Raw genomic sequence first — 144,179 nt, 5'->3', positions numbered from 1 at the left:
GCCCAGAGCTGAGAAGGGCCCACGTTCCCTGTCACAGTTATATGTGTTATATACAGGGGTATAGCTACCATAGGTGCTGGCAGTGCAGCTGCTATGGGGCCAGAGCTGAGAGGGGCCCCCTTCCCTGTCACAGTTACATGTGTTATATACAGGGTGTAGCTACCATAGGTGCAGGGAGTGCAGCTGCTATGGGGTCCAGAGCTGAGAGGGGCCACCTTCCCTGTCACAGTTACATGTGTTATATACAAGGGTGTAGCTACCATAGGTGCAGGCAGTGCAGCTGCTATGGGGCCCAGATCTGAGAGGGGCCACCTTCCCTGTCACAGTTACATGTGTTATATACAGGGCATAGCTACCATAGGTGCAGGCAGTGCAGCTGCTATGGGGCCAAGAGCTGAGAAGGGCCACCTTCCCTGTCACAGATACATGTGTTATATACAGGGTGTAGCTACCATAGGTGCAGGCAGTGCAGCTGCTATGGGGCCCAGAGCTGAGAGGGGCCACCTTCCCTGTCACAGTTACACGTATATACAGGGTGTAGCTACCATAGGTGCAGGGAGTGCAACTGTTATGGGGCCAGAGCTGAGAGGGGCCACCTTCCCTGTCACAGTTACATGTGGTATGTACAGGGTGTAGCCATACTTACCTACATTTTATTTCTCCTCTCCGGGAGAAGCCCGGAGAGGAGACGCTGCAGTGTCTTCGGAGGGCGGAGCCGGACGGTGACATCACTAAGCCCCTCCCCCTCCCGGGAAAGGCCGCAATTTGCGGATCCGCGGGAAGGGGGCGGGGCTATAATGACGCGATTTGCATCATTTTAACCCCTTCTCCACCCGACGGACCCGCGGGAGGTTATCTCTCCATCCTGCTCGCATCACTAGGGTACGAGCAGGATGCGGGAAACCTGCCCACTCTTCCAGGGATGCGGGGGGCTACCCCAAAAAATCAGGAGCCTCCCGCAGCTTCCGGGAGAGTAGGTAAGTATGGGTGTAGCTACCATAGGTGCAGGCAGTGCAGCTGCTATGGGGCCCAGAGCTGAGAAGGGCCCACGTTCCCTGTCACAGTTACATGTGTTATATACAGGGTGTAGCTACTATAGGTGCAGGGAGTGCAGCTGCTATGGGGCCAGAGCTGAGAGGGGCCACCTTCCCTGTCACAGTTACATGTGTTATATACAGGGCGTAGCTACCATAGGTGCAGGCAGTGCAGCTGCTATGGGGCCAAGAGCTGAGAGGGGCCACCTTCACTGTCACAGTTACATGTGTTATATACAGGGGTGTAGCTACCATAGGTGCAGGCAGTGCAGCTGCTATGGGGCCCAGAGATAAGAGGGGCCACCTTCCCTGTCACAGTTACATGTATTATATACAGGGTGTAGCTACCATAGGTGCAGGGAGTGCAGCTGCTATGGGGCCAGAGCTGAAGAGGGGCCACCTTCCCTGTCACAGTTACATGTGTTATATACAGGGCGTAGCTACCATAGGTGCAGGCAGTGCAGCTGCTATGGGGCCTAGAGCTGAGAGGGGCCCACCTTCCCTGTCACAGTTACATGTGTTATATACAAGGGTGTAGCTACCATAGGTGCAGGGACTGCAGCTTCTATGGGGCGCAGAGGCGAGAGGGGCCACCTTCCCTGTCACAGTTACATGTGTTATATACAGGGTGTAGCTACTATAGGTGCAGGCAGTACAGCTGCTATGGTGCCCAGAGCTGAGAGGGGCCACCTTCCCTGCCACAGTTACATGTGTTACAGGGGTGTAGCTACCATAGGTGTAGGGAGTGCAGCTGCTATGGGGACCAGACCTGAGAGGGGCCACCTTCCCTGTCACAGTTACATGTGTTATATACAGGGTGTAGCTACCATAGGTGCAGGGAGTGCAGCTGCTATGGGGCCCAGAGCTGAGAGGGGCCACCTTCCCTGTCACATTTACATGTGTTATATACAGGGTGTAGCTACCATAGGTGCAGAGAGTGCAGCTGCTATGGGGACCAGAGCTGAGAGGGGCCACCTTCCCTGTCACAGTTACATGTGTTATATACAGGGTGTAGCTACCATAGGTGCAGGGAGTGCAGCTGCTATGGGGCCCAGAGCTGAGAGGAGCCACCTTCCCTGTCACAGTTACATGTGTTATATACAGGGTATAGCTACCATAGGTGCAGGGAGTGCAGCTGCTATGGGGACCAGAGCTGAGAGGGGCCACCTTCCCTGTCACAGTTACATGTGTTATATACAGGGTGTAGCTACCATAGGTGTAGGGAGTGCAGCTGCTATGGGACCAGACCTGAGAGGGGCCACCTTCCCTGTCACAGTTACATGTGTTATATACAGGGTGTAGCTACCATAGGTGCAGGGAGTGCAGCTGCTGTGGGGCCCAGACCTGAGAGGGGTCACCTTCCCTGTCACAGTTACATGTGTTATATACAGGGTGTAGCTACCATAGGTGCAGGGAGTGCAGCTGCTGTGGGGCCCAGACCTGAGAGGGGCCACCTTTCCTGTCACAGTTACATGTGTTATATACAGGGTGTAGCTACCATAGGTGCAGGGAGTGCAGCTGCTGTGGGGCCCAGACCTGAGAGGGGTCACCTTCCCTGTCACAGTGATAAAGCTAAATATTTATCTTATATAAAACCCTTTATGAGGTCTAAGAACACTGTACGCTATTTACGTATGGAGTACCGTAAGGATACGCTCGTTGCGTAACGATCGCTTAGCCGTGGTCGAGACGCTCAAGCGTCACGTTCGCTCACGGCCGAGAGATCACAGGCAGGCACGCTATTGGCTGCCAACTAACGTAATGATTCGCTATAGCGTAGCGGACGCTCGGGACCACGAGGAGATCACCAGCGGCGCTGACGCTCACAATGTTAAACCTTTAAATCTGAACCATAAACAATGTTGTATGCTGTAAAACCTTAGTGTGGAGATAGGGTGTAGATGCAACACAGTGTAACCTTATTAACTTAAAAGCTGTTTGAGCGTCACCGACGCTCTGAGAATACTTAACACTATAAGAAATACACAGATACCGTGCTTAGGGTCCAACGCCTAATATATATATTATGAATGTTATACTTGCAAAAGAATTAATACAATACAAGTCATACACTACAATATAACATAGACTACCTAACCAGATAACTACACAGGAAATACAATACAATACTATTACGTTTAGGAGAGTACGAGAGAAAGAAGAGAAGAGAGAGAGAGAGAGATATGGCCCATAACATCAAGAAAGACAATATGATTGCGGAGAAAACTTACGCACAAAGGAAACGATCGCATGCGCCTCTGGACATCCAGCTCCCGATTTTCAGCAATGATAACCGTTGAAGAGTGAGCGCTGGATGTGATCGGCTTGTCTATTTATGCCCCACACACAATACAATTCAATGGTCCCTATAATCTCATTGTTCATTGGACACAGGAATTCCTCCTCGCATTATAACAAAAGGTCATAGGTTGATTCATACAGGTGGGCCGTGACTATTTCCAACAGCTCAGGTGGGAGGGAAACTGGGTTTCCCGCCGCATGGATAAGTAAGTGCAAATACAGTAAATGTTCATAAACTTCTTATGTCCATAACTATTCGCACGAGCGATTAATCTGCTTCAAACCAACACCGGAATATTGCTAATTAAATACTCTTCCGATGGGTACTAAACACCACTGTATTACTCCTGTCTGACCCTTCGTATCAAACAAAGGGGGATTTCTCTGTTCATGAACATTCTATATTAACCAAACTTTCAGAATCTATCAAAGGGACCATGATCTACAAAATACATTATATAGTGGAAATATGTAACGATTGAGTCGCACGCTACGAACACATGAACTCTACCGTAAATGCACATACTGCGCGCCCGCGGGTGCCCGCAACAGCGAGTATGCGCACGCACGGGAGAGCGCACGCATGCGCAGACCTGTGTGAGGTGCAAATATGGCAGTGTGCATAGAGGTATTTTTCTGACTTTGACAGTCCACCCTTTGGCAGTCAACAATAACTGCCACTTCCTAAAACATTTCAAAACGAGAAAAATATATGTCAGGGGTTAATACATTTACATGGTTGGGTAGGGGAGGAGAGGAGAAGGTGGGAAAAGGGTATGACCTAGTGTGATAGCAGAAGCATGTGTGTATGAATCCGTGCTTGGGGGTCATGTATCATCGTGCCGTACGTGTTTTAAATCAAGCTTCGAGGTATTGCGAAGTATACATTTGAATTCCTTCTTATCCCGTGGTACGGGTCCGTGGATGGGCTGTCAAACTTTACCGAGCTCTTTTCGGATTTTGAACAAAATGGGGAGCACATTTTAGTTGATGATACATGAATGGGGGAATATGTGATTGCTGATATCTGTGCCTGTATTCCCTATACTATGTGTGTAATTACCTGAAGGTTGTAGAGATGAAGAAAAGACATAATTACGGTAAATGCAGTGGTATTCTATGTCAGGTAAATGAACATTTGTCGGTTGAAGTCTTGTTCGGTGTCTGTTGAATGCAGTCTTCTTTGTGCTTTTGCCCATAAGGTGCGAGCAAAAGCTTTGTCAATGTCCATAGATTTACAAAAGTGTTGGGCTAGCGTAATTTTAAAATTTCTAGGGAAACTGGGGATCTATGGCAAAGTTCATCAAAAATCTGCGTATCAGGTTGTCAAAACTTCTTCTTTAATCCATCTGTTGTCTGTATATCGGCTCATCAAATTCCTCGTCCAAGTGGGTCTTTTTACCTTGGAGAAAAACGGAAAAACAGGTGAAAGAAACGGACCGTAGAAATCGCATTTTCATCACATCATTGTTTCTACATTTGGGTCATAAATCAAATCCATTGGAATTACAATTTCCTCACTCCTTAAACTCATCACCCTGGTACTTCGTTTGCACTTCATTAAAGCCTGACCGCATCTAAATATCAAGCCAATCGTTATGATAACACCTAAGATACATAGGAGAAACTTCCCTACATCCATTATGACTCCTTGAGCCCATTCTCCTAAACCAGAGAACCAATTTCGTGGGTTCAACCATGACACCCAACCAGTCAGCTCATTACTCACAGCAGCAAGGGTGAGATTGTGTCTCCTGCGAAATTCCCACTTCAGTTGGAGAATATCGTCCATCTTTTGGTCTATGACCTTGACCGGGTCCTCGGTACTATTTGTAATATATGTGCAACATTTCACGCCGTACTGCGTTGCCAGTGTGACACAATATCCACCTGTTACTGCCGTGAGATAATTGAGAATCATTCTATGCTGAACTAGTTCTGTTTTATAAGCTTGAAGTTCTCTTCCAGTATACCTAAACGTGTCATCATACATTTCTGTGATATTGTCTAACAAATTTGCGAGCGCAGATATGTATTTATAATTCAACACTCCTCTGGCGGTGCGAGTGAAATCTAACGCGATTAGAACCTGAATCCCGGTGGATTCATGGATCATGTCAGAGGCCGGATGCTCTGTTCTTTCTATCAGGTGCCGTTTAACTACGTGCTCGTAATGGGTGTGAGTATAAGGAGCTTGGGCAACACGGTGTATATCTTTCATTTTGGCATGTGATACAGTCATTACTTCAGGCAGTACTTTTCCAATATAACACAATCCTTCAGAGTTTGGGGCAAGCCACTTGTACGCCTTCCTCCCGCATATGAAATATGCATCATCGGGGAGAACATATGGGACGGAGTAGGACATAACCATATTACACATCTTCCATGTGAAATCTCCTAACCCTAATTCTCCCATCTGTCTAGTACACGTATCAGCTTGTACGATATGTGCACAGTATCCTGGTGATACCTCTCCAACTCTCGTAATCCTATTTCCTAGGGTATACCTATATCGGAAAGATTTTCCTCTACTGGCTATGTGGCGTACAAGCTCTGTATCTGTCGGCATTCTATCTGCTCTATATGAAAAGGTCATGGTTTGGTTACTCCATGACACTTCCCAATTTCCCGGCTTTCGGGGATTGGAAATGTTAAAACATATGAGGGATCTATCCACATGATATTGGTGGAGCTTCAAACAAGGAGGACTGGAGATATTAAACCTCCTGTCCACCGGCCTCCCACCACTTAGCTCAAGTACCTCCCCTATCGTTAAAGGAAATGGTACTAGTCCTGATTTGCTATGACCTTGAGGTACTTGAGAGCATACCCAACAATCTGTTTGATTTAACACACTACCCACTAAGGAGTGATAGTCACTCAATGGATGCCGGTCCATGTGGATATTAAAACTGGATTGGCATTTCTTGATGCACCCATCCTCAACTACGTTGTCACAGAGCCTACAGATACAGTTTTCTTCAGCTAACAATCCTTCACAATTCCTTCTATGGTCAATGCTATCGGATCGTTTTCTGATACTCGCCTTTGCTTGTTGGTTATGTTGTTCTTGGGAAACTACGCCTCCATCTCTGTCATCAGAACCCATTCCAGAACCTCTCTCGACCTCCATGGTATTCTCGCCGGAACAGACTGCTCTGGTCAACATCATGGTCAACAGGAAAATCCGGATCACAGTCTCTTGGGGCAAGTCCATCTTATAGGAGGAAACGTAGAAGAATGAGAATGGGGAAAAATAATTTGAGGGAGGGGGGATGGGAAGTGGAGAAAAACAATAAAAGGGAACAGGGAATCGACAACTGCTTTTGATCTTGTGATTCTCAATGCTCAGGTGCCGCCTCAGTCCTCCTGGAACAGACACTCCAGTGATACAACTTCCTCTACCGTCTGTTCCTTATCACGGGACCTCTCTGGATCAGCAACCTTCTTACAATGGGACGAATGAACCCAAGTCTCTCTCTCGGCAACTTTCAATGCTGTAGTGCTAGTCAATAAGACTTGGTATGGTCCTTCCCATCTGTCAAAAAGGCAACCTGAGCGTAGAAAATTCCGGAACATTACATAATCCCCAGGTTCAATGTCATGACAATTACTATCTGGTAAATCAGGAATCACTAACTTCAAATTATCATTTTGATTCCTTAGCTGTTTACTCATATTAACCAGGTACTTTACAGTCACTTCATTGTTACACTTCAAATCATCCTGAGGGTTAATCATAACATGCGGTTGTCGACCAAACAAGATTTCAAAAGGGGACAGATTAAGAGGGGACCTGGGAGTGGTTCTGATGCTGTACAGTGCAATGGGTAGAGCTTCTGGCCATGTCAATCCTGTCTCTGCCATAACTTTGCTCAGTTTATTTTTAATAGTGCTGTTCACTCTTTCTACCTTCGCACTCGCCTGTGGACGGTATGGAGTGTGCAGCTTGCTATCAATTCCCATCAACTTACACATTCCTTGAAAGACATCACCTGTGAAATGGGTACCCCTATCACTTTCAATTATTCTAGGGATACCATATCTACATACAAATTCCTGCACAATTTTCTTAGCAGTAAACATAGCGGTATTTGTGGCCGCAGGAAATGCTTCGACCCAATTTGAGAAAACATCTATACAAACAAGTACATATTTCAAATTTCGACAAGGGGGTAATTGAATGAAGTCAATCTGTATTACCTGGAAAGGGCCGCCTGCAGGTGGGATATGAGATGGTTCTGTTGGTATTGCTTTTCCGATGTTCTTTCTCAAACAGGTAAGGCATGACATTGCTCTCTTACCTGCATGAGATGAAAATCCTGGGGCGCACCAATATGCTCTTACCAACTTGCACATTCCCTCCTTGCCCAGATGAGTCAGCCCGTGAGCTGCCTCAGCTAAACATGGGAGATATGCTCTGGGGGCCACCGGTTTACCTTGTCCATCCGTCCAGAGTCCTGAGGACTCCTGGCCATATCCTTTTGCCTTCCAGACTGCCTTTTCCTGTGTGGAACACAAATTTTGCATTTCACACAACTTCTGTGTGTTGATGGTATTAAATACCATCAGTTGCGTGGTGTCTGTCTGTCTGGGGGTACCAGCTGCTAACTTAGCTGCTTCATCTGCTCGGCTGTTACCAAGTGATACTGGGTCCTGGCTATATGTGTGTGCTTTACACTTGATAACAGCCACTCTGTCGGGTTCCTGTATCGCTGTTAGAAGCCTTTTGATGTGAGCTGCATGCGCTACCGGTGTACCAGCTGCCGTCATGAAATTTCTGAGGCGCCATAGGGCTCCGAAATCATGGACTACCCCGAATGCGTATCTAGAGTCGGTGTAGATATTGGCTGATTTGCCCTTAGCCAATTCACATGCTCTGGTTAGGGCGACCAGTTCAGCAACCTGGGCTGAGTGAGGTGGGCCTAGCGGTTCCGCTTCTATGGTGCCTTGGTCATCTACGACTGCGTATCCAGTACACAAGTCTCCCGAGTCTGACTGTCTGTGACAACTACCATCCGTGTAGAAAGTTAGATCTACATCTTCCAGTGGATTGTCACTGATGTCAGGCCTTGCGGTAAAATTTTGGGTCAAATATTCCATACAATCATGTGTGTCACTGCATGTGGTGTATGAATTGTGAGGTTGTGACCTAGCACTACATCTTCGCTTTTCGTTACTAGCAATGCTATCGCAGCAACGCTTCGCAAGCATGTGGGGAGGGATCGCGCTACCGTGTCTAGCTGAGCGCTGTAGTATGCTACCGGCCTGCTGGCATCACCGTGCTTTTGGGTTAAGACGCCTGCCGCGCAACCAGCACTTTCTGTTCCGTACAGCTCAAAGGGTTTCCCATAGTCTGGCATACCTAATGCTGGTGCCTGCGTTAGGCACTGTTTAAGTCTCTCAAATGCCATCTCGGACTCGTCTGTATGCGAAATCCGCTCAGGTTTGTTTGAGGAGACCATCTCCTGCAAAGGTAACGCCAGAATGGAAAACCCTGGGATCCAGTTACGGCAATACCCACACATTCCTAAAAATGTTCTGATCTGTTGCTGGGTTTGTGGCAGAGTCATGTCTCTAATTGCTTGAATTCTATCAGCGGTCAGGTGTCTCAGTCCTTGTGTTAGACAGTGTCCCAAATATTTTACCTTAGTTTGGCATAATTGCAACTTGTCTTTGGAAACCTTGTGTCCTGTGTCTGAAAGATGAAACAGGAGCTGTTTCGTATCCTTCAGGGATGCTTCCAATGAATCAGAACACAGTAGTAAATCATCCACGTACTGTATTAATACTGATCCACTCTCTGGTTGGAAAGACTGTAAACAATCATGCAAAGCCTGGGAAAAGATACTTGGACTGTCTATGAAACCTTGTGGTAATCGTGTCCATGTGTATTGGACTCCTCTGTATGTGAATGCAAACAAGTATTGGCTGTCAGGGTGCAGAGGTACCGAAAAGAAAGCGGAGCAGAGGTCAATAACAGTGAAAAATTTCGCAGTGGGAGGGATTTGCATAAGGATGACAGCTGGATTTGGCACTACGGGGAACTGACTCTCAACTATTTTGTTAATCCCCCTTAGATCCTGCACTAGCCGGTAACCCCTCCCCCCACTCTTTTTCACAGGGAAGATGGGACTATTGGCAGTGCTGGACGTTCTTACCAGAATGCCCTGTTGTAACAAGCGCTCTATTACGGGATAAACTCCTAACTCCACCTCTGGCTTCAGAGGGTACTGTGGGATTTTTGGAGCTATCCTACCATCTTTTACTTGTACAACTACCGGAGCTACGTTTGCCATTAATCCAGTGTCCTGTCCATCTTTAGTCCAAAGTGACTCTGGTATCTGGGATGTCATTTCTTCTACTTGGGATGGAGTCCTATTTGTCATAATGGTATGTGACATTAATTTTGACGGGGAGTCTAACATGTCTCGCACTTCCTGAGCGTGATTCTCAGGTATGTCCAAGAATACACCTTCAGGAGTACAATAAATGACGCACCCCATTTTGCACAATAAGTCTCTTCCCAGGAGATTAGTCGGTGCCGATGCAGCTAGCAAAAAGGAATGCTTGGTATGTAACGGCCCTACTGTAATCTCGGCTGGTTTGCTAACAGGGTAGTGCTGGACTACTCCCGTTACCCCTATGGCTGGAATTGTCTTACCAGTGGTTCTCATGCCCACTGTCGAATTTATCACTGATTTGGCCGCCCCTGTGTCTACAAGAAAGTTTAACGATTTACCAGCTACATTGATTGCAATTTCTGGTTCACTCCCAAGACTTGCAATCAATTTTACTGGCTGCAGATTACAGGTATGGCCACACCCCTATTGGGTATGGTGACCTCCCTGAATCCCGCTGGCAGCAACTGCTTGTGAAGGGGTTAAATGGGAACTACCAGTGGCTTGCCAGTCTCTGTTCGGGGGGTATCTTTTTGTTTCCCCTGTATGTGGCTCATAACTCCGTCTCTGCGGACCCTGCTCCCAATGTCGTGTGTCGTGTCGTTGTCTAGGGGGTTGATATGAGTTTTGTGAATTTTTCACTCTACAGTCTCGTGCCATGTGTCCCTGTCTATGACATGAAAAACAAGTTACCACATTTGACTTACCCACAGGGTTTGGTGATTTATACAAAGGCTGCCTTGTGGTCAGGGCCTGTATACTTACGGCCATTAACTTATCAAGAAAACAAGAAAGAGAGAGCGCAGACAGACTAATTGTGTAATAACACCAATTTAATATTAAAATGTAATATATATTAAACTTTACAATCAGTATAAAAAAGATTGTTTAGGGCTGATAATAATTTACTCCAATAAAGAATCCACACTCCGCATATCTGATAGTCCCGTAATACTAGTGCACTAGTAGATGACACAATAGCCGGCAGTACATTAGAATCTGAAAATGGTGATCCTCAGGTCTAATGATATATATGGAATTGATCGTATATCATTTAGAAAAACAGTTCAAAACTGGATACTAAAGTCCCGATCTAAATACCACTGATCTACTTAAATGTTATTAGTACCGTTTCAATGGAGATATTAGTGGGTTGCAGTATATCTTCTCCGTCCGTCACTCTCTCACTGTGACCGCTGACCGGAGCGAATTTGCTTACCGCTTCCACAGGTGTCTCAGCGGCACTGATATGAACCGGACGCTGTGTACTCCTTTCCACGGCCCGTCCTCCTGTGTTCCTGCCAGATTTAGCAAGGTAGGATATTGCAGCCACAGGTGTCTAGCAATGTAGATCAGTATTGCTCTCCAAAGTTTGGGATGTATTCGCCACGGTTCCCGTATGGCAAGCGGGACCAATGTAGGTGGCTCCGGGAGCTGATCATTCAATTCCAGCAAGATTTCAAAATGAACAGTGGTACGTGGGATTAGCGGATGCCTGGATCTCTGATGTCCTGACGCGTTTCTCGACCGACAACACTGGTCGTTTCCTCAGAGGGTTGGAAATAATTGAGCTCTATCTGGGCTCCCATTTTAAAGGGAAACTGCTTACATCTTTATTCTGAACACCTGTGAAGTGCCCATCACATTCATTCACAGGAGTATATGTGTGTAAAATCACCAGAAATAAAATAAAATTTAAACATATAAAAATCATAAAAATCATAAAAAAAATATATACATATACAAATAAACATATATATTTATCTACACATATTCCTTATATATTATTATTATACATTATGATTTATTTAGCTGTCTTTTTTGCTTTATGTTTCATTATTATGTTTACATATTTTTTATTTAGATTTTGATATATTTTTTAGTTTCATCATTTTCTTTAGTTTATCTTTAATATAAAGATAATTAATTTTATCTAAGTGTTGCTTAATGAATTATACATATTTAAATTATTATGCAATTAGAGATAATCGTTTAGGTGGATTGGCAGAGAACAACAATAATATATAAGGAATATGTGTAGATAAATATATATGTTTATTTGTATATGTATATATTTTTTTTATGATTTTTATGATTTTTATATGTTTAAATTTTATTTTATTTTATAATTAACGGTCTTTTAATGTTAATTCTGGTGATTTTACACACATATACTCCTGTGAATGAATGTGATGGGCACTTCACAGGTGTTCAGAATAAAGATGTAAGCAGTTTCCCTTTAAAATGGGAGCCCAGATAGAGCTCAATTATTTCCAACCCTCTGAGGAAACGACCAGTGTTGTCGGTCGAGAAACGCGTCAGGACATCAGAGATCCAGGCATCCGCTAATCCCACGTACCACTGTTCATTTTTAAATCTTGCTGGAATTGAATGATCAGCTCCCGGAGCCACCTACATTGGTCCCGCTTGCCATACGGGAACCGTGGCGAATACATCCCAAACTTTGGAGAGCAATACTGATCTACATTGCTAGACACCTGTGGCTGCAATATCCTACCTTGCTAAATCTGGCAGGAACACAGGAGGACGGGCCGTGGAAAGGAGTACACAGCGTCCGGTTCATATCAGTGCCGCTGAGACACCTGTGGAAGCGGTAAGCAAATTCGCTCCGGTCAGCAGTCACAGTGAGAGAGTGACGGACGGAGCAGATATACTGCAACCCACTAATATCTCCATTGAAACGGTACTAATAACATTTAAGTAGATCAGTGGTATTTAGATCGGGACTTTAGTATCCAGTTTTGAACTGTTTTTCTAAATGATATACGATCAATTCCATATATATCATTAGACCTGAGGATCACCATTTTCAGATTCTAATGTACTGCCGGCTATTGTGTCATCTACTAGTGCACTAGTATTACGGGACTATCAGATATGCGGAGTGTGGATTCTTTATTGGAGTAAATTATTATCAGCTCTAAACAATCTTTTTTATACTGATTGTAAAGTTTAATATATATTACATTTTAATATTAAATTGGTGTTATTACACAATTAGTCTGTCTGCGCTCTCTCTTTCTTGTTTTCTTGTTTTCATTTGTTTAGGGTTTGCTAATACCCTTTTCCTTGGAGAGCAGCAGACAGCATTTCAACTTGGGAACATCAGGGCGCCTTTATCTTTGTTTTTTAGGTTCATTTTGCTTATTAGCACTAAGGCAGCCCATTTGAGCCCTTGTTGAAGAGTATCTGTGTGTATGAATTTTAATTGGATTTCAATTCAGTTTGTTCTCTGCCAATCGTTTATTTATTGTGTTTAATACATTTTAATTGGATTCCTGCAGTGATTAATTAAATCATGCCTGTTTTGAGATGTATGGCAGAACGCCTTGAAAGGAGACAGCAATATATATCTGAGGAGACTGGCCACAAGGAACATTTCTCCACAGACAACTGTGTAGATATGTTTGGTCTATTCAATGAATTAGAGGATTTATTCATTGCAGAGACCAGACATTGGTGGGATCAAGTTACACTACAGAAATATCTAGATAAAAATATGATCCCGAGAGGCCTTAGATTATTCAAATCCTGTTCATTTCAGGACGATCCTGAATTTCTATTAGAATGGAATAATACTCTGGACAGTTGTTCGAGGAATTTGATGAAACTTCTTATTAAACATAGGGAACACAAAATGCAAATTATTCAAACGAATATAGAAAAAATACAAGAAGCTTTACTGATCCACTCAAATCATCCAGATTTTGAGGGAAAGGACCAAAGAGTTAATAGGAAGGTCCAGGATTTTGAGAAAACTCTCACCTCTTTGAAGCATAAAAAATTGAATCGAGATAGAGAGGATTATAATAGGGATCAAGTGCGAACTTATAACAAGAGAGATCGTACTCCATCAGACAAGAGACAGCTAAGTATACCTTCCCCTAGATTTCAGGGGAGATTCAATGATAGGAACAGAAAAAATTATTATTCCTTTAGAGACTCTAGAGAGATACAGAGACAATCCTATTCGGATAGTAGGAATTATTCCAGTAAGCCTCAGAGACAGCGATTTCAAAGACAGAGACTTGATAGCAGGGACACATGGAGGGATGAGAAACATAGAAATAGATATGAGGTTCTAAGAACCAAGGATCTGACTCCGCCCATTAATACAGATGTAAGAGAAGAACGCCCCCTTAAGTCATCCAAGGTGAATTTTTTGGAGAGACGTCATCACTCACCAGGGGACCCACAGAACAGCCAGTGGGAAAACCAAAGAGTGATGCTCACTCCAAAAAGAAGAAGAGAAGAAGAACTAGAGGGTGTAGGGGAGGAGTCAAGAATACCTACAAAAAGCGTAAGAAGGTTCTAAATACTAATAATATATTCAATCTTTCCAAAAAAATATTGACATCAGCAGAAATATCGTTATTAAATAAGGGCTTGAAATTTGCCCCAGTTGAAAAGCCGAACCTTTTTACGCTATTTGTTGATTTAAATAGATTTGTACGTACATTGAGTAGAAAGAAATATTTTATCAAAAAATCATTAAATAAACAGAATATAAATGGGTTACCAATTTGTTTAGACCAACAAGATGATGCCTGTCTTGGGATTTTAGAATCACTTCTAGGCGAAAATGAGGAGATAGACAACATCAAAGAGACCAATAGATCAAGAAAAATCTATGATACAAATGGAATAGATCTAAAGAAATTTAAAGTACCATCTGAATTTTACCCTCTTCAGTATAGAGGTCCTTATATTGAGGGCTTCTACACTACAACTATGAGGGAATTCAGAGAATTATGTACCAGACAGGATAGTTTGGCCCTGAGAGATAATCTATCAAGATCTGAAAGAACTGCCCTCAAAAGACTTATCAATGATAAAGATATCATCATCAAACAAGCCGATAAAGGCGGAGGTCTTGTTATTCAGAATCTTGAGGATTACCTCTCAGAGGCCCATAGACAACTTGATGACAATACATTTTATAAGAAAATCTCTAGAGATCCTACAAGTGTCTATCAAGATGAACTCAGGCCTTTATTAGAGATGGCATTAAGTGAGGGTAACATCAATAAAGAAACTTTTCTTTTCCTGATGATTAAATATCCTATCGTTTCCATCTATTACCATATGCCCAAGGTACATAAATCAATTACTTCTCCTCCGGGGCGTCCAATTATATCAGGGGTGGGATCTCTGACATCAAACTTATCTGCTTTTATTGATACACATTTACAGAAATATGTTCAGGCTCTTCCTTCTTATATTAGAGACACTACACATTTCCTTCAAAAATTAGATGGTATAGTTTGGACAGATTCATATATATTACTAACATATGATGTGGAATCTCTCTATACCAATATAACACATGATCTTGGTCTCTTGGCGATTAATCACTATCTATATCATGACACAGAGGTGGATATTTCTTTTCGCACTTTTATTTTGTCAGCTATTAGGTTCATTTTAGAGCACAATTATTTTTCTTTTGATTCACAGTTCTATTTACAGGTCAAAGGTACTGCCATGGGGACCAGGTTCGCGCCGAGTTTTGCCAACCTCTTTTTGGGTTGGTTTGAGGAGTCCAGCATTTGGGGTGGTGATCTCGGTGCGGGCCTGGTCCTTTATGGCAGATATATAGATGATTTATTTTTCATTTGGGATGAGGATGTTTTACCTTTTTCATATCTCACCAGTCGTTTAAATTCTAACACAATAGGTCTGACATTTACTAATACTTCAAATAAAGTATCTATAAACTATCTTGATATTTTAGTCACCATTCACGATAATATTATTACCACTTCCACATACACTAAAGTTGTGGATTGTCATAATTATTTACATTTTGCAAGTAGTCATTATAAGCTATGGAAATTAAACATACCTAAAGGACAATTTCAACGGTTGCGCAGAAATTGCTCTACGGAAGAGTCCTTTAATAAACAAGTAGAAGTTATGTATACTGCATTTATTAAGCAGGGATATCCCACACATATTTTGGACAAAGCCTTGACAGAGACCAAACTTAAACCAAGAGTCACTTTGATTCATCCGGTAGTCAATAAGTATAAACAAGAAGGGAGTGATAAGTCCTTGTCCTTTATTACACAGTATAATACAGCTGCAAAGGATATAAAAAGGATAATTACAAGGAATTCTGCCATTCTTAAATCTGATAAATTATTAGAAACAACTTTGACTGGAAGGAATTTGGTTGTATTTAGAAAAGCCAATTCCTTAAAGCAGAAATTAGCGCCCAGCCTATTTAAAAGAAAACCAAATGAAGCTAAAGGGAATAGTTTGAGACTTCCCCCGAAACCAAATGGATTTTTTAAGTGTGGCAAGGATAGATGTGTAACCTGTCTATATGTAGAAAATAAATGTAATAAGATTAAGTCTTTTAGTAGATCAGAGGAATTTGAGATCAGAGGTTTTATGAACTGTAGGACTAATTATGTGATTTATGTTATCCAATGCAAATGCGGCATACAATATGTAGGCCGCACAATTCGTCCTTTGCATGAAAGGTTCATGGAACATAAGAGGAATATCACAAAGAACATTAAGACTCATAGTTTATCAAGTCATGTTTCCAGATGTCAGAAAGGTAATTTAAATGGCTTGACCATTAGAGCGGTTGAATTTATTGGAGCCACTGTGAGAGGAGGAGATAGGTACAGAAGACTATGTATGCGGGAGGCCTTCTGGATATTTCAGTTACACACTTTGAGCCCACATGGCCTAAACGACACTGTGGAACTTAATGCTGTCTAAATGTTAATACTGGGGAATTGTTATTAACCAGATCTTGTCAAATATAGTTTATATTTGTTTATTGATGTCGGTCGATCAGGGTGGGCTGCTGGGCGTCTACCTCTCATGGCAGATCGAGTTTAAATATATCTCTCTGCCATTGTGGGGTACATGCTCATCAGCTCACCAAATCATTGATCATCTTTGACCTTTCAAACACATTTTGTTGGAAGTCAATGGATACTATATATTTTTCATATATTTGGAAGAATATCCGTAATAGATCCCTATATATGTCCCTGCTATGGAATATCATTATTTATAAGAACTTCTTTGAGTGAAGACATATACATATATATACTGTCTTTTGTTTTGTTTTGATATTTAATTTTGATTTGAATTCTGTAGGAATATGTATGGTGCGCCAATAGAATACGTTTTATGTATTTGGATCTATACAATTATACATTATGATTTATTTAGCTGTCTTTTTTGCTTTATGTTTCATTATTATGTTTACATATTTTTTATTTAGATTTTGATATATTTTTTAGTTTCATCATTTTCTTTAGTTTATCTTTAATATAAAGATAATTAATTTTATCTAAGTGTTGCTTAATGAATTATACATATTTAAATTATTATGCAATTAGAGATAATCGTTTAGGTGGATTGGCAGAGAACAACAATAATATATAAGGAATATGTGTAGATAAATATATATGTTTATTTGTATATGTATATATTTTTTTTTATGATTTTTATGATTTTTATATCTTTAAATTTTATTTTATTTTATAATTAACGGTCTTTTAATGTTAATTCTGGTGATTTTACACACATATACTCCTGTGAATGAATGTGATGGGCACTTCACAGGTGTTCAGAATAAAGATGTAAGCAGTTTCCCTTTAAAATGGGAGCCCAGATAGAGCTCAATTATTTCCAACCCTCTGAGGAAACGACTAGTGTTGTCGGTCGAGAAACGCGTCAGGACATCAGAGATCCAGGCATCCGCTAATCCCACGTACCACTGTTCATTTTGAAATTTTGCTGGAATTGAATGATCAGCTCCCGGAGCCACCTACATTGGTCCCGCTTGCCATACGGGAACCGTGGCGAATACATCCCAAACTTTGGAGAGCAATACTGATCTACATTGCTAGACACCTGTGGCTGCAATATCCTACCTTGCTAAATCTGGCAGGAACACAGGAGGACGGGCCGTGGAAAGGAGTACACAGCGTCCGGTTCATATCAGTGCCGCTGAGACACCTGTGGAAGCGGTAAGCAAATTCGCTCCGGTCAGCGGTCACAGTGAGAGAGTGACGGACGGAGCAGATATACTGCAACCCACTAATATCTCCATTGAAACGGTACTAATAACATTTAAGTAGATCAGTGGTATTTAGATCGGGACTTTAGTATCCAGTTTTGAACTGTTTTTCTAAATGATATACGATCAATTCCATATATATCATTAGACCTGAGGATCACCATTTTCAGATTCTAATGTACTGCCGGCTATTGTGTCATCTACTAGTGCACTAGTATTACGGGACTATCAGATATGCGGAGTGTGGATTCTTTATTGGAGTAAATTATTATCAGCTCTAAACAATCTTTTTTATACTGATTGTAAAGTTTAATATATATTACATTTTAATATTAAATTGGTGTTATTACACAATTAGTCTGTCTGCGCTCTCTCTTTCTTGTTTTCTTGTTTTCATTTGTTTAGGGTTTGCTAATACCCTTTTCCTTGGAGAGCAGCAGACAGCATTTCAACTTGGGAACATTAGGGCGCCTTTATCTTTGTTTTTTAGGTTCATTAACTTATCACCTTGGGACTCCCTGTGTCGGGTGATATTCCGGTCGTGATCAATAGCAGCCTCTCTCAAAGTAGCCACCGACAGACCTCGCCAACATGGTTGCGTGGTCTGTACTCTTGTCTTTAATGTCTCTTTTAACCCATCCATTAGTACAGATACTGCTACTTCTCGATGGTTTATGTTTGTTTTAATGTCCTCTATACCTGTGTACTTTGCCATTTCTAGTAATGCCCTGTGAAAATATTCTGCAGCAGTTTCTGACTCTTTCTGTCTAATGGAGAAAATCTTGTTCCACTTAACTACTGCTGGGAAATACTCCTTTAACTGTAAACTTATTCTTTTTACGTTATCTTTGTTGTACACATCTGTAAGAGGTACATCCTGATCTAATCCACAGTCAGCCAAAAATTGAGTTGCGTCGACATTGGAGGGTAAACATGCCCTCAGCAATACCTGCCAGTCTTTGTTATTGGGCTCTAAAGTGTTCCCTAGGTCTCTGATGTATTTCTGGCTGGCAACTAAGTCTTTCCTAGGGTCAGGGAACTCAGACACTATGGTTCTTAGTTCCATTCGGGAAAATGGGCTGTACATGGCAATGTTCCTAACAGGTGTGATTCCTGTCGTGTCAGTTTTCCCATTTGGCACTGCTATTACCCTAACTGGATTAAGTTTACTAACATCACTCTGTGTAGGTTCTACAGCCTGTGGTGAAATGGTTTCAGCATAGTGTATGGTGCCGTACTTACCTGTAGATACGACCTCACCTATCCCTCCGCTAGGGGCTTTTGTTACTAATCTCGTGGGTGGAGCCGTGCCTACTGTTGTCTCTGCTATGGTGGCTGCTAGAGAGAGCGCCGATATTGTTGCCGATTCGTCCTCTTGATCACACTCCTGGGGAAAGTTCAAAACAGGGTACAACTTGCACGGGTTAATACTTGCATTGGTTAACTTATTAACATTTACACAGTTGCTAAGTGTTTGTTTGTTACACCCTAATGCGTCATTCTCCGCAACCAATTTCTCTCCCGATATGTATGGTGGCGGCGGGGCTGTCGCTATCAATTTCTTGATAGGATTAGATCCTGTCGCCAGAGCCAATCCTCTCTGTATTTCACCCTCCTGTTGCCATAACTGCAAATAATCATAATGTTGGATTCGTCTCTTTGTTGATTTAATGAGACATATCCTCCTCCTTAAATTTTGCAACACTTCTGATCTAAAGCTACCTACTCTTGGGAATTTCTCCCCGTCATGCACTGTCATTCTCTCCCATTCATCACATAAAACCTCTGTATGTGAGCCATATTTTTCACACATTACGTACCTTGCCGACCCGACTGGTCGGTTTACTGAATCAACCCGAACCGAGGTTGATCGCCCCCTTCCTGAACAATTGGCCCCCATAACTTGCAGGCGTTGCTTTCACCACCTCTGACCTTATTTCAGGGTCTTCAGCGAACCCTTACAAAAACCAAAATGTTCACGATAGGCTGACGGTGGCGGTTTACCGAGTACCCCACTCACTCGCCCACGCCGACCAATACGACCCACACACTGCCTTAGTGCTGGCGTACTCGACCCAGGGCCCCTATGAACCTCTATTTACTGGAACATGCGAGGGATATCCGCAGAACACTTACTCTTTCCAGTAACTATTGGTTGTTGGACAATTCCTGAGTGACCAGCGAACTTCCCTTCAGAAAATAAAAAATTACACAAATCACATCAGAGTGTACAAATAGTTTTACGACCGGGTTTGTACACAAATGGTACTGGTCAGATTAACTAATGTACACAATTACGTGCGGTACAATCGTTCAGCACATAAGCAACTAATCTTATGTGCTGAGCGACCAGTGGAATCGAAAATTTCGGCTGCGAATTCCTTCAGCCAGAGCTTTATTGGCCTATATGGGTTTTTGCACCAACCCCCTGGGTTGTGCCCTTTTCTCTTTTATGGCAGACTTCTTAGTCTGCTGTACCTGGACCTCCCGGTCTGTAGTATGACCTCCTGGTCTACTATTCTCTACTGCTCAAATTTTATGTTTAACCAGAGATGCCTCCCTAGCCACCATGCACGTCACTTACATGTATGTACCTCTGCGAGAACTCGACTTCTTGTGGTTCAACCTGTAAAATTGTATAAACTTATATATACAAAAACACTCACTCACCACACGTACACTTTTGCTTCTATTTCTATTTCTGCGCAGAAATTTTCTTTAGACCAGATGTGTTGTGAATTTGGAGAAGGATCTGTTAATCTAAATTTCGGATTTAAAATAGATTTGCGCTATTTATCGCCTGATGCGCTACTTATCGCCTGTTGCGCTATTTATCGCCTGTTGCGCTACTTAAAAATCAACTGTCGTGTGACTTGAGTTACGTGGGCGTACCCAGATGCTCCGTTGCGTAATTTACGCTGCGTGCGTCGGCCTTGGCGTACGCGAGTCTCAGCCCTTTGTTAGAGACACGTGTACACAAAACCAATGTCCACCGCAACACAACTAACACTTTTATCAATGTAGATGATCCTCGATCGTCTACCGCGCAACACACCAATCTCTCCTTTTACCTTTAGGTAGAGCTGCGTGTGTGCTTTTACACTTTAACTATGAAATAGCGACAAATCTCTCTTAGCACGTTTTATCAATTATAAAATGGCAAACAGGAGAGTGATATATGAAAATACACGAATGAAAAGAAATGCAGATATGTGCGTGTGTACGCAAGACAGAAATAAACAGTTTTAAAAGACACTAGCGTGTTGTTCTTACCTCCGGTTCCGGATTCCTTCAGCACCCTTTACTAAGCGAAGCAGACGCTTATCCAAACAGCACTACGAGGAATATGACCTCCCGCCCTTTGCTGCTGGATAATGTCTGCTGAATTTATCTAGCAGAGATATGTGAAGGACAGGACGAGCCGCCAATTGATAAAGCTAAATATTTATCTTATATAAAACCCTTTATGAGGTCTAAGAACACTGTACGCTATTTACGTATGGAGTACCGTAAGGGTACGCTCGTTGCGTAACGATCGCTTAGCCGTGGTCGAGACGCTCAAGCGTCACGTTCGCTCACGGCCGAGAGATCACAGGCAGGCACGCTATTGGCTGCCAACTAACGTAATGATTCGCTATAGCGTAGCGGACGCTCGGGACCACGAGGAGATCACCAGCGGCGCTGACGCTCACAATGTTAAACCTTTAAATCTAAACCATAAACAATGTTGTATGCTGTAAAACCTTAGTGTGGAGATAGGGTGTAGATGCAACACAGTGTAACCTTATTAACTTAAAAGCTGTTTGAGCGTCACCGACGCTCTGAGAATACTTAACACTATAAGAAATACACAGATACCGTGCTTAGGGTCCAACGCCTAATATATATATTATGAATGTTATACTTGCAAAAGAATTAATACAATACAAGTCATACACTACAATATAACATAGACTACCTAACCAGATAACTACACAGGAAATACAATACAATACTATTACGTTTAGGAGAGTACGAGAGAAAGAAGAGAAGAGAGAGAGAGAGAGATATGGCCCATAACATCAAGAAAGACAATATGATTGCGGAGAAAACTTACGCACAAAGGAAACGATCGCATGCGCCTCTGGACATCCAGCTCCCGATTTTCAGCAATGATAACCGTTGAAGAGTGAGCGCTGGATGTGATCGGCTTGTCTATTTATGCCCCACACACAATACAATTCAATGGTCCCTACAATCTCATTGTTCATTGGACACAGGAATTCCTCCTCGCATTATAACAAAAGGTCATAGGTTGATTCATACAGGTGGGCCGTGACTATTTCCAACAGCTCAGGTGGGAGGGAAACTGGGTTTCCCGCCGCATGGATAAGTAAGTGCAAATACAGTAAATGTTCATAAACTTCTTATGTCCATAACTATTCGCACGAGCGATTAATCTGCTTCAAACCAACACCGGAATATTGCTAATTAAATACTCTTCCGATGGGTACTAAACACCACTGTATTACTCCTGTCTGACCCTTCGTATCAAACAAAGGGGGATTTCTCTGTTCATGAACATTCTATATTAACCAAACCTTCAGAATCTATCAAAGGGACCATGATCTACAAAATACATTATATAGTGGAAATATGTAACGATTGAGTCGCACGCTACGAACACATGAACTCTACCGTAAATGCACATACCGCGCGCCCGCGGGTGCCCGCAACAGCGAGTATGCGCACGCACGGGAGAGCGCACGCATGCGCAGCGCAGACCTGTGTGAGGTGCAAATATGGCAGTGTGCATAGAGGTATTTTTCTGACTTTGACAACAGTTACATGTGTTATATACAGGGTGTAGCTACCATAGGTGTAGGGAGTGCAGCTGCTATGGGGCCCAGAGCTGAGAGGGGCCACCTTCCCTGTCACAGTTACATGTGTTATATACAAGGTGTAGCTACCATAGGTGCAGGGAGTGCAGTTGCTATGGGTCCCAGAACTGAGAGGGGCCACCTTCCCTGTCACAGTTACATGTGTTATATACAGGGTGCAGCTACCATAGGTGCAGGGAGTGCAGCTGCTACGGGGCCCAGAGCTGAGAGGGGCCACCTTCCCTGTCACAGTTACATGTGTTATATACAGGGTGTAGCTACCATAGGTGCAGGGAGTGCAGCTGCTACGGGGCCCAGAGCTGAGAGGGGCCACCTTCCCTGTCACAGTTACATGTGTTATATACAGGGTATAGCTACCATAGGTGCTGGCAGTGCAGCTGCTATGGGGCCAGAGCTGAGAGAGGCCCCCTTCCCTGTCACAGTTACATGTGTTATATACAGGGTGTAGCTACCATAGGTGCAGGGAGTGCAGCTGCTATGGGGTCCAGAGCTGAGAGGGGCAACCTTCCCTGTCACAGTTACATGTGTTATATACAAGGGTGTAGCTACCATAGGTGCAGGCAGTGCAGCTGCTATGGGGCCCAGATCTGAGAGGGGCCACCTTCCCTGTCACAGTTACATGTGTTATATACAAGGTGTAGCTACCATAGGTGCAGGGAGTGCAGTTGCTATGGGTCCCAGAACTGAGAGGGGCCACCTTCCCTGTCACAGTTACATGTGTTATATACAGGGTGCAGCTACCATAGGTGCAGGGAGTGCAGCTGCTACGGGGCCCAGAGCTGAGAGGGGCCACCTTCCCTGTCACAGTTACATGTGTTATATACAGGGTGTAGCTACCATAGGTGCAGGGAGTGCAGCTGCTACGGGGCCCAGAGCTGAGAGGGGCCACCTTCCCTGTCACAGTTACATGTGTTATATACAGGGTATAGCTACCATAGGTGCTGGCAGTGCAGCTGCTATGGGGCCAGAGCTGAGAGAGGCCCCCTTCCCTGTCACAGTTACATGTGTTATATACAGGGTGTAGCTACCATAGGTGCAGGGAGTGCAGCTGCTATGGGGTCCAGAGCTGAGAGGGGCCACCTTCCCTGTCACAGTTACATGTGTTATATACAAGGGTGTAGCTACCATAGGTGCAGGCAGTGCAGCTGCTATGGGGCCCAGATCTGAGAGGGGCCACCTTCCCTGTCACAGTTACATGTGTTATATACAGGGCATAGCTACCATAGGTGCAGGCAGTGCAGCTGCTATGGGGCCAAGAGCTGAGAGGGGCCACCTTCCCTGTCACAGTTACATGTGTTATATACAGGGTGTAGTTACCATAGGTGCAGGGAGTGCAGCTGCTATGGGACCCAGAGCTGAGAGGGGCCACCTTCCCTGTCACAGTTACATGTGTTATATACAGGGTGTAGCTACCATAGGTGCAGGGAGTGCAGCTGTTATGGGGCCAGAGCTGAGAGGGGCCACCTTCCCTGTCACAGTTACATGTGGTATGTACAGGGTGTAGCCATACTTACCTACATTTTATTTCTCCTCTCCGGGAGAAGCCCGGAGAGGAGACGCTGCAGTGTCTTCGGGGGGCGGAGCCGGACGGTGACATCACTAAGCCGCTCCCCCTCCCGGGAAAGGCCGCAATTCGCGGATCCGCGGGAAGGGGGCGGGGCTATAATGACGCGATTTGCATCATCTTAACCCCTTCTCCACCCGACGGACCCGCGAATGCGGGAGGTTATCTCTCCATCCTGCTCGCATCACTAGGGTACGAGCAGGATGCGGGAAACCTGCCCACTCTTCCAGGGGTGCGGGGGGCTACCCCAAAAAATCAGGAGCCTCCCGCAGCTTCCGGGAGAGTAGGTAAGTATGGGTGTAGCTACCATAGGTGCAGGCAGTGCAGCTGCTATGGGGCCCAGAGCTGAGAAGGGCCCACGTTCCCTGTCACAGTTACATGTGTTATATACAGGGTGTAGCTACCATAGGTGCAGGGAGTGCAGCTGCTATGGGGCCAGAGCTGAGAGGGGCCACCTTCCCTGTCACAGTTACATGTGTTATATACAGGGCGTAGCTACCATAGGTGCAGGCAGTGCAGCTGCTATGGGGCCAAGAGCTGAGAGGGGCCACCTTCACTGTCACAGTTACATGTGTTATATACAGGGGTGTAGCTACCATAGGTGCAGGCAGTGCAGCTGCTATGGGGCCCAGAGATAAGAGGGGCCACCTTCCCTGTCACAGTTACATGTGTTATATACAGGGCGTAGCTACCATAGGTGCAGGCAGTGCAGCTGCTATGGGGCCAAGAGCTGAGAGGGGCCCACCTTCCCTGTCACAGTTACATGTGTTATATACAAGGGTGTAGCTACCATAGGTGCAGGGACTGCAGCTTCTATGGGGCCCAGAGGCGAGAGGGGCAACCTTCCCTGTCACAGTTACATGTGTTATATACATGGTGTAGCTACCATAGGTGCAGGCAGTGCAGCTGCTATGGGTCCCAGAGCTGAGAGGGGCCACCTTCCCTGTCACAGTTACATGTGTTATATACAAGGGTGTAGCTACCATAGGTGCAGGGACTGCAGCTTCTATGGGGCCCAGAGGCGAGAGGGGCCACCTTCCCTGTCACAGTTACATGTGTTATATACAGGGTGTAGCTACCATAGGTGCAGGCAGTACAGCTGCTATGGTGCCCAGAGCTGAGAGGGGCCACCTTCCCTGTCACAGTTACATGTGTTACAGGGGTGTAGCTACCATAGGTGTAGGGAGTGCAGCTGCTATGGGGACCAGAGCTGAGAGGGGCCACCTTCCCTGTCACAGTTACATGTGTTATATACAGGGTGTAGCTACCATAGGTGCAGGGAGTGCAGCTGCTATGGGGCCCAGAGCTGAGAGGGGCCACCTTCCCTGTCACATTTACATGTGTTATATACAGGGTGTAGCTACCATAGGTGCAGGGAGTGCAGCTGCTATGGTGCCTAGAGCTGAGAGGGGCCACCTTCCCTGTCACAGTTACATGTGTTATATACAGGGTGTAGCTACCATAGGTGTAGGGAGTGCAGCTGCTATGGGACCAGACCTGAGAGGGGACTACCTTCCCTGTCACAGTTACATGTGTTATATACAGGGTGTAGCTACCATAGGTGCAGGGAGTGCAGCTGCTGTGGGGCCCAGACCTGAGAGGGTTCACCTTCCCTGTCACAGTTACATGTGTTATATACAGGGTGTAGCTACCATAGGTGCAGGGAGTGCAGCTGCTGTGGGGCCCAGACCTGAGAGGGGCCACCTTCCCTGTCACAGTTACATGTGTTATATACAGGGTGTAGCTACCATAGGTGTAGGGAGTGCAGCTGCTGTGGGGCCCAGACCTGAGGGGGTCACCTTCCCTGTCACAGTTACATGTGTTATATACAGGGTGTAGCTACCATAGGTGTAGGGAGTGCAGCTGCTATGGGTCCCAGAGCTGAGAGGGGCCCACCTTCCCTGTCACAGTTACATGTGTTATATATATACAAGGTGTAGCTACCATAGGTGCAGGGAGTGCAGTTGCTATGGGTCCCAGAGCTGAGAGGGGCCCACCTTCCCTGTCACAGTTACATGTGTTATATACAAGGTGTAGCTACCATAGGTGCAGGGAGTGCAGTTGCTATGGGTCCCAGAGCTGAGAGGGGCCACCTTCCCTGTCACAGTTACATGTGTTATATACAGGGTGCAGCTACCATAGGTGCAGGGAGTGCAGCTGCTACGGGGCCCAGAGCTGAGAGGGGCCACCTTCCCTGTCACAGTTACATGTGTTATATACAGGGTGTAGCTACCATAGGTGCAGGGAGTGCAGCTGCTATGGGGCCCAGAGCTGAGAGGAGCCACCTTCCCTGTCACAGTTACATGTGTTATATACAGGGTGTAGCTACCATAAGTGCAGGGAGTGCAGTTGCTATGGGTCCCAGAGCTGAGAGGGGCCACCTTCCTTGTCACAGTTACATGTGTTATATACAGGGTGTAGCTACCATAGGTGCAGGGAGTGCAGTTGCTATGGGTCCCAGAGCTGAGAGGGGCCACCTTCCCTGTCACAGTTACATGTGTTATATACAGGGTGTAGCTACCATAGGTGCAGGGAGTGCAGCTGCTACGGGGCCTGAGCTGAGAGGGGCCACCTTCCCTGTCACAGTTACATGTGTTATATACATTTTTCACCATTTCAAACGTTTTCCTTGGGGTCTGCAATATATCTAGGTATGCCCCTGGACCTGCTCATTGTAGTGTGGTATAAAATGAACTGGAGGGCATTTTAATGTTATATAATATGATTCGGGGTACTGTAATGAGGCACAATATGTACGGGGAGCACTATATATCATAATGTGAATTTGGGGTACTGTGCGGCATAATGTGAATTGGGGGTACTGTGCGGCATAATGTGAATTGGGGGTACTGTGCGGCATAATGTGAATTGGGGGTACTGTGCGGCATAATGTGAATTGGGGGTACTGTGCGGCATAATGTGAATTGGGGATACTGTGCGGCATAATGTGTACTGGCAGCTCTGAAATGTGACACAGGGTGAACTAGCACTAATACGTTTCATGAAAGAAACTAGGGCACTACTATGGGGCATAACATTAATTAAGGCTCTACTATGGGTCAGAAAATGAACTAGGGCACTATTATAGGGCATAACATTACCAACTGCTGCAGAGAAGAGTCTCTCTAGAAGAATTAGGACGGGGGCCCCTCCAAAATGTTGCTATGGGGCCCACAAAGTCCTGGCTACGCCCCTGACCCCAGGTCTACAAACATGTTTAAATCTCTGTGTAGAATATTTACTTACCAGTTCTAGGCCCTCAATCCAGCCACTCCAGCTGTCGATAAGGACTCTAATTAACCATTCAATACTGAATCCATACCGCAATGAATAAAGATCAGCCTGAGCCGTGATTGGCATTTTTAATTAAACTTTTAAGTACTAGGAATCAAGGCATCAGACCAGGCTCTGCACGTCCAGCAGCGGGTAAGATAATTGCTGCGGACGATGAGCTACGTACTAATTATGAGACGACGCGTGACAAAAAACAGCTAGAATATAATAATAATGCTGCAGTGAACAAAATAACGTCGAAGAATGATAATAATGTTATATTAATGCTAAATGATGCAATGTAATTATATAATAAGTTAAAGCGTTTTTATATAACAAAAAGCAACATAATATCATTGCACAAAGGATATGAACTAATCCTGTAGATCAGTGTTTCATATCTCCAGAGCACACGTTCCCCCAGCAGATTATGTTTTCAGGATAACCTCCATCGCGATGCTTACAGGCACTGGCCAGCCTGCGTAAGTTGGAGCTCACTCCGGCTGGCCGTAGGATCCGGACACCGTGGTCCCGGAAGTCTGCCTCCGACGATGCAAACCCTGAACCCGTCAACCCCCCCGTTTTGAAGAACAGTGCTGAGTGCTACCCCTGTTCCGCCCCCTAAATTGCAAAAGCCATTCTGCACGTGTACAGAGCCCCAAACATTGTATTTGTACAGAAAAACATCAGGTTTACGTACAAATATGAATCAGGCCCAAAGTCTCAGGAATGTGTTGAAAATACAGTGGGCGTTCCTGGGTGGTGACAGGGAGGTGGATTAGCGCATGACATGACGGTGGGCCATCTTATGAGTGTTATGGGAGCCTACGGGCACTGACAGTGGGCGTCTCAGGGGTCTATTCATGAAGGAGTGAAAAGTGTGGAGAATTGAGCCAGTGGAGAAGTTGCCCATGGCAACCAATCAGCATTGAAGTAACATTTATAATTTGCATACTATACAATTGTACGGAGCAGCTGATTGGTTGCCATGGGCAACTTTTCCACAGGCTCACTTCTCCACAGAAGACTACACAGACAGCCGACCATCGATAGACGCATGCACGGTACCGGCTGCGACCGTCTCTGAATCCGCCCCCCCGTGTGGTGCAGATTTTTTAATTCTTGAACTGTGTTCTGTAGGGAATGCTACGAAAGAACTTAAAGCAAATCTTAAAACCCAGTCTCCTTTCCAATACTAACGGCTTTTAATTAGAGATGAGCGGGTTCGGTTTCTCTGAATCCGAACCCGCCAGAACTTCATGTTTTTTTTCACGGGTCCGAGCGACTCGGATCTTCCCGCCTTGCTCGGTTAACCCGAGCGCGCCCGAACGTCATCATGACGCTGTCGGATTCTCGCGAGGCTCGGATTCTATCGCGAGACTCGGATTCTATATAAGGAGCCGCGCGTCGCCGCCATTTTCACACGTGCATTGAGATTGATAGGGAGAGGACGTGGCTGGCGTCCTCTCCGTTTAGAATAGATTAGAGAGACACTTGATTTACTAATTTTGGGGAGCATTAGGAGTACTCAGTACAGTGCAGAGTTTTGCTGATAGTGACCAGTGACCACCAGTTTTATTTATAATCCGTTCTCTGCCTGAAAAAAGCGATACACAGCACACAGTGACTCAGTCACATACCATATCTGTGTGCACTGCTCAGGCTCAGGCCAGTGTGCTGCATCATCTATTATCTATATATAATATTATATATATCTGTCTGACTGCTCAGCTCACACAGCTTATAATTGTGGGGGAGACTGGGGAGCACTACTGCAGTGCCAGTTATAGGTTATAGCAGGAGCCAGGAGTACATAATATATTATATAGTGAGTGACCACCAGACACACAGTGCAGTTTATTTAATATATCCGTTCTCTGCCTGAAAAAAGCGATACACACAGTGACTCAGTCAGTCACATACCATATCTGTGTGCACTGCTCAGGCTCAGGCCAGTGTGCTGCATCATCTATATATATATTATATATCTGTCTGACTGCTCAGCTCACACAGCTTATAATTGTGGGGGAGACTGGGGAGCACTACTGCAGTGCCAGTTATAGGTTATAGCAGGAGCCAGGAGTACATAATATTATATTAAAATTAAACAGTGCACACTTTTGCTGCAGGAGTGCCACTGCCAGTGTGACTAGTGACCAGTGACCTGACCACCAGTATATATAATATTAGTAGTATACTATCTCTTTATCAACCAGTCTATATTAGCAGCAGACACAGTACAGTGCGGTAGTTCACGGCTGTGGCTACCTCTGTGTCGGCACTCGGCAGCCCGTCCATAATTGTATATACCACCTAACCGTGGTTTTTTTTTCTTTCTTTATACATACATACTAGTTACGAGTATACTATCTCTTTATCAACCAGTCTATATATTAGCAGCAGACACAGTACAGTGCGGTAGTTCACGGCTGTGGCTACCTCTGTGTCGGCACTCGGCAGCCCGTCCATAATTGTATATACCACCTAACCGTGGTTTTTTTTTCTTTCTTTATACATACATACTAGTTACGAGTATACTATCTCTTTATCAACCAGTCTATATATTAGCAGCAGACACAGTACAGTGCGGTAGTTCACGGCTGTGGCTACCTCTGTGTCGGCACTCGGCAGCCCGTCCATAATTGTATATACCACCTAACCGTGGTTTTTTTTTCTTTCTTTATACATACATACTAGTTACGAGTATACTATCTCTTTATCAACCAGTCTATATATTAGCAGCAGACACAGTACAGTGCGGTAGTTCACGGCTGTGGCTACCTCTGTGTCGGCACTCGGCAGCCCGTCCATAATTGTATATACCACCTAACCGTGGTTTTTTTTTCTTTCTTTATACATACATACTAGTTACGAGTATACTATCTCTTTATCAACCAGTCTATATATTAGCAGCAGACACAGTACAGTGCGGTAGTTCACGGCTGTGGCTACCTCTGTGTCGGCACTCGGCAGCCCGTCCATAATTGTATATACCACCTAACCGTGGTTTTTTTTTCTTTCTTTATACATACATACTAGTTACGAGTATACTATCTCTTTATCAACCAGTCTATATTAGCAGCAGACACAGTACAGTGCGGTAGTTCACGGCTGTGGCTACCTCTGTGTCGGCACTCGGCAGCCCGTCCATAATTGTATATACCACCTAACCGTGGTTTTTTTTTCTTTCTTTATACATACATACTAGTTACGAGTATACTATCTCTTTATCAACCAGTCTATATATTAGCAGCAGACACAGTACAGTGCGGTAGTTCACGGCTGTGGCTACCTCTGTGTCGGCACTCGGCAGCCCGTCCATAATTGTATATACCACCTAACCGTGTTTTTTTTTTCTTTCTTTATACATACATACTAGTTACGAGTATACTATCTCTTTATCAACCAGTCTATATATTAGCAGCAGACACAGTACAGTGCGGTAGTTCACGGCTGTGGCTACCTCTGTGTCGGCACTCGGCAGCCCGTCCATAATTGTATATACCACCTAACCGTGGTTTTTTTTTCTTTCTTTATACATACATACTAGTTACGAGTATACTATCTCTTTATCAACCAGTCTATATATTAGCAGCAGACACAGTACAGTGCGGTAGTTCACGGCTGTGGCTACCTCTGTGTCGGCACTCGGCAGCCCGTCCATAATTGTATATACCACCTAACCGTGGTTTTTTTTTCTTTCTTTATACATACATACTAGTTACGAGTATACTATCTCTTTATCAACCAGTCTATATATTAGCAGCAGACACAGTACAGTGCGGTAGTTCACGGCTGTGGCTACCTCTGTGTCGGCACTCGGCAGCCCGTCCATAATTGTATATACCACCTAACCGTGGTTTTTTTTTCTTTCTTTATACATACATACTAGTTACGAGTATACTATCTCTTTATCAACCAGTCTATATATTAGCAGCAGACACAGTACAGTGCGGTAGTTCACGGCTGTGGCTACCTCTGTGTCGGCACTCGGCAGCCCGTCCATAATTGTATATACCACCTAACCGTGGTTTTTTTTTCTTTCTTTATACATACATACTAGTTACGAGTATACTATCTCTTTATCAACCAGTCTATATATTAGCAGCAGACACAGTACAGTGCGGTAGTTCACGGCTGTGGCTACCTCTGTGTCGGCACTCGGCAGCCCGTCCATAATTGTATATACCACCTAACCGTGGTTTTTTTTTCTTTCTTTATACATACATACTAGTTACGAGTATACTATCTCTTTATCAACCAGTCTATATATTAGCAGCAGACACAGTACAGTGCGGTAGTTCACGGCTGTGGCTACCTCTGTGTCGGCACTCAGCAGCCCGTCCATAATTGTATATACCACCTAACCGTGGTTTTTTTTTCTTTCTTTATACATACATACTAGTTACGAGTATACTATCTCTTTATCAACCAGTCTATATATTAGCAGCAGACACAGTACAGTGCGGTAGTTCACGGCTGTGGCTACCTCTGTGTCGGCACTCGGCAGCCCGTCCATAATTGTATATACCACCTAACCGTGTTTTTTTTTTCTTTCTTTATACATACATACTAGTTACGAGTATACTATCTCTTTATCAACCAGTCTATATATTAGCAGCAGACACAGTACAGTGCGGTAGTTCACGGCTGTGGCTACCTCTGTGTCGGCACTCAGCAGCCCGTCCATAATTGTATATACCACCTAACCGTGGTTTTTTTTTCTTTCTTTATACATACATACTAGTTACGAGTATACTATCTCTTTATCAACCAGTCTATATATTAGCAGCAGACACAGTACAGTGCGGTAGTTCACGGCTGTGGCTACCTCTGTGTCGGCACTCGGCAGCCCGTCCATAATTGTATATACCACCTAACCGTGGTTTTTTTTTCTTTCTTTATACATACATACTAGTTACGAGTATACTATCTCTTTATCAACCAGTCTATATATTAGCAGCAGACACAGTACAGTGCGGTAGTTCACGGCTGTGGCTACCTCTGTGTCGGCACTCGGCAGCCCGTCCATAATTGTATATACCACCTAACCGTGGTTTTTTTTTCTTTCTTTATACATACATACTAGTTACGAGTATACTATCTCTTTATCAACCAGTCTATATATTAGCAGCAGACACAGTACAGTGCGGTAGTTCACGGCTGTGGCTACCTCTGTGTCGGCACTCGGCAGCCCGTCCATAATTGTATACTAGTATCCAATCCATCCATCTCCATTGTTTACCTGAGGTGCCTTTTAGTTGTGCCTATTAAAATATGGAGAACAAAAATGTTGAGGTTCCAAAATTAGGGAAAGATCAAGATCCACTTCCACCTCGTGCTGAAGCTGCTGCCACTAGTCATGGCCGAGACGATGAAATGCCAGCAACGTCGTCTGCCAAGGCCGATGCCCAATGTCATAGTACAGAGCATGTCAAATCCAAAACACCAAATATCAGTAAAAAAAGGACTCCAAAACCTAAAATAAAATTGTCGGAGGAGAAGCGTAAACTTGCCAATATGCCATTTACCACACGGAGTGGCAAGGAACGGCTGAGGCCCTGGCCTATGTTCATGGCTAGTGGTTCAGCTTCACATGAGGATGGAAGCACTCAGCCTCTCGCTAGAAAAATGAAAAGACTCAAGCTGGCAAAAGCAGCACAGCAAAGAACTGTGCATTCTTCGAAATCCCAAATCCACAAGGAGAGTCCAATTGTGTCGGTTGCGATGCCTGACCTTCCCAACACTGGACGTGAAGAGCATGCGCCTTCCACCATTTGCACGCCCCCTGCAAGTGCTGGAAGGAGCACCCGCAGTCCAGTTCCTGATAGTCAGATTGAAGATGTCAGTGTTGAAGTACACCAGGATGAGGAGGATATGGGTGTTGCTGGCGCTGGGGAGGAAATTGACCAGGAGGATTCTGATGGTGAGGTGGTTTGTTTAAGTCAGGCACCCGGGGAGACACCTGTTGTCCGTGGGAGGAATATGGCCGTTGACATGCCAGGTGAAAATACCAAAAAAATCAGCTCTTCGGTGTGGAGGTATTTCACCAGAAATGCGGACAACAGGTGTCAAGCCGTGTGTTCCCTTTGTCAAGCTGTAATAAGTAGGGGTAAGGACGTTAACCACCTCGGAACATCCTCCCTTATACGTCACCTGCAGCGCATTCATAATAAGTCAGTGACAAGTTCAAAAACTTTGGGTGACAGCGGAAGCAGTCCACTGACCAGTAAATCCCTTCCTCTTGTAACCAAGCTCACGCAAACCACCCCACCAACTCCCTCAGTGTCAATTTCCTCCTTCCCCAGGAATGCCAATAGTCCTGCAGGCCATGTCACTGGCAATTCTGACGAGTCCTCTCCTGCCTGGGATTCCTCCGATGCATCCTTGCGTGTAACGCCTACTGCTGCTGGCGCTGCTGTTGTTGCCGCTGGGAGTCGATGGTCATCCCAGAGGGGAAGTCGTAAGCCCACTTGTACTACTTCCAGTAAGCAATTGACTGTTCAACAGTCCTTTGCGAGGAAGATGAAATATCACAGCAGTCATCCTACTGCAAAGCGGATAACTGAGTCCTTGACAACTATGTTGGTGTTAGACGTGCGTCCGGTATCCGCCGTTAGTTCACAGGGAACTAGACAATTTATTGAGGCAGTGTGCCCCCGTTACCAAATACCATCTAGGTTCCACTTCTCTAGGCAGGCGATACCGAGAATGTACACGGACGTCAGAAAAAGACTCACCAGTGTCCTAAAAAATGCAGTTGTACCCAATGTCCACTTAACCACGGACATGTGGACAAGTGGAGCAGGGCAGGGTCAGGACTATATGACTGTGACAGCCCACTGGGTAGATGTATGGACTCCCGCCGCAAGAACAGCAGCGGCGGCACCAGTAGCAGCATCTCGCAAACGCCAACTCTTTCCTAGGCAGGCTACGCTTTGTATCACCGCTTTCCAGAATACGCACACAGCTGAAAACCTCTTACGGCAACTGAGGAAGATCATCGCGGAATGGCTTACCCCAATTGGACTCTCCTGTGGATTTGTGGCATCGGACAACGCCAGCAATATTGTGTGTGCATTAAATATGGGCAAATTCCAGCACGTCCCATGTTTTGCACATACCTTGAATTTGGTGGTGCAGAATTTTTTAAAAAACGACAGGGGCGTGCAAGAGATGCTGTCGGTGGCCAGAAAAATTGCGGGACACTTTCGGCGTACAGGCACCACGTACAGAAGAGAAAACGAAACAGCAACAAAACAAAAAAGAACGCGAAGAAACGTCTACAGAAGGCATCTTCAACCTGAGTGACTACAATCTGAACCCTACGGAAATAAAAGTATTACAGAAAGGACTCAAGTTTGCACCAACTAATAAATTGAATAAATTCACAACTTTCATAGACTTACATAGACTTACATAAATTTATCAGGAAATTAACACTCAAGAAATTCCATAAGAAAAAACAGCCAAATGCAGGTGAACAGGATGAAAACGAGGAAGAATTCATACACTCAGGTCTAAAAGAACCATCTACATTCTATCCACATTACCTGAAAGGACCATCCATAAAAACTTTTCAGAAATTAATAGAAGGAGATATAGAGAATATGACAGAGGACATCCCCAAGAGAAAATGGAATATGTCCAAGGAGGAAAGAAAAGCACTGGTGACATTAAGTAAAAATAACACCATAACGATCAAACCAGCTGATAAAGGAGGAGGAGTTGTGATCATGAACAGATCAGCATATGAAGCAGAAGCGCTATCACAATTAGAAGACAGCACCACTTACCAGAAACTGAAAACAAATCCTGCTACAAGATATATGGAGAAACTGACGATACTTATGAAAAAAGGGATGGACCAAGGAATTTTAAATAAAAAAGAATTTGAATATCTCAATCAAAAAAATCCAATTACCCCAAATTTTTACCACCTGCCAAAGATCCATAAGGATCAGAAGAAACCACCAGGAAGACCTATAATTGCAGGCATTGGATCCCTGACTGCCAATCTATCAGGATATGTGGATAAATTCCTCCAACCGGTAGTGGTAAAGCAACGGAGTTACATCAAAGATACCACACATGTGATAAACCTGATCAACAACATAGAATACGAGGAGGCCCTCTTATTAGCAACCTGTGATATTAAATCACTGTACACCTGCATACACCACGAGATAGGATGTGAATATGTGGAGAAAAGACTATCTGAAGATGCAAGCCTCAAGAAAGAACAAATACAGTTCCTAGTGGAATCCATGATGTTCATTCTACAACATAATTATTTTCAATTCAAAGAAGAGTTTTTTGTCCAGACGAAAGGGACCGCCATGGGCAGTAAATTTGCGCCAGCTTACGCTAATCTCTTCCTGGCAGAATGGGAAAATAAGAAAATATGGAATAACCAACCCCAGCTGCACAATTTGAAACTTTGGGCAAGATTTATAGACGACATCATTATTATATGGAAAGGTAAGAGAGAAGACCTAGAGATGTTCCTTAAACAACTGAATAACAATACAGAAAACTTAGAATTCACTTTTACCATCAGTGAGGAATCCATCAATTTCCTGGATCTAACCATCTTCAAAAATAATAACAGATTGGAAACAAGGACATTTGTCAAACCAACAGACTGTAATAGTTATCTCAATGCAACCAGCAACCATCATCAAAAATGGATTAGGAACATTCCCGGAGGACAATTCAGGAGAATTAGAAGAAACTGTTCCAGAAAATCAGATTTTGAACTACAAGCAAATAATATGATGGACAATTTTATAGAGAAGAAATATAATCCAGAGTATTTGAAGGATGAAAGAAAAAGAATCGGAGAAGTAGACAGGAAAGATCTGCTGAAATATAAGAGTAAGAAAACAGAAGATCAGAAAGAAATTCTTTTCATATCAGACTATTCCGCCCAGAGTAAATTACTCGAAAAAAGTATAAAACAGCATTGGCACGTACTTAAAACAGATGAAGACCTTAAGGAAATACTGCCAAAATACCCACGGATAATTTACAGAAGGGCCCCCACCATCAAGACAGCCTTGGTCAGAAGTCATCAGAGCTTGATCGTAGGTGGACAGAAAAAGAATATGAATGGCTTTTCACGATGCGGAGTCTGCACAGCCTGCAGAAAGACAAGATGCAACTCTACAAAAATAATCAAAGAGGTAGAGTCCTTCACAAATAAAAAAACGATCACAATAAAAGGGAGAATAAGCTGTCACACTACAGGAGTAATCTACATGCTGTGGTGCCCGTGTGGCCTGCAGTATGTAGGTAGAACAAAAAGAAAACTCCATGTACGGGTACAGGAACATCTATGCAATATAAAGAATGGAAAAGATAACCATAGCGTACCCGTGCATTTTAAAGAAAAACATAATTCAAACCCAAGTCTTCTACAATTCGTTGGATTGAAGCAAATCATAAAACCATGGAGAGGAGGAAATACTGAAGACCTCCTGTCCAGAGAAGAAACAAAAATGATCTATGAACTAGGTACCCTGGTTCCAAGGGGCCTCAATATAGATATAGAATTAGCATCATTTTTGAAATAAAATGTACCTCTTTATATGTAAGCACTATACTAGTACTTCTTCACTCACTTAATATAAGGAAAAATAGAGGATAGAACATCATTCCCATATCTTTATATATATTTTTATATTTTTATATTTTTATATTTTTATATCCTAAACATAAAAATAAATAATAATATAATTTATATAAATTTGTAAAAATCCCTTCAATAATATAAAATACTCTTCAACAGACTTTTAAATCTCCTAATATAAACCTCTAAAGAATTTTTTGTGTTCTGTGTTTGTTGCATGTTGTTTTCCCTCCCTATGTCCATCAATGTCTCTATAAGGGATTTTCACATTTATGTAATATAATTCAAACGGCTGTAACCAATAGCAACCAATGTGGAGACTACAAAAAAGTACAAAAAAGTATTAAAAATCATCTTGGATTTACTCTGCTTTACTGAACTGCCATAGATTATGAGCATTTTAAGCCAAAGAAACAGTATATATGGCTATTTCTAATGTATGGGCAAAATACACACTCTAACCAAGGCAAGAATACAGTGTGGCCATCTAAAGTAAGGGCGGAAGAGAACGGAGCACAGCAGCGGCTATAAAGACGGAGGGGATCCGTGAAATCGATTATCCAGCCATCCTGACGAAGCCTGTACCAAGGCGAAACGCGTCGATTGCGGAACAATCGATCCCTGCACGGAGTCCGGAATTTGAGGGACACGGAGCAGCGGGTGTCTGCCGGCAGACCACGAGAACCTCACCACTCCACCAACGGATTAAGGTACCAACAAAGACTAATTCCAAGCAAGGAATTTAGTACCTTGTTCCTGGAACATCTCCACTTTTAAAGATCTAAGTGATTTCCATCAACGCTATTACTACAGACTGCCCATAGGTTACTGTACCTTATAGAGACTTTACCTGCACCGAATGGGGTAAAACGCTAATTAGTGTACCCACAGGTGAAAGTACTGCAGCATCCACTTGTGTCCACATTTGTGTTGCATGTCTGTTTCTGTTTTTGTATACCGGTATTAGGTGTGTAATATATTTATTCAGGTCACTTTAACAAAGTCATTATTTTAATTGGTTCAATTTTTAGTTATATCTGACATCAACTGGATATTAGTATAGGTTTATATATATTTTTACCATAAAAGTCCTCTTCATCTATTTTTTACATCTTAATTAATTAATTGATCAATTATTTGAGAGGAATCTATATTCATTGTTTTTACATATACTTCAAATAAAAATATATATTTTTTATACACCATTCTCGATTGTGAAAATTATTTAATACATTGTATATATAATATCTCAGGAAGGGGAAAGGGAGAGCGCTGAACACTTTTTTCTCTGCACCTATATACCTCTAGGGGGTGTGTATAGTACACTCTCCATCTGTTCTATAGCTGCTACCCAGACCCTATAGCCGCATCTAGGAGTGGCGCAGTTCCTCACACAACCCTTCTTTACCACGTACAGAAGACTGGAGCACCACCAAAAACTACTGAACCTGCCCTGCCATCATCTGAAGCAAGAAGTGGTAACGAGGTGGAATTCAACCCTCTATATGCTTCAGAGGTTGGAGGAGCAGCAAAAGGCCATTCAAGCCTATACAATTGAGCACGATATAGTAGGTGGAATGCACCTGTCTCAAGTGCAGTGGAGAATGATTTCAACGTTGTGCAAGGTTCTGATGCCCTTTGAACTTGCCACACGTGAAGTCAGTTCAGACACTGCCAGCCTGAGTCAGGCCATTCCCCTCATCAGGCTTTTGCAGAAGAAGCTGGAGGCATTGAAGAAGGAGCTAAAAGGGAGCGATTCCGCTAGGCATGTGGGACTTGTGGATGCAGCCCTTAATTCGCTTAACAAGGATTCACGGGTGGTCAATCTGTTGAAATCAGAGCACTACATTTTGGCCACCGTGCTCGATCCTAGATTTAAAGCCTACCTTGGATCTCTCTTTCCGGCAGACACAGGTCTGCTGGGGTTGAAAGACCTGCTGGTGACAAAATTGTCAAGTCAAGCGGAACGCGACCTGTCAACATCTCCTCCTTCACATTCTCCCGCAACTGGGGGTGCGAGGAAAAGGCTCAGAATTCCGAGCCCACCCGCTGGCGGTGATGCAGGGCAGTCTGGAGCGACTGCTGATGCTGACATCTGGTCCGGACTGAAGGACCTGACAACGATTACGGACATGTCGTCTACTGTCACTGCATATGATTCTCTCAACATTGATAGAATGGTGGAGGATTATATGAGTGACCGCATCCAAGTAGGCACGTCACACAGTCCGTACTTATACTGGCAGGAAAAAGAGGCAATTTGGAGGCCCTTGCACAAACTGGCTTTATTCTACCTAAGTTGCCCTCCCACAAGTGTGTACTCCGAAAGAGTGTTTAGTGCCGCCGCTCACCTTGTCAGCAATCGGCGTACGAGGTTGCATCCAGAAAATGTGGAGAAGATGATGTTCATTAAAATGAATTATAATCAATTCCTCCGCGGAGACATTGACCAGCAGCAATTGCCTCCACAAAGTACACAGGGAGCTGAGATGGTGGATTCCAGTGGGGACGAATTGATAATCTGTGAGGAGGGGGATGTACACGGTGATATATCGGAGGGTGAAGATGAGGTGGACATCTTGCCTCTGTAGAGCCAGTTTGTGCAAGGAGAGATTAATTGCTTCTTTTTTGGGGGGGGTCCAAACCAACCCGTCATATCAGTCACAGTCGTGTGGCAGACCCTGTCACTGAAATGATGGGTTGGTTAAAGTGTGCATGTCCTGTTTTGTTTATACAACATAAGGGTGGGTGGGAGGGCCCAAGGACAATTCCATCTTGCACCTCTTTTTTCTTTTCTTTTTCTTTGCATCATGTGCTGATTGGGGAGGGTTTTTTGGAAGGGACATCCTGCGTGACACTGCAGTGCCACTCCTAGATGGGCCCGGTGTTTGTGTCGGCCACTAGGGTCGCTAATCTTACTCACACAGTCAGCTACCTCATTGCGCCTCTTTTTTTCTTTGCGTCATGTGCTGTTTGGGGAGGGTTTTTTGGAAGGGACATCCTGCGTGACACTGCAGTGCCACTCCTAGATGGGCCCGGTGTTTGTGTCGGCCACTAGGGTCGCTAATCTTACTCACACAGCTACCTCATTGCGCCTCTTTTTTTCTTTGCGTCATGTGCTGTTTGGGGAGGGTTTTTTGGAAGGGACATCCTGCGTGACACTGCAGTGCCACTCCTAGATGGGCCCGGTGTTTGTGTCGGCCACTAGGGTCGCTAATCTTACTCACACAGCTACCTCATTGCGCCTCTTTTTTTCTTTGCGTCATGTGCTGTTTGGGGAGGGTTTTTTGGAAGGGACATCCTGCGTGACACTGCAGTGCCACTCCTAGATGGGCCCGGTGTTTGTGTCGGCCACTAGGGTCGCTAATCTTACTCACACAGCTACCTCATTGCGCCTCTTTTTTTCTTTGCGTCATGTGCTGTTTGGGGAGGGTTTTTTGGAAGGGACATCCTGCGTGACACTGCAGTGCCACTCCTAGATGGGCCCGGTGTTTGTGTCGGCCACTAGGGTCGCTTATCTTACTCACACAGCGACCTCGGTGCAAATTTTAGGACTAAAAATAATATTGTGAGGTGTGAGGTATTCAGAATAGACTGAAAATGAGTGTAAATTATGGTTTTTGAGGTTAATAATACTTTGGGATCAAAATGACCCCCAAATTCTATGATTTAAGCTGTTTTTTAGTGTTTTTTGAAAAAAACACCCGAATCCAAAACACACCCGAATCCGACAAAAAAAATTCGGTGAGGTTTTGCCAAAACGCGTTCGAACCCAAAACACGGCCGCGGAACCGAACCCAAAACCAAAACACAAAACCCGAAAAATTTCAGGCGCTCATCTCTACTTTTAATTCACTTAAACAAAAGTATAATCAAAGGTGAAAAAAAAGAGAATAACTAACATTTTAGCGATCTAAGGGGGTAATTCAGATCTGATCGCAGCAGCAAATTTGTTAGCTAATGGGCAAAACCATGGGGGTCATTCCGGCCCGATCGCACGCTGTGCTTCTTCGCAGCCGTGCAATCGGGTCGGTTCTGCGGATGCGCGGAGGCCGCAATGCACAGGCGCGTCATTGCCCAGCAACGGCCGTCACTGGGCAACGTCAAGTAGAACGAAGAAAGCGATCGCTACCGCGATTGCAAGAAGATTGACAGCAGGAAGGTGCTCCGGGGCGACAACTCATCGTTTTCTGGGAGTGGTGAGTCCAACGCAGGAGTGTCCAGGCGTTTGTAGGGCGGGTGTCTGACGTCAATTCCAGGACTGGACAGGCTGAAGACATCGCAGAGGGTGAGTAAGTTGAAAGCTACTCAGAAGCTGCACAAAATGTTTTTGCATAGCACCCCTGTACAAGCGTTCGCAGCCCTGCTATGCCAAAAAGCCCTCCCCCATAGACGGCATCTAGTTGATCGCACAGGCAGCAAAAAGTTGCTACGTGCGATCAACTCGGAATGACTCGCCTTGTGCACTGCAGGGGGGGGGGGGGGGGGGCATGTGTAACGTGCAGAGAGAGAGAGATTTGGGTGGGGTGTGTTCGATCTGAAATCTAAATTGCAGTGTAAAAATAAAGCAGCCAGTATTTACCCTGCATAGAAACAAAATAACCCACCCAAATCTAACTCTTTCTGCAAATGTTATATCTGCCCCCCCTGCACTGCACATGGGGGGTCATTCCGAGTTTATCGCTAGCTGCTGTTGTTCGCAGTGCAGCGATCAGGCTAAAAGTCGGCATTTCTGCGCATGCGTATGCCCCGCAATGCGCACGCGTGTCGTACAGGTACAAAGCCCGTTGTGGTTGTGCACAGGTTGTAGCGAAGTTATCAGTCGCACTGACGGCCGCAAGAGGATTGACAGGAAGGGGGCGTTTCTGGGTGTCAACTGACCGTTTTCAGGGAGTGTGCAAAAACGCAGGCGTGTCTGAAAAAACGCAGGCGTGGCTGGGCGTTCGCTGGGCGGGTGTATGACGTCAAATCCGGACATGAATAGGCTGAAGCGATCGCAAGCGCTGAGTAGGTTCAGAGCTACTCAGAAACTGCACAAACTGTTTTTGTAGAGCTCGGCTGCACAGGAGTTCACACTTCTGCTAAGCTAAAATACACTCCCCAGTGGGCGGCGGCATAGCGTTTGCACGGCTGCTAAAACTAGCCAGCGAACGATCAACTCGGAATGACCCCCATGGTTTTGCCCATTAGCTAACAAATTTGCTGCTGCGATCAGGCCTGAATTAGGCACTAAGACATTTTCATATTCCAAGAATAATACATTAGCACAGGGGATGTATAATCTATTTCGCCATATTACAAATAATTCTTGAGCGCAGAGTTTTCAGGAGAGTTAGGGGCAGATGTACTAAACCTCTAAGAAAGATAAAGTGGAGAGAGATAAAGTACCAGCTAATCATCTTCCAACTGCCATGTTACAGGTTGTTGGGTCTATGGGGTCATTCCGAGTTGATCGCTCGCTAGCAGTTTTTAGCAGCCGTGCAAACGCTATGCCGCCTCCCACTGGGAGTGTATTTTAGCTTAGCAGAAGTGCGAACGAAAGGATCGCAGAGCGGCTAAAGTTTTTTTGTGCAGTTTTAGAGTAGCTCAAAACCTACTCAGCGCTTGCGATCACTTCAGACTGTTCAGTTCCACACCTGCGTTTTTTCTGGCATGCCTGCGTTTTTCCAAATACTCCCTGAAAACGGTCAGTTGACACCCAGAAACGCTCACTTCATGTCAATCACTCTGCGGCCAGCAGTGCGACTGAAAAACATCGCTAGACCCTGCGTGAAACTACATCGTTCGTTATAATAGTACGTCGCGCGTGCGCATTGCGCCACATACGCATGCGCAGAAGTGTCTTTTTTGCCTCATCGCTGCACAGCGAACGAATGCAGCTAGCGATCAACTCGGAATGACCCCCTATGTACTAAGCATTGGAGAGAGATTAAGAACCAGCCAACCAGCTCCTGCATTTAAAAAACACAGCCTGTAACATGGCAGCTAGGAGCTGACTGGCTGGTCCTTTATTTACGTCCACGGCTTAGTACATAGACCCCTGTGTTTAAAAATGGCAGGAGCTGATTGGTTGGTATCTATTTACTAAGCCTTGAAGAGGGATAAAGTGGACGGAGCTAAAATACCAGCCAACCAGCTCCTAACTGCCATGTTACAGACTTTGTTTGAATAATGACAGTTGGGAGCTGGTTCTTTGGGGTCTATTTACTAAGCACTGGAGAGAGATAAAGTACCAACCAAGCTCCTAGCTGTAATTTTTCAAACACATCCTGTAACATGGCAGTTAGGAACTGATTGGCTGGGACTTTATCCCTCTCCACTTCATTTCCCCCCAAGGCTTAGTAAATAGACCCCTTTAACTTTGTCCACTTCTCTCTCCACGACTTAGGGGGAGCTGTACGAAGCCTTGGAGAATGATAAAGTAGAGGGAGATTAGGTACCAACCAATCAGCTCCTAACTGCCATGTTACAGTTTGTGTTTGAAAAATGACAGTTAGAAGCTGATTGGTTGTCAGTTTATCTCTCTCCACTGTATCACTCCTGCAGGGCACATGCCCCCCCTGCATGTGCCCTGCAGGGGGGGCAGGTTTAGTACAACTGCCCCTTAGTACATAGACCCCTTCATTTGATTAGCAAATACACTTTTTTAAATATTGTTGTTTTTAATAGGATTTTGCATCTTTAAATGTAAACACAACGCCTGAGGTCTGCGCTGTAGAAGAGTCAGAGGTGGAATGTGTTGCGGCAGTGACGGAGAAGCTGTCCCTAGTAACGCAGAGACGTCCAGCACACTCTGTAATACATGTAAGAAATAATCAGTAGTGGGCAGGGGGTCACCAGGCACCACAGATGCAATAGAAGGGTCTCTGTCCAACACCGCAGGTGACAAAGCGGCTACAATAGTGCCAGACAGGGAACCTAACAGGATGATGAAGGAGATTCCTGGCCACAGCCATCTAGGAGAACGTGGAGCATTTTAGGAAAGATTACGCTCAAAGATTAGCACTACAATATCAACACATTAATCAAGCTTTCCAAAATCTATATTACTCATTTCAGTACATTCCTCATACACACACAGAACATTTGTCTCCCCTAAAGTAGATGAATTAATCAGTAATCAGTTCAATGATTGTGTCAGTGATAGTTCCCTGGGCGAAGGAGACGGGCGCGGGTTTCCACTTACACCGAAGGTAAAGATACTTTGCGTACGAAGAGTGATGACGTTAATATAAAACATATTGATTTTTATTGAAATTTATTTATACAGTAAATGTGATTTAGTCTTTGTAAATGTAGGGGCGGATCCAGAAATGGTGACAAGGGGTACTATAATCGGGGGGGGGGGGGGGGGGGTATAGCCAGAAAAGGTATGTGTGTGGGGGGTTGGGGGTAAGGCAAGTGAAGAAGGGGGATATTACCATGACCCCATTGTGAATATAGGGGGTAATTCAGAGTTGATCGCAGCAGCAAATTTGTTAGCAGTTGGGCAAAACCATGTGCACTGCAGGGGGGGCAGATGTAACATGTGCAGAGAGAGTTAGATTTGGGTGGGTTATTTTGTTTCTGTGCAGGGTAAATACTGGCTGCTTTATTATTACACTGCAATTTAGATTTCAGTTTGAACACACCCCACCCAAATCTAACTCTCTCTGCACATGTTATATCTGCCCCACCTGCAGGGCACATGGGCCCTCATTCCGAGTTGTTCGCTCGCTAGCTTCTTTTAGCAGCCGTGCAAACGCTAAGCCGCCGCCCTCTGGGAGTGTACCTTAGCTTAGCAGAAGTGCAAACGAAAGGATCGCAGCGCTGCTTCAAAAAAAGATTGTGCAGTTTCTGAGCAGCTCCAGACCTACTCCTACCTAGCGATCACTTCAGACTGTTTAGTTCCTGTTTTGACGTCACGAACACGCCCTGCGCTCGGCCAGCCATGCCTGTGACTCCCCAGGCACGCCTGCGTTTGTATCTGACACGCCTGCGTTTTTACACACGCTCCCCGAAAACGGTCAGTTACCTCCCAGAAACACCCACTTCCTGTCAATCACTCTGCGGCCAGCAGTGCGACTGAAAAGCGTCGCTAGACCTTGTGTGAAACTGCATCGGCTTTTGTGAAAGTACGTTGCGCGTGCGCACTGCGCCGCATACGCAGAAGTGCCGTTTTTTTACCTAATCGCTGCGCTGCGAACGAAAACAGCTAGCGATCAACTCAGAATGACCCCCATGGTTTTGCCCAACTGCTAACAAATTTGCTGCTGTGATCAACTCTGAATTACCCCCATAGTGTCTGCCAGCGGTTGCTGTGTCTTTGGCAGTCTGTCGTATAGATGGGTGAACGTTTGATAATCAGATACATCTAGGGACTGAGTGGAGCTAACAACTGGGCCCCTGGTATTCACAGAAAAGGGGGGGGGGGTGGCCCTGAGTCACTAGGGCATGCTGAAAATCACAAGTGCCTGGCCTCGACTCCCTCAGTATGAGGTTGTGTGATGTCATGATGTCACAATGCCCCGCGAATTAGAATAAGCGTGCCAGCCATGCGCAGTGCCAAAAGGCAGAACTGCTGAGCCAGGCATCCAATGGCAGGAGCTGCCCACCAGCCCTTCTGGCATTTGCCAGAATTTCCAGATGACAAGTCACCATAACAGCCATACATACAAAAGGCAAAAGTACATACAATACACAAGGCCAAGATAAGTTATGTCCTACCTGAACTGCCGCCTAGAAATCTTTCTGAAACCACCAGCTGGTGTTCTCAGTTCTGTGGAGACTTATATAAAGTACGGGAAGTTTCAGGAATACACAGGTCTCTCTAATTATCCCTGCCTTCCATATTTACCTCAGTGCATACTCCATACCTACTTCCCTATAGATTGCAAGCTTGCGAGCCGGGCCTTCCTACCTTGGATACGGTCCTTAGGTCGACAGTCATTAGGTCGACCAATATTGGTCAACATGCATTAGGTCGACATGGGCATTAGGTCGACGTGGCCAAGGTCGACACATGTAAAAATGTTGACATGAGTTTTTCACAATTTTTTCATTTTTTTTTTTACTTTTTCATACTTTACAATCCACGTGGACTACGATTGGGAATAGTAACCTTGCCCAAAGTGAAGCGAGACATGTGAGGGGACACAGTGCACTACTTGGAGTTCCCGGTCACTTTACGAAGAAAACTACACCAAAAAACAAAACAAAAAGACTCATGTCGACCTTTTTCCATGTCAACCTGATGACCATGTCGACATTTCCCAGGTGTCAACTTAGTGCCTGTCGACCAATAGTGGTCGACCTAATGAGTGTCGACCTAAATAGGGTGGACTTGTGGTTTGAAGGCCGTACCAGACTGGAGTATGAAGTGCCTATCAAGTATGGGATCTATAGGGCACATTTTTATTTTACACAATATTTACAGAACCACTTTTACTATAGAGACAGTTGGAAGGTGTATTGGAGGTTGTATGGTAGGATAAGACCTAAAACAAGTTTAGGATAATTCTGGACTTTCAGTCACCTCTGGGCCCTAGTCAGGTGTCATGGATGATTAATGGATGCTTCGGCTATACTTTAGTGCAAGGCTGTAGCAGGGCGAAAATGCCATTGGAACTAAGGAGAATCTGAGCACCTGGAACCTGTGTCACATTCCCAGTGACTGGGCATGCGCAAATCTGCTTTTTGCAGTGATAGCGCCGGATAAGAATACTCTACCCATTATAGTTACGCCACTTCTCAACGGCTCTGCAATGACTTGCTGCCTGGACCAGGGGCAAATGTAATATTCTGGTTGGCACAGTGGCGACTTGCCACCAGGATCAGGGAAAAGCTGTGCTCTCCGAAGATACCTTGGATGCTCCAGGTGGCTTTTTAGGCTGCAGGGTGCCAATCAAGGGGGCTGATAGGTTCCCTGGCACCTTTTAAAGCTAGTCCAACGGAGAATGTTTGCAGACATAAAATACAGACATTAAAGAGCATTTTAATCTTATTCCAGGAGCCTGTAAACCTAGACGTGAGTCTTGCCTGAACAGGCGTTTCCGAAGACGGGCGCCAAATAAGCCCAGAAATGTTATAGTAAAGCAACGGCGGCGCACATCCCGCATGTGCTGTAAATTAAATAAAATAAGATGCTAAAAACATTACAGGATTACGGATGTACTTGATGGAATACTCATCCCCTGTCAAGTCATTTCAAGTTCATTAATAAATAACAGCAAAGAATTAAATCAAAGTGCTCAGCCTAGAGACAGCCAATAAAATAATTAGCAACACAAAATACACAAAACAAACGCCAAACACACGCGACACCTGCCATCTCCAAAACGGCGGACACCAAGCAGTTAAATCGAGAAGCTATCCATCCAGTAAGCAGAAAATTAATGTTCCTACTTGATGGACACCAGCTCAAAGATCCCTGATGTCTCAAAATATTAAGTTTCTCTTCTAATAATGTCGGAAATATTGCTTTGTGTCATGTTTAATCAGAAGACAAGTTTGGTTTGATTGCAGGTGACTCAGTCATAACGTGCTGCCCGTGTCAGCCTCCACACACCGTCAGGTTTACTCCGTATTTAGGCTTGAAGGGAATGGGGCTTGAACGCTGTGCTTCCCGTCTGCTAATGAATTGTGACATGAGAGAAGGAAACCTTTACTTTAATTCAAAAAACAAAAGCCAAATAGAAAAACTTTGGTACGTGACAAACTTTTTTTTCCTTATCTCTCTCACCGAACATTCCCCCCCTCCCCATCCACCCGCTGTTGGTTGGTCCCCGGGGACAGTTGGGAGATATATTTGGAATGGAAATCCCCCAAAAAATGTAAATCAAAAAGTAGGCTTGAAGGGAATGTGGCTTGAAGGCTGGGCTTCCCGTCTGCTAATGAATTGTGACATGAGAGAAGGAAACCTTTACTTTAATTCAAAAAACAAAAGCCAAATAGAAAAACTTTGGTACGTGACAAACTTTTTTTTTCTTCTCTCTCTCACCGAACGTTCCCCTCTTCCCCATCCACCCGCTGTTGGTTGGTCTCTGGGGACAGTTGGGAGATATATTTGGAAATCCCCCAAAAATGTTAAATCAAAAAGTAGGCTTGAAAGGAATGGGGCTTGAACGCTGGGTTTCCCGTCTGCTAATGAATTGTGACACGAGAGAAGGAAACCTTTATTTTAATTCAAAAAACAAAAGCCAAATAGAAAAACTTTGGTACGTGACAAACTTTTTTTTCCTTCTCTCTCACACCGAACGTTCCACCCTTCCCCATCCACCCGCTGTTGGTTGGTCCCCGGGGACAGTTGGGAGATATATTTGGAAATCCCCCAAAAAATGTAAATAAAAAAGTAGGCTTGAAGGGAATGTGGCTTGAAGGCTGGGCTTCCCGTCTGCTAATGAATTGTGACATGAGAGAAGGAAACCTTTACTTTAATTCAAAAAACAAAAGCCAAATAGAAAAACTTTGGTACGTGACAAACTTTTTTTTTCTTCTCTCTCTCACCGAGCGTTCCCCTCTTCCCCATCCACCCGCTGTTGGTTGGTCTCTGGGGACAGTTGGGAGATATATTTGGAAATCCCCCAAAAATGTTAAATCAAAAAGTAGGCTTGAAAGGAATGGGGCTTGAACGCTGGGTTTCCCGTCTGCTAATGAATTGTGACAAGAGAGAAGGAAACCTTTACTTTAATTCAAAAAACAAAAGCCAAATAGAAAAACTTTGGTACGTGACAAACTTTTTTTTCTTCTCTCTCTCACCGAACGTTCCCCTCTTCCCCATCCACCCGATGTTGGTTGGTCTCTGGGGACAGTTGGGAGATATATTTGGAAATCCCCCAAAAATTTTAAATAAAAAAGTAGGCTTGAAGGGAATGGGGCTTGAACGCTGGGTTTCCCGTCTGCTAATGAAATGTGACACGAGAGAAGGAAACCTTTACTTTAATTCAAAAAAACAAAAGCCAAATAGAAAAACTTTGGTACGTGACAAACTTTTTTTTTCTTCTCTCTCTCACTGAACGTTCCCCTCTTCCCCATCCACCCGCTGTTGGTTGGTCTCTGGGGACAGTTAGAAGATATATTTGGAAATGCGAAACATTTTTTAAATCAAAGAGTTGAATTATCGCTCCGAGATCATATAGGCCCCTCTTGTTCTTCCGTTGGAACAAAATCCTCTTTATCCGCGCAGGAAAAACAATAATCGCTGTGTATATCAACGGGCTATCTATATTTTAAAATTCTTCACTTTGTCCCCTGCCAATGGTGTTCTTTATTGGGCAACAATGGAAACATTGATTTTAGAATATTCGAATTTTGCCAGACAGAACAAACTGGCGATGAAAGGCCACCGTCTTTCAGACGCAACACAACAGTGCGCTTACACAAACTTGCCATGTTCTCCCCACAATCATAAATAGCTTCAAATCAATACGATTCATTCAGGCAACTTTTTTTTTTTTTTACTTTGCGGCCTGCTATCTATCGGCAACGACTCTTCCATAAAAGTTTTTTTGTGCTGACAAAAGTTTATGTCATCTTCCGCTCGCCGGGCAGCAAGTGCTCGTTGTCTGTTCTCTTGTGGCCCGACAATGGAGCATTGTTTATGGAAACACATTTATTAAGTGAAAGTATTTGGAAACTGATGGTACATTGAGGTCCGGTTGCCATGGGCATTAATCGTTCTGAGAAGTCATGACCTCTTTGTTATGCGGCTAGTGACTAATTGGAATGATACAAATTACTTTGATTCTGAGTTGGACGGTTTAGATGCTGGTTGTGGTCAGGGGTCAAATAGTCTCTATTCAATGAGCGGTGTTTGAAGTGGCTCCTTCAGCAGTAAACATCTCAGTGTGGACATTGTGACTCCTTCGGCTATAGCTATATACTGGGGAGAGAGGAGGGTTATGGGATAATAACCACATCATACAACAGCGATACCCCTTCATACCATCTTTTATGGTAAGGATTGCAGCCCAAAAATTAATCATGCGATTAATTAAGATGAACCAAGTCAATAGAGATTACATGTGATTTTGTGGCTGAATACCTTCTAACTGTCCTCACTTAGAGGGGGATGTATCAAACCTTCCAAAGAGTATGAGTGGAGGAGTTGACCGTACCAGCCAATCAGCTTGTAGATACTATTTATTGAGTACATTCTATAAAATGGCAGCTCGAATCTGATTGGATGCGATGGGCAACTTCATTTCCTGTCCTCTTTGGAAGGTTTGATTCAGCTCCACCTCTAGTCTGGATTTAAGGGCTCTCTCCCCCCTCTCTAATGTGGACAGCTTTGTCCCGTGGGTGTACCTCAACAGCGCTTGGCACTGCCTCCATACAGTGAATGGCTGTCAGCACTCTAATTGGTCGACAGCTCCAGCCGTCCACCAGTCAGCATGCTGACAGCCTTTCACTGTCTGGCTGCAGGCTGAGAGTCAGGTAGAGAATGCTGCACTCTGATTGGTGGATAGCTCCAGCCATCCACCAATCAGCATACTGACAGCCACACACTGTCTGACTGCAGGCTGGGAGGCAAGTTGAGATTGCTGCCTCTGATTGTATATTGGTGGTCATTCCGAGTTGATCGCAGCCAGCAACTTTTTGCTGCTGCTGCGATCAACTAGTCCACGCCTATGGGGGAGTGTATTTTAGCTTAGCAGGGCTGCGATCGCTTGTGCAGCCCTGCTAAGCTAAAAAAAATTCAAGTAAAACAAGACCAGCCCTGGACATACTTACCCTGTGCGACGATCTCAGCGATGCAGGGGCCGGCTTTGACGTCAGACATCCGCCCTCCATTCTCCTGGACACGCCTGCGTTTTCTTCTCCACTCCCCTAAAACGGCTATCAACGGTCCGGTGACGCCCAGGAACGCCTTCTTCCTGTCAATCTTCTTGCGGTCGGCTCCGCGTCCGCTTTCTCTGTTGTCCTGGACGTAACCCGCAACGTCGCGCATGCGCAGAGCAGCCGTCGCGCATGCGCATTCTGGACCCGTTCGCACCGTAGCGACAAACCGCTGCGTGCAAACGGGTCGGAATGACCCCCCCAAATTCACAATATGAGCATATACGGGCGGCATTTCCCCCTGTCTCCCTAGAAGCTCATACAGCCCCTGCTCAAAGGTGCCCTGGACAGTTGCCCAGTATGCCTATACATTAAGATGGACCTGGATGGGGTAGCATGAAACCTATGCCCTGTCCTGCCCTATACTGTCACCTCTGTCCCACCTCACAACAAAGCCTATTTATAAAGTTAAAATAGCACTCACTTTTCAATCCTCAATTTAGATCAGGGATGGGGAACCTTCGGCCCTCCAGCTGTTGTTGAACTACACATCCCAGCATGCCCTGCAACAGTTTTAGCATGGACAAATAGCAAAACTGTAGCAAGGCATGCTGTTATATGTAGTTCAACAATAGCTGGAGGGCCGAAAGTTCCCCATCCCTGATTTAGAGCATGAGAACTACTTAGCAAGCCCTCTCTTCTGCGGCCCCCCTCTAAAAAATCAATGCAGCAGTCAGGGCTGGTTCTCAGCCTTTATGCGCCCCGGGCAGGTAGTATGGGCGTGGCTTCATATTGTACAGGGGGCGTAACTGACCACGCCCCCTGTACAGTAGTAGCGCCGCTGAAATGCTGTGCGGTGCGCGATGGCGTCATCACGCACCGCACAGTAAAGGTCCTCTCCACAAAGGGAAACTAGACACTACGCGTCTAGTTCCCTGACACAACGGGACACAGCGGCAGCGGGACACAGCGGGGGGCACCGCACTGCAGTAGCGGATCTTGCCATGGTGCGGCGCCCTTCGGATGGCGCCGGCGCCCTCCGGAAGGCGGCGCCCCGGGCAAAAGTCCTGCTTGCCCGTGGTAAGATCCGCTACTGGCAGCAGTCCCATAGCTATCTGTTGGGACTGCGATGAAGAGTGATTTACCAGGTTTCAAAAAGCTTGAAGGAAGTGTAAAAAAAAAAAAAGTAAGGTGTGGCTAGCTCATGGAGAAGGCGTGGCCAGACTACAGAGGGCATGGCTAGCACTTAACATTTACTTCGGTTTTGTTTCTTTGCAACAGAGAGAACCCAGTGACATAAAATGTGGGTCTGGCCTGGCCAGCGGCCTATTGTGCTTTATACATTATACAGGGGGAGATGTATCAAACCCTAGAGAGAGAAAAAGTGAAGTTTCCTATAGCAACCAATCAGCTTGTAACTGCCGTCTGCTAGATTGTGCTAGATAAATTATCGTTAGAAGCTGATTGGTTGCCATGGGTAACCTCCACTTTCTCTCTCTCTAAGGTTTGAAACATCTCCCCCAGTTAACTGTATAAAGCACAATAGGTGGCGCTCACATTTTATGTCACTGGGTTCTGTCCGCTGCAAAGACGCAAAACCGGAGTAAATGTTATTCAAAATATCTTTCAGGGGTTTTTTGTTTTATTTCTTCAATGATATGTGCTGTGTGGTTTTTGCATTATTTTCTGGTTGCTGGTTTTATATCTTTTTTTTATTGTATATCATTGTAAAGTTTTTCTCCTCCAATGTCAACATATGTTACTAAAGGGGATTGTAAATGTAATTTCGTTTAGTGTTCTAGGGCTACGCATTGCTAAACAAAGTCATCCGGATGGGTACGGAGCGCATGTCCGAGACTGAGAAGCGGGCGTGTTGGTGACACTGTCTAGGCTCTGTCATTTCAAGAATCACAAGGACAATCTGCTCTAAGAACAAGATGAGACGTTCTAGTGGGAAATGAATTCTCCTCTCACCGTACCTGACTGTGTGACAAGAATAAATGATCACCGTGTAACTCCTTCCCTTCCGGGCCAGGCGAATGTACACTCGGTGCATCCAAAGTCACTTAGATGTTGCCAGGGCCGCTTACAAAGGAAAGGGCAGTATGCCTCTCTATGTGCAAACAAGATGGCTGCTGCCGTGAATGCGGCCACAAGAAGCAGAAATGTACAAATGGGCAGATGCGGGGACAGAAACACACAGGTAGGTGGTCATTGTAGCCTCATGCTGTTATAGAAAAGTCTGTGGGTGAGTTACTAAACATCTCATGATGGGATGTAATGGGGTAATATCACGCAGGCGGTGCTCAGAGAGGGGGTGATGACAGAATGGCGGGTTATGCAGAGGTGGCCGGACACCAAAACGTAGGGCCTAATTCAGACCTGATCGCAACAGCAAAATTCTTCTCTAATGGGCAAAACCATGGCCCTCATTCCGAGTTGTTCGCTCGTTATTTTCCTTTGCATCGGTGCGATTTTCCGCTAACTGCGCATGCGCAATGTTCGCACTGCGGCTGCGTCAAGTAAATTTGCTAAGAAGTTTGGTATTTTACTCACGGCATTAAGAGGTTTTTTCTTTGTTCTGGTGATCGTAATGTGATTGACAGGAAGTGGGTGTTTCTGGGCGGAAACTGGCCGTTTTATGGGAGTGTGTGAAAAAATGCTGCCGTTTCTGGGAAAAACGCGGGAGTGTCTGAAGAAACGGGGGAGTGTCTGGGCGAACGCTGGGTGTGTTTGTGACGTCAAACCAGGAACGAAACTGACTGAACTGATCGCAGTGGCAGAGTAAGTGTCAAGCTACTCAGAAACTGCTAAGAAATTTCAATTCGCAATTTTGAGAATCTTTCGTTCGCAATTCTGCTAAGCTAAGATTCACTCCCAGTAGGCGGCGGCTTAGCGTGTGCAATGCTGCTAAAAGCAGCTTGCGAGCGAACAACTCGGAATGAGGGCCACTGTACACTGCAGGTGGGGCAGATGTAACATGTGCAGAGAGAGTTAGATTTGGGTGGGGTGTGTTCAAACTGAAATCTAAATTGCAGTGTAGAAATAAAGCAGCCATTATTTACCCTGCACAGAAACAATATAACCCACCCAAATCTAACTCTCTCTGCACATGTTACATCTGCCCCACCTGCAGTGAGGCCCTCATTCAGACCTGATCGCTCACTAGGGTTTTTTTGCAGTCCTGCGATCGCATAGTCGCCGCCCACCGGGGAGTGTATTTTAGCTGTGCAAGTGTGCGATCACATGTGCAGCTGAGCGGTGCAAAAAGATTTTGTGCAGTCTCTGAGTAGCCCAGGACTTACTCAGCCGATGCAATCACTTCAGCCTGTCCGGAACCGGAACTGACGTCAGGAACCCTCCCTGCAAACGCTTGGACACGCCTGCTTTTTTCCAACCACTCCCAGAAAACGGTCAGTTGACACCCACAAACGCCCTCTTCCTGTCAATCTCCTTGCGAACGCCTGTGCGAACGGATTCGTTGCACAATCCATCACTGAGCGGCGATCTGCTTTGTAACATGCCTGTGCATTGCGGTGCATGCGCATGCGCAGTTTAGACCTGATCGCAGCGGTGCAAAAAATGCTAGCGAGAGATCAGGTCTGAATTACCCCCTGAATTAGGTCCTAAATTTGCTGATTTTTTAATCGCTAATTTTTCCATTTTCACTTTCGCTGGCTGATAATTCGACCATGTACTAATGTGGATTCAAAAAGTATCTCTACTATTGAAATTTTTTTGTTGTTGTTACGAATTGATCTGGAAAAAAAATGTATAATTAATATTGCTTAGAAAGCGAAAAATTATACATCTGCCTGTTAGTGTCATGTCATTCAGACTTGGACGTAAGTCCGTTATGACTGTGATAACTATCTCTGCGCTGCACTTGTGCACCAACAATGTGTATTATACGCAGCAGCGGCTCCTACCTGTTTGTAGGAGAGGAGGAGAGGAGACAGCCCCGGCCAGCCGGGTCTCAGCACCTGTGCAATGAATCTGACAGGTGCTGGGACCGGCATATGTGCATAAGCGGCGGTGGGACCGCGCATGCACAAAACCCCGGCTTCTATGGACTGCATCGGTTGCAGCCCTTAGAAGCCAGGTAGTGCTGCCCAAAAGACAGGGAGTGGCTTTCCACAGGAAGTCTGGTCTCTGCTAATCGCAGCCCGGTCTGGCAGTCCCAGAGAGAGGAAACACCTTCCAATGGTACTGCCTGTCCTGCGGGTGACTGGCAGGTAGCACCTCCAATGGGAAGTCACTGCCAATCACTGAGGTGGCGGATCTTACTGGTCATATTCTCTTTTGCACATATGACACTCCATTACATTATTACAGTGTGTACAAATAGGGTAATGTAACTGTAACATTCTCTACTAACAGCACCCAACTCTGAATTAGGCCCTTATTCTTTACGGGAAACCACAGCAATGATCCCCCAGCAGTATTTCAGGACACATGTCAGTGTCACAAGAGGAAAACTCAGCCGTGTTAGCTGGATTTACTACTTTATGCTAATGTCAGATTCCACTCAGCTAATGTGGGTGATCGTGCGTCTGCAAGCGGTAACCCATAACGCCATTTATTTTACGCCAGTTGCTCAGACTCCGCGCGCCCGGAAGAGAGGGGGCCCGGAGGGATGAGGCTGTACACAGGATTCCTCCTCTCTTAAAATGTCCCTGAATGAGCCCTAAAGCGCATATACCATGAGGCTGATATAGAAATTTCTCCTTCATTGTTGTAAGTGAAACTATTTGTAATTGACTTTGCTTTTAATAGTGATCAATTTGTTCATGTTCTTAGGGGCAAATGAAGGAGTTGCCCAGAGCAACCAGATTCTAGCTAGTGATTGTATATATTGTACTAGATAAATGAAAGCTAGAATCTGATTGGCTGCACTGGGCAACACCTCCACTTGTCCTCTTAGGAACGTTCCATTATTTTCATGTGAAACGTTTTTCTCTGTGGTACCCAGCAGGGGAATATCTTGGATATGCTACAGTAAGGGGGGTACAATTGCCCGCAGGATTTTGTCCAGGCTGATATTGTGGGAGCTGCCTCACCAGCAAGATAGTCTGATCTAGTCTCGCACAGATAAGGGTTGGTCGCGGCGCATGAACAGGTGGACTTTAATTATTTGATTTGATTTACAGCTAATTGTCTTCTCCCCCCACCAAATTTTTGTTGCTACTGACTCAAGGTCGGGGTTCTGCCTTATATCCCATCGGTGAAGACCAATGAGCCGGGGGATTGAGAAAATTCAACCTATATGGGTTTAACCGTGGTAAGAAAATGTTAAAATAGCCATATGGTGCGCGGGGGTTGTGTACCCTGCAATCTGCTGACCTCTGAACCCTCAGCACCTCCTTTAAAAATCAACTTTCACCCTGATTCAGTGTATGGAGGAGAGGCAGCGGTAAAACTGGTTACATTAGCACGACCCGGCGGGGGCAAAGCCTAGCGCTTCTCCTCATGTGTTTCTATGAGAATTGCGTCACAACACCCGATTTCCCACGCATTTCACTAAGAAGTGGGCAAGATGCGTGAGGGTGACCTACTCTCCTAGGAGTCCCTGGGATATGGAGATTGTAGAGTGGTAACACGGAGAGACGAATCACCCATTGGGCAACCTAGGTTCCTGCCCAGTGGGCACTGAGGGGCCCGGATTACCCAAATCCATTTTAAGAGTTTTTATGAGAAATGGAGGGTAGAGAGGGGGGACCAAATGAGTGTCTAGCATAGGGCCCCATGGGGTCCTAATCAGGCTTTGGTGACACTGGTTTCCTCAGGCTAGTACATCCCGCTATCTCCCAAGACACAAATGGAGTGTTGTTCTCTGACCATCTCCTCTAATCCTTCCACATTACAGTAATTATTAACTAAGAGTCCTAAAATACAAAGTAACCATTATTGTTATTATTATCAAACTCACCCCCATGTCCGTGTCATAAAGACAAACCAAATCTCATTTCAATTAGTGGCAGCAGGAGGGAATGAACTTTAAACAGACATTTAATTTCTAGAAAAAAAAATTAGGAAGATCCTCATGGAAATGTTATGGCATTTTGAAACAGATTAATAGCTGAGCCAGAACGCAGCCTCCCCGCAGCTAAATGACAGCCGGGCCGTGATCAGCCGACAGCTCCAGTGACTAAACCCATTCATGCCCCTGCTTTAAATTTAATAAAAATCCATTAATGTTTATGGTTGATCGTCTGTGCTGTGTATACTGCCCTTGTTTGGAGTGGAGATTGTGTAGTACGGCTAATGAATTCCACTTAATTATTCATGGGGTAATCCAGTTATTTCCTGCTGATTGGTCGGCGCTGAAAGTATTTACAGAATCCTGCGGCATTTATTTATTAGAAGGAAGCAACACATTGTCACATTGTCAGTAGTCGGAGCTGAATAAACAGGAGGGCTGATGATCTGAGCATCCAGGCCCACTTCACAGCATAGGCCCACAGGTGCTTTTTCTCTCGTGAGAGAAATTTTAAGTTTATCCTTCCATATAAGAAATATGTCCTCAAATCAGGGCGGTCCCACATAACTTGGAGGTATGTGTACTGTATGGACTTCACGTACAGTATGTGTGTATGTATGGTGTCGGATCCACCAACATAACCCCTTCCATCCGGTTCACAATGTGCTGCTCATGAACGTCCCTCTTAATTTATTCATTCTGTGTTGAAACACCTTTTTTTATAAATTCACTAGTTTACTGTTGCGATTCTCAGAAAATTGCGCCATAATTTCCCTGCCCACTCAGCTTGTGGCCTTGCCCCATTGGGGCAGGCCGTCATGACGCATTTTGACCTATATAATTTCAATATACAAATATTGAGCATATTAATGATGATGAACAGATTCTTGAGAGAAATTGTGGATGTTATACCCAATTATACCAATAATTTCTGGCCCTATATCATGGCACAGAGGTGACTATCTAATAACTTCTAAACGGCTCCGCGGCACCGGTGTAATAGCCTGCAATTCTAGGAGACAGGCTCCATTTTGGACATATAGCCGTTAGGTTTAAATTGGCAAATAGTTCTGGGGTAAAAACAAGCCGGCTTTGCCTTAAAACTAATTGCAACTCTAAATCTACCGGCTGTCATGTAGACGGGTTCGGTATGTAATACCAGCGGTTGGGATGCCAGTGGTCACATGACTGAGAGTGGCATCTCGACACTGAAGATCCCGACACCGGAGGGCAGTGCCGTTTCTAATGGCAGGCCAGCCGTGCAATCGCACGGGACGCACGCCGCGGCAATTTTCTATGTCCGGTAACTGCTTCCCCTCCTCCCAGTTATTAATACTTGAGGGCGGAGTTTCACGGAATGATGCATTTGCGTCATGACGTCACGACGCAAACACGTCATTTCGCGAAACTATGCCCCCGAGCAGAGAGCTATGACAGGGATGCGGGGAGAAGAGGAGCAGCTGGCGGGCTGTGGGGCACTGAACACAGCCCTGACAACAAGCATTACACACCCCTGGAACTACACACCCCTGGCACTACACACCCCTGGCATTACACACCCCTGGCCTGGCATTACACACCCCTGGCATTACACACCCCTGGCCTGGCACTACACCCCCCCGGCATTACACCCCCCCGGCATTACACACCCCTGGCACTACACACCCCTGGCATTACACACCCCTGGCCTGGCACTACACACCCCTGGCATTACACACCCCTGGCACTACACACCCCTGGCATTACACACCCCTGGCATTACACACCCCTGGCACTACACACCCCTGGCATTACACACCCCTGGCACTACACACCCATGGCATTACACACCCCTGGCATTACACACCCCTGGCATTACACATCCCTGGCACTACACACCCCTGGCATTACACACCCCTGGCCTGGCATTACACACCCCTGGTATCCCTGGCATTACACACCCCTGGCCTGACATTACACACCACTGCCACCCCTGGCATTATACACCCCTGGTCTGGCATTACACACCCTGGCACTACACACCCCCGGCCTGGCATTACACACCCCTAGCCTGGCATTACACACCCCTGGCATTACACACCCCTGGCCTGGCATTACACACCCTGGCATTACACACCCCTGGCCTGGCATTACACACCCTGGCATTACATACCCCTGGCATTACAAACCCCTGGCACCCCTGGCATTACACTCCCCGTGATCCCTTGGCATTACACACCCCTGGCACCAAGCATTATCCCTGGTAACGAGCATGACACCCGTCCCAGAACATGAAACCCGTGGCAACGAGCAGGTAATTTAAAAGTAATTAGAAGCTTTACTGTAGGGCATAATGTTGTTTTGTTCATATGTTTGTAAATCCAGTCATCAGGACACAGAGACATGTGAGTTCACTGCTGTGCTGTTTATTCCATCACCAACTCCAGACACCCTGCACACTGGACCACCCACTTTCCAGCATCCCCCTGGTCCCAGGGACCATCACTGAAGACCCAGGACCACACACATCAGTAAGGGAGCGTCTACAAATATTAAGCATTCTAATACACTAACATCACATCCTCTTTTCTTTAAAGATAAGCCCTGTACGCTTCAATGCAACAATTAACAACGTCATATTAACCACATCATCTAACACGTTTCAATGAGTCTCTCAGGTCTGCGTATTTCCCTTTTGGGTCTTTCATACACAGTCTGTGTTTCATCGACCAGGTTGGACCTTTCTAGAATCGTGGTTTGTACACCATTGTGAGGATCATCATACATGTCAGATGAAGGGTATTCTTCAGTCATGTTGTCTTCATTATGGTTAGGTTGAGATCTTAAATCCACCCGATTTCTTCTTACTTCCGTTCCATGCTCTGTACGTATAGTATAAAATCTTGGTGCTACTTGTGCTTGCACAATACCTTTCTGCACCCAAATACCTTTCTCGTGATCTCTGAGACGGACTTGGTCACCCGATTTTAAATCAGGTAAGCTTTTTGTTCGCCTGTCATGGAACAGTTTCTGTTTCACCTGTTGACGTTCCTTACTCAGTCTGACCAACGCTGAGTTATGTGTTTTAAGCAGTTCATCATGTATCGGGAGATTTGCTCTAATCCTCCTTCCCATCAGCATTTGTGCAGGAGAAATTCCATTCTGTAAAGGTGTACTGCGGTAGATTAAAAGACTTTTGTAGAAATCTTCTTTACCTTCTTGAGCCTTTTTCATGAGACTCTTTACAGTTTTTACTGAACTTCCCACCAACCCATTTGAGCGTGGATAGTGGGGACTTGACGTAGTATGGACAAATTCCCACTCATCAGCAAATTGTCTAAATTCAGCACTGGAAAACTGAGGACCATTGTCAGTGAACACTTCCATAGGAACACCATGCCTTGCAAAGATTGACTTCATGCAATTGATTACTGCTTTACTAGTAGTTGTATGTAGTGTCTTCACCTCAGGGAAGTTAGAGTAATAATCAGTCACAACAATGTACGTTTTCCCATTACAATCAAACAAATCTGCGCCAACTTTCTGGCATGGTCTCTCTGGCACTGCGTGAGGACTCAGTGGCACAACTTGTTGTTTCGGTCTATACGTAAGACATAATTCACATGTAGCTGTAGTCTGTGCTATGGGGGTAATTCCGAGTTGATTGCAGCATCAAATTTGTCAGCAGTTGGGCAAAACCATATGCACTGCAGGGGGCCAGATATAACATGTACAGAGAGAGTTAGATTTGGGTGGGGTGTGTTTAAACTGAAATCTAAATTGCAGTGTAAAAATAAAGCAGCCAGTAATTACCCTGCACAGAAACAAAATAACCCACCCAAAGCTAACTCTCTTTGCAAATGTTAAATCTGCCCCCCCCTGCAGTGCACATGGTTTTAATGGACAAAAAAAGGGGAGTTTTTTCAGGTAAGCACAGTACTGAAAATAATGCTGCCTGGGTCCAATATAAAGAAGATAAACACTAATCTTCAAAGGTACAGGTAAAGAATGGTGATATAGGACCCCTGGCGCACAATATTCATAGATGTTAATTGGTACTAAATAGTACTGGATGATAAAACCACCATGTGCATATTTGATATACACAAAAACTTGATGTTTTATTTAAAACAAACACAATAGTACATATCCCAAATTGAGCATAATACACAATATAAACAAGATAAAAACAAATGTGCAACTTTGAGTGAGGTAGATGGGAACCAGGTGGCTTGTTGAAAGTGCTTTAGTGCTTATATCCTCCTTAAATGGAGACAATCTCTCACCATAGTCCGTGGCTGCGGTGGGCTAGCTTTAGAAGATAGCTGGGGTTCTAGGCTGAATGGGCGATTACCATATCAGCTTAAAGTCTCCTGTTCCAAAGTGCACCCCTCTCTCCTCCTCTTCCAAATAACGTGTTTCGGTCCTTTAATGGCCTTTCTCAAAGCACATGGTTTTACCCAACTGCTAACAAATTTGATGCTGCGATCAACTCGGAATTACCCCCTATGTCTTGGTTCATTCTTGGCCAATACATAACTTCACGCGCCCTCCGCTTACATTTTTCTTCTCCTAAATTGCCTTCATGTATCTTGCATAGCATAGTTTTTCTTAGTCGTACAGGTATAACAAACCTATTGCCTTTGTAAATAATACCATCGACAACTGTAAGGTCACTGCGGTACATCCAATAATCATGGATAGACAGCGGGCACGCATGTTTTTCTGCTGGCCAACCTTTCAGAATGATATCTTTCAACACTTTCATTGTGTCATCTGTCTCAGTTTCTTTCCTAATCTGTTCTTGTCTTGCCAGAGACACTGGTAGAGAAGCTACGATCAAATTAACATAGGCTTCTATCTCTTCATCCATCAGACTTTTGGAACCTTCACTTTTGTCCACAGCACGAGAAAGTGTATCAGCAATGTACATGTATTTGCCGGGACAGTACAGCAAGTGTACATCATATTTCTGTAGTCTGATAAGCATTCGTTGAATTTTCATGGGACAGTCATGTAATGATTTAGTCATGATAGCTACCAATGGCTTGTGGTCAGTTTCCACTGTAAATGTTTGACCATACACAAACTGATGAAATCGCTCACATGCATATGTGATCGCTAGAAGTTCTTTTTCTATCTGAGCATACCTTGTTTCAGCACTTGTCAGTGCTCTAGATGCATAGATTACTGGTTGCCATATATCCTCATGTTCTTGTAACCGCACTGAGCCTAGGCCAAATTGCGAAGCATCTGCTGAAATTCTTATTCTTTTCGCAGGATCAAAGAATTTTAGCACTGGTTGCTCTGTAATGATCTGTTTCAAGTTTTGCCAACTTTCTTCTTGTTCATGTGACCACATCCACTCGTTATCTTTGTCCAACAACCATCTAAGAGAGGCTGTTCGTTCAGAGAGTTGAGAAATAAACTTTCCTAAGTAAGTAATCATTCCTAGGAATCTTCTGACATCGTCTTTGTTGTTAGGACGTTCCATGTTCACTATGGCTGATATTTTCCTTGGGTCTGGTTTTACACCTTTATCCGAGACCACGTCGCCCATAAAGGTAAGTGTATTCACGCCAAATTCACATTTATCCTTGTTTAGCTTTAGATTCACTTTCTTGACAAGTTCCATTACTTGTCTCAATCTAGAATCATGTTCTTCCTTTGTAGATCCCCAGACAATAATGTCATCCATCATTGTTTCAACACCTGGAATATGTTCAAAAATCATGTGTATCTTTTTGTGATATACTTCTGGAGCAGACAATATTCCATATGGTAGTCGAAGAAATCTGTATCTACCTTATGGTGTATTAAATGTACAAAGCTTTGAGCTGGCCTCATCTAGCTTCATTTGCCAGAATCCTGAAGATGCGTCCAATTTACTGAACCATTTTGCTCCCGCAAATTGCGACATGATTTCATCTCTGGTTGGTAGTTTGAAATGTTCTCGTTTAATAGCTTTGTTTAAATCTCTGGGGTCTAGACATATTCTGAGTTGTCAGTTTTTCTTTTCAACAATTACTAAGGAGCTTACCCATTCAGTAGGCTCATCAACTTTCTGTATCACACCCAAGGCTTCCATGCGATTTAACTCTTGTTTCAGTTTTTCTCTCAGCGCAAATGGCACTTTTCTACAGGGGTGTATCACTGAAGAAACTTGCGTGTCTATATTTATTTTATGCTCTCCAGGCAAACAACCTAGACCTTCAAACAAGGCTCTGTATTCTGTAAACATCGATTTGCAGTCGTCTTCTACTTGTGATGTCACTATAAAAAGTTTCTTTAGCAAGCTTAGTTTCTCACAGGAACTTAATCCTAGAATCGGTAGCACATTTTTATCCACAATCAGTACAGATGTTTTAAACTGTTGTCCCTTATATTACAGTGTCACTAAGCATGTACCTTTCACAGGAATTTCCTCCCCAGTGTAGCCTGTAACTTTCACTTTGGCTGGATGAATTTTAGGTTTTACTCTAAAAGTCTTATAGTCTTGAAATGATATTAAATTCACCTGCGCGCCAGGATCAAGCTTAAAGGAAATGACAATCTCGTTCACAGTTAAAGGGACAATCCATTCTTTCTTATCTGCACTGCAAAGTTCAATGCAATCCACAAAGAATTCCTCTGTTTGTTTAACAGCATGCACGTTGGTTGTTTCACTTTTCATTTTACAGCATTTGGCAAAGTGATTTAGTCTACCACATTTCATGCTGGTTTTACAATAAGCAGGGCACATTTTAGGATTGTGAGCATTTCCACATCTACTACACATTTCCTTATTAGACTGTGGCTTAGACTGCTTCATTCTTGAGAATGGAGGTTTGCTTGGCTCTGTTTTCTGCACTACATATACAGCAGCATCAGCGTCCTTGTGTAACTTTTTGGCTTGAAATCTAGTTATTTCTGCAGATCTACACATAGTCACTGCCTTTTCTAGTGTTAGGTCTTGCTCTCTCAGCAGTCTCTCTCTGAGTCCATTATCAGGTATTCCACAGACAATACGATCTCTAATCAGTGAATCCTTTAAATCACCAAACTCACAGGTTTTACTGAGTGATTGTAGCTCTGTAACATACTGATCAAATCCATCTCCAGACTTCTGATCACATGTGAAAAACTTATATCTTTCATATGTCACATTTTTTCTTGGCACAAAGTAATCTTCAAACTTTTGCATTATAGAAGATAGCACCATATTCTGCCCCACAGCAAACTGAAAACTATTATAAATGTCCAGCACATCCTCTCCTATCACATGGTGGAAAATGGATGCCTTAGTTTTGTCAGCCTCTGTATCAGCTCCACATGCAGCAAGATATATATTAAACCTTTGCTTAAATCTTTTCCAGTTTTCAGACAAGTTACCAGACATCAGCATGCCGGTTGGAGGAGCTAGTTTATCCATGGTTACTCACTGTTTGAAGAGAGGAGCACACAGCAGGCTTTGCAGACACTGAGTATCACAGCCTTATAGACTGCTGCAGGATTCTTTCACACTCTGAGAGCACTAACAGTCCAAGTTAAACTTCTTCTGACACCATGTTTTGTTCATATGTTTGTAAATCCAGTCATCAGGACAGAGACATGTGAGTTCACTGCTGTGCTGTTTTTATTCCATCACCAACTCCAGACACACTGCACACTGGACCACCCACTTCCCAGCATCCCCCTGGTCCCAGGGACCATCACTGAAGACCCAGGCCCACACACATCAGTAAGAGAGCGTCTACAAATATTAAGCATTCTAATACACTAACATCACAAATGTATCACAGGCATTGCGCTGTATGGCATAATATGGTGCAGGGGGCATTACTGTGTAGGGCTTAATATGGTGGAATTTTGTTTTTTCCCCTGTGGTGGCCAAGGTCTGTTGTTGCAGGGTCAAAAACTGGGGTGTAAGGTAGTCTTTTCCTGTGAGTCCATGCCTGTTTTAGCTAGACCACGCCCATTTTAGCTAGACCACGCCCCCTCACCGGGAGACAGTGGACCTTTGGGGTGCTCAAATTTGTGTTTTTATATATATATATATATATATATCCCCCAGTGCATAACCTTAACCCCGGACCCTAAATCGTAATCTGATACCTTCAGGATGACGGCTGTCGGTGTTCCAGTGCCAGTCACCTGAGTGGTGTCGGATTCCCAGCCACCATGATGCTGAACGCATCCCATGTACACGTATATCCTGTCATGTTACCTATATTATACAAAAGAATGAAGTAAGTTTTACCCTTGCTCATCCATCCATCTGCATGTCCGTCCTGATCTGGCCAAAAAACAGGCTCCTCCTACTGCGACATAACTCGGGTTGTAGTGTATAACGGAAAGCACAACACTTACAGACTAAGGAACATAAGACGCTCCGGCGCTGCACCATGTTATGAATCTTTTATATAACATTTTGCAGAAGCCGTAGCTGGCGAGTCCTGAGAATTCCTATCCCAGCAGTGAGTACAGAGATTGATACTTACTACAATACACAATACACATTGGCCATGTACCCATTAAATTCCATCATTGTCACAGACACGGGGAACTGTGCTGGTTCCTCTGGATAAGACCAGAGAGGCAACGGAAGGTTTTCTTGGAGCAGCAGGAAATGCTATTACACCATGTTTCGGTTCAGGCTTAGATCGCCCCTGGAGAGACGTGGGTCAGGCTGACATTTTTTTTTACGTATTGGAGAACTGGTGCGCCAGTCACTGCACAAAAAACTGGACATTTAGAAAAATCATATTTACATTTGTTGCTATTGGTGACTGGTATCTGGTTGACATTGATTGTCGACTTTCTGACAGTCGACATTCAGAATCTGTCGACATTCAGAAGATCGCAACCAGAATGATAATATGTTCTGAATGTCAGACAGTCAGAATGTTGATGTGGACACAAGGTCGACCACCAATATGTAGACATGCATTTAGGTCAATATAGTTAAAATGTCGACACGTCTAGAATGTCGATGTTTAACATGTTGACACCAAAATGTCGACATGTGGTTTTTTGTTTGTTTTTTTACTGGTAAGGTTAATGTTAGGTTTAGGGTGCAGCTAAGAGCTAGTGTAAGCCTAAAATAACAAAAAATTCATATGTCAACATTTTGGTGTCGACGTGTTAAATAATGACATTCTGAGCATATCAACAGTTTAATCTAAAAGCATGTCATCCTTCTGATTGTTGACCATAAAAACCTGTCGACATTCTGGTGCCGACCTCTTGAATGTCAACCTTCGGTACGTCGACAAGTCATACCACACTCTGGCGGCTACAGATTTTCGGTACATCTTCTTGTATAGAAGTTTTCAGAAATGACCCCCATTAACCCTACAGATGCTGGTTGCATCTCCACCTTGACTATTGCTCCTTTGCAGATATACTTTTATGCGCTGTTTAACGGTCATTTGCCGGCTTGTTATTTTACAACCTCCGTACAAGTCGGCATAACATTGCCTTGATTATTGACAGATACATACTACCAAAATAATATTGACATGATTCCTAGATAAGCACCAATGCACCTAAATAGGATGCAGTGTGCCCGTCTATTCTCCGCACTCCTGAGAAGGGCGTCTAGCTTTAGGGAGAGGTGGAAACACCTTGAGCGACAATTGTGTAGTAGTTGCATCCAATCCAGTACAACCTCCAAATGTCACTTGTTTTTTCAAATAGGTTTTCAGTTTTCTCCTGCAATACAGCTTGGTACAGACAACACTGGGAAAGTCTCAATTACAAGGAGCAGTACTGTGCGTTTGAAACTTTGCTTTAATTGGGCAAAGTTCTCCCCCAAATGCGTTTCTCTGTGCTGTGCAGCTGGACGGCGTAAAATGCGTTCCATGAAAAGTAAAGAGACTGGATCTCTGCCATGTCTTAGCTGGTGCAAAGCTCAAGTCATTTAGCTGTGTGTTAAACTTATACATTGGACCCGATTAAGCTTGCGTTGTAGTTTTGTGAAAAATCGCAGACCTGCAACTCCTTTCTCTAGCATGCGGGCCCCTACCCCCCCTGCTAAAATGCGAGCGCTTTGCTAAACAGCAAAGCACTCGTATGTGTAGGATAACCCTTTGCCTTCACAGCCTAGCTACGAAGGCAGTCGCCGGGCCTCCATGCTTTGGGTCACGCAGCCACGCAGCCACCGCGGCCTGCCCCACAAATGGTCCTGACGCACCTCCGTTGTACGGACCGCGCCCCCCCCCCCCCCCCTCTAATGCCCAGAAAATGCATGCGATCACAATCTAAGTCCTCGCGCAGCGTTGTGTGCGCTCTGCGTCTCATCGTGAATCGGCCCCATAGTGTGGAACGCTGCTAAAATTTGCACCTTCACCTCTTATCTCATATTATTCATCTCATAAACTTTTCTATTGGCCGACACACTCCACACTTCATTCATACAAAACTTATCTAAGAAAATAATGACTTGGACAACTGAAGTGGCAATGAAAGGGGTCAGCTTTTTATTTTGAGGGGTCTTAATATTAATTTTAAATTTGAACTAAATTAAGGTATGATGGCGGGGGAAAGAATGGGCTAGCATAAGGAACAAATTAAAAGAACAACACAACACGGGTCAAATGCCCACAAAAGCAAGGATGAGGCCATCTGCCGCCATCCCTTCCCTTGACTTATAAAGGGAAGGACCATCTGCCCAACACCTTACGGGGACTTTCCAGTAAAAATTATGAGGCCGACTTTGACCATCGCTATCAACTTGAGGCACCCAACCGTGCCCAAAAAAGGCAAAAGGGCCCACCTAGACTGATGGTGCCCTTGCTCCAAGCTGACATCTACTCCTAGCCTTCTCCAATGGCTTGGCTAGCGCCCCAGGGAAACCACATAAACCAAACTTCATATCCCAAAGGCCTTAAGCCGACACCAATCAATGACTTACCCAAACAAGGTGGGTGGGTGGGTGGGCAGGCGGGCAACGTCCAAAAAGAAAGAGACAGCCTCTCTTTCAAAACCAACTCAGTCCAGCATGGAACCAGTGCGTCGTGAGTAGAGCACAGGTGTGCCACGCTGTAGCTGGGTCATCAGAGATGACACTGGAGGATTCTTTCTCCCCAGCCCGCTTCCTCTACTCTGTAGAGACACAGGGGGGATTTCCCTTCTGCGTCTGTGCCAGCTCCATGGGTGGCTTGCCATCTCTTGCTGGACTAAGGCATAGGTGCGGCTGGTTCTGGGGACATGAGGAAAGAGGGGGGGGGGGGGGAAGGGTAGGGGAGGGCATCAGGGTCTAGGAAGAGGGTTTCGGGTCCAGATCTCGAACTCTCCTTACAGTCTTCTTTCACTAAAAAGGAGCAACTGTAAGAGAACACTGGAGGATGATTTGAGGGTAGACATTGTTGACCCTTCGACCTTGCACAAGACCTCATGAGACGTCATGAAGTCCAGGTTTCATCCTGATATTTTAATGTAAGTAAATACATTTTAATTCTACACACAGCTTTTTTTACATGATATTTTTCAATGGTATTTGTTTTAATTTTTAATTGCCAAAATAATACCAGGGGCCGGATGTAATGAAGTCCGAGTTGGCCGGAGGTGCGGGTTCCTGGCCAAACTCGGACGTTGTTTTAAAGCAGCAATTATGTACAAGGGATGGTTTTGCCTTGCACATGACGGCTGCTTTAAAAAAGAGTTCGACCAGGAACCCGCAATCCAGCCAACTCGGACTTCATTACATGCGGTCCGTAATGTCAACATTCAGTGATCCACATTGTATTTAAAAATAACACGAGGAATATGATTCTATCTATAGCACTTTTAAATGCAGAGTGGGCAGCAGGGAAATCCTCCTAGGATCACTTTTATCGTTGGTTACTACTGGACTCCATCCCAGGGTTGTCATTTTGGTTTTATGGTTTATGTTAATTAAATGTTCAAAACATATCACACCGAGATATTTTTATTTGGGTCAATATATGGATCACAATTGAGAAGCGGATTGAAGGGGTTTGGTATAGAAGATCTACACTGTCTAGACAGACAATCATTATGTCGACTCCATATGGTCATCATGCATTAGCTTGACAGGGTCAAAAAGTCAACAGGTAAAAGTTCGACAGCTACAAAAGGTCGACATCTACAAAAGGTTGACATAACAATGCTTGACACAAAAAAGGTTGACACAATTTTTTTAAGTTTTTTGGGTGCCTTTTTGTATGTTTAACCATATCCAAGTACAATCAGTGGAAGCGTGTTCCCTCGTGGGCTCGCTTCGCTTACCACGCTTCAGACAAGGCGACGAGCGTATTCTCAACCGTAGTCCACGTGGGTAGTAAATCAAGCAAATGTTGGAAAAACGTGAAAATACCCCCCAAAAAATGTGTTGACCATTTGTGTCGACCAGTGTCACGTCGACCTTTTGATCACGTCGACCTTAAGCGCTGCCTACCTTTTACCTGTCAACATTTAGACCTTGTCAACCTTCTGACCCTGTCGACCTAATGCATGACGACAATATGGGTCGACCTAGTGACTATCGACATAGACGCTGTCAACCTATACATTGGAACCCGATTGATGGTGGAGCATTCTTTGACCGGGTTATAGAGAAACCTTTATGTGCCCGTCCTGCCACAAGAGTATGCAGAGTAAGACATTTTCCTGTTTGGATGATGGTCCCATTTTTCCCCTGGATCAGAGGTGGACGCATGGGCTTCCTCCTGAGACATTCACTGGCTGTGGCGCTATTCCGCCGATGTGCATTTAAAGACACACCATCGGGTGCACCATCGAACATTGCACCAGTCCTATGGAGGCGCAGAATCTCCGCCTGAACATGGCCACATGCGCCCGACATTGTCTCTGCTTCTATTTGAGAACGTCTATTACTTAATGAAGCGCCATTTCTTGTATATATCCATATAAGCCACATTAAGGGCTCTATTCACGAATCAGTGAAAAGAGTGGAGAAGTGAGCCTGTGGAGAAGTTGCACATGGCAACCAATCAGCTGACCCGTACAATTGTCTAGTATGCAAATTATAAATGTTACTACAATGCTGATTGGCTCACTCCTCACACTTTTCACTGCTTCATGAATAGACCCCTAAGATCTCTCATGGTAGCGATCTTCCTGTGCTCAGTATGGGGGGGGGGGGGGGGGGATTTGTTTTCCATGTGCACAGCAGACTTCCTGTCTTCAACTCTATTGGATGACAGAGCTATACATTAAGAAATGTCAATGCAATGTCAAAAATATTGGGCGCTGTCAATGAATGGGAAACTGGATATTTGTGAAATCTATTAGTAGTTCTTTGGTTTTAGGCTAATGGAAGCCACTTCCTGCCGGTAACACCGACGGAGACCACTGCAGCCATGGGCCCAATAGTAATTACTGCCATAGTGCACCATGCGGAACGTGATGCAAGAACAGCACCGGATAATGGCCCTGATCCTCAGTCGCAGACAATGCTGAGGTTTTGCTAATGTGCGTGCGTAATAGCCCTTAAAAAGTCGCACTGCACACAAATACCTTATACCAATGGTGTCGTTACAAATGTCAGGACAGGTTCAGGTGCGCAGGAATGTATAGCCAATGTATGGGACGTTACTGCGCGGCATCTGGGAGGCAACAGGGATGGCAAACAAGGCGTATACGGAGATAGCGATAACGGGTACATCACAGACATGTCACTGAGGCCACACTCAGATGCAGAAATTGCACCTGCCATAGGGTGGAACTGATGTTAGCGTCTTTACGCACCAGGTGGTTATGCAGCATCTATAGACTGTCCGACATATGCGCAAAGTACCGGCCATTTGGTAGTTTGCATAATTTTTGTGTTGGGACCTGAAGCAGGCCCTGTTTGCAGAGCTCACGTTCATCTCAATGCAGAGCCATGCGTAAGGGATGATATGTATTTTTGGAAGTGTATCTTTTGCAACCCGTACCGGGCAGGTGCAAGTGCGCATTAAAGATGATGGTGAGCAATAAACCAGGCGTATATGAAAGAGACTGAGATGGCGGCACACATTTTAAGTACGTATGGTTGAACTTACTCGTTTTTCCCATACACGCTTCTCTCAAGCAAAGCACGCCTGATTTATTTCCAACTCTTAGGGAGTAACTCAGAGTTGATCTCTAGGCTGCGTTTTCTCATCAGCCTGCGATCAGGTCTGAACTGCGCATGCGTATGCACCGCAATGCGCAGGTGCATCAGACGACTACATCGGGCATCAGTGCATAGCGGCGGGATGGTGCAAAAAAAGCAATCGCACGGGCGCTCGCAAGGAGATTGACAGGAAGAAGGCTTTTGTGGGTGGCAACTGACTGTTTTCAGGGAGTGTCTGGAAAAACGCAGGCGTGTCCATGCGTTTGCAGGGCGGGTGTCTGACGTCAGTTCTGGTCCCGGACAGGCTGAAGCGATTGCAGCGGCTGAGTAAGTCCTGGGCTGCGCAGAGACTCAAAATCAGTTTGTGCAGCTCTGCTACACATGCGATCGCACACTTGCATGGCAAAAATACACTCCCCCTGTAGGCGGCGACTATCTGATCGCAGCAGTGCAAAAAACGCTGCCTAGCGATCAACTATGAATTACCCCTTTAATCGGGCCCGCAATGCGCAATTTACACAATATCACTGATAACATTTCTCATAAGACCCGCAAAGATTTATTCATAAATATTCTCATGAATGGCACACGCTGAAATGGGGCTTATTCTCTATCTTATGACCCTTCGGGCAAGTCCAGTCTGCGCCCAAAGCCTGCATTTCACAAACCGTTTCATCCCTTTCCACTAAGAATACGACCTCCTCAACCGAAACACCCTGTAAGCCGGCAATCAATGCGTTTCGTCCGTGTGTTTGTTTCCGTCTTCTCTACTTCACTTTTTCTTTTTACAGTTCAGTAAATATTTGCCTAAGCGGCACTTGCCAAACAAAAGGGTTTCCGCAGCCGCTAAGTCCTCTGGCAGAGATCCGTATGGTGTCTCACGTATGCGCCATTGATAAACAAATTAAAATTCAGTCCCTCTGTAGATCTCATCTGGTCCATCTCATTGTGCGGGGAGTGTTTGTAAAGGGCTGAGAGTCTGTCATTCTCCCCTAACCTTGTCTTTGTTAAAGGGATACAATAGCCTGCACGCTCGAGGCCTTACGATCCTGATTAGTGAGTGACAAAGTGTGGAAGCTAGTCTACTCAGTCCTTCATAATAAATCTATCACGCTGTAATAGAATGCCATCAATCCTGCCTCATCCCCCAGGGTCGCTGTGCTGGGATGGGAAGTGTGTTCCTTTGGGATTGTGCAACTGTTATTATTCAATTAGAGTCTTTTCTTCCTAGTTAAAGACCATGATATCATTATCACTTAATGAATACATATAATTGGATCTGGATTCTATGTTTGGCTGATGAATTCCACTCACTATTCATTCAGCCTCAACTCATCCCCTGACCATTTATTACAGGCTTTTGGCTGAAAACCATCAGGACGGTGGGAATGGGAAATTAGCTGAGATGGGGTTTTTTTTTTTGATGTGGCGAGACTGCAGGACAACACGCTACGTCCCATTTCTAAATCAAAGCGGACAGCGGAAAATTCTTGTCTGTCATTAACATCCCCGAACTAGACAGTGGTGATGGCCAAATATGTGATAGATAGATAGATAGATAGATAGATAGATAGATAGATAGATAGATAGATAGATAGATAGATAGATAGATAGATAGATAGATAGATAGATAGATAGATTTGAGGTAGAGATAGATAGATAGACAGATAGATAGATAGATAGATAGATAGATAGATAGATAGATAGATAGATAGATAGATATGAGGTATATATATATATATATATATATATATGAATGAGTGAGATAGATAGATATGAGGTAGATATATATGAGATAGATAGATATGAGGTAGATATATATGAGATAGATATATAGATATGAGGTAGATATATATATATATATATATATATATATGAGTGAGATAGATAGATAGATATGAGGTAGATATATATGAGATAAAATAGATAGATAAATAGATAGATAGATAGATAGATAGATAGATAGATAGATAGATAGATAGATATGAGGTATATATATATATATATATATATGGGTGAGATAGATAGATATGAGGTAGATATATATGAGATAGATAGATAGATAGATAGATAGATAGATAGATAGATAGATAGATAGATAGATAGATAGATAGATATGAGGTAGATAGATATGAGATAGATAGATAGATAGATAGATAGATAGATAGATAGATATTAGGTAGGTAGATATATATGAGGCAGGTAGATAGATATGAGATAGTTAGATATGGATAGATAGATAGATAGATAGATAGATAGATAGATAGATAGATAGATAGATAGATAGATAGATCTGTATTACTGCCGCGACTCCCTTCTCCATTGTTTCCCATCTAAGTCTCCCAACACGGTGGAAAGAGAGAAGGGAGTGGCGGCCGGGGTAAGTGCGGGAGCAGGGGGAGGAGAGGAGGGACTCGGTCCAATATGCTAGTCTCAAGTATTCTACAATGTTAGAACCAGATGTAATGTCTATATCTGTGTTTGTATAGGTATAGTGTCATGTCATCATATCAGTAACATCACATTGCTCCTCCCACAGTATACTGGTGTCTGACAGGCACCTTGATGGATCCTTTTAAGATCTCAGCAATCTTTGAAGATTATTTGGCCACTTGGGCACCGATCAATTGTAATATAATGATGATACATCATTATAACCAGCTGAGTGATCAATATACTGTATAGGTTTGCAGAATTTGTAAGTGAAAAACCGGGACACACTCATGACCTAAAGTTTTTTCAGTCCATAGGTCCCATATAAGGTAGAACAGTTCTTGGTGTCAGGAGACTGGGTCAGGAGGTTCAGTTATGGCAAAATAAATATGACCAGTTTATGGTTTTGGTTGGGGGCACTCTCTCTGTGATTACTGAGGTGTATGGATAACCATTAATATGGCAGATTCTGTGCAAATTAATACATTTAAATCTGCAAATAAATAAGGTTCACTCCACAGATTCACCGTATGTTATTTATTGGGAAAATGAACGTATATATTTCCCCTTTAATTCCCCATGAGTAAATATACCAGTACCTACATACAGTAATTACGTAGCTATTTACAGAAATAATACTGATACCAAAAGTACACAAATGTAGAATGGAAAATTGTAAATTAAAAAGTGTAAAATGATAAAAAAAGCAAATTAAAATCTGTAGAATGATAACGATGAAGTGAAGCCTGTTCCACAGAGCTTGCAATTCAACTTCTGTAGCCATTCTAAGTTGAGGGAAAGAACGTCTGATCCTTTTAGTTCCACGGTTACCAGCTGCCAGTAAAACTATTGACAGCCGGTGAAGAATATGGAAATTGCTCACTGTCAGTACAAGTAAACTTGTCAATAAAAATCCGGATAGTCCATTGATCTGTTAACCCCTAATTTACCACCACTGAACCCCTTTTCCAGATTATCAATAATACTTTTCTCTGTATTCTAAGTAAAAAAAATATTTTCAAGGTTTGGCAACCCTGCTTCCTGGGAAGCTGAAATTCCCGACACTGGCCACGTTCTCCTGAAACGTGATGTCCGCACTTTTGTACCGTTCAGCTAATTTCATTAACGGAGCATTTACAATATTCTGACAATTACATTTTGCTAAATGAAAAGCCCCGGTCAATAGGGTCTATTTATCGTGGCTAATAAAATCAGCCCATCTCCAGCCAACGACGTCCCCGACAAAAAGAGACTGTCCCACCCACTCGCATTGTTCGAAGTAAATGTACCTTACCTTCTTTGGATCCGAAGCTGAACAGGCCACCTCATTAATCCTAGTTAGTAGATGCTTCTGGCCATGTTCAGCCGATTGATCCAGATGCTACCAAAAGAGCCCGTCCGCTCAGTTAGGGAATCGGAGAGAATCACCTCCAGCCTTTCATACATCACTTCAAATTAAATTTACATTAAGTCCTACTCCATCACAGCTGAGGGAAACTGACAACGCTGGAAAATGCAGATGATGATCTATTAAATCCTATTATATACATGTCTTCTAATTTTACTTAGGCTCATGCATACCCAAGTGAGAGTGAGTGTAAAAAATTAAAGAGTCTTTTACTGGAACAAAAGACTTTTCTGAACTGTTGACTTTGCAAGACACACTCTGTCAAGATAAGCAGCCCTTTCCCCTAATATTTAAAGTTGGAATAATTGTAGCCAGCAATCTGGAGAGAGTGCTCCTTATACATCTTATAAAATACATTCTCTCTGTTCTTTGCGGCAGTGTGCGGAAATTCTGTGTGTGCGAGCGTCACTAATAGTACTGCAAATTTAGCTTGTGTGGCTAGCTTCCAGTCACTTAGGGGGATATGTACTAAGCAGTGAAAAGAGCGGAGAAGTGAGCCAGTGGAGAAGTTGCCCATGGCAACCAATCAGCATTGAAGTAACATTTATAATTTGCATACTATAACATTATACAGAGCGACTGATTGGTTGCCATGGGCAATTTCTCCACTGGCTCACTTCTCTACTCTGTTCACTGCTTAGTACATCTCCCCCTTAGTATTATGTTTTCCGGGAGTACGGAAATTGAAGTCATGGGTAATATAATGGGGGCTTGGGCCTGTCGGGAGCCCCAACATGCCAAAGAGGCACTGCCAGGATGGGGTACTAATGGCTCAGGTCCAGGCCTATCTGGTTGGCTTGGCGGAGGCCCGGGAAAGACATGTTGGCAGAGGAATAAGCCTCGACAGTCTTTAAAGTATATATTTTGCAGAGAAGATGTGTGGCCACGCCACTGTGCATGGTCACACCCCCAGTCCAGCATTAGGACCCTCAAAATGTATCTGTGGCCACGGGAACAGCCATGCAATAAAGATAACATAGACACACATCCTTTAGCATCTACACTAGGCCCGATATTCCTAAAGTGGCTTGGCCACACGCTCACATGCATGGTCATGGTCGTCCACTGAACTTGAAACCAAACTTTGTCAGGGCAACCGCAAGTGTACTATACTGTACAGGAATGTTCAAGAGACTCCGGAATATGGGCAGTTCTTCAGGATACCATGGAAAATAGATCACCCTCTTAGATGCCATTTACTTTACAGGAAAGTGGTCCGAGCCTTGATTATACCATTAGCAGCGGAGAATGAGCCACGAATACACAAATCACGTCAAATCGTGTCATCAGCCGCACTTTCTCTTTGGTACAGAAAGTAGACTAATATGAAGTGTACCTGTGTCCTATTCACATTTGAGACAGCCATTTAGATCACTTAGGCATGAGGCATCCAGGCCTCAGCTCACAAAATGGCTGCTGCTACTGTATTTAGGTGACTAGTGCACTTTGAGGAGTTAATGGGAAGCCACGTATCATGAATGGCATTTATAGACATACCTTGATACCATTTTACATTTTGTGATATTGGGAACGATAATGCTTTGACTAGCTTGTTGTACTGCTGACCTTATGAAGCTCATGCTTTTGCCCTCAACAAATTTATAATGGCGTGCTTTACATATTGTACGTTATATAATTTAATTTCAAAGAAACATTTGGGGAAAGATTTGCTAAAACTTGTAAAAAATGTAAAACTTCTATCATTTATCCAGCACATATACTGTATGGGTAATATGTCTGGTTGCTATGGGCAAAATCGACACTTTTTTTTTAATAAAAGTTTAAGTACATCTCCACCATGGTGTTTTACTATCCCATACTTTACTGTGGACAAAGAGGCGTGGCCTATCGCATTGGCGTTCGCGTTAAGTGGATCAGGAGAGAAACGTTAATGTTAGTAAGTATAATATCTAGAACTATCTAAGGGGGAAATTCAATTGTCCGTTATAAGGCGGTAATTTATCATGGATTAATTTTTCGCACATATCTTGTTAAAATGCTTTTTCATTTGCGAGCTCCTGTTTATCGAGCAATCCAATTCTAAGTTTCCAAAAAATGCCACTTGCGCGATAATTAATGCAGACGCTACAGGCGTTTGGTGTGGGTGAAAATGGGGAATTCAGCAATGTAACCCCCCCCCCCCCCTCCACCCCCCAAAAAAAATACTGGATAACAATATATAAGTATAATAGTTACTAGCCCGTCAAAATGACAGAACAACATAATGTCAGCGTCGGCGGCTGTGCGTGCCCGAACGGAGCAACATTTGTGTGACATTTAGTGGCCACCGCCACGCAAAACACTTCCCCCATAGAGGTGAGAAGTGTTAGCCTTTTATTATATAGGATTAGTGGCCATAATAAAACATAAAAATATTTGGGGATCTTCAATCGTGTCAAATGGCTGTTAGCATTTCTCTAAAATAGTGAAAAATTATAGAAAGCAAGTGTTTTTGTGCAAAATAAATGCGTTACTAAAATCTGGGGTACATAAAAATGGGTATTAGTATATATTTGGGTAATTTTATGTCACTTTAAAAAAGAATTAGAAAAAAGAAACACCAATAATTCCCATCTGCAAGCCTAAAAACAATTGTCCCAATCATAAAACACCTTCATATACCTGTACCATACCTTGTACAACAATTTCCTGCATTTTGCATTGTTTCACCCACAAAATGACATAATTATTGACCCAATTAAACGAATTAAAAACTTCTAGGTTCATATTTAGTCATTAATGGGGTGTCCCAGAGTTTCTGAATCAAGTCCCGACATTTTTACCGTAAAATAGGGATTTTTTCCAAACTTTTCACCTGCTCAGGGGGTGGTGAAAAGAAATGCGCATTAAACCTATGGAGAATTATCACCGGTAAATTTTCGTGATTAATTGGATAGGCCTGTTTTCACGAATCATGATAAAAGCTTGTTTCACATGCAAAAATGGGTTATCGCTAGTGATGAGCGGGTTCGGTTTCTCGGAAACCGAACCCCCCCGAACTTCACCCTTTTTACACGGATCCGAGGCATACTCGGATTCTCCCGTATGGCTCGGTTAACCCGAGCGCGCCCGAACGTCATCATCCTGCTGTCGGATTCTCGCGACATTCGGATTCTATATAAGCAGCTGCGCGTCGCCGCCATTTTCACTCGTGCATTGGAAATGTTAGGGAGAGGACGTGGCTGGCGTCCTCTCCGTGTATTGTTGATGCAAATATTTGTGCTTGCTTTACTTATTGCTTAATTGTGGGGACTGGGGAGCAGCTGTATATTAATATAGGAGGAGTACAGTGCAGAGTTTTGCTGATCAGTGACCACCAGTTTTATCCGTTCTCTGCATGAAAAAAACGCTCCATATCTGTGCTCAGTGTGCTGCATATATTTGTGCTCACACTGCTTAATTGTGGGGACTGGGGAGCAGCTGCATTATATAGCAGGAGTACAGTGCAGAGTTTTGCTGACAGTGACCACCAGTATACGTTGTCTGCCTGAAAAACACTCCATATCTGTGCTCAGTGTGCTGCTTTATTGTGGGGACTGGGGACCACCAGTATAATATAATATAGGAGGAGTACAGTGCAGAGTTTTGCTGACCAGTGACCACCAGTATACGTTGTCTGCCTGAAAAACACGCCATGTCTGTGCTGCATTGTAGACAGTATATAGTAGGAGTACAGTGCATAATTTTGCTGACCACCAGTATATAATATATAGGAGTACGGTACAGAAGGCCACTGCTGTACCTACCTCTGTGTTGTCAAGTATACTATCCATCCATACCTGTGGTGCATTTCAGTTTTGCACAGTTTGCTGACACCCAGTATATAATATATAGCATTACGGTACAGTAGGCCACTGCTGTACCTACCTCTGTGTCGTCAAGTATACTTACTATCCATCCATACCTGTGGTGCATTTCAGTTTTGCACAGTTTGCTGACCACCAGTATATAATATATAGCATTACGGTACAGTAGGCCACTGCTGTACCTACCTCTGTGTCGTCAAGTATACTATCCATCTACATTCTATACCTGTGGTGCATTTTAGTTTTGCAGTTTGCTGACACAGTGACCACCAGTATATATAACAGTACGGTACGGAAGGCCACTGCTGTACCTACCTCTGTGTCGTCAAGTATACTATCCATCTAGATTCTATACCTGTGGTGCATTTCAGTTGTGCAGTTTGCTGACACAGTGACCACCAGTATATATAGCAGTACGGTACGGAAGGCCACTGCTGTACCTACCTCTGTGTCGTCAAGTATACTATCCATCTACATTCTATACCTGTGGTGCATTTTAGTTTTGCAGTTTGCTGACACAGTGACCACCAGCATATATAGCAGTACGGTACGGAAGGCCACTGCTGTACCTACCTCTGTGTCGTCAAGTATACTATCCATCTACATTCTATACCTGTGGTGCATTTTAGTTTTGCAGTTTGCTGACACAGTGACCACCAGTATATATAGCAGTACGGTACGGAAGGCCACTGCTGTACCTACCTCTGTGTCGTCAAGTATACTATCCATCTACATTCTATACCTGTGGTGCATTTTAGTTTTTAATTATGCAGTTTGCTGACAGTGACCACCAGTATATATAGCAGTACGGTACGGAAGGCCACTGCTGTACCTACCTCTGTGTCGTCAAGTATACTATCCATCTAGATTCTATACCTGTGGTGCATTTCAGTTGTGCAGTTTGCTGACACAGTGACCACCAGTATATATAGCTGTACGGTATGGAAGGCCACTGCTGTACCTACCTCTGTGTTGTCAAGTATACTATCCATCTAGATTCTATACCTGTGGTGCATTTCAGTTGTGCAGCTTGCTGACACAGTGACCACCAGTATATATAGCAGTACGGTACGGAAGGCCACTGCTGTACCTACCTCTATGTCGTCAAGTATACTATCCATCTACATTCTATACCTGTGGTGCATTTTAGTTTTTAGTTATGCAGTTTGCTGACAGTGACCACCAGTATATATAGCAGTACGGTACGGAAGGCCACTGCTGTACCTACCTCTGTGTCGTCAAGTATACTATCCATCTAGATTCTATACCTGTGGTGCATTTCAGTTGTTCAGTTTGCTGACACAGTGACCACCAGTATATATAGCAGTACGGTATGGAAGGCCACTGCTGTACCTACCTCTGTGTTGTCAAGTATACTATCCATCTAGATTCTATACCTGTGGTGCATTTCAGTTGTGCAGTTTGCTGACACAGTGACCACCAGTATATATAGCAGTACGGTACGGAAGGCCACTGCTGTACCTACCTCTGTGTCGTCAAGTATACTATACATCTACATTCTATACCTGTGGTGCATTTTAGTTTTGCAGTTTGCTGACACAGTGACCACCAGTATATATAGCAGTACGGTACGGAAGGCCACTGCTGTACCTACCTCTGTGTCGTCAAGTATACTATCCATCTACATTCTATACCTGTGGTGCATTTTAGTTTTGCAGTTTGCTGACACAGTGACCACCAGTATATATAGCAGTACGGTACGGAAGGCCACTGCTGTACCTACCTCTGTGTCGTCAAGTATACTATCCATCTACATTCTATACCTGTGGTGCATTTTAGTTTTGCAGTTTGCTGATAGTGACCACCAGTATATATAGCAGTACGGTACGGAAGGCCACTGCTGTACCTACTTCTGTGTCGTCAAGTATACTATCCATCTAGATTATATACCTGTGGTGCAGTTCAGTTGTGCAGTTTGCTGACACAGTGACCACCAGTATATATAGCAGTACGGTACGGAAGGCCACTGCTGTATCTACCTCTGTGTCGTCAAGTATACTATCCATCTAGATTCTATACCTGTCGTTAAAGTGTGCATGTCCTGTTTATACAACATAAGGGTGGGTGGGAGGGCCCAAGGACAATTCCATCTTGCACCTCTTTTTTCTTTCATTTTTCTTTGCATCATGTGCTGTTTGGGGACAATTTTTTTGAAGTGCCATCCTGCCTGACACTGCAGTGCCACTCCTAGATGGGCCAGGTGTTTGTGTCGGCCACTTGTGTCGCTTAGCTTAGTCACACAGAGACCTTGGTGCGCCTCTTTTTTTCTTTGCATCATGTGCTGTTTGGGGACTATTTTTTTGAAGTGCCATCCTGTCTGACACTGCAATGCCACTCCTAGATGGGCCAGGTGTTTGTGTCGGCCACTTGGGTCGCTTAGCTTAGTCACACAGCTACCTCATTGCGCCTCTTTTTTTCTTTGCATCATGTGCTGTATGGGGACAATTTTTTTAATCTGCCATCATGTCTGACACTGCAGTGCCACTCCTAGATGGGCCAGGTGTTTGTGTCGGCCACTTGGGTCGCTTAGCTTAGTCACACAGCTACCTCATTGCGCCTCTTTTTTTCTTTGCATCATGTGCTGTTTGGGGACAATTTTTTTAATCTGCCATCCTGTCTGACACTGCAGTGCCACTCCTAGATGGGCCAGGTGTTTGTGTCGGCCACTTGGGTCGCTTAGCTTAGTCACACAGCGACCTTGGTGCGCCTCTTTTTTTCTTTGCATCATGTGCTGTTTGGGGACAATTTTTTGAAGTGCCATCCTGCCTGACACTGCAGTGCCAATCCTAGATGGGCCAGGTGTTTGTGTCGGCCACTTGGGTCACTTAGCTTAGTCATCCAGCGACCTTGGTGCAAATTTTAGGACTAAAAATAATATTGTGAGGTGTGAGGTGTTCAGAATAGACTGGAAATGAGTGTAAATTATGGTTATTGAGGTTAATAATACTATGGGATCAAAATGACCCCCAAATTCTATGATTTAAGCTGTTTTTTAGGGTTTTTTGTAAAAAAAAAAAACCGAATCCAAAACACACACGAATCCGACAAAAAATTTTCAGGGAGGTTTTGCCAAAACGCGTCCGAATCCAAAACACGGCCGCGGAACCGAATCCAAAACCAAAACACAAAACCCGAAAAATGTCCGGTGCACATCACTAGTTATCGCGGACAACTGAATTCCCCCTCTACCCCCTAAGACTAATGGAACTGAATTCAAAGAGCTGAATTCACAGACGCCGTGTAAGAAAAGGAAAATCCTCATACCTCATAAGGCAATTTGCCGTTAATCAGAAACTTTATTTAATTTCAGAGTGTGTCCAGCTTGTAAAATGTCTGCGTTAGGCAGACTCTCCCTGACCCCATCTCACACATGTATGAAATATACAGATTTAGGGGTAGATTCACTAGAGCTTCTAATACACGTTGTGGTGTTGCCCACAGCAACCAGATTCCGACTATCATTTTCTAGGGTGCAATAGGCAATGAAAGCTAGAATCTGATTGGTTGCTATGGCAACTTTAGTAAATCTACCCCAAAAAGTTTAGTTACATGTTTTTTTATAAACCTACTTGTAAAGCGCAACAGAATATGCAGGCGCTATATGAGGAAATAATAATGATAATAATAATATGTATATATGGGTGGAGTACAGTATATAAAGTTGGGTTCATGTGTGTATCTGGTTAGTGCCCAAATCCTATACATTTTTAAAAAACACACGCTTTTGGCACATAATAAAATGTACATTTGGGGGGGAATTCAATTGGGCAATTTAGCAAGCAAAAAAACCTTGGATTTTGGATTACCGCAGGTATGCGTGCTAACAATAACCGCAATATATATTTTTTTTTTAAACGGTCGCAGTCAGCTCTGGAAACCCCACACCGCGAGAAAAACAAAAGATTCTTACCCCTCCGGTGCACTCTCCTCCATCTTTTCACTGGGAAGGGGGCTGCTGGGAGGCTCTGGGGCTGCTGGGAGATGTAGTACTCCCAGCTGCTGCCTCGGGGGGAAATACACACATGGGGTGGGGCACACACACACTCATGCACACACACACAGACACACACTCACAAAACACTCACACACACTCAGACACATTACTACACTCACCGCTGCTGCAGGAGTCCACATCCTGACTCTTATATTGTTCTTATCACTGCACCGGAAATATTTCGGGTTTTGTGTTTTGGTTTTGGATTCGGTTCCGCGGCCGTGTTTTGGATTCGGACGCGTTTTGGCAAAACCTCCCTGAAATTTTTTTGTTGGATTCGGGTGTTTTTTTACAAAAACCCCTCAAAAACAGCTTAAATCATAGAATTTGGGGGTCATTTTGATCCCATAGTATTATTAACCTCAATAACCATAATTTCCACTCATTTCCAGTCTATTCTGAACACCTCACACCTCACAATAAATTTTAGTCCTAAAATTTGCACCGAGGTCGCTGGATGGCAAAGCTAAGCGACCCAAGTGGCCGACACAAACACCTGGCCCATCTAGGAGTGGCACTGCAGTGTCAGACAGGATGGCAGATTTAAAAAATAGTCCCCAAACAGCACATGATGCAAAGAAAAAAAGAGGTGCAATGAGGTAGCTGTGTGACTAAGCTAAGCGACCCAAGTGGCCGACACAAACACCTGGCCCATCTAGGAGTGGCACTGCAGTGTCAGACAGGATGGCAGATTTAAAAAAATAGTCCCCAAACAGCACATGATGCAAAGAAAAAAATAAGGTGCACCAAGGTCACTGGATGGCTAAGCTAAGCTACCCACGTGGCCGACACAAACACCTGGCCCATCTAGGAGTGGCACTGCAGTTTTCTAGTGAGAGGATGAGTGCTTCCATCCTCATGTGAATCTGAACCACTAGCCATGAACATAGGCCAGGGCCTCAGCCGTTCCTTGCCACTCCGTGTCGTAAATGGCATATTGGCAAGTTTACGCTTCTCATCAGATGTTTTTAATTTTGATTTTTGGGTCATTTTACTGAACTTTTGTAGTATACTTGACGACAAGTCAATTCTGCACTGTCCTCCTACTATATATACTGCGCACAATTAAAATGCACCACAGGTATGGATGGATAGTATACTTGACGACACAGAGGTAGGTAGAGCAGTGGACTACTGTACCGTACTGCTATATTTTATATACTGGTGGTCAGCAAAATTATGCACTGTCCTCCTACTATATATACTGCGCACAACTAAAATGCACCACAGGTATGGATGGATAGTATACTTGATGACACAGAGGTATGTAGAGCAGTGGACTACTGTACCGTACTGCTATATATTATATACTGGTGGTCAGCAAAATTCTGCACTGTCCTCCTACTATATATACTGCGCACAACTCAAATGCACCACAGGTATGGATGGATAGTATACTTGACGACACAGAGGTAGGTAGAGCAGTGGACTACTGTACCGTACTGCTATATAATACTGGTGGTCACTGGTCAGCAAAATTCTGCACTGTCCTCCTACTATATACTACAATGCAGCACAGATATGGAGCGTTTTTCAGGCGGAGAATGGAGATATTTTCAGCATACTGAGCACAGATATTTGCAAGCACACTGAGCACAGATATTTGCAGCACACTGAGCACAGATATTTGCAGCACACTGAACACAGAAACTGAGAGAACGCTGCACGTCCTCTCCCTATCATCTCCAATGCACGAGTGAAAATGGCGGCGACACACGGCTCCTTATATAGAATACGAATCTCGCGAGAATCCGACAGCGGGATGATGACGTTCGGGCGCGCTCGGGTTAACCGAGCATGGCGGGAGGATCCGAATCTGCCTCAGAACCGTGTAAAATGGGAGAAGTTGGGGGAGTTCGGATTCCTAGGAACCGAACCCGCTCATCACTACTCGTTATGAATGTTAAATGGTGCTCCAGCCAATCAGCGCCTGTCATTTTTCAAACACGTGACAGTTGGAACAGAGGCAAAACTCTGAGAGGCAACGGAGTCATCTGCCGCCGGGCTCCTGCTCTGAAGGGGGGCACCTCTCCTCCCGTTCTGTGACACCATTGAAGTAAGTTATTTGATAGCTGCCGCTGTCTTTTCAGTGGCCGACTTCCTCACTAGTCCCTGCACCTTACAAATCACACACTCTTTATTATACTGAATATACACATTTTACAAGTGTCACACCCAGGATTAGAAACCACAACCTATTACACTGGAAGCAGACACCTTACTGATGAAGCTGTTTGCTCCTGTATAGGAAATATGAGAATTTTAACTATATGAGCTTACTTCTCTGACACTTACACGTAACTTCATATAGTTAGAATTCTCATGCTTCCTGTACAGGCGCAAACAGCTCTATCAGTAAAGTGTCTGCTGTTAGTGTAACAGGTCATGGGTTCTAATCCTGTGTATGACTGCTAAGAATGTGTGATTTAAAATAAAAGACAATTAAATGTATAAATACAGTATATAACATTTTTTCAGAACACTCCACACACACATGTGAGGGTGGCGGTGCGGTGTAGTGCCTGCTGCCGTGCAGGTGTAGATTCACTACTAACCAGGCACCGCACTCTCTCACCTTCAGGTCACGGAATCTTCAACGGACCTGGAATCTTCAGTTGGACCCGGACACGACGATCCCCTTCCAAATGCAGATGACGGCTGAACTGGGGAGGAAAGGAGATAAATGAAAGAGTATAAATTATTTTCCCATAGGGAAACAGGATACTCCCAGGGTGGAGGCGACCTTCACCGGTTAGGTGAAAATCATCATCGGCACAAAGCCTCAGACACCCAATTTTCACCAAACAGCGCTCTCACGCTGAGGTGTTTTCTGGACCTCGCACGGCCGTGCAAGTTCCACCGAACCGGTGCTCAGGGGACAGACAGACAAAGGGACAGACGGACACAGATGATGCTCACCGTTGCCAATCTTGTACTGTGATCTTCCTCTTTACTTACAGGTCCCTGTAAGGAGGCAAACAAACAACAGCCGTGCAGGGCCTAACTCCACCCTAGTGGGCGTCCGCTACACTAACTACGTGAACAGAGCCCTCAAACTAGCTCAGGTGTATGTGGTGCAACACAACTATGCACTAGAGATGAGCGCCTGAAATTTTTCGGGTTTTGTGTTTTGGTTTTGGGTTCGGTTCCGCGGCCGTGTTTTGGGTTCGACCGCGTTTTGGCAAAACCTCACCGAATTTTTTTTGTCGGATTCGGGTGTGTTTTGGATTCGGGTGTTTTTTTCAAAAAACCCTAAAAAACAGCTTAAATCATAGAATTTGGGGGTCATTTTGATCTCATATTATTATTAACCTCAAAAACCATAATTTCCACTCATTTTCAGTCTATTCTGAATACCTCACACCTCACAATATTATTTTTAGTCATAAAATTTGCACCGAGGTCGCTGGATGACTAAGCTAAGCGACCCTAGTGGCCGACACAAACACCTGGCCCATCTAGGAGTGGCACTGCAGTGTCACGCAGGATGTCCCTTCCAAAAAACCCTCCCCAAACAGCACATGACGCAAAGAAAAAAAGAGGCGCAATGAGGTAGCTGACTGTGTGAGTAAGATAAGCGACCCTAGTGGCCGACACAAACACCGGGCCCATCTAGGAGTGGCACTGCAGTGTCACGCAGGATGGCCCTTCCAAAAAACCCTCCCCAAACAGCACATGACGCAAAGAAAAAAAGAGGCGCAATGAGGTAGCTGACTGTGTGAGTAAGATAAGCGACCCTAGTGGCCGACACAAACACCGGGCCCATTTAGGAGTGTCACTGCAGTGTCACGCAGGATGTCCCTTCCAAAAAACCCTCCCCAAACAGCACATGACGCAAAGAAAATAAGAGGCGCAATGAGGTAGCTGTGTGAGTAAGATTAGCGACCCTAGTGGCCGACACAAACACCGCGCCCATTTAGGAGTGGCACTGCAGTGTCACGCAGGATGTCCCTTCCAAAAAACCCTCCCCAAACAGCACATGACGCAAAGAAAATAAGAGGCGCAATGAGGTAGCTGTGTGAGTAAGATTAGCGACCCTAGTGGCCGACACAAACACCGGGCCCATTTAGGAGTGGCACTGCAGTGTCACGCAGGATGTCCCTTCCAAAAAACCCTCCCCAAACAGCACATGACGCAAAGAAAATAAGAGGCGCAATGAGGTAGCTGTGTGAGTAAGATTAGCGACCCTAGTGGCCGACACAAACACCGGGCCCATTTAGGAGTGGCACTGCAGTGTCACGCAGGATGTCCCTTCCAAAAAACCCTCCCCAAACAGCACATGACGCAAAGAAAATAAGAGGCGCAATGAGGTAGCTGTGTGAGTAAGATTAGCGACCCTAGTGGCCGACACAAACACTGGGCCCATTTAGGAGTGGCACTGCAGTGTCACGCAGGATGTCCCTTCCAAAAAACCCTCCCCAAACAGCACATGACGCAAAGAAAAAAAGAGGCGCAATGAGGTAGCTGTGTGAGTAAGATTAGCGACCCTAGTGGCCGACACAAACACCGGGCCCATCTAGGAGTGGCACTGCAGTGTCACGCAGGATGGCCCTTCCAAAAAACACTCCCCAAACAGCACATGACGCAAAGAAAAAAAGAGGCGCAATGAGGTAGCTGTGTGAGTAAGATTAGCGACCCTAGTGGCCGACACAAACACCGGGCCCATTTAGGAGTGGCACTGCAGTGTCACGCAGGATGTCCCTTCCAAAAAACCCTCCCCAAACAGCACATGACGCAAAGAAAATAAGAGGCGCAATGAGGTAGCTGTGTGAGTAAGATTAGCGACCCTAGTGGCCGACACAAACACCGGGCCCATTTAGGAGTGGCACTGCAGTGTCACGCAGGATGTCCCTTCCAAAAAACCCTCCCCAAACAGCACATGATGCAAAGAAAAAAAGAGGCGCAATGAGGTAGCTGTGTGAGTAAGATTAGCGACCCTAGTGGCCGACACAAACACCGGGCCCATCTAGGAGTGGCACTGCAGTGTCACGCAGGATGGCCCTTCCAAAAAATACTCCACAAACAGCACATGACGCAAAGAAAAAAAGAGGCGCAATGAGGTAGCTGTGTGAGTAAGATTAGCGACCCTAGTGGCCGACACAAACACCGGGCCCATCTAGGAGTGGCACTGCAGTGTCACGCAGGATGGCCCTTCCAAAAAACACTCCCCAAACAGCACATGACGCAAAGAAAAAAAGAGGCGCAATGAGTTAGCTGACTGTGTGAGTAAGATAAGCGACCCTAGTGGCCGACACAAACACCGGGCCCATTTAGGAGAGGCACTGCAGTGTCACGCAGGATGTCCCTTCCAAAAAACCCTCCCCAAACAGCACATGACGCAAAGAAAAAGAAAAGAAAAAAGAGGTGCAAGATGGAATTGTCCTTGGGCCCTCCCACCCACCCTTATGTTGTATAAACAAAACAGGACATGCACACTTTAACCAACCCATCATTTCAGTGACAGGGTCTGCCACACGACTGTGACTGATATGACGGGTTGGTTTGGACCCCCCCCAAAAAAGAAGCAATTAATCTCTCCTTGCACAAACTGGCTCTACAGAGGCAAGATGTCCACCTCATCATCATCCTCCGATATATCACCGTGTACATCCCCCTCCTCACAGATTATCAATTCGTCCCCACTGGAATCCACCATCTCAGCTCCCTGTGTACTTTGTGGAGGCAATTGCTGCTGGTCAATGTCTCCACGGAGGAATTGATTATAATTCATTTTAATGAACATCATCTTCTCCACATTTTCTGGATGTAACCTCGTACGCCGATTGCTGACAAGGTGAGCGGCGGCACTAAACACTCTTTCGGAGTACACACTTGTGGGAGGGCAACTTAGGTAGAATAAAGCCAGTTTGTGCAATGGCCTCCAAATTGCCTCTTTTTCCTGCCAGTATAAGTATGGACTGTGTGACGTGCCTACTTGGATGCGGTCACTCATATAATCCTCCACCATTCTTTCAATGGTGAGAGAATCATATGCAGTGACAGTAGACGACATGTCCGTAATCGTTGTCAGGTCCTTCAGTCCGGACCAGATGTCAGCATCAGCAGTCGCTCCAGACTGCCCTGCATCACCGCCAGCGGGTGGGCTCGGAATTCTGAGCCTTTTCCTCGCACCCCCAGTTGCGGGAGAATGTGAAGGAGGAGATGTTGACAGGTCGCGTTCCGCTTGACTTGACAATTTTCTCACCAGCAGGTCTTTCAACCCCAGCAGACTTGTGTCTGCCGGAAAGAGAGATCCAAGGTAGGCTTTAAATCTAGGATCGAGCACGGTGGCCAAAATGTAGTGCTCTGATTTCAACAGATTGACCACCCGTGAATCCTTGTTAAGCGAATTAAGGGCTCCATCCACAAGTCCCACATGCCTAGCGGAATCGCTCCGTGTTAGCTCCTCCTTCAATGTCTCCAGCTTCTTCTGCAAAAGCCTGATGAGGGGAATGACCTGACTCAGGCTGGCAGTGTCTGAACTGACTTCACGTGTGGCAAGTTCAAAGGGCAGCAGAACCTTGCACAACGTTGAAATCATTCTCCACTGCGCTTGAGACAGGTGCATTCCACCTCCTATATCGTGCTCAATTGTATAGGCTTGAATGGCCTTTTGCTGCTCCTCCAACCTCTGAAGCATATAGAGGGTTGAATTCCACCTCGTTACCACTTCTTGCTTCAGATGATGGCAGGGCAGGTTCAGTAGTTTTTGGTGGTGCTCCAGTCTTCTGTACGTGGTGCCTGTACGCCGAAAGTGTCCCGCAATTCTTCTGGCCACCGACAGCATCTCTTGCACGCCCCTGTCGTTTTTTAAATAATTCTGCACCACCAAATTCAAGGTATGTGCAAAACATGGGACGTGCTGGAATTTGCCCATATTTAATGCACACACAATATTGCTGGCGTTGTCCGATGCCACAAATCCACAGGAGAGTCCAATTGGGGTAAGCCATTCCGCGATGATCTTCCTCAGTTGCTGTAAGAGGTTTTCAGCTGTGTGCGTATTCTGGAAAGCGGTGATACAAAGCGTAGCCTGCCTAGGAAAGAGTTGGCGTTTGCGAGATGCTGCTACTGGTGCCGCCGCTGCTGTTCTTGCGGCGGGAGTCCATACATCTACCCAGTGGGCTGTCACAGTCATATAGTCCTGACCCTGCCCTGCTCCACTTGTCCACATGTCCGTGGTTAAGTGGACATTGGGTACAGCTGCATTTTTTAGGACACTGGTGACTCTTTTTCTGAGGTCTGTGTAAATTTTCGGTATCGCCTGCCTAGAGAAATGGAACCTAGATGGTATTTGGTACCGGGGACACAGTACCTCCAACAAGTCTCTAGTTGGCTCTGCAGTAATGATGGATATCGGAACCACGGTTCTCACCACCCAGGATGCCAAGGCCTCAGTTATCCGCTTTGCAGTAGGATGACTGCTGTGATATTTCATCTTCCTCGCAAAGGACTGTTGGACAGTCAATTGCTTGGTGGAAGTAGTAAAAGTGGTCTTACGACTTCCCCTCTGGGATGACCATCGACTCCCAGCAGCAACAACAGCAGCGCCAGCAGCAGTAGGCGTTACACGCAAGGATGCATCGGAGGAATCCCAGGCAGGAGAGGAATCGTCAGAATTGCCAGTGACATGGCCTGCAGGACTATTGGCATTCCTGGGGAAGGAGGAAATTGACACTGAGGGAGTTGGTGGGGTGGTTTGCGTGAGCTTGGTTACAAGAGGAAGGGATTTACTGGTCAGTGGACTGCTTCCGCTGTCACCCAAAGTTTTTGAACTTGTCACTGACTTATTATGAATGCGCTGCAGGTGACGTATAAGGGAGGATGTTCCGAGGTGGTTAACGTCCTTACCCCTACTTATTACAGCTTGACAAAGGGAACACACGGCTTGACACCTGTTGTCCGCATTTCTGTTGAAATACCTCCACACCGAAGAGCTGATTTTTTTTTGGTATTTTCACCAGGCATGTCAACGGCCATATTCCTCCCACGGACAACAGGTGTCTCCCCGGGTGCCTGACTTAAACAAACCACCTCACCATCAGAATCCTCCTGGTCAATTTCCTCCCCAGCGCCAGCAACACCCATATCCTCCTCATCCTGGTGTACTTCAACACTGACATCTTCAATCTGACTATCAGGAACTGGACTGCGGGTGCTCCTTCCAGCACTTGCAGGGGGCGTGCAAATGGTGGAAGGCGCATGCTCTTCACGTCCAGTGTTGGGAAGGTCAGGCATCGCAACCGACACAATTGGACTCTCCTTGTGGATTTGGGATTTCGAAGAACGCACAGTTCTTTGCGGTGCTACTGCTTTTGCCAGCTTGAGTCTTTTCATTTTTCTAGCGAGAGGCTGAGTGCCTCCATCCTCATGTGAAGCTGAACCACTAGCCATGAACATAGGCCAGGGCCTCAGCCGTTCCTTGCCACTCCGTGTGGTAAATGGCATATTGGCAAGTTTACGCTTCTCCTCCGACAATTTTATTTTAGGTTTTGGAGTCCTTTTTTTACTGATATTTGGTGTTTTGGATTTGACATGCTCTGTACTATGACATTGGGCATCGGCCTTGGCAGACGACGTTGCTGGCATTTCATCGTCTCGGCCATGACTAGTGGCAGCAGCTTCAGCATGAGGTGGAAGTGGATCTTGATCTTTCCCTAATTTTGGAACCTCAACATTTTTGTTCTCCATATTTTAATAGGCACAACTAAAAGGCACCTCAGGTAAACAATGGAGATGGATGGATACTAGTATACAATTATGGACGGACTGCCGAGTGCCGACACAGAGGTAGCTACAGCCGTGAACTACCGTACTGTACTGTGTCTGCTGCTAATATAGACTGGTTGATAAAGAGATGTAGTAGTATGTATGTATAAAGAAGAAAGAAAAAAAAACCACGGGTAGGTGGTATACAATTATGGACGGACTGCCGAGTGCCGACACAGAGGTAGCTACAGCCGTGAACTACCGTACTGTACTGTGTCTGCTGCTAATATAGACTGGTTGATAAAGAGATGTAGTAGTATGTATGTATAAAGAAGAAAGAAAAAAAAAACACGGGTAGGTGGTATACAATTATGGACGGACTGCCGAGTGCCGACACAGAGGTAGCTACAGCCGTGAACTACCGTATTGTACTGTGTCTGCTGCTAATATAGACTGGTTGATAAAGAGATGTAGTAGTATGTATGTATAAAGAAGAAAGAAAAAAAAACCTCGGGTAGGTGGTATACAATTATGGACGGACTGCCGAGTGCCGACACAGAGGTAGCTACAGCCGTGGACTACCGTACTGTACTGTGTCTGCTGCTAATATAGACTGGTTGATAAAGAGATGTAGTAGTATGTATGTATAAAGAAGAAAGAAAAAAAAACCACGGGTAGGTGGTATACAATTATGGACGGACTGCCGAGTGCCGACACAGAGGTAGCTACAGCCGTGAACTACCGTACTGTGTCTGCTGCTAATATAGACTGGTTGATAAAGAGATGTAGTAGTATGTATGTATAAAGAAGAAAGAAAAAAAAACCACGGGTAGGTGGTATACAATTATGGACGGACTGCCGAGTGCCGACACAGAGGTAGCTACAGCCGTGAACTACCGTACTGTGTCTGCTGCTAATATAGACTGGTTGATAAAGAGATGTAGTAGTATGTATGTATAAAGAAGAAAGAAAAAAAAACCACGGGTAGGTGGTATACAATTATGGACGGACTGCCGAGTGCCGACACAGAGGTAGCTACAGCCGTGAACTACCGTACTGTACTGTGTCTGCTGCTAATATAGACTGGTTGATAAAGAGATGTAGTAGTATGTATGTATAAAGAAGAAAGAAAAAAAAACCACGGGTAGGTGGTATACAATTATGGACGGACTGCCGAGTGCCGACACAGAGGTAGCTACAGCCGTGAACTACCGTACTGTACTGTGTCTGCTGCTAATATAGACTGGTTGATAAAGAGATGTAGTAGTATGTATGTATAAAGAAGAAAGAAAAAAAAACCACGGGTAGGTGGTATACAATTATGGACGGACTGCCGAGTGCCGACACAGAGGTAGCTACAGCCGTGAACTACCGTACTGTGTCTGCTGCTAATATAGACTGGTTGATAAAGAGATGTAGTAGTATGTATGTATAAAGAAGAAAGAAAAAAAAACCACGGGTAGGTGGTATACAATTATGGACGGACTGCCGAGTGCCGACACAGAGGTAGCTACAGCCGTGAACTACCGTACTGTACTGTGTCTGCTGCTAATATAGACTGGTTGATAAAGAGATGTAGTAGTATGTATGTATAAAGAAGAAAGAAAAAAAAAACCACGGGTAGGTGGTATACAATTATGGACGGACTGCCGAGTGCCGACACAGAGGTAGCTACAGCCGTGAACTACCGTACTGTGTCTGCTGCTAATATAGACTGGTTGATAAAGAGATGTAGTAGTATGTATGTATAAAGAAGAAAGAAAAAAAAACCTCGGTAGGTGGTATACAATTATGGACGGACTGCCGAGTGCCGACACAGAGGTAGCTACAGCCGTGAACTACCGTACTGTGTCTGCTGCGACTGGATGATAAATAATGATATAAAAAATATATATATATATCACTACTGCAGCCGGACAGGTATATATTATATAATGACGGACCTGCTGGACACTGTCTGTCAGCAGAATGAGTTTTTTATAGAATAAAAAAAAAAACACCACACAAGTGAAGTCACACGACGAGTGTTTAACTTTTTCAGGCAATCACAAAATATAGTATACTACTAACTATACTGGTGGTCAGTGTGGTCAGGTCACTGGTCAGTCACACTGGCAGTGGCACTCCTGCAGCAAAAGTGTGCACTGTTTAATTTTAATATAATATGTACTCCTGGCTCCTGCTATAACCTATAACTATTAACTGGCACTGCAGTGCTCCCCAGTCTCCCCCACAATTATAAGCTGTGTGAGCTGAGCACAGTCAGATATATATACATAGATGATGCAGCACACTGGGCTGAGCAGTGCACACAGATATGGTATGTGACTGAGTCACTGTGTGTATCGTTTTTTTCAGGCAGAGAACGGATATATTAAATAAAACTGCACTGTCTGGTGGTCACTGTGGTCAGTCACTAGTAAACTCTGCACTCTCTACACTTCTACAGTACTCCTAAGCTCCAGTAAATCAGGTCAATCTCTCTCTCTCTCTCTCTCTTCTAATCTAAATGGAGAGGACGCCAGCCACGTCCTCTCCCTATCAATCTCAATGCACGTGTGAAAATGGCGGCGACGCGCGGCTCCTTATATAGAATCCGAGTCTCGCGAGAATCCGACAGCGTCATGATGACGTTCGGGCGCGCTCGGGTTAACCGAGCAAGGCGGGAAGATCCGAGTCGCTCGGACCCGTGAAAAAAAACATGAAGTTCGTGCGGGTTCGGATTCAGAGAAACCGAACCCGCTCATCTCTACTATGCACAACTGTAAACAAACTTTAAAACAAACACTTTGCCCTGCACGGTAACAACACACATCACAATATCAGTACAAGATTAAACGGTGCTGTCCCTTTAAATCCCTACCTACTCTTTAGGGAGTGGGCACCGTACAGCCTACCTACCTTCCGTACAGTAACTTACCAGGGGCTCAGGCCAAGCAGGCCTGCCTACATTGGAGTGGCCTGGGCCTAGTGTCCAGCACCACCCTTTATTCACCTGGGAAGCACTCTTTTTATACTGGGCCTACTGCCCCCTAATTATCCCCAGGCCTGAGGCCTGACAAAGAGCCACGGGCCTAGTGCACGCCTAACATGCGGCCGGTTGGAGTAATCCGGGCCTAGCGCCCAGATCACTCTAATTAAACTCGGGGCCTAGTGCCCACCATGCACCCTTGGGCCTAATGCCCGCCTAAAATGCCCAATACAGTGGCTTGAGCCTAATGCCCAAACCACAACATCAGGGGATGACACTCCTAACTGCCCACAGGCATAGTGCCTGAACTTACCCCCGCAGGTCTAATACCTGCGCCCTGGTGGTCTAGGGAAGAGAGGGGTAAAGAATCAGATGAGCCTCATTGAGGCCTCACCTGTTCCAGAGGTCTTCCGGCCCCCTCTTCTGCCGCTGACCCATCCTGGCCAGCGGCGCCACCACCGTTCCGCATCCAGCCACCGCTGGACATCTTCCTTCAGGAGCCCGGCGTCTTCCGGCCTCTTCAGCGGCCACCGGAACTCTTCCTGCCATGGCCGCCGTCTCCTTCTTCTCCACCGCTTCTTCTCTCCGCCCCGCTCTTCCACGCGGCCTCCTCTCTCTTCTGGGTCCTGGCGGCGTCTGACATCACTCACCGAGGGCGGGCTCTATGATGCGGGCCCTATGATTGGCTCGCCGTGGCCGCCCGGGATTGTCCGCGGAGGGCACCAAATTTGAAATGCCGCTGGCGGCGCTTCCTATTGGCTGCCAAAGCGGCACCAAATTTGCACAACCTGCGCTGGGGACAGACAAGCTGCCCCAGCGCTGTCCGACATGTTATCCCGCAGGGGTGATCCCGCAGATCACCTGCGTGCTGCTGCTGAGATGTGTCCTGTGGTACAGGGCACATCTCCACACACACACGCACACACGCACGCACGCACGCACACACACACACGCACTCGCACACATACATATATTTATCTTAATATAGGAAATAGGGGGGCACCAATATTTATCTTGCCTCCAGGCAACTGGGACGAACTTACGCCACTGAGTTGGAAGCTGATTGGCTAGAGCACCATTTATCATTTGTAACGAGTGATAAGAATATCACTTGTTGTTAAATCTGCCCCATAAACGCCAGGAACTGGGGAAGAGAGTTGTATTACTCATCCACCCACCATCCACCCCTCATTCTCTCCTATTATTACGTATACTCCATAATGAAGACCTCATGTAGGCTTTATTCTCCTGGTTTACATCCCGCAAACACTTGAAAGCCTTAAACGAAAAGCATCTGACACTTTTGTGTGCAGTTCTAAGAACTCTATGTTTACTTTTAAACTGTTTACTCTTAAAGAAGTAATAAAATAATTCCCCCCCAATCAGAGCGCAGAACTCCTCTGACCTCCAATGCGCAGCTTGTGATTGAAGTTTAGTCAACAGAGACATTGAAGCTGGAATAACAGCCCCTGGCCCTCATTCCGAGTTGTTCGCTCGCAAGCTGCTTTTAGCAGCATTGCACACGCTAAGCCGCCGCCTACTGGGAGTGAATCTTAGCTTAGCAAAATTGCGAACGAAAGATTTGCAATATTGCGAAAAGACTTCTCTGTGCAGTTTCTGAGTAGCTCGAAACTTATTCTTCCAGTGCAATCAGTTCAGTGCTTGTCGTTCCTGGTTTGACGTCACAAACACACCCAGCGTTCGCCCAGACACTCCTCCGTTTCTCCAGCCACTCCCGCGTGGTAGCGTTTTTTCAAACACTCCCATAAAACGGCCTGTTTCCGCCCAGAAACACCCACTTCCTGTCAATCACATTACGATCACCAGAACGAAGAAAAAACCTCGTAATGCCGTGAGTAAAATACCTAACTACATAGCAAATTTACTTGGCGCAGTTGCACTGCGGACATTGCGCATGCGCATTAGCGACTAATCGCTCCGTTGCGGGGAAAAAATAACGAGCGAACAACTCGGAATGACCACCCCTGAGCGGCTTCACCCTGCCATTAACCCTTTAGGTGCTGGCCACGGCACAGTCAGAATTTACAGACCCTCTCTTACCTGGTCCCCAGATTCTGCTTGCTCATAAGGAAGGGTCAAAATCGGGAATCTCCTGCACTGTCCGGGAGAGAAGGCATGCACTGGGCCCTATACATCCACCTAGACTTCCTGCTCACAAGGATAGTGCAAGAACATTCCAGTGTAGTATTTAGGGGGTCAATGGGCTATTGCGTATCAATAGGATCATTGGTGTATCCAATTAATCGCGTTATTGGTGTACTCCACTTGATTTAAAGCATCAGAATTCCCTGATCACCATATGTTTTTACCCCTGGACAGACGAAACATCATCGGAGCGGAATTTGAAAATTCTTTTTAACCAATACTAGAGTAAAATAAATGCAGTATTAGCGGACGTGTAAATCAGTGGTTCCAGAACTCGGCCTCACGTTTTCCAGGTCACCTCACGGAATCATCAGTGAAATAATTTGCTCCATCTGTGGATCTTTTAAAATGTGTCAGTGAATACACCTGTGCACCTGCTAGGTGACCTTGAAAACATGAACTGTTGGGGGTCCTTGAGGATCGAGTTTGGGAACCATTGGTGTAAATACATGTTATGTGTAAACTATGCTATTTTATGCATTATGGGCCTCACGCACAGTTGGGTGCAACGTAGACAAAGGATCAAAAAAATACGCAAATTTGCACCTTGGCAAACACCATGTTGCATTGCAGAGGGGCCAATTTGCAATGAGCGTACAGATCCATAATTGGGAAGGGTGTGTCTGACTCCTACCTAGCTCGATTCCAAATTTCAAAGCTGTACATACCAGTTTAAGGTGTGAGGGTGGGGCATATATTTGGAGCCCCTAATGAGCGCTTACCCCAAAAGCAGCTGATTCCTATGTATCCTTGTAGCTCTTGACTAATTTTTAGATCTATTATGTTTATTATAATGTTTTTTTTATTTCTGACTAATTAGAGAGGAGAGCTTTTGGTTTTCGTGAGACAATTGTGAAAAATATAATGCAATGTGTAAATAGATTTGTCTTCTTTCATGTAATAAGTCTATTAACCGCTCTATAGATCTGAAAAACATTGCACTGTTCCACATGTCCCATGATAGATACACAATGATATTTTTGAAAGACTATTTCATACCAAGGATTGGGAAATCCTACAACGGGTACAATCTAATTTCTGGAACATTTGCAGAACCTGGGATGGTACAGGAATGGTGTTGTCTTCCACTGTGTTCAGGACCTAAAAGAGAACTCTACCCAAGAAGAACAACCACTCTCATCGTCTCCTTAACATGAGGAGACCAACGTCGGAATCCAGACAGCTGGCATTTTACGAACAATCGTAATCCTGAAACTCGCCTATTATTCCCACTCGGTTGGTGGATCCACGCCACCAACTAAGTAGGAAAAGAACCTGTGGCGAGCACAGCAAGCCACCGGGCCCGATGCGTGCCAGTCGCTGTGAGCCCACAAGGGGACTCGCTGCCCTGATTTGGGCATATGGGAAGCTGCTGTCAAGATAGTGACAGCCAGCATCTCATATGCTTTATCTATACATTGTGTGGAGCTTATATCCAGGGGCGTCAGAATGGGCGGGGGGGGGGGGGGGGGGCAAGAGGGCAGTTCGCTCCCCCCAAAACACAAGAGAGGCACCATTCAGTCCACCCGGATCCACACGCCTGTGCAGTCGCCAGCTTCAGTGCTGGCCACGCTGTATTAGCAGCGGTGCATCCAGTACTGCTACTATAACTTTTACACAGCGGGCAGCACTGAAGCTGCCTTCCCCATGCGCTCCCCCCCCCCCCCCCGGCTGCGCTCTGCAGAGACTTGCTGTCCGTGACAGCAGAGCCGAAGTAAGCAGCAGCATAGCTGCTGGCTGTGTAAGCAGTAGGGATATGAGCATTAAGGAGGAGGAGTCACTCTACCTAGCAGATGTGTATAATGGGCTCTACCAGGCATAATGTGTATGATGGGCTCTACCAGGTGTAATGTGTATAATGGGCTCTACCTGGCACAATGTGTATTATGAGCTCTACCTGGCATAATGTGTATAATGGGCTCTACCAGGCATAATGTGTATAATGGGCTCTACCATGCTTAATGTGTATAATGGGATTAACCTGGCATAATGTGTGTAATGGGCTCTACCTGGCATAATGTGTATAATGGGCTCTACCTGGCATAATGTGTATAACGGGCTCTACCTGGAATAATATGGGTAATGGTCTCTACCAGGCGCAATGTGTATAATGGGCTATATCTGGCATAATATGTATAATGGTCTCTATCTGGCGTAAAGTGTATAGGGGCTCTACCACCAGGTATAATGTGTACAAGTGGCTCTACCGGGCGTAATGTGTATAATGAGCTCTACCAGGCGTAATGTGTATAATGAGCTCTACCTGGCATAATGTGTGTAATGGCCTCTACCTGGCATATTGTGTATAAGGGGCTCTACCAGGTTTAATGTGTACAAGGGGCCACTCCCAGCTGCTCCACAGAGTTCCATACAGGTGCAAGAGACCTGTCTAAGGTGGCCATGAGCTAGTGGCTCCAAACTGAGATTTTATCTTGCCCCCCCCCCCAACCAAAAAACTTTCTGACGCCCCTGCTCATATCCAACATCTTAAAGTATATTGGGCCAGATTCGTCTTTTATTAGACTTTATTTACTTGCAAGATTGCCGTTATAGTTCCTGATATACAACTTAATCTCTGAAATATGAAAATATAATTTAAATATATGAAATGACCTTGGAATAGGCTGCTATAATCAATTTGTACTAATATGTATGGTAAAAGCTGCTTTTGATTATTGCATATGTTATATTAGTAGTATTCTATAGCTGCGTCTACTGTAATAAATGACTAGAACTTCATTCTTTCTTTAGTCACATATAACCCCTCCCATAGCGCAACTTTACTTACCTTAAGGTACAATCACTTAGTTTTATATTGTATGCAGGAGCAGAACAGAACATAACCAGGCATACATGGGTCCAAAGGGCCCAGAATGAGTAGGGGGTCTCAACAGGAGGTATACTGCTTGCCCCTCTCACTTCCGGGACCCATGGCGGAGGCACCCTATCAGTGTGCAGTAATCCCACCACTGGGCGTTGGTTGCATGCTTTTATAATATACAGATAAAACCTTATAATGCCTTTACACGAGGAAACTTGATCAACATCAAACACTATGGGGCATATATATCACACAATCCACATTTTTTAATGCGGATGCAATAACTATTTTTCACCTAAATTCGTAATGTGAAAAGTAATACTTTCATGCAAATTTACTAAAAAGCTCTTGTTGGGAGATGGATTCCAACAAAGAAAGTTGATACTTATTACAGCGCTCCCAAACAGAAGTAATTGGTGCAGCCTCCAAAGATAAAGATATCACCAACCTTTTAGATACAGAGTTAAAAAATTGTCCTTGGAGATGGCGCTCCCTTCTGTTCTTAATGTTCCTCAGTAAAAATAAAAAATTAAAATACACAACGTAGTGTAATTTGTTTTTATACACCATTCCAATGCCTGTGTTTAGATAATGTAAAGAGAAAAATTGGTGAACAATCACCTCCTTAGTACCCCTCTTATTACTCCAATTACCTTAAAAGAACCTCCAACTTAATCGTGGTAACAGCGTTTTGGTTAAAATAGAAGGTCAAATGATTTCCACGTGGGGTCTTCCCTCCGGATAGCAACGCGTATCGGTTTCCCTTCGTCAGGCCTCAGATGGGGCTTGACGAAGGGAAACCGATACGCGTTGCCATCTGGAAGAAGGACCCCATGTGGAAAGCATTTGACTGCCTGTGCCTGAGGAGTGAGGACTACCTACTTTGGAGTAAATCGGAACTCTAACTCATGCGTTAGTCTGATTTCTCATTCAGAAAAATAGTCATCTGGTAGGCGTGCTTACACATTGGATGTTTCTCCCCTTTTATATGTTTTTAAAGTGTGTGTTTTATTCAATCTTTTAAAACTTTATCACACTATGCGACATATGTGTTACTTTTTCCATATTAATTCGGGAGTCCTTGAAGTGGATCCATTTAACAAAGGGGATTAATTTGTTTGCTGTTTGCCTTGGAAATAATATATCCTCATTCTGGGGCTATTAGGAAGGTAATCATATCTCCACAGGAGGCGTACATCTTAAATGGTTGTGGATATCTATCCTTCTATTTTAACCAAAACGCTGGGAGATGGATTCCGATGAGTGCCCGGCCTAGCTATAAGCAGAGCGTCAGCTTGCGCTGTAACTCTGCTTTCTGGTTCTGCTCCAGAGCACGTAATACGCATGCGCAAACTACAGACAGCACATGCATCAGTGGGGGGGAGGTGACGGAGAGGGAGCCCTCTGGAAAAATGTGCAAATCAGTAGCTCATAGGTCACTATAGACTTACGTTATCTGCAGACGGCTTTAGCTTCCAGGGCCAAACTGTGGCATGGTAATCTAACTGCATGTCAACCCTCATAGACATAAATATGATTTGATAAATTGGCCCATTTAATCATTAAATCAAGCACACACACATACATACATACATACATACATACATACATACATACATACATACATCAACAGAGATGAACAATCCAGTACTTTGGGCCTGATTCCAACTTGCACTGTATTGCGCAGTCGCAGGGAAGCCTCTGTCTGTGCAATATTGTACAACTAAGATGCAAGAGCAGCAGGAGGCGTCTGTGGCAAATAGACGCTTCTTAACGGCATCTGCAATCCGGGTGCTGTGTCCAAAGACACAGTAACGAATCACCATTGCGACCATCAATACTGACGGTCGCAGCTCTCGGCCAGTCTGCGTAAGCTGTAACTTACTCAGACTGCCCTTATATAAGGGGACAATACACAGAGCTTGCGCGGGACCTGTTTTGATAAGATCAGCTCAGAGGGCACTCGCTTAAGTTAGAGGAGAGGAGATTCTGCACAATGCGGCGAAAATGGTTTTTTCACAGTAAGGACAATACGTGTTTGGAATTCCCTGCCTGAGGAAGTAGTAACGGCGGACTCAGTCAACACCTTTAAGAATGGGTTAGATAAATTCCTAATGGATAAGGATATTCAGGGTTATGGTGCTTAGTCACGCACTATAGTTATTAAAACACAACGGCTGTCATTAAAACAAAACAGCTGACATCAGCATGAGGCATAATTAGTCCTAAAAGAAAATTGCATAGGAGACTGCCAATAGGTTGAACTCAATGGACAAATTGTCTATTTTCGACCTTAGATACTATGTTACTATGTTACTATGCACGTTGGCACCGGTCAAGCGGGTCCAGGAAGCCCGCGTCTGACGACGGGCTTGGCACGCCTGCAAAACGAGGGGTGATAAGTCCCCGTTTTGGAGAACAGTGCCAAACGTTGACCCCCAAATGCATAAGCATGTTTTAGGAGGGATGGGGGGGGGGGGGGAGGCGGATGACTGCAAGCGATCACACAACAATCGGATTTGTATATAAACCATCGGATTTGCGCCTGCGGACAAATACGAACCATGCGCTATATTTCAAAATATTCAGTTTCCTCTCTTAACAGACGGGATCAGTGTCGGACTGGAGCATGAAGGGCCCACCCGGGGGTATGCAGTGGTACGGGGCCCATGATTAGAGGTGTGGCCAGCCTCCCAAGGGGGTGTGGCCAGCCACCACAGAGGTTTAGCTAATCATTATAGAGTACCTGGTCTGGACTCCTTGATCATTTATATAGTAATTAATGCTAGTGCATGCATGAAAATGTGCCAGATTAATGACAGCAATGTACTGTAGAGAATACACCATCGACCTGTGCAATATAAGGTAACATATGTATAATGTATAATTCAAGTGCACAGTCTAGAACCTGATCCTTAGAGGAGGAGGACCCCCCAGGCAGAGGGGCCCACCGGTGGTTTCCCGTGTACCCCTGTGGGCCAGTCCGAGCCTGGACGGGATTGTTGCATTTAGATGTTTTGGAACTGCGACACGCCTTTCGTTTATTCTTTCCAATAATTCAGACATTCCAGGAAAACATATTTAACGGGAAGTCATCTGACCTAGCGAGCAGCTATTACTTCCCTTGTGTTAATTTGTTGCACAACATTTGCTCTCCAGGGAAAAGGATTGTATCTGTTTACGTGTGACCAATGGAAATACATGTCACATAATTAAACATCACAAACAAGAGTCACATTTTGTGAAAATATAATTCCGTTCATGTGGCAGACTAATTGGAAGACGTAAGACAGTTCATTCTCTGTTACAGAAGAATTTTCACTTAGCTCTATCAAGCTCATTAGTTATTCCCCGGATAATTCTCTTAAGTAATTAGATTTTAAAAGGATTTTCAACAGATCATAGCGAGTTCTTTGGGTGCTAGTGATAGACTTTCCCTCCGGTCGTGCCAGCAGGCCGCCGCCAATAACATCAAGGCTGGGAGTTAATAGGACAATTACTAAATTGCGTGTCTTTCTTTGAGTTACATTAATGCACTTAAGCTCAATGACTCTGCTGATGATTAAATATTAATACCTACAAAATATGAAAACCACGATATGCAATCAAGTAGTGTTGTCTTAATTTTCCCAGAGTGGGATTGCAATTGTTTATGTAAATATTCATTTAATTTTTTTTACGGCTATCTTTTAATATACATATTAATTGCCTCTGCAAACTGTTCCCTCGTTGGGACTGGTGGGAAGATTTTTGGGGGAAGACGTCAGAACGCAGAGACGGCAACAACCGATGTTTGATTATCACTCACAAGACGTCTTCCGAGAGGATGCATAAAGATTCCAGGATCTTGGGCTACTTAATGAGTAGATATGATGTCAGCCACTACGCTAACTAGATAGAACTTATCGGTTGTTATGGTAATTGACGAGTTAAACTAATTATTTCAACTTTTTAAGGACATCTGAACCCAGAACACAAGTTGTCTTAAGTAAAATAGCCACAAACAAGATTTACAAACGTAGAAATATATAATACAATAACATAATGTCTCGTAAATTGACCAGACTTGACATATTTGCTAAGCCGATGGCAACAATCTATTGTTTTCTGTTATCGGACAGGTTTTGTAAATTGGCTAAGGGGCATATTTAGTTCAGTTCTAGACCTAATAATTATAATTTCTTATCGCCACTTATTGCAGAAATAAGAAATGAAAGATCGTCTGGATGCAGTGGTGTTGAGGGGGGGAAGGTGGGAGCAGGTACTAATTACCCAGGCCCGAACTTGTTGAAGGGGCCCTGTGGGGACCCAGGTCCACACTCCCCGCCCTTCTTACCATAAATAAGAGTGATTTCAATGGACTGTGATCCCTTAGCACCTCAACCAATCAAAAGCTGGTTTCAACCCGTGCAGTAATGTGATTGGGTGGTGGGCTCTATAATTGCCTATGGTCTATTAATTTCTATTGCTCATTGAATTGAATGGAGTTTCTACATGCAACACATAGACAACAGGTAGAGACAAGCGCACCTCCCCATAGATCACTGTGAGAGACCAGCGCACCTTCCCATAGATAACTGTGAGAGACCAGCACACCTTCCCATAGATCACCATGAGAGACCAGCACACCTCTCCGTAGATCACTGTAAGAGACAAATGCACCTTCCCATAGATAACTGTGAGAGACCAGCACACCTCCCCATAGATAAATTTGAGAGACCAGCACACCTCCCCATAGATATTGTGAGTGACCAGCACACCTCCCATAGATAACTGTGAGAGACCAACACACCTCCACATAGATCACTGTGAAAGACCAGCACATCTCCCCATATATCACTGTGAGAGAACAAGAACACCTCCCAATAGATAATTGTGAGAGACCAGCACACCTTCCCTTAGATAACTGTGAGAGACCAACACCCCTCCCCATAGATAACTGCGAGAGACCAGCACACCTTCCCATAGATCACTGTGAGAGACCAGCACACCTCCTCATAGATCACTGTGAGAGACCAGCACACCTCCCCATAGATAACTGTGAGAGACAAGTGAACCTTCCCATAGATAACTGTGAGAGACCAGCACACCTCCCCATAGATAACTGTGAGAGACAAGTGAACCTTCCCATAGATAACTGTGAGAAACCAGCACACCTCCCTATAGATACTGTGAGAGACCAGCACACCTCCCCATAGATAACTGTGAGAGACAAGTGAACCTTCCCATAGATAACTGGGAGATACCAGCACACCTTCCCATAGATAACTGTGAGAAACCAGCACACCTCCCTATAGATACTGTGAGAGACCAGCACACCTTCCCATTGATAACTGTGAGAGACCAGCACACCTTCCCATAGATAACTGTGAGAGACCAGCACACCTCCCTATAGATAACTGTGAGAGACCAGCACACCTCCCTATAGATAACTGTGAGAGACCAGCACACCTTCCCATTGATAACTGTGAGAGACCAGCACACCTTCCCATAGATAACTGTGAGAGACCAGCACACCTCCCTATAGATAACTGTGAGAGACCAGCATACCTTCCCATAGATAACTGTGAGAGACCAGCACACCTCCCTATAGATAACTGTGTGAGACCAGCGCACCTTCCCATAGATAACTGTGAGAGACCAGCACACCTCCCTATAGATAACTGTGAGAGACCAGCACACCTTCCCATTGATAACTGTGAGAGACCAGCATACCTTCCCATAGATAACTGTGAGAGACCAGCACACCTCCCTATAGATAACTGTGTGAGACCAGCACACCTCCCTATAGATAACTGTGAGACCAGCATACCTTCCTATAGATAACTGTGAGAGACCAGCATACCTTCCCATAGATAACTGTGAGAGACCAGCACACCTCCCTATAGATAACTGTGTGAGACCAGCACACCTCCCTATAGATAACTGTGAGACCAGCATACCTTCCTATAGATAACTGTGAGAGACCAGCACACCTCCCTATAGATAACTGTGAGACCAGCACACCTCCCTATAGATAACTGTGAGAGACCAGCACACCTTCCCATTGATAACTGTGAGAGACCAGCACACCTCCCTATAGATAACTGTGTGAGACCAGCATACCTTCCCATAGATAACTGTGAGAGACCAGCACACCTTCCCATAGATAACTGTGAGAGACCAGCACACCTTCCCATAGATAACTGTGTGAGACCAGCACACCTTCCCATAGATAACTGTAAGATACCAGCACACCTCCCTATAGATAACTGTGAGAGACCAGCACACCTTCCCATAGATAACTGTGAGAGACCAGCACACCTCCCTATAGATAACTGTGTGAGACCAGCATACCTTCCCATAGATAACTGTGAGAGACCAGCACACCTCCCATAGATAACTGTGAGAGACCAGCACACCTCCCTATAGATAACTGTGAGAGACCAGCACACCTTCCCATAGATAACTGTGAGAGACCAGCACACCTTCCCATAGATAACTGTGTGAGACCAGCACACCTTCCCATAGATAACTGTAAGATACCAGCACACCTCCCTATAGATAACTGTGAGAGACCAGCACACCTCCCTATAGATAACTGTGAGAGACCAGCACACCTCCCTATAGATAACTGTGTGAGACCAGCACACCTCCCATAGATAACTGTGAGAGACCAGCACACCTCCCTATAGATAACTGTGAGACCAGCACACCTCCCATAGATAACTGTGAGAGACCAGCACACCTTCCCATAGATAACTGTGAGAGACCAGCACACCTCCCTATAGATAACTGTGTGAGACCAGCACACCTCCCATAGATAACTGTGAGAGACCAGCACACCTCCCTATAGATAACTGTGTGAGACCAGCATACCTTCCCATAGATAACTGTGTGAGACCAGCACACCTCCCATAGATAACTGTGAGACCAGCATACCTTCCCATAGATAACTGTGAGAGACCAGCACACCTCCCATAGATAACTGTGAGAGACCAGCATACCTTCCCATAGATAACTGTGAGAGACCAGCATACCTTCCCATAGATAACTGTGAGACCAGCATACCTTCCCATAGATAACTGTGAGAGACCAGCACACCTCCCATAGATAACTGTGAGAGACCAGCATACCTTCCCATAGATAACTGTGAGAGACCAGCATACCTTCCCATAGATAACTGTGAGACCAGCACACCTCCCATAGATAACTGTGAGAGACCAGCATACCTTCCCATAGATAACTGTGAGAGACCAGCACACCTCCCTATAGATAACTGTGAGACCAGCATACCTTCCCATAGATAACTGTGAGAGACCAGCACACCTCCCTATAGATAACTGTGAGAGACCAGCACACCTCCCTATAGATAACTGTGAGACCAGCATACCTTCCCATAGATAACTGTGAGAGACCAGCATACCTTCCCATACATAATTGTGAGAAACTAGCCCACCTCCCTAGATAACCGTGACAGTGTCACGAGCCGCCATCGCGGCTCGCGTCCTCTGATGGTCCCGGTTGTTGCAAGGAGACCGTGACATCATTCTCCTTCCACCGTTCGGCCGGTGGCTCCTTGGCAACCAGGAACGCTGGGGCTGAATGACATCTCGGGTTGCTGGGAAACGAGGACGCCGGGTAGCTGTAGAGGTTGATGGAAGCCTCCCGAAATGAGAGCCAGGACGTGCAGCTATATAGCTGCTGTTCATTTTTCTAAATTCATCCTTCCTGCCCTGAATGCCCTGATTGGTGGACTCTCATATAAAGGTCTGTCTGACCAGTTCCTCGCCACCGGTTATATTTACACCTAGGGTGAAGCTCACCACGACTAGTCATCCTTGCCGTGAATTACCTCACAACGACTAGTCATTCTTGCAATTAAACACCTCACCATGACTAGTCATCCTTACTGTAAATGACTTCACCACGACTAGTCATCCTTTCTATAAATTACACCAACACGACTAGTCATGCTGTTAATTACCTCACTACAGCTAGTCATCCTTTCTATGAATTACCTCTCCACAACTAGTAATGCCGTGAATTACCTCACCACAACTAGTCATAATGCCGTGAAATACTTCACCACAACTAGTCATCCTTTCTATGAATTACCTCACCACAACTAATAATACTGTGAATTACCTCACCACAACTAGTCATCCTTTATATGAATTACCTCAGCATGAATAGTCATGCCGTAAATTACCTCACCACGAATAGTCACCCTTACCGTGAATTACCTCACCACAGCTAGTCATCCTTGCCGTGAATTACCTCCCCATGACTAGTCCTCCTTACTGTGAAATACCTCATCACAACTAGTCATCCTCACCACGACTAGTCATGCTGTTAATTACCTCACCACAACTAGTCATCCTTTCTATGAATTACCTCACCACAACTAGTCATCCTGGCAATGAAATACTTCACCACGACTAGTAATCCTTGCCGTGAATTACCTCACCATGACCAGTCATCCTTGCCATGAATTACCTCACCACGACTAGTCATCCTTGCCGTGAATTACCTCACCACGAATAGTCACCTTTACCGTGAATTACCTCACCAAACTAGTCATCCTTTCTATGAATTACCTCACCACGAATAGTCATGCCGTGAATTACCTCACCACGAATAGTCACCTTTACCGTAAATTACCTCACCACAACTAGTCATCCTTTCTATGAATTACCTCACCACGAATAGTCATGCTGTGAATTACCTCACCACGAATAGTCACCCTTACCGTGAATTACCTCCCCAGAACTAGTCATCCTTGCCGTGAATTACCTCACCATGACTAGTCCTCCTTACTGTGAAATACCTCATCATGACTAATCATCCTTGCCATGAATGACCTCACCACGACTATGTCACATTCCTCCTTGCAGATTGCAAAACCGTTATACCATCACCATGAACAGTTATATCCTTAACAGTGAATTATCTCACTTCAGTAAAGTTACTGTGAGTTACCAGCACACCTTCACATAGATAACTGTGAGAGGCCAGCACACCTCCACATAGATAACTGTGAGAGTCAAGCACATCTTCCCAAATATAACTGTGAGAGACCAGCACACCTTCCCATAGATAACTGTGAGAGACAAGCACACCTCCCCATAGATAACTGTGAGAGACCAGCACACCTTCCCATTGATAACTGTGAGAGACCAGCACACCTCGACATAGATATGTGTGAGAGACCAGCACACCTCCCTATATATAACTGTGAGAGAACAGCACAACTCCCCATAGATAACTGTGAGAGACCAGCACACCTCGACATAGATATGTGTGAGAGACCAGCACACCTCCCTATATATAACTGTGAGAGACAAGCACACCTCCCCATAGATAACTGTGAGAGACCAGCACACCATCCCATTGATAACTGTGAGAGACCAGCACACCTCCCATATATAACTGTGAGAGACCAGCGCACCTCGACATAGATATGTGTGAGGGACCAGCACACCTCCCTATATATAACTGTGAGAGAACAGCACAACTCCCCATAGATAACTGTGAGAGACCAGCACACCTCAAAACAGATACGTATGTGTGAGAGACCAGCACAGCTCTCCATAGATAATACTGAGAGACCAGCACACCTCCCCATAGATAATACTGAGCGGCCAGCACACATCCCAATAGATAATATAGATAACACACCTTGATGTAACCGCATCAGAGCCGACCCTAGGCATAGGCAAACTAGGCAAATGCCTAGGGCATTTGGTTTGCTTAGGGGCACAAGCAGCTTCTGCTGTTTAAAATGATATGCGGCATGCCTATATTCTTAGTGTGACAGCGGCTGTATCTGCATACGAAATGCTACATTACAGTGTTTCCTGGAAATCACATCCTAGCCACATAGTAATGCAAATAAGATGCATATAAGATGCATATGCAGATAAGATGCATTTTCATCAAAAAAGGTGTCTGACGTTAGCAGAGCTGCCAGCAGATTCAAGTCTCCTGCTGCATGGTGTATTGAGGCAAGATGTATGAGACACATCTGTATTCAAGCAGAGGCAGAGGTCACAGTGTTAGCTGCCATGTGAGTGCTGTTTGTGAGTGTGTCAGTGGTGCAGTAGTGTTAGGCATATGTGTAAGGGGCATTATGTGTGTTGTGTATAAATGCATTAATAATGTGCGGCTTATGTGTAAGGGGCACTATGTGTGTAATTATGCAGCATATGTGAAAGGGACATTATGTGTATCATTATGTGTATAATGGCATTAATAAAGTGCGGCATATGTGTAAGGGGCACTGTGTGTGTCATTATGTAGATAAGGGCATTAATAATGTGCGGCATATGTTGAAGGGACATTATGTATATAAGGGCATTAATAAAGGTTGGTATAATATGTAAGGAGCATTATGTTTACAAGGACATTAATAATGTGCGTCATATGTGTATGGGGCAATACTGTGTGTTATTATGTGTAAATGCATTACTAATGTCTGGCATTATATGTATAAGGTACTCTACTGTGTGGCGTAACATATTGAAAGGGCATTACTATGTAGTCTAATGTGAATAAGGGGCAATTCAGTGTGATGTAATGTGAATAAGGGGCACTACTGTGAGGAGTAACGTTTATAAGGTAAAGTGGTATTACTGTGTGATGTAATGTGAATAAGGGGCACTATCGCATAATAAAATGTGAATAAAGTTGCACTACTGTGTGGCCTAAATTGAATTGGGGGTACTATTGTGTGGCCATGCCCCTTCCCAGCAAGAACACCAAAATGAGGACTACTATGGGTGAGGGGTGATGGTGCTGAGAAAGGGGCAGCTCTAGCGGTGGTGCTAGGGGGCACCAGCCAAAATCTTGCCTAGGGCATCATATTGGTTTGGGACAGCTCTGAACCAGATAATACATTTCTAGAGATGAATGGGCTTCGTTTCTGGAAAACTGAGCCCACCCGAACGTAAGGGGTCCGAGGGAATCCAAGCGCCAGCTTGGGTTTTCCTGCCTTCCTTGAATTCCAAATTGAGGCAAAACGGCATCATCCCATCATCAGAGTCTCATGGGTTTTGGATTTGATATAAGTCTCTCCTGCAGTGATTCGGGCACCATTTCACACATGACCGACGGAGAGCTGTATGCTCTGATAGTCTGTGCTGATTCCATGCTGACTCCACTCCAGTGTCTGAGCTGAGCTATCTGTCCACTACAGTGCTGACCTAACTGTTCAGTGTCCATCCACTCCAGTGCTGCTGAGTTGACCTATCTGTCCAGTGTCCATCCTCTCCAGTGCTGCTGAGTTGACCTATCTGTCCAGTGTCCATCCTCTCCAGTGCTGATGAGCTGACCTATCTGTCCAGTGTCCATCCACTCCAGTGCTGCTGAGTTGACCTATCTGTCCAGTGTTCATCCACTCCAGTTCTGAGCTGACCTATCTGTCCAGTGTCCATCCACTCCAGTGCTGATGAGCTGACCTATCTGTCCAGTGTCCATCCACTCCAGTGCTGATGAGCTGACCTATCTGTCCAGTGTCCATCAACTCTAGTGTTGCTGAATGGACCTAACTGTCCACTGGCAATCCACTCCAGTGCTGAGCTGACCTATCTATCCAGTGTTTTTCCACTCCAGTGTTGCTGAGCTGACCTAACTGTCTAGTGTTCATCCACTCCAGTTCTGAGCTGACCTATCTGTCGAGTGTCCATCCACTCCAGTGCTGCTGAGCTGACCTATCTGTCCAGTGTCCATCCACTCCAGTGTTGCTAAGATTACCTAACTGTCCAGTGTTCAACCACTCCAGTTCTGAGCTGACCTATGTGTCCAGTGTCCATCCACTCCAGTTCTGCTGAGCTGACTTATCTGTCCAGTATCCAGGCACTCCAGTGCTGCTGAATTTAATAGTTTTTTTTGTACAATTTGTGTGTGCTGTACACCACTGCATTCACATAAATATAAGCAGTGTGACTCTCCACAGTGTCAGTTGTCATTTGTGATAAAAGTTAAAAAAAATAGTTATTTATTTTGTTCAACTTGTGTGTGCTGTAGGTGCTATACCCCACTGCGTTCACATAAATATAAGCACTGAGATGATATGGATCATGATCATTTGAGAAAAAAGTAAAAAAAAACAGTTTAAAAAGTGAGAAACAGTAAAAAAAAAAATTTTACAACTTGTGTGTGCTGTACCCCACTGCAACTTTTTCACATAAATATAAGCAGTATGACTCCCCGCAGTGTGAGATGTCATTTGTGAAAACAGTAAAAAATATTGTTCTTATGTTTGTACAACCTGTGTGCTCTGTACTCCACTGCGACTTTGTTCACATAAATATAAGCAGTATGCCTCTCCACAGTGTCAGTTGTCATTTGTGATAAAAGTTTAAAAATAAATCTTTATTTTGTACAACTTGTGTGTGCTGTAGGTGCTATACCCCACTGCAATAACATAAATATAAGCACTGAATTGATATGGATCACGATCAGTCAACAGACAAGCAGGAGCACCAACCAAATACTAATGCCGTGGCTGGGGCCAGTCATGATAGTACTGCAACGTAAATGTGGTCCAGAGGGCATAAAGTTTAGGAAAGTGCACCTGAAATGAAAATCTTTCACACTGTTAAAAACAGAGGTAAAAGTGTCATACTTAAAACTGATAAATCAGTGCCCCCCCTCCCAAAAAAAAAAAAAGAGCACAAAGGCTAAAGAAATACTGCGTGTTTGCAAATCCCTGAACAAATCCACATTAGCTATGGTATGTCTGACATTTCTCAGACTGTACTCATAGAGAAGCCTCCTTCACCTCCTTCCATAATTTCTGCTGTGATAAGCATTACAAGTAAAGATGGTGAGGATGAGGACATAATAGAAATTGAGGATGCTAGTGTGGAAGTGAACATGATGAGTGGGATATTTGTGTACTATCTGAAGCTACTGAGGATGCTACTAAGGATGAAGAGGTTGATGATGTTATTTGTGAAAATCAGACTCCAGTGGCAGCAGTTCTTGCGCATACTAAAAAGAAAGCCACTGGCATAAAACCAACAAAGCCCCCTCTTGGGTGTGGGATTATTTTTCCCCAAATCGATTGTGCTGGCATCTGCTCCATTTGTGAGGCCAAAGTTAGTAGAGGGAGGGACGTTAACCCTTTAGACACCTCCTCCATGTTGCGGCAAGTTCATGAAATTTGTTTTCCAAAATTATAATAATTTGTTGTAATTAAAACCCTCATTATCAACCTCCTCATTAGTGATCAAAAATAGTCCTTAAAAAAAATTGGTTTGTGTGAAAGAAACCAAGCACTTCAGCCACAAAAGTGGCAGTGCTTGGTTTGTTAAAATGTGCATGTCCTTCATAAAAATGGGTGGGAAGGCTCAAGGACAATTCCATCTTGCACCGCTTTTCATAATGTGCTGTATTTTTTTTTTGTAGGGGGGGGCATTGGGGTGGGTATTGCATTGCTAATTTTGCAAAACTAAAAAACAAAGTTAATATAGATCCAAAACCAAAACATGGGGTCTGTGCACATCTCTATAAATTTCCTAATCCATTTGGCTGGACGTTTAAAGTTTATTTTCTGAATGCTCAGCTAGAAAATGACATGACGTCACAAACTTGGCATACAAACTAATTAAGACCTATCCTGTGATTTATATTTTTTGCATTACCTCACGAAACAGATCCTGCATCTCTAACATCTCTCATGTGCTCTAGGACCCAGCAATTCCACACTAGCCATCTATGGTCACGTAATTCTTGTGGCAAGAGGACAAGCTAAGTAGTAAATTAAATCACTTTGTTTGTGGAGAGTCATTATCATTACCAACAGGCGAGATGACCAGCGTGAAATATACCGTTTACCAGAAAATCTGGTTTTACCCTTGAAACTATTAACGGATTAGTAACGGTAGAAACATCACGTGTGTCTACTGGACATATCTAGGTCTGTCTATGGGGTCAGCTCAGATCTCACTCTCTATCAAAGTATATGAAAAGCAGTTGTTGTTTGGCTGTGACATTAGTAGTAATACAGGAAAATTAGGCTCCAGGATTCCTACACACTTTTTCTCAGGCAGTACTCTTTAGTCGTCACGTCAAAGTCACCATGTGTCGTACTGGGTCGATGAAGGCCCATCACAGAATGCAGTGGTAAGGGCCCAAGTTTAAGGGGTGTTGCCATCCACCCACTTTGATTGGCCGGAGGGCTAATCTTGGAGGTTTCCATTGAAACAAACCAAGCTCCCAACTTCCTCCATGGACCTACACCACCAAGTTACTGTCCCCTAGAGGAAGGGGGCAGGCTCTGATTAAGGGTTCCAGCCGACCTAGGCTAATACAGAAATGGCCGCCCCCGCTTCCCAACTCCCCACCACAATTTTCTTTCGCTCATATTCATGCTCCCAGATGCTCCCATGATAATATTGTTCCAGACAGTCCCCAGTATATGATCCCAGGTCCTCCTTCCCCCATAATATGATGCACCATACAGCCCTCACTTCCCCAGTAATAATATTGTCCAGCTCCCCTTCCCCTCCCCTAATAATATGCACCAGACTAGACAGCCCCCATCCTGGGTCCCCATAACAATAAAGTACTACCTAAAGGACTGGAGTCAGGACTGTGACACAGCCGCCCTCAGATAGTCTCGGGACACACACACCAGGTCCGACAGTCAGTCAGCCTGTTGGTTGATCAGTCCCTGTGAGCCACTGCGCTCTGCTGCTGAAAATGGCACCATGATGGCCCTGTCAGCGTCCTGGATTGACTACTGCGCAAGTCAGATTTTCTGTCATCGCGCAGAAGCATAGCAGGACTGAGTGTGGAGGGGCCAGACGTGGAAGATACTGCAGCTCAGGCAGTGCTCAGCAGCGATGAATTGGGTAATGGAAAGGGATCTGGAGGATTCCTCTCTGAAAAGAATTTGAAAAGAAACTTCTCCACACACAAGTTGTAATAAAATACAATTACGTAAATTAAGGCAAACAGACAAGATATTTTGATTAGCTATAAGGAGTGGAGAGGTTGTATTTAGAAAATATTTACTGGCTAGTGGCAGAGCCTCAATTTTTATACTTGGGGCCTTTCAGGAGGGGCCACTAATTGGAAGGTGTCTTATAATTACACCTGGCTGGTGCCATCCAGGTTCACCTCACGCACAAGCATTGATATAATATTATCATTTTCTAATGATTAACTCTATGCCTCCCCACTTCATATAACTCTGAATTTCCATCGATCTTACATTTGCAGATGGGTATCACAGATTACTAGCATTAGGTCTCCATTTGGTCTCCTGATCTCTGACATCTGTGAAGAATCTAGAAAACATGGCATGCACTTCTCTGCTACAGCATAGGACATACAAAGGTATTTATGTGAGCACCATATTGTATCATCAGCAAGTTCTTCATCATCACTTCCCCAGTGAGATTTTCTCCACCGGCCATCTCTGGTACTGATACTGGCTGTCCAATTTCCAGAGCCTTGCAAAGAAATTTTAGTGCAAAATATATTTAGAGGAGGCCTAAAATACTTTCAGTCTGCTAATTCAGCTCTATATAACCTATAGGACAGGTCATTGCTCACTGTCTACCCCATCTGTGTCACCCCTGTCTGTCTGTCCCTACCCTTTAGAATGTTAGCTCTCACGAGCAGGGCCCTCTTCCCTCATGTGCTTTCCTTCTCTTACTTAGACTATCTCCTACACGATACTCCCTAGAATGGCACCTAACCCTTGGTTTCTGCCACCCTCATATTTATTTCAGTGCACTGTCCCCTGATACAGACATATTTATCTATATACCAAATACTTGTCCTCAGGCTTGGACTGGCCCACAGGGGTACAAGGGAAACCACCGGTGGGCCCTACTGCCTGGGGTACCACCCAGAAACGCTCAGGTACCACCCAGAAACGCCCACTTCCTGTCAATCATTCACCGATCAGCAGTGCGACTGAAAAGCGCCGCAAGAACACCAGCAAATCTACTAAGTTTTGTGTTAAATAACTTAGCGCATGCGCTCTGCGTACCATGCGCATGCGCATTTAGCAACAAATCGCAGCGTAGCGAAAGTCGGCAACGAGTGAACAACTCAGAATGACCACCTTTGTTAGGTGCTGCTATACCCTAGTGGTGCCACATAAATAAAAAATAATAATAATTTAGGAGTGTGTAGAATGTGTGGAAACTAGAGATGAGCGGGTTCGGTTCCTCGGAATCCAAACCCGCCCGAACTTCAGGTTTTTTTACACGGGGCCGAGCGACTCGGATCTTCCCGCCTTGCTCGGTTAACCCGAGCGCGCCCGAACGTCATCATCCCGCTGTCGGATTCTCGCGAGGCTCGTATGCTATCGCGAGACTCGGATTCTATATAAGGAGCCGCGCGTCGCCGCCATTTTCACACGTGCATTGAGATTGATAGGGAGAGGACGTGGCTGGCGTCCTCTCCGTTTAGACTAGAGTACTAGAGAGAGACACAAATTTTGGGGAGCATATTATTAGGAGGAGTACTACTTGCTGCTGATAGTGTGACCAGTGACCACCAGTTTAATTAATCCGTTCTCTGCCTGAAAAAAAACGATACACAGTGTGACACAGTCACATACCATATCTGTGCTCAGCCCAGTGTGCTGCATCATATGTAATACTGTATATCATTATCTGACTGTGCTCACTGCTCACACAGCTTAATTGTGGGGGAGACTGGGGAGCAGTTATAGCAGGAGTACATATTTTAAGTACAGTGCACACTTTTGCTGCCAGAGTGCCACTGCCAGTGTGACTGACCAGTGACCACTGACCACCAGTATTGTGATTGTCTGCTGACCACCAGTATATTGTGATTGTCTGCCTGAAAAAGTTAAACACTCGTCGTGTGGTGTTTTTATAAACGCATTCTGCAGACAGTGTCCAGCAGGTCCGTCATTACATAATATATACCTGTCCGGCTGCAGTACTAGTGTGATATATATATATTTTAATTTTATCTCATTATCATCCAGTCTATATTAGCAGCAGACACAGTACGGTAGTCCACGGCTGTAGCTACCTCTGTGTCGGCAGTCGCTCGTCCATCCATAATTGTATACCACCTACCCGTGTTTTTTTTTTTTTTCTATCTTCTTGATACTAGTAGCTTACTTTAGGAGTCTGCAGTGCTGAGTCTGACAGACAGTGTCCAGCAGGTCCGTCATTACATAATATATACCTTCTGAGAAGGAGGTGGAGAAAGAAACCGCTACGTGAGAGACAACAAGTGGAAGATCGTAAGTGGGGTACGCTTACCCATTGATATTCTTAACACTGAGTGAATGGTCAGGCAATTAATCACAGTTAAAGATACCTTTATGTGCCTTTTTACACATGTATAGTGTAAGTACGGTAAGCTGGCTAACCCTTCCGTCTATAAATTTCAATTGAGATAATAGACTACAGTTGTGGTCTATTAATTCGACTACTTTCTCCCATATTTCCCGCTCTGAGTCATCGTTTGGGGAGAAACCAAAAGAAGTTCTGGAACATCCATTTGCTCGGCCAGGAGGAATCTGGACCTATAAAGAAACCTTTACATGTGGAAAGAACTTCCTTCTAGACGTGAGTACGGTACGAAATTTATTCGTCAAACTATGAAATCCTAGAACAACTTCCCCTCTTTTGAATCTGGGACGTACTACACGATATCGCTCTCCTGTCTTCTTCTTTTTGAGGGACATTGGAACAAGTTTACAAAGAGGATTCTAACCCATTGGAATAAGAAAAGGAAGTCTTAAGAAGACCCTACAATCCTTGAACTGACTCACTTCTTAGTATCGAGAGACTATTGGTTATTGTGCGCAGTTGATGTAGTCCCCATTTTTTCTTAAGGTCCATAATATATACCTGTCCGGCTGCAGTACTAGTGTGATATATATATATATTTTAATTTTATCTCATTATCATCCAGTCTATATTAGCAGCAGACACAGTACGGTAGTCCACGGCTGTAGCTACCTCTGTGTCGGCAGTCGCTCGTCCATCCATAATTGTATACCACCTACCCGTGTTTTTTTTTTTTTTCTATCTTCTTGATACTAGTAGCTTACTTTAGGAGTCTGCAGTGCTGAGTCTGACAGACAGTGTCCAGCAGGTCCGTCATTACATAATATATACCTGTCCGGCTGCAGTACTAGTGTGATATATATATATATTTTAATTTTATCTCATTATCATCCAGTCTATATTAGCAGCAGACACAGTACGGTAGTCCACGGCTGTAGCTACCTCTGTGTCGGCAGTCGCTCGTCCATCCATAATTGTATACCACCTACCCGTGGTTTTTTTTTTTTTCTATCTTCTTGATACTAGTAGCTTACTTTAGGAGTCTGCAGTGCTGACAGACAGTGTCCAGCAGGTCCGTCATTACATAATATATACCTGTCCGGCTGCAGTACTAGTGTGATATATATATATATTTTAATTTTATCTCATTATCATCCAGTCTATATTAGCAGCAGACACAGTACGGTAGTCCACGGCTGTAGCTACCTCTGTGCCGGCAGTCGCTCGTCATCCATAAGTATACTAGTATCCATCCATCTCCATTGTTTACCTGAGGTGCCTTTTAGTTGTGCCTATTAAAATGTGGAGAACAAAAATGTTGAGGTTCCAAAAATAGGGAAAGATCAAGATCGACTTCCACCTCGTGCTGAAGCTGCTGCCACTAGTCATGGCCGAGACAATGAAATGCCAGCAACGTCGTCTGCCAAGGCCGATGCCCAATGTCATAGTACAGAGCATGTAAAATCCAAAACACCAAATATCAGTAAAAAAAGGACTCAAAAATCTAAAATAAAATTGTCGGAGGAGAAGCGTAAACTTGCCAATATGCCATTTACCACACGGAGTGGCAAGGAACGGCTGAGGCCCTGGCCTATGTTCATGGCTAGTGGTTCAGCTTCACATGAGGATGGAAGCACTCAGCCTCTCTCTAGAAAAATGAAAAGACTCAAGCTGGCAAAAGCACAGCAAAGAACTGTGCTTTCTTCGAAATCCCAAATCCACAAGGAGAGTCCAATTGTGTCGGTTGCGATGCCTGACCTTCCCAACACTGGACGTGAAGAGCATGCGCCTTCCACCATTTGCACGCCCCCTGCAAGTGCTGGAAGGAGCACCCGCAGTCCAGTTCCTGATAGTCAGATTGAAGATGTCAGTGTTGAAGTACACCAGGATGAGGAGGATATGGGTGTTGCTGGCGCTGGGGAGGAAATTGACAAGGAGGATTCTGATGGTGAGGTGGTTTGTTTAAGTCAGGCACCCGGGGAGACACCTGTTGTCCGTGGGAGGAATAGGGCCGTTGACATGCCTGGTGAAAATACCAAAAAAATCAGCTCTTCGGTGTGGAAGTATTTCAACAGAAATGCGGACAACATTTGTCAAGCCGTGTGTTGCCTTTGTCAAGCTGTAATAAGTAGGGGTAAGGACGTTAACCACCTCGGAACATCCTCCCTTATACGTCACCTGCAGCGCATTCATAATAAGTCAGTGACAAGTTCAAAAACTTTGGGCGACAGCGGAAGCAGTCCACTGACCAGTAAATCCCTTCCTCTTTTAACCAAGCTCACGCAAACCACCCCACCAACTCCCTCAGTGTCAATTTCCTCCTTCCCCAGGAATGCCAATAGTCCTGCAGGCCATGTCACTGGCAATTCTGACGAGTCCTCTCCTGCCTGGGATTCCTCCGATGCATCCTTGCGTGTAACGCCTACTGCTGCTGGCGCTGCTGTTGTTGCTGCTGGGAGTCGATGGTCATCCCAGAGGGGAAGTCGTAAGCCCACTTTTACTACTTCCACCAAGCATTTGACTGTCCAACAGTCCTTTGCGAGGAAGATGAAATATCACAGCAGTCATCCTGCTGCAAAGCGGATAACTGAGGCCTTGGCATCCTGGGTGGTGAGAAACGTGGTTCCGGTATCCATCATTACTGCAGAGGCAACTAGAGACTTGTTGGAGGTACTGTGTCCCCGGTACCAAATACCATCTAGGTTCCATTTCTCTAGGCAGGCGATACCGAAAATGTACACAGACCTCAGAAAAAGAGTCACCAGTGTCCTAAAAAATGCAGCTGTACCCAATGTCCACTTAACCACGGACATGTGGACAAGTGGAGCAGGGCAGGGTCAGGACTATATGACTGTGACAGCCCACTGGGTAGATGTATGGACTCCCGCCGCAAGAACAGCAGCGGCGGCACCAGTAGCAGCATCTCGCAAACGCCAACTCTTTCCTAGGCAGGCTACGCTTTGTATCACCGGTTTCCAGAATACGCACACAGCTGAAAACCTCTTACGGCAATCGCGGAATGGCTTACCCCAATTGGACTCTCCTGTGGATTTGTGGCATCGGACAGCGCCAGCAATATTGTGTGTGCATTAAATATGGGCAAATTCCAGCACGTCCCATGTTTTGCACATACCTTGAATTTGGTGGTGCAGAATTATTTAAAAAACGAGAGGGGCGTGCAAGAGATGCTGTCGGTGGCCAGAAGAATTGCGGGACACTTTCGGCGTACAGGCACCACGTACAGAAGACTGGAGCACCACCAAAAACGCCTGAACCTGCCCTGCCATCATCTGAAGCAAGAAGTGGTAACGAGGTGGAATTCAACCCTATATATGCTTCAGAGGTTGGAGGAGCAGCAAAAGGCCATTCAAGCCTATACAATTGAGCACGATATAGGAGGTGGAATGCACCTGTCTCAAGCGCAGTGGAGAATGATTTCAACGTTGTGCAAGGTTCTGCTGCCCTTTGAACTTGCCACACGTGAAGTCAGTTCAGACACTGCCAGCCTGAGTCAGGTCATTCCCCTCATCAGGCTTTTGCAGAAGAAGCTGGAGACATTGAAGGAGGAGCTAACACAGAGCGATTCCGCTAGGCATGTGGGACTTGTGGATGGAGCCCTTAATTCGCTTAACAAGGATTCACGGGTGGTCAATCTGTTGAAATCAGAGCACTACATTTTGGCCACCGTGCTCGATCCTAGATTTAAAACCTACCTTGGATCTCTCTTTCCGGCAGACACAAGTCTGCTGGGGTTCAAAGACCTGCTGGTGAGAAAATTGTCAAGTCAAGCGGAACGCGACCTGTCAACATCTCCTCCTTCACATTCTCCCGCAACTGGGGGTGCGAGGAAAAGGCTCAGAATTCCGAGCCCACCCGCTGGCGGTGATGCAGGGCAGTCTGGAGCGACTGCTGATGCTGACATCTGGTCCGGACTGAAGGACCTGACAACGATTACGGACATGTCGTCTACTGGCACTGCATATGATTCTCTCCCCATTGAAAGAATGGTGGAGGATTATATGAGTGACCGCATCCAAGTAGGCATGTCAGACAGTCCGTACTTATACTGGCAGGAAAAAGAGGCAATTTGGAGGCCCTTGCACAAACTGGCTTTATTCTACCTAAGTTGCCCTCCCACAAGTGTGTACTCCGAAAGAGTGTTTAGTGCCGCCGCTCACCTTGTCAGCAATCGGCGTACGAGGTTACTTCCAGAAAATGTGGAGAAGATGATGTTCATTAAAATGAATTATAATCAATTCCTCCGTGGAGACATTGACCAGCAGCAATTGCCTCCACAAAGTACACAGGGAGCTGAGATGGTGGATTCCAGTGGGGACAAATTGATAATCTGTGAGGAGGGGGATGTACACGGTGATATATCGGAGGATGATGATGAGGTGGACATCTTGCCTCTGTAGAGCCAGTTTGTGCAAGGAGAGATTAATTGCTTCTTTTTTGGTGGGGGTCCAAACCAACCCGTCATTTCAGTCACAGTCGTGTGGCAGACCCTGTCACTGAAATGATGGGTTGGTTAAAGTGTGCATGTCCTGTTTATACAACATAAGGGTGGGTGGGAGGGCCCAAGGACAATTCCATCTTGCACCTCTTTTTTCTTTAATTTTTCTTTGCGTCATGTGCTGTTTGGGGAGTATTTTTTTGAAGGGCCATCCTGCGTGACACTGCAGTGCCACTCCTAGATGGGCCAGGTGTTTGTGTCGGCCACTAGGGTCGCTTATCTTACTCACACAGCTACCTCATTGCGCCTCTTTTTTTCTTTGCGTCATGTGCTGTTTGGGGAGTGTTTTTTGGAAGGGCCATCCTGCGTGACACTGCAGTGCCACTCCTAGATGGGCCAGGTGTTTGTGTCGGCCACTAGGGTCGCTTAGCTTACTCACACAGCTACCTCATTGCGCCTCTTTTTTTCTTTGCGTCATATGCTGTTTGGGGAGTGTTTTTTGGAAGGGCCATCCTGCGTGACACTGCAGTGCCACTCCTAGATGGGCCAGGTGTTTGTGTCGGCCACTAGGGTCGCTTAGCTTAGTCATCCAGCGACCTCGGTGCAAATTTTAGGACTAAAAATAATATTGTGAGGTGTGAGGTGTTCAGAATAGACTGAAAATGAGTGGAAATTATGGTTTTTGAGGTTAATAATACTTTGGGATCAAAATGACCCCCAAATTCTATGATTTAAGCTGTTTTTTAGGGTTTTTTGAAAAAAACACCCAAATCCAAAACACACCCGAATCCGACAAAAAAAATTCGGTGAGGTTTTGCCAAAACGCGGTCGAACCCAAAACACGGCCGCGGAACCGAACCCAAAACCAAAACACAAAACCCGAAAAATTTCAAGTGCACATCTCTAGTGGAAACGTAGCACAAATGCTTTTTTGTGACATCACTCATCTTTGTACAGGTGCACTTTCAGTGTTCTTACAGGTAAGTGCATGGAGCAGATGAGATTGTTATGGGTTACATGGGGGTATATTCAATTAAGGTCTAAATTGCCATCTTGTCGAAAAGACGGCAGTTTTCGACTTTTTCAGGTCAGAAGGGGTTCCTACCTATTCAGTCCCCAGCATTTTTATTCGACAAGTCGGGGAATTCGAATAGTACGTGAATTGGCGGTATAGCTGCCGATTTGCGTACTCCTGAGGGAAACGGGGCCAAATTTGACTGGTTTTGGCCCCATTTCCGACCATCTCAGTTCAACTTAAAAAAAAGTCGAACTGAGATGAGGGACCTGAGAGGAGGGAGAGCAGAGGGCAGATGCGGGAGAGCCGCGGGCAGACGGGGAAGAGCCGCGCTACAGCACAGCGCTGCAGGAGGATGTGTCATAGCCGCTGCTCATGGCAGTGTCCACCCGGCTCCAGCAAGTGAGGTCACGCTTGCTGGAGCCAGGTGCACGCTGCCGTGAGGTCTGGCGGCTGTGGGACATCCTCCTGCAGTGCTGCTGTCCCCCGATGCCCGTAGCTGTCCCCCGTCTGCCCGCGGCTCTCCCCCCTCTCCGGTCCCTCATCTCAATTCAACTTTTTTAAAGTCGAATTGAGGTGGGATTGAATAGGGGTTGTCTGATCCATTCCGACAAATGCGTGTCGGAATGGATCCGACCTTACTTGAATATACCCCTTAGTCTCTAATGCAAAGGGTTGAGGTTGAGACAATTATGTTCATTATCTATTATTTATAAGGCACAACAAGGGTTCCACTGCCCAAATCAAAGGGGACAGAACAAATAACTTGCATAAGTACAAACTGACATAGACCAGTTCACAACTTCCCATAAATGCCTATGCTTCGCTCGCCATGCTTCGGGCATGGTGCCTTCGCTCCGCTCCACTTCGCTCGGCACAGATTACCGTTCCAATCGTAGTCCACCTGGATCGTTAAGTATGAAAAGGTTCCAAAAAAGAAAAAAATTGTGAAAAACTCACGTCGACCTTTTTCCATGTCGACCTTGTTCTTGACGACCTTTTTCCATGTCGACCTTTTGTCCATGTCGACCTAAGGCATGTCGCCCAATTGGCGGCGACCTAAGGTGTGTTGACCTTTTTGTTGTCGACCTGGAGTCCAGATACCCATTGATTTATGGTTATTTCAGTCAGTTATTTCAGGTCATTAAAGTTTTCATCTACATCCATCCAGTAGAAGTTCTGCCTGGCGCATTCCACCGTGAGGTCCAACCAACCCCAACCCCCTAGTATGTCTTCTGGGATCCAATGTTACCACTCTGAAGTTTTCTGCCAAATACGTCCAGTGGAAAGCCCAGAACGGGCTCTCTGGGTCAAAGTTCTGCCCAGCGTACACCAATGGGAAGTCCGACCGGGACCCTAGCCTCCCTAAAACCTGGGCAGGATCCAACTGGACCACCTCACGTTGGTTTCATTCTAATTGGTGCAGGGGTGTCCAAATGCATAACCAAACAGACAAAAAAAAAAAAGAACAGACCAATTAATTTTATATATAAGATATATATGTGGCCGTGGCCCCCGAATCGGATGGATTTTTTTTTTTCGTTTAAACCCTGCCAGTATTTTAAGTTGAATAATGATGGGTATGTGTACTAAGTATGGTCCAGATCCATCAAGCCAAGTAGGAGCCTATGAAGAACAAACATACATACATATTTTCACTTTTAGTATATATATACAGGTTGAGTATCCCATATCCAAAATGCTTGGGACCAGAAGTATTTTGGAGATCGAATTTTTCCGTATTTTGGAATAATTGCATACCATAATGAGATATCATGGCGATGGGACCCAAGTCTAAGCACAGAATGCATTTATGTTTCATATACACCTTATACACACAGCCTGAAGGTAATTTTAGCTAATATTTTTAATAACTTTGTGCATTAAACAAAGTGTGTGTACATACACACAATTCATCTGTGTTTCATATACACCTTATACACACAGCCTGAAGGTCATTTAATACAATATTTTTAATAACTTTGTGTACTGAACAAAGTTTGTGTACATTGAGCCATCAGAAAACAAAGGTTTCACTATCTCACTCTCACTCAAAAAATACCGTATTTCGGAATATTCCATATTTCGGAATATTTGATATGGGATACTCAACCTGTATAGATTATTCCCCTCCTGTGAAATAGCAGAAAATAATAGGTCACCCAAGATACCGTGCTCGGAATAGAAGCCCTTCTGTCCTTATATGGTCATAGAACCCTTTTATGACGTCTGATATTCTCCTATTGGGTTTATTGTCACTTCATGGGAATGGGCTCATGGGGGTCATTCTGACCCGTTCGATCACTGCTTTTTGTCGAAGCCGAGCGAACGGGTCCCTACTGCGCATGCGCCGACGCCGTAGTGCGCAGGCGCATGCCAGACGGCTGAAGGCCGTAGCAGGGCTGCGATCGCCTCTGCCTGATTGACAGGCAGAGGCGATCGATGGGCGGGAGGGAGCGGTCCGGCCAACGCAGGAGTGGCCGGACCGAACGGGGTGCGGGCCGCAGCGGCTGCGTGATGTCACACGCAGCCGCTGCAGGCCGGGGAACGATGAGTAGCTCCCGGTCAGCACGCTAAAGCTGCGCCGGGAGCTACTCTTGAAGTGCAAAGGCATCACCGCTGTGCGATGCCTTTGCACTTCTGTGGGGGAAGCCGGCACTGACATGCGGGGCGGACTAGCCCTGTGCTGGGTGTATCCCCGCATGTCTGAGTAACTTATCGTAGCTGTGCTAAATTTAGCACAGCTACGATCAACTCCGAATGACCCCCCATGTCTTTAGGGGATGCAGTCAATTTACCTCCAATCAAAATCCCGACAGTCGAAATCCCGACAACAATTGACCGACGGTCAAAATCTAGACAAGGTCAAAATCCCGACATGGACAAAATACCGACATTTAAAATACAGACAACGTCAAAATACTGACATGTAAAATGCCGACAGCTCAAAATGCGACATGATTTTTTCATGATTTTTTCATTGAAACCGACTTGTTCATACTTTACCACCCCAGTGGACCTGGAGATGGATTATAATAGTGTGCCCGAAGCATGGCGAGCGCAGCGGCACACTTATATGGTGTCCATGTTGACCTATGTCGACATACACACAAAAACCAATGAAAAATGCATGTCAGTATTTTGACCTGTCGGCATTTTACATGTCAGTATTTTGACCTTGTCGGTATTTTAAATGTCGGTATTTTGTCCATGTCGGGATTTTGACCTTGTCGGGATTTTGACCGTCGGTCAATTGCTGTTGGGATTTCGACCGTTGGGATTTTGATTGGAGGTATTTTATACCGATCCTGTCTCTAGGAACTGTTATATAAGCACGGAACCTTTCCGTAATGCCTGGCTGCTGAGCAGCACACTGCAGTAACTCCTGGCTGTTGTACGCTACAATCAGAAGAATATTTTCCTTCCTTTCCCTATTGTGATCTCATTCTTAACAAGTTTACTCAGATATTGCTCTGCTATTTACTCACTTAAGAGCAGCCTGCGAGATAATGAGTCTCAGTGCTGGCATTATCGGGAATCACGCCACATTTTACCTCTGCTCTCCCTAGCAAACAGCCAACGCTGCACGGAGAACGTGGCTGCACTTCTACAGACTGGTTTGCTGAATTGTGGACAGACTGAGGCTTCCAGTATGGGCGACTCTTCATAATTTGCCAGTGCCCTAATAATTCAAATATAACAGTACATGGGTGTAAGGGTAGATTGACATTGGATCAGGGCCGCCGATCAGGTGGGCTCAGGTCAGGGCCGGCTCCAGGCATGTTCGACTAGAGCGGCCGCGCGGGGCGCCACTCTTACAGGGCGCCGCACGCTGCGGCCGCCATATTCCTGCCTGGAGCCAGCCTCTGTGTGTCCCACTCCCGGCCGCTTGTGTGCGCTATGCAGCGCGCTGTGCGGCGCCGGCGTCTGACGTTGGACGCCGGCGCCGCGCAGCGTGCATAGCGTGCAGACAGTTTCGATCCTCCGTCCGCGGCCCGCCCGCGCCCACAGCAGTATTCCCGGCTCCCAGCAGCACCGCAGTGTCAGTGACAGGTAAGTTAAAATCTGTCTGGCACTGTGTGGGGCCGTTTATGTTTCTGGCACTGTGGGGGCATTATTTTTCTGGCACTGTGGGGGCATTATTTTTCCGGCACTGTGGGGGCATTATTTTTCTGGCACTGTGGGGGCATATCTGCACTGTGGGGGCATTATTTTTCTGGCACTGTGGGGGCATATCTGCACTGTGGGGGCATTATTTTTCTGGCACTGTGGGGGCATATCTGCACTGTGGGGGCATTATTTTTCTGGCACTGTGGGGGCATTATTTTTCTGGCACTGTGGGGGCATATCTGCACTGTGGGGGCATTATTTTTCTGGCACTGTGGGGGCATATCTGCACTGTGGGGGCATTATTTTTCTGGCACTGTGGGGGCATATCTGCACTGTGGGGGCATATCTGCACTGTGGGGGCATTATTTTTCTGGCACTGTGGGGGCATATCTGCACTGTGGGGGCATTATTTTTCTGGCACTGTGGGGGCATTATTTTTCTGGCACTGTGGGGGCATATCTGCACTGTGGGGGCATTATTTTTCTGGCACTGTGGGGGCATATCTGCACTGTGGGGGCATTATTTTTCTGGCACTGTGGGGGCATATCTGCACTGTGGGGGCATTATTTTTCTGGCACTGTGGGGGCATATCTGCACTGTGGGGGCATTATTTTTCTGGTACTGTGGGGGCATATCTGCACTGTGGGGGCATTATGTTTCTGGCACAGTGGGGGCATTATGTTTCTGGCACTGTGGGGGCATATCTGCACTGTGGGGGCATTTATGTTTCTGGCACTGTGGGGGCATTTATGTTTCTGGCACTGGGGGCATTTATGTATCTGGCACTGTGGGGGCATATCTGCACTGTGGGGGCTTTTATGTTTTGTGGCACGGCGGGCATTTATTTATCTGGCACTGTGGGGGCATTTATGTTTTGTGGCACTGGGGGCATTTATGGATCTGGCACTTATGTATCTGGCACTGTGGGGTCATTGATGCATCTGGCACTGTGGGGGCACTTATGTATCTGGCATTGTGTGGTCATTTATGTATCTGGCATTGTGGGGGCATTTATGTATCTGGCACTGGGGGCATATCTGCACTGTGTGGCCATTTATGTATCTGGCACTGCTGGGGGGCATGTCACGTGTAGCTGGCACTGCTGGGGGTATGTCACGTGTAGCTGGCACTGCTGGGGGGCATGTCACATGTAGCTGGCACTGCTGGGGGGCATATCATGTAGTGTATCTACTAGGCGTCTGTGGCTAGGCAATGTGTCTATCGTGCGCTGCCTGGCGCAAAGTGTCTATCGTGCGCTGCCTGGCGCAAAGTGTCTATCGTGCTCTGCCTGGCGCAAAGTGTCTAACGTGCTCTGCCTGGCGCAAAGTGTATAGGAGGTTCTACCTGGTGCAAAGTGTATTAGCTGCACTACTATGTGGTGTAATGCGAATTGCCACTATTCTGTGGTCATGCACCTTCCCCACGAAGCAACGCCCCTAAATTTTTGCTGCGCGCCTTCGGCGCGCACTGTCCCTGCTTCAGCATGTGGGTGGAGGAGCACCAAGCATTACAGTATGTACATCATTTTGCCCTCCTTACTTAAAAATGTGCCCTCCTTGTGATCAGCACCCTGCCCTAAAACGTGAACACTATCATGTGTAGTTGGCACTGCTGGGGGTCTATTGTGTGTAGCTGGCACTGCTGCGGGGCATGTCATGTGTAGCTGGCACTGCTGCGGGGCATGTCATGTGTTGCTGGCACTGCTGCGGGGCATGTCATGTGTAGCTGGCACTACACTGGAGACATTGTGTGTAAGGAACACTACTGTGGCTGTTCTGCATAAGGCTGCTAATTGTGTGCATAGAGGGGGTGTGAAAAAATATATTTATTTATAGTTTAATAATATGAAGTTACGAGGCCACACCCACTTTCCCAGGAGGCCACGCCCACTTTTCCCGAAGCGCGCGCGCCTTCGGCGCGCGCATAGGGGTTGGGGGGCGCTTTTACATTTTCTCGCTCAGGGTGCTAGTATGCCTGGAGCCGGCCCTGGCTCAGGTACTGGTGCTTAGCGACACATGGTGTACAATCCTATGATGCGCATGCAGTGGGGTTCGTGGTTGTGGCATTGCGGGGGGCCGTCGTTATGTATCCCCGGCACTCCCGCCCCCCACAGCCTGGGTAACTTGTGCACCCCTCCTTCCCTCTTGGTGCCCCTGCATGGGATAAACTGGCGTGTAATCATTAAACTAACACTGTGTCAACAGTCAAAAGGTTGACACCCTAATGTCAACTGCCACAATGCCGGCACCCAAAATATTGACACATGAAATGTCAACACATTAAATCAAAATGTCGACAGTAGAAATTTTAGAGTTAAGGTTTAAGGTTAGGATGAAAATTGGGTATCGACATTACATACCTGTCGACATTTTGAACATGTTGACATTTTGGACCCGATCCCATTAGCCGCGAGTCCCCTTGCAGCGCAATTAAGTGCGGTTATACACCTCCCTAACTGTGCCTCCAAACTCGCTGATTTTTGTTTGCACCTTTATAGGGCTGTCATTCACATACATATAGTGTCGGCACTGCAGCACAGTCAACGGTCGATATATCTGCAGATAGATCAGAACATCTGGCTGTGTGTATGGGCGTACTCTTGCTGCAGGGGCCGCCGGTGACTGACATCTCAACATGTCCACCCAGTTGTGACATCAGGCACGACACATCGGGCAGACGATTGTTAAATGTGTATGCACTTACCAATCGTCAGATAGGGCGGCGCGGATCGGATAAACGGACGGTCTGTCGGCCAGGGGTGTACCCAGCATTATGCCAGGTAGGCATTGGAGCAATGTCGGACCGGTTTGCCGTTTCGCAATGACAAATCAACTACATCGCTCAATGTGCACGTGTGATTTGCGCGTTCCCACGGTCGTAAGCGACAGACGTTCGTTGGCCCTGTTGCATGACCAACCAGATGACGATAACGACCTGTGTTATGCAAATGAAGATCGGAACGGTGATCATTCCATCCTTCATTAAATCTTTCCAGTGTGTACCGGCCCGATTGGCCGCCCCTCCAGTGTGTACCCGGTTCTAGACTTACATTGTTCCTGCCAGTGCACTCATCACACAGCCGTTTAATATATATGATATGGCAGTCTTATTTGCTTTACTACATTCTCATTTTTTTATCTTTTTTAATTCATATGTCTGCAAATATTTTCCTTGTTTTACAATCTATCAGCCTCATAATTATTATAAAGTTCATTTGCTGTGACCCATCCAGAGAATAACCCGTGCGTACGGCACAACCAGATATCTGTTACGAGGGTGGGGAAATGAAGATGATAAGGTCAAACGCTGGAAAATAATGATTTAATGAGAGTTAATGAAAGTTAATTATGATTCTTTCTCAGGCATTGGTGTCTCGGCTAGCGTGTGAAGGAAAGATCACTGTATGTATCTGTCTTTCACTGATTAGAGAGCGAATACTAACAAAAGGGTCTTGTAACAGAGTAACGTCGTGTCACAGTGTGTCAACCGCATATCATAGTGGGGGGGGGGGTATTTTACTTTGGATAGAGATAAAGTGGAGAGAGAAAAAGTACCAAGAGATGCAATTAGATGAAATTAGTACATTTCACACATTTTCCTAAATTCATTCATTTGAGCCTTCAGGCAGTAGCTCCTAAATTTGGGAAATAGGTCACTCAATGCATTTAGTTTGGCCGAAACTATCAATTAATGTTAATAAAAGAGTGATTACTATCTGGTGTTTCAGAGTTTCCGAAGAATCGTTTTTCAAATTTTAATAAAATTTCTCCTATAGATTTTTATTTTCTTACAGAAGAGTAAATACTAAATATGTGACTTAATTTTTTTAAATATATTTTTATTGACGATTGACAGAGATGACATCAAAACAAGAATATTCTTATACAGAGGTCTTCAAACGTGGTTCTCAAGGCACCCCAACAGTTCAGGTTTTGGGAGTATCCATGAGGTGCTAATTCAGTCACCTGTGGCCAAACATGACATAAAACCTAGACCTTTGGGGTGCCTTGAGGACCTCTGTTCTGATGAAAAAAATATCAGTATAAAAGGGCAAATTAAAGTCATATAAAGACAATACAAGAAATATCTCATCCAGCGTTAAATAACTAGAATTATCACAAAAATAACAAAATAAAAAAAGAACAACAAAGACCTGATCATTTGGTTAGGGTTAGGAGGGTAGGTGGGCTATAAAGATATGTTAGTTCAAATGGGACTTGAAGAACAACCTCATCTTTGTTCTTTGTGGCAGGCCATAAGAAGCAGCTTTGTAATTACCATTATCCGTGTGTTTATTTTTCAGACTGCAACAAGTCACATGACACATGATGTAGTGAGCAGAGAGGCTTTGGAATGCCCCTCTGAGCTCTCTCTGCACTGTGCCATCTTTCTTCTCCTGCCTTTGCCATCACATGACATGATGGGAGTAATTCAGACCTGATCACTGCTGTGCGTTTTCGCACAGCCGGCAATCAGATCTGAACTGCGCATGCGTACGCACCGCAATGCGTCGGAGCGTTGCACAACAGCACCGGGCATCGGTGCCTAGCGACGGGATGATGCGAAACTACCGATCGCACAGGCGATCGCAAGGTGATTGACAGGAAGTGGCCGTTTGTGGGTGTCAACTGACCGTTTTGCAGGAGTGTCTGGAAAAACGCAGGTGGGCTCAGGAGTTTGGAGGGAGGGTGTCTGACATCAGCTCCGGCCCTGATCACCAGGAATCCATTGCAGCGGCTGAGTAAGTCGTGGGCTGTGCACAAACTGATGTTTGTACAACTCTGCTAAAGAAGCGAATGCACACTTGCATAGGCTTTAGCCCTCCCCCTGTAGGCGGCGACTATCTGATTGCAGGACTGCAAAAAACGCAACCCAGCGATCAGATCTGAATTACCCCCGATAAGAGTTGTGAGACTGTATTTGACTGTTGCAGACTGACTGAGTCTGTAGCTGTCTCTGGCAGCCATTGTTGTTTGCCAACCAGGGATAATTTGAAAAAGAGTTAATGATTTAGAAGAGGATAGCTAAAAAGATGCATGATTACACGGTACTTAACTTGCTCTTTAAACAAAGAGGGGGAAAAAAACTTTATAGAATTGCTGCTTTAACTAAACACCAGTAATAGTTTCTGGTTATTTTGACTTAATTTTGTACGTTCATAATTTTTCTGCTGTGTCCTGCATCATATATTTTTCTTTTTCTTTTTTCAAGATTAAAAAAAAAGTATTGATGAAATGCAATGACAAAACAAAAAGGGACAACTCGCAAAATAATGTAACACTATGCAAAAAGTTATCTTGAGTATGGTATATAACGATGGCTCAGTCCGGTCCAGTGATGTATAGCGGTCTTCCGTGGGGGGGGGGGGGGGATAATGGATTCTCACAATTAATCTTTCATATTTCCATGTGACCTGAGAAATAATATTACTATCTGTGTATTTCTCTCTGCAGTGCGTCCCGCATTACAGGGGGCCATTTATCAAAGAGCGAGTAGTCAGGCAAGTGTAAGAGGGATGACGTCTCTTCCTGCTTCTCATAGCAAACATTAATCAGTTGCAAGGCTGTTCTGTGCGCTCTATCTGTTATAGGACTAACTCCTTCCCAGTAATTCCACCAAACCACTCTGTAACATCACGGCATTTCCAGATTGTGCAAAACACAGCTGCAATTATTAGGACAGGACAATACGATATGAGATGAGCAAATGTCTGATCATTGTTTTTATATATACATATATATATATATATATATATATATGTGTGTGTGTGTGTGTGTGTATGTGTATATATATATATATATTAAAGCAAAATAACTGATGTTTATAGAATGTTTCTATGCAACAAAACTTTAGAAATATATTCTAAACAATGTCAGAAATTAGAATAATACATTAATCCTTATGCATGCCTAACAGTTTAAAGGGCATTTGATGGTCAGTTTTCACTGCTGGGGAATCTGCTACCAGAGATAATGTGGTGCAGGGACCAACGACAGAGGCTACTGTTTGAGTTTACTGGTGACACTTACTGTATCACTGGGATTGGTATGCTTGACCGCCGCATGGGATGCTGAATGTCAGTATACGACATCCCAAGTGGTCGAATGGTGGCAGGGAGGCGAGCGCAACTAAGCCCCTATGGGCGTCATGGACACCCATACAGGGGGATTCACCTACAGTACCTCGCCGGTATCCCAACACCTGTATTGTGACTGCCGGGATCCCGAGGTTCAGTATGCTACCCGCATACCATATCACTGAATGATCCTACTTACAGTGCAAACAAATGTTATTGACCCTTTATGTATTGACCTCCTTATAGCATTTCCATAACTCTGAAATGAAATGACAGGGTCACCGATTCAGTGAGTGCTCAGACCATAACAGCAAGCCCAAAAAATTGCTATAGGAAGCTATTTACATCCATGTATCTAAGGACCACTACCCTCTACTTATTCTTCTTTATCTCTCTGCTGCTTTTGACACTGGACCACCCTCTCCTTCTGCAAATCCTTCACTCTATTGGTCTGCGTGATACTGCCCTCTCTTGGCTGTCTTCCTACCTCTCTGACCGTTCACTCTATGTCTCCTCTCATGACTCCACTTCCCCCTCACTTCCACTAACTGTAGGTGTACCCCAAGGTTCTGTCCTTGGTCCTCCTCCCTTCTCTCTCTATACGTCCTCACTAGGTAAGCTCATTAGTTCTTTTGACTTACAATATCATCTCTATGCTGATGACACTCAAATCTACCTTTCCTCCCCTGACCTCTCCCCTGCTCTCCTCACTCGTATCTCCAACTGTCTCTCTGCTATCTCCTCCTGGATGTCCCAGCGCTTTGTTAAACTTAACATGTCTAAGACAGAGCTGATCATCTTCCCTCCCTCCCGCATAATCTCACCTCCTACAATCTCATTATCTATTGATGGCACAACTATCTCCTCTAGCCTGTCTTGGAGTAATCCTTGACTCCTCCCTCTCCTTCAAACCACACATTCAGCACCTCTCACAAACCTGTCATTTTCATCTAAAAAGTATTTCCAGGATCAGACCCTTTCTGACCCAGGATGCTACTAAGACTCTTATCCACTCACTGGTCATCTCCAGACTGGACTACTGTGATCTCCTCCTGACTGGCATTCCTGACAAATACCTCTCTCCACTCCAGTCTATCCTCAATGCTGCTGCCCGGCTCATTTTCCTCACCAAACGTACTACATCCACCTCTCCTCTCTTACAAGACTTTCACTGGCTCCTTCCCTTTCAGAATCCATTTCAAGCTTCTCACACTCACTTATACCGTTTTTAGACCCAAAGTCGCGGGTCGCAGCTGGGAGCCTGACACAGGTGCTACCCGGCTGCCACCCGCATCTGCCCCCTTTTCCACCGGAGTCACCAATCCGGCATATTACCGGGTTGGTGATGTTGCCGGTGTGACGCGATGGGGGAGGCGCTTGGAGATCACATGATGTCCAAGTGACGCCCGCACATAGAGTGTAAATGGGAAGCCGGGTCGCATCGACCCGTCTACCGTTTATACTGCACAGTTTGAAGGGTTGAACACGTGTTCAACCCCGCAAACTTCCCGAGTTGGAATACCGGGTCACTCGACCCTTTTACACCAGCCAGCAACATGGGTTATGCGTGCTCATGTGCAATAATCCGTGTTACTAGCTGGTGGTGTAAAAGGGGTATTACAAAGCCCTCACCCACTCCTCTCCCATTTACATCTCTGACCTTATCTCCCTTTACACTCCCACCCGTCCTCTTCGCTCTGCTAATGCACACTGACTCTCCTGCCTACGGATTACTTCCTCCCACTCCTACCTCCAAGATTTTTCACGTGCTGCACCACTTCTCAGGAATTCCCTACCTCTCCCTCTCAGACTCTCCACCTCTCTACAAAACTTCAAACGGGCTCTTAAGACCCACTTCTTCACCAAACCCAGACAAATCTCATCCTAACACTCTGTTTCACGCTCTTTATGTACCCCATCTGTGTCACCCCTGTCTGTCTACCCCTCCCCTTTAGAATGTAAACTCTCACGGGCAGGGCCCTCTTCCCTCATGTGCTTATCCTTTTCTTACTTTAATAATAATCAACTGCACCAAATCCAGCAGTCTTCTGCCACCTGATACTTATTCCAGTGTCCTCTGCTGATGTAGCTATGTTTATTTCCCCTGTACTTGTCCTATACAGGTTGAGTATCCCATATCCAAATATTCCGAAATACGGAATATCCGAAATACAGACTTTTTTGAGTGGGAGTGAGATAGTGAAACCTTTGTTTTTTGATGACTCAATGTACACAAACTTTGTTTAATAAAAAAAACAAAAAAAAACATAGTATCTAAGGTTGAAAAAAGACAATTTGTCCATCGAGTTCAACCTATTTGTGGTCTCCTAAATTACTGTTTTACAGAACCTAATTATTATGTCATATAACATATAGCTGTAATAGACATATATAGTTCCTAATGGGTTTAAAATGTGATCCCGGCGGTTGGGATGCCGGCTGTCACATGACCGACGACAGCGGTATCCCGAAGCTGACGATCCCAACACCGGACGGGGTAAGTATTCTACCCCTCCTCCGTCCCCTACCTTTGGGGGTGTCGGCTATGGCTAACCCTGGGAGGGGAGAGGGGGTGGCAATAGCTTACCAACCCCCTAGTGCCCAACCCTATCCCCCCCCAGTGCCTGACCCTAACCCGTACCCCGATGCTCACCTTTTGGGATGTCGGTTGTCGGTGTTCCGGCACCGGCCTCCCGAGTGGCGTCAGGATTCCGGCTTTGGTTACATGTCCGGCGGGATACCGAACGCATCCCTTCCTAGCACACTAATAGGCTACAACATACATAAATCCAACAAAGATAAAACATTCCTAATAAGCAAAGACTGTAAAACGTGACATGCAAATAAATTAAATGTAATACAGCTTAATTCACGTAGGCACGCACCCCAAATACTCCATTACACGGCAATAACATGATTTTTCTCTTATTCCACAGGGGACACTGGCAGATTACACTGGGGTATTGAGGCGTGGCTGGTGGGAGCTGGCACTTATTAAAATGTAGACGTGCGAAGCTTCTTCCATATACAGTTGAAGGGAGAAGAATTCCGGGGCTCCGGCTGAAACACACAAGGTACATACCCACCCCAGAACTAAACCCTTAGGGGAGTACACGCCAAGCCTCTCAGCAACATGGAACAAATTCAGGTTTGGCTGAAGATTGTGGGGGAACAAATCTCCAACATACCATCTATTCCAGATACGGTCATACTTGGATTCAGCATTGCAAGTGATATACGGGTAACACCCTGCTGTAACGTTTACTAAATAAAGAGTTATTCATTAGTGAGTCCTGGCGTAGGTGTGAAAGAGGGGGAACAGAGCAATATATTACTTAAGGAGCTGCAGATGTATTAGGAAACAAGGGGAGTAATGGTATCTCGTTCCTAAATATGACGCACTGTACAACCTATATAATTATTTCCTGAGGTCTGTCCTGTCTCCTCAATGCACATGCGGTGTGACCCGGGGCACACGCTGGCCTTCAAAGGCTCCCACTGTGAGCGAGACAGGACAGACATAGCAACTACAGGCCTGGGGGGGGGGGGGGTGTAGACGACGACTTGGGGGGCCAATGGGAAGCATCGGAAGGGGTAGGTTATGACGTATGATTAAGCGGAGCATGGGGGGAAATTAAAATGGAGCAGGGGGGTGAAGGTACAAGAAGAGCAGAAGTCATACCTGTGGGTCTGACAGTGAGGAGTGGGGCGGACTGAAGTGACATGGCATATACAGGGTCCCTGTATATATTAATATTAAAGGACAGACAGAGTGAGTCAAAAGAGGATAAATATATATATAACAGTGTGCCATCAAGACACAATTCAGATCCGTGTCCTGCATTGTGCAAACTTAGATTTTCCCATTCTGTTCCTGTAAGTAAATGAATACTGGAGATGACTGTTCCAGCGCAAGATTGCATCTTGTAACGTCGTCTTATCCTGCGGGCACTATAGCTACTGTTCAGTTTTCTTATATTCCTTCTCTTGTGAACTTCTTGTGACCCACCTACGAGATACCCAAAGTTGGCAAACTCTTTAACTTCTTTCCAAAGCTACAGCGAGGTCTCCCGCTCTCCGATTTACTTCCAGGAAAAAAACCGTCAGGGAACAGCTTACTAACCAGATGAAACATTTATCCAGCAGTGTCACACACACAACACCTTCGCTAAATGTTCTGTCCGCTGTTCAGAAATAGACCTAGGCTGTTCCTCTCCTTAATTCTGTATTACAGTATATGCCATCGGCCTTCCTAACACACTTGGCACATGGCAGCTTCCATATTTCCATGGCTAAGTCTTCCCACTCTTTCTAATACAGTCATTGAAATTCCACAACAGGACAGTGATATAATGATATTCACAGATAAAGTACTGTGGCGCCCATTTATCAAGCCTTGGAGAGTGCTAAATAGCAAGGTGATAAAGCACCAACCAATCAGCTTCTAACTTCCATGTTACAGGCTGGGCTTAAAAAATGACAACTAGGAGCTGATTGGTTGGCACTGTATCACCGTGCTATTTAGCACTCTCCAAGGCTTGATAAATCTGGGCCTGTGTATATATTACCATTACAGTGTTACCTACTAAATAAATAAACAATCTACCAACAAGTCAACAAACTACTATATAACATCGCTGTGAATATTGTTACTTGTTTCTTATTTAAAATATTTGTATTTGTCATAGTAACAAAGGGGTCAATTCAATTCAGCTACAGTTGAATAGCGCCGGGAGTTAGCTCCCGTCGCTATTCAATTCAGCTCAAGTTAAGTTGGCGAAGGCCCGTTCTCGCCGACTTAACAGGTTGAATTGTCGGGCGAACGGGCATTCTCCGACTTAACTCCCCGCCGCGATGCTGATTCCCAACAGAATCATCCTCGCGTCGGGCGCGCGGCAGCAATTTTTACGGATTTCTTCTCTCATCCCCGGGGGTGAGAGAAGAATTCCCGACAACTGAGGGTCACTTGTCGCTGTATTGAATAGCGCCGGGAGCTAACTCCCAGCGCTATTCAGCTGTCAGTGAATTGAATTGACCCCAAACGGACCAAAAATATAAAAACTTCATAATTTCTGTACACAAAGTTATTAAAAATATTGTATTAAATGACCTTCAGGCTGTGTGTATAAGGTGTATGTGAAACATAAATGAATTGTGTGTATGTACATACACTTTGTTTAATGTACAAAGTTATAAAAAATATTGGCTAAAATGACCTTCAGGCTGTGTGTATAAGGGCCCTCATTCCGAGTCGTTCGCTCGGTATTTTTCTTCGCATCGCAGCGTTTTTCTGCTTAGTACGCATGCGCAATGTTCGCACTGCGACTGCGCCAAGTAATTTTGCTATGAAGATAGTATTTTTACTCACGGCTTTTTCTTCGCTCCGGCGATCGTAGTGTGATTGACAGGAAATGGGTGTTACTGGGCGGAAACACAGCGTTTTATGGGCGTGTGGATAAAAACGCTACCGTTTCCGGAAAAAACGCGGGAGTGGCTGGAGAAACGGAGGAGTGTCTGGCCGAACGCTGGGTGTGTTTGTGACGTCAAACCAGGAACGACAAGCACTGAACTGATCGCAGATGCCGAGTAAGGTTGAAGCTACTCAGAAACTGTTAAGTAGTTTGTAATCGCAATATTGCGAATACATCGTTCGCAATTTTAAGAAGCTAAGATTCACTCCCAGTAGGCGGCGGCTTAGCGTGTGTAACTCTGCTAAAATCGCCTTGCGAGCGAACAACTCGGAATGAGGGCCAAGGTGTATATGTAACATAAATGCATTCTGTGCTTAGATTTAGGTCCCATCACCATGATATCTCATTATGGTATGCAATTATTCCGAAATGCGGAAAAATCCCATATCCAAAATACTTCTGGTCCCAAGCATTTTGGATAAGGGATACTCAACCTGTATTGTCTTCAACTATAAGTTGCTGTTTTCCTGTTTTGATTATTTGTTTATGTATTCTGTAATTGGGAACTGCGGATCCCTTGTGGCGCCATATAAATAAAGGATAATAATAATAACTAGGTGATTCATCGTGCCCTACAGGCGCTCTTCACACCGTCGCAAGGGGCTACGCCCCTTTAACCCTTATATTATATGGAGTATTACCTCCAATCATAATTTTGTGAGTGGTTAAATATTGCACTGACAAAGGGTGCGGGATGGTTAAGGGGCCGTAGCCCCTTGCGACGGCGTGAACATCGCACGCAGGGCACGATGAATCAACTAGTAGGTGCTGTGGTTGGGGGAGTGGAGTGGCCGGTGCGTGGGAGACATGGATGGGGGAGGGGGTCCGAAGGGTGCCAGAGGTGGGGGAGGGGGGTTGCAAGGGTGCCGCGGGTGGCGGAGGGGCAGGTGTGGGGGTGCCGTGGGTGGGGAATGGAGTCCTGAGCCACCGCGGGTGGGGGAAGGGCGGGTGCCGCGGGTGGAGGAGGGGCGGGTGCAGAGGGGGCGCGGATGGGCAGGGGTTCCAGAGGTGCTGCTGGTGGGGGTGGGGCAGGTGCTGGGGTATGTGTGTGTGGATGGGGGAGGGGTTACGTAGATGCTACTGGTGGGGGAGGGGCAGATGCGGGGGGGCTGCGGATGAAGGAGGGGGTCTGGAGGTGCTGTCCGTGGGGCAGGGGCGGGTGAAGGGAGGGAGCGTTTGGGGGAGGGGCGGAGCAGGTTGGGAAGGGTTTGGGGGAGGGGTTGCAGAGGTGCTGCAGGCGGGGGGAGGGGTGGTTGTGGGGTGCCGCTAATGGGGTCTGTAGATGCTGTGGGTGGGGGAGGGGTGGCTGCGGGTGGGCCACAGATGGGAGAGTGGGGCAGGAGGTGCTGTGGGTGGGGGAGGAGTGGGTGGTGGAGGGGTGGGTGCAGAGGGGGTGCTGTGGATGGGGGAGGTGGTCAGGAGGTGTTGCGAGTGGGGGAATGGCAGAGAAGTAGGGGCCATCGATGGGGGATGGGTTCCGGAGGCGCTGCGGGTGGTGTAGGGGGCGGGCGCGGGGGGGAGGGGCGGGTGCGGGGGTGCTGCGAGTGGGGTAGGGGGTTGGGAGGTACAGCGGGTGGGGGAGGAGCGGGGTTGACGCCGGTGGGGTTGTGGCAGGTGCGGGGGTGCCGTGGATGGGGTCCATAGGTGCTGCGGGTGGTGGAGTGGCGTGTGCGCCGTGCGGGGTGCACGGTTTGGGTAGGGTGTCTAGAGGCACCACAGGTGGGGGAGGGGTGCATGCAGGGGTGCCGCAGATGGGGGTGGGGGTGCGGTGGCGCTGCGGGTGGGGGAGAGACAGGTGCTGGGGCGCCGCGGGTGGGGGAGGGGCGGTTGTGGGGGTGCCACGAGTGGGGGAGAGGGGTGCAGAGGGTGGACTCAGGGGGCGATGTACTAACCTCTCCCGCTGCGGTATCTGGCTTATTGAATCCTGTGTGGTCTCCTCGTCAATAGGATTGCTGCCCGTAGTTTTCTCCTCACTGCGCTTCCGCCTCATCACCGCCGCGGCCACTCAGTTTTGAACTCTCCGTAGTGGTTGATCAGCGCTGCGCTCCCCCTGTCAGTTGCGCATGCGCACACTGGTTATGGCACATATCAGAGACAAGTGCGCATGCACGACTGACAGGGGGAGCGCAGCGCTGATCAGCCGCTACAGAGAGTTCAGGACTGAGTGGGCGCGGCGGTGATGAGGCGGAAACGCAGTGAGGAGAAAACTACGGGTCGCGACGGGCAGTGAGCAGCAATCCTATTACCGAGGAGAACACACAGGATGCGTTAAGGCAGATACCGCAGTGGTAGAAATGAGTACATCATGCCCTGACTCCGCCCAGCGTTGTGACTCCGCCCAGCGTTATACACAAAGTCACAGATCTGGGCTAATATATAGGAGATAATAATAATAATAATAATAATAATAATAATCCATGTATTCATTTGGGCATCTCAGGATTCTGAATGATGGAAAAATAAGCTGTGTGTCAATTATAGAATTTGGGTAGAAAAAATATAAAACTGCCCTTGATAAAACAAGGAAATATTATTATTATTATTATTATTATTATTATTATTATTATTATTATTATGCTTTATTTATAGTGTCAAAAGGGGTCTGCAGCGCCTTAGTGCATAAATTTAATACACCACAAACATAACTAGGTAAAAAGTGCAATAGACTTAGGGGCTTGCAATATATAGTGTAGGGGCAGATAGATATGGGTGATGTGTGGAAAATGGAGTGTTCCATGTTGCTGCTTCTCCAGGGAAGCTTCTTGCCCTGTACCAAGATGGCCACCAAGGCTACTACTGAACATAAGTGGACCCATCTTGGGACTGTGTGAGAGTATCACAATGGAAGGCAGTTCAGAAGGTGTAATGGTTAGCATTACGGCCTCACAGCACTGGGGTCATGGGTTTGATTCCCACCATGACCCTAACTGTGTGGAGTTTGTATATTCACCATGTGCTTGCAGGGCCGTAACTACGTGTGTGCCAGGTGTGCCTGGCACACAGCGCAGTTGCCCTGAGGGCGCAACAGCCAGCGGCATGTAATGAGTCAAATTGTTTGTCCCTGTCATATAAAAAAAAAGTTTTTTTTAAAGTGCCATCATGTCTGACACTTCCGTATATGTCCAGTGGTACTGCCATATGATATAATTCCTGACATCACTGCCATTTAATTCCAGTGATTTTGTAATTTTCTTCCAGTGATTTGGACCAATAATACCATTGATTAGAACGAATAATTCCTGTGATATTGAGGTGTTTGTGTCGCTTAGCTTAGCCGTCCAGCAACCGCCATCCAGCGACCTTGGTGCACCTCTTTTTTTCTTTGCATCATGTGCTGTTTGGGGACTATTTTTTTAAGTGCCATCCTGTCTGACACTGCAGTGCCACTCCTATATGGGCCAGGTGTTTGTGTCGCCCACTTAGCTTAGTCATCCAGCGACCTCGGTGCAAATTTTAGGACTAAAAATAATATTGTGAGGTGTTCAGAATAGACTGGAAATGAGTGGAAATTATGGTTATTGAGGTTACTAATACTATAGGATCAACATTACCCCCAAATTCTATGATCCAAAACGCACCCGAATCCGACAAAAAATCTTAAGGGAGGTTTTGCCAAAATGCGTCCGAATCCAAAACACGACCGCGGAACCGAATCCAAAACCAAAACACAAACCCCGAAAAATGTTCGGTGCACATCTCCAGTAAAAAGGGGGATGCTGTCTGCCGTAATGTTTAAAAAATGTGACGCTGTCTGCCGTAATGTGTAAAAAATGGGACGCTGTCTGCCGTAATGTGTAAAAAGGGGACTCTGTCAGCCGTAATGTGTAAAAAAGGGGACGCTGTCTACCGTAATGTGTAAAAAGGGGACTCTGCTGCTGTAATGTGTAAAAAAGGGGGACTGTCTGTCGTAATGTGTAAAAAGGGGACGCTGTCTGCCGTAATGTGTAAAAAAGGGGACGCTGTCTGCCGTAATGTGTAAAAAGGGGACTCTGCTGCTGTAATGTGTAAAAAGGAAGACTGTCTGCTGTAATGTGTAAAAAGGGGGACGCTGTCTGCCGTAATGTGTAAAAAGGGGACGCTGTCTGCCGTAATGTGTAAAAAGGGGTCTCTGCTGCTGTAATGTGTAAAAAAGGGGACGCTGTCTGCCGTAATGTGTAAAAAAGGGGACGCTGTCTGCCGTAATGTGTAAAAAGGGGACGCTGTCTGCCGTAATGTATAAAAAGGAGGACTGTCTGCTGTAATGTGTAAAAGGGTCTCTACCTGGTGTAGTGGTGCTACCGTGCAGCGTAATTGGAATAATGGAGACTACTGTGCACCGTAGTAGGAATTGGTATTATTTTGTGGCCACGCCCCTTCCCCATGAAGCCACGCCCCTATATAATTTTTGCACGCCTGCGGCGCACACTGCCCCTATCTTTCATGGGGGGGGGGGGGCGCGCCAATGCCGTTTCTTGCACACAGCGCTAAAATGCCTAGTTACGGCACTGTGTGCTTGTGTGGGTTTCCTCTGGGTACTCCGGTTTCCTCCCACAATCCAAAAATATACTGGTAGGTTAATTGGTTCCCCCCAAAAATGATCCCTGGTGTGTGTGCACATGGGCAGACCAGATGGGCTAAGTGGTTCTTATCTGCTGTCAGTTCTATGTTTCTATGAAGACAGTAGTCTTCCACTCATCCTGAAACAGGATTTGTAATGCCGAACCTATTTTTTTTTCTGCGCTGAAATACTCTGGATATACTTAAATCTCAATGTATATCGCCACAGTTAAACATTTTATAAATAGAAACTATAAAGTAAAATAAACATAGAAATGTGTTCAATTAGTCTAATTTCATAAACTTCATTGTTAAAATCAAAAATAATTTTTTTAATTTAAATTAAAAACTAATAATCAGTTCAATGTAAAAGTTTCTAATTTCTTTCTGCACTTGATTTGCAAAAGGATGGTACTCAGATAAGTTTATATACACTCACTAATTGGAGTGTATATGTGCGTAGTCATTGTATTTTTTTCCTAAATCAGTTACATCCAAGAAGCCAGGGTTATATTCTTTAGTGTCACCCCTTTTATCTGATGTTATTTAAGAATGACTGTATAATGCTGAAACAGTTCCCTCTGGAACTCCTGGCAGCATTAGGACTGGTTTGCTCTCTGTATTATACGGCAATTACTGAGATTCTCTCTATTTTATATGTCAGTCACTGGGCTGCTCTCTGTATTGTATGACGATCACTAAGATGCTCCCTGTATTTTACAGTGGTCATTAGAATGCTCTCTGTGTTGTACGGTGGTTACTAAGATGCTCTTTGTATTGTATGGTGGTCACTAACATAACATCCTCACTCTCTATATCGTATTGAATTCATTAGATTGCTTTCGGTATCGTATGACTGTCACTAGGACGTTCTCTGTTTTGAATGTCGCTAGAATATTATACTTTTTGGGTACAAGTAGGAATATTTTTTTTTACACTGCTAGATTTTTTTTAACCCTACCTACTTTTGTGTTGGCCCCTCCCATTGTTGGTTTGGCCCTACCTACACGAGACCACTGTCATATTTTTTTCCATAGCTACATTAAGTTACAATGCACCCTGATCTCAGGTGTAGATTTGCTGTCTCTTGCATCCACTTCTTTCCTCCACCACTGCTTCCAGTCAGGGTCGGACTGGCCCACAGGGGTACCAGGGAAACCACCGGTAGGCCCCACTGCCTGAGAGCCCGCTCCTTCCTCTAGGGATCAGGTTCCAGACTGTGCACTTGTATTATACATGGTAGATACAGTATGTCGCATTACACTGCACTAGACTATTGTGTATGTCAAGCCTCTGTGGAGGCTGGCCACACCCCCTTTATAGGCTGGCCACACCCTTAAGTATGGGCCCCTATCACTGCATTCCCCCGGTGGGCCCTTCATGCCCCAGTCCGACACAGCTTCCAGGTTCCACCATTCACATGTTGCCCCACAAAATACCTGTACCTTTTAGAAGGGCAATACAACATCAGAACATTGAATGAAAATAGGTCTGCTTAGTGTAACCTGAGTGTGGTATTCCTGTATATAGATAACTGGAAATTTTCCTTGAACTGTCCTCTGTGCTTGACATCTGGTATCACTGACTTTGGCTTGTGAGTCTATACTGTCATTTGTCTGTTTCCTGACTTTGACTTAAGCCTGCCTCTTTGGATATTTCTTTGTACTGCTACCTTTGTCTCCACTTCTACAAACATCTGGAAATTCGCACATTGCACCCGTCTAAGCCCCAGTCTTCAAAACAAGCTATTTTTTTTTCTTTTTCTTTTTTTTTACATTAGTTGTATTTAATAACCTAACATAAGAAACTCCACACAATAGAAGATTTTAAGTTTTGGGTGAAGTTCTTTGAATTTAGAAGTTTGGAAGGGTATTATGGAAAAAAGTGTATTCTCAAAACCTATGCATTAATTAAGGAGAAAAAGTATATTATATAGACACTGTATTATCACATAGAACCACAGACACTTCTTGTAC

General features: G+C 45.2%; 1 long non-coding RNA gene across 1 annotated transcript; it reads left to right on the top strand.

Moving 5' to 3' along the window:
- The first annotated feature begins 52,676 nt into the window (after positions 1–52,676).
- Positions 52,677–135,486, top strand: LOC134956651 (uncharacterized). The gene is made up of 2 exons (XR_010186057.1): positions 52,677–53,116; positions 135,133–135,486. It is a non-coding gene; the product is annotated as an uncharacterized LOC134956651 (long non-coding RNA).
- The last annotated feature ends 8,693 nt before the right edge of the window (positions 135,487–144,179 follow it).

The sequence above is a fragment of the Pseudophryne corroboree genome, chromosome 9 (genome assembly GCF_028390025.1).
Source record: "Pseudophryne corroboree isolate aPseCor3 chromosome 9, aPseCor3.hap2, whole genome shotgun sequence".
NCBI classification, from domain to species: Eukaryota; Metazoa; Chordata; class Amphibia; order Anura; family Myobatrachidae; genus Pseudophryne; species Pseudophryne corroboree.
The sequence above is the reverse complement of the archived record's forward strand: the minus strand, read 5'-3'. Positions and strand labels throughout refer to the sequence as shown.